This window comes from Mastigoproctus giganteus, chromosome 5, assembly GCF_048544385.1.
Source record: "Mastigoproctus giganteus isolate SK-2022 chromosome 5, ASM4854438v1, whole genome shotgun sequence".
Classification (NCBI taxonomy): Eukaryota; Metazoa; Arthropoda; class Arachnida; order Uropygi; family Thelyphonidae; genus Mastigoproctus; species Mastigoproctus giganteus.
The window spans coordinates 225,380,870-225,525,048 of NC_143579.1; the positions used below are offsets into that span (position 1 = coordinate 225,380,870).

General features: G+C 38.4%; 2 protein-coding genes and 1 long non-coding RNA gene across 3 annotated transcripts in view; 2 read left to right on the forward strand and 1 right to left on the reverse strand.

Annotated features, from left to right (window-relative positions):
* The first annotated feature begins 33,398 nt into the window (after positions 1 to 33,398).
* Positions 33,399 to 83,695, forward strand: LOC150086170 (zinc transporter ZIP3-like). The gene is made up of 2 exons (XM_090373757.1): positions 33,399 to 34,798; positions 83,394 to 83,695. The coding sequence occupies exons 1-2, from the start codon at positions 33,923 to 33,925 to the stop codon at positions 83,640 to 83,642; spliced, it is 1,125 nt and encodes a 374-aa protein (XP_090229883.1). The 5' UTR covers positions 33,399 to 33,922; the 3' UTR covers positions 83,643 to 83,695.
* Positions 83,696 to 96,883: 13,188 nt separating this feature from the next.
* LOC150086171 (CCR4-NOT transcription complex subunit 2-like) overlaps positions 96,884 to 144,179 on the forward strand; it is a 60,511-nt gene continuing 13,215 nt past the window's right edge. The window contains exons 1-2 of the mRNA XM_090373758.1: positions 96,884 to 98,323; positions 137,529 to 137,626. Of these exons, the coding sequence (XP_090229884.1) occupies positions 97,069 to 98,323; positions 137,529 to 137,626 (1,353 nt within the window). The 5' untranslated portion in view covers positions 96,884 to 97,068. The remainder of the gene's footprint in view (positions 98,324 to 137,528; positions 137,627 to 144,179) is intronic.
* LOC150086172 (uncharacterized) overlaps positions 133,482 to 144,179 on the reverse strand; it is a 45,646-nt gene continuing 34,948 nt past the window's right edge. The window contains exon 3 of the long non-coding RNA XR_016546958.1: positions 133,482 to 133,667. This is a non-coding gene — a long non-coding RNA (uncharacterized LOC150086172). The remainder of the gene's footprint in view (positions 133,668 to 144,179) is intronic.

Sequence of the window (144,179 nt, forward strand, 5' to 3'; positions counted from 1 at the left end):
CAAGTAGACAGATACGTATGGATGGACATGTGTTATGATGGACTATGTTACGTCTTCTGCAGGGCAGCTCCTATACGTTAGGTGAACTCCGCCATGGTTCTCTCTGATGGTAAACAAAACTCTGCACAGAGGCTACTACTGTGTGTGTGTGGATAGAGTGAACAGCGAGTAGCGTGCTGTTTGTGTTGTTCGACTGATCACTTAGTTACGGAGAGGCACAATCACCAGGAAGGGCCCTCCCGGCATTCGGGCAATGGAAGCTAACCAGCCACAGACGATAGAAGAGACGTCTGATGGGGCTGTTCCTCCAGCAGAACAAAGAGGGGAGGGACCAAGAAAATGAGTGAGGGGAAGACAGAGTTAGACCGAGAGGGGAGACAAAGAGAGACCACACAGGGAAGATGTTCCACAGGCGAGCAGGAGTATTTAAGGCTCAATCCAATTGAAAACATGTGGGATGTTTTGGAACGGGAAGTGAGTCGTATGGACACGCAGCTCTCATCTATTCTGACATTGTGGAAAGCCTTACAAGCAGCATCGCTGCAGATCCCTACTGACATCTTGAGACATCTAGTGGAGTCAATGCCCAAGGGAATAACGTCTGTTATCCTCGAGAATGGTAGCCCAACACGGTATTAGGTAAGTGTTCACAATTCAGTGATTACTGAGTATATATTCTTATATACATATTCTTTTTTCTTTTGATGACGCCTCCTATTGGAGGTTGGCGATCATCACGCTGTACTTCTCTCTGTCTTGGACGAGATGAAATACTAACCATGGTGATTATTCTTGGGAAGCATAGCGTAGTAGTTTCCCCTTGCTTTCTGCACCGCAGTACTTCAGCTGTATCCATTTGTTCGACTACGCTTGAAGTAATTCAAATATATTTAATGTAATATACACATTACATTAAATATATTTTGTTCATCTTTTTTTACATAAACAACACTTCTTTCATTACAAATAAATTCATTACACATCCATTAAAAATGTGCTATTTATTTGTAGGTAAGAATGAACAAATGAACTTGTGGTCATGTGCGTTACCCATATGAGACGTTTGATACTTCCAAAACGAACCGAGTTTGCATTTCTTAGTTAGTTCCTTTGGCTTCTTGTATATAATTGCTATTAATTACAGTACCAAAGAAATTAGCGCACTTTCTCTTATTTCAAAGACCATTTCTCCCTTTCAGTATTTACCATACCAGGGAAGCATAGTAATACATATAAATTTTCCATATTTCTTCATGATAACCACGCTGAACTACAGTATACCGATTGGCCAAAACATTATGACCAGCGAGGCGTTATGCAAATCGAAGCAACTGCAAGTGAACTACGGCGCGTGCGCAGATCAGGACACGGTACAAAAAACATCCGATACTGAGCTCCGTTAATCAGTGTTACTCTTGTTCTTCAGATGGGAAAGGCAGCGAACTTAAGCGAGTTCAACAAAGGCCAAATTGTAATGGCCAGACGACTGGGTCAAAGCATATCCAAAAAAAAAACCAAATTATGATATTAGGGTACCCTGTAAATGATTGCATATACCCATATATTTATTTTGTGTGTAAATTGCGTGTGTTCTCTGGTCGATTTGCCTGTTTGCTGGACGAAAAAAACCCAGTTTCTGGGGGGGGGAAACCCCCAAAAGTGCTATCTACGCCTGAGACCGACTAACTCAGCCACGGAGTTAGGTCAGAGCATATCCAATACCAAAAACTATTATCTTTAGGCCACCCGAATAATTAAATTCATCTGCCGTGCTGTGTGTCTTATGTTTGTTAATTGCGTGTGTTCTAGGGTCGATTTGTCTGTTTGCTGGATGAAAAAAACCCCAGTTTTGTGAGGGGGAAAAACCTTGCTATCTACGCCCGAGACCAACTAACTCAGCCACGGAGTGGTCAGAGCATATCCGAAACGGCACGGCTGGTGGGATGCTCACTGTCAGCCGTGGTTAGTACCTACCGAAAGTGGTCCGAGGAGGGAAAACCCACGAACCGCCGGCGAGGTGTTGGACGACCACAGCTCATCGATGCTCGAGGTAAGCGAAGGCTCTCCCGGATGGTACGTGGCAACAGAAGAGCGATTGTGGCGCAACTCGCCGGTAATTGGAATGATGGTGACGGGAGTAATGTGTCAGAACACACAGTACATCAAATCGTGCTGAAAATGGGGCTGCATAGCCGCAGGCCGCTTCGAGTGCCCATGCTAACCACGGTTCACCAGCGACAGTGCCTACAATGGGCACGCGAGCATCGAAACTGGACCTTGAGTGATTGGAAGAAGGTCGTCTGGTCCGATGAATCACGTTTCCTGTTGCACCATTTGGACGGCCGAGTACGTGTGCTTCGTTTACCTGGGGAAGTGATGGCGCGTGGATGTACCGTGGGGCGAAAATAAGCCGGTGGCGGCAGTGTCATGCTTTCTGGGCGATGTTCTGCTGGGATATCCTGGGTACAGTCATCCATGTGCCGGGCACTCTGACTTTTACCGCTTACCTAAATGACTTGAAAATACCTGAAGTACAGAATAAACAAAGGAATACCCACGACTATTGATGACATCACTGTTGACCTGCAGGCTGAAAAGAAAACGGAAATAACAAGAATAAGGAATGTGATGAGAGAGAAATGGCAAAACACCTGGACAACCACGGAAAAGGGAGTAACAACAAGACAATATATCCCGAATGTGCAAGAGCTAATCAAGAAGGAAAAATTATGGCTAGCGTCAAGCCTATATGTCTCCTTCCTAATGACAGGCCATGGCAGTATAAACACTAAATTACACCAACTGGGCCTAACAGAAACACCACAATTTCACTGCGGCGAGCCTGAAACTGCTGACCATATACTGAACTATTGTCATTGTTACTAGGATCTAAGGCAGGAGCTCTCCTCCTTAGTAGACTCCACACCACCAATTGAAAAGGCAAAGCTCACAAAAAGTGAGGATAATTTCAAGGCATTCAACACCTTTAGGAGAGGACAACCGGATTTGACAAATAACACCAACCCTGAAACTTATTGAAGACAACATACTTCCCCCCCCCCTCTCTCTCTCCACTGTGATGATGAGAGTTTTACTAAAACTCTCATCACTTCTTAGGGCGGTCCTACTCTTGGATTTTCCTCCTTTCTATCACTCTTCCTTACTTCCCCCTAAATTGAGTGCCCCTGAATCTCTCAGGGACACAGCCAGATGATAGTAAAACCAGGCACGCCTCCTCGTGGCAGGAGTGGGGGGTGAATACCTCGTGTCCCTTCCCCACTTGCTAAGTTGCCGGTTAGAAAGAAGAAAGAAGTCTTATAAACAAGAAGACATGAAGCGGCTAATGGGGGAAACTCCGGGCTCCGCTCAGGCAACCCAAACACACACACACCTAAATTACCTCAGAAGTGTTATCTGCAAAAGGTTTAAAGCATGATTTACGTAAGCTAAACAATGCATCAATATTAATATACTCTGACGTCTACCACCTGCCTAAACATCATTGCTGACCAGGTACACCCTTTCATGGCAACGGTCTTTCCCTCTGGCGGTGCCGTCTTTCAGCAGGATAACGCGCCATGCCACACCGCCCGGATTGTTCGAGACTGGTTCGCGGAACATGAGCATGGCTTCCAGGTATTGCCCTGGCCTCCAAATTGCGCAGACATCAATCCCATCGAGCATCTGTGGTTTGTGTTGGAACAGCAACTCCGATCTGCGGCGTCTCAACCACGGACCTTACAGGAGTTAAAGGATCCGCTGGTTAAGTGTTGGTACCAGATACCATAAGACACATTTAGCAATCTTGTAGCGTCCATGCCTCGTAGAGTAAGAGCTGTTTTGGCTGCACGTTCACGTGGAGGACCAACATCATATTAGGTAGTCGGTCGTAATGTTTCGGTTTCTGTGTATTGCTGTATAAAGGCTGTTCATTTAAAATATTTTGTTTTCGACTCAAAGAATTTCTTGAGTGATAAAGTGGGGAACCTATTGATGGAGATTCAGAGTCATGTTAGAATAGGATCTCTGAAGCAATCGCGCCCAGGCGTCGGTTTCCGAGGGGTGCAAAATGAATATTATTCAATGGGAGTTTTTCAGTAGCGAGGTGACACCAAAATAAATACAATATAACTGGGAACTTTTCATGTAGTAGATGAAGCATCATTTTCCTGTTTGCATCCAGGAACTCGAAAGTCTTGACCAGTGGCGTAGGAACGCCTTGGCATTGGGACAGGTGCCAAGGGCGCCGACAGGAGAAGGGCGCCAATGACAGACTACATCAATACAGTGTCAAGCTATTTCGACACCCGAGGCTAGCTGACGAAATGGCGCCACTCGATGATGTCGAATCAAGATGACAGCACAAGAAGGGTGAAAATTAATTTTCACACGGTAATTCAAGCATGCATGCATCCTTACATCTGAGTACATACTGCATAGCATCATAGATCTGTTTGCTGTCCAGAATGTAACTTTGAAGGGACCAATCACGCGATCGCTTCATCAGCGCATGCTCGAATGCAGAGTAGTTCGCAATTCACCCATTGTGTACAAACTGAATAACTTACAGTTTTTGTGATTGCTATATAAACAGGTAATCGTGAATATTGTGATTTATAATTTAAATAAAACAATAGAGGCCAAATTAATTTTAGACATGCCATCAAAGAAAAAAGTGGAAAGACTGCATAAAGAGGAAATTAGAAAAAAACATTCTGCTAGGTTACAAAACTGGCTTACAATAAGCCACACCAAACCTGAAAGTGACAAAGAAAACGAACATGATTCGAATGAAGATGAAACAAATGATGATGCCACTGAAATGGAAGTCCAAGAAAAGCTCAAACAGTTGAAGTTATTTTAAAAGAATTAGAAAGTGTGGACAATACCAACAACAGTTGGCAGAAGAAAACGATGGCAACAATAACATATAAGTCTAAATTTTAATGATCCGACCACATGGAACTTTAATACCCACAAAAAGAGATCTCTTATGGTGCAACACGGTCCCGAACGTATAGTCTTAGATACGTATCCTGTCACTAATGGCCGATGTTTCAATAATTCCTGGAAATACAAAAATTAAGGTATTGAAAAAAAAGAGAGGAAATGGTTATTTTATTGCAAAAACAAAGATGCAATATATTGTTTTCCGTGCCTCTTATTTGTATCCGGCACAAATAATGTTCCATTTCGAAGCTCAGATGGATTTAAGGATTGGAAACATCTAAATACAAACGTTCTTTTTCATGAGAATTCATTACAACACATAAACAATTTCATAAAATGGAAATTATTAGAAAAGGGTCTTCAAAAAGGATGGACTAATTAACGACACTGCACAAGCAGCACTAAGAAGCGAAATCTCGAAATAGCGTCATATATTGAAAATAGTATTGAAATGTATATTTTTCTGTGCTGAAAATAATTTGGCATTTGTGGACATGCTAGTAATATCGATACTGAAAAAAAAATCGGACGTATTTTTAAATTTGATAAAATTTGTCAGCCAATTTGACTGACAAATTGATTATTCAATTTGGTATGAAAAATGCTCTGGAATCACATTAAACACTAATTATTTATCTCCAGAAATTCAGAATTTCTGAAGTAAGAGTTTTATATCTATATAATATCGGTGTGGATACCGATATTATATAGATACACCATAGATAACTCTTAAGAAAAAACTACGATAGTAGTGTGGAGGTATCATTTCCTCTATATCTCATATTGTGCTCGATGATAGGCCAATAGCTTTGAAACTGTGGCGTTTCACTTCCACGAAACAACAGATGACCCCTTGTCAGGATAAAGGGAAACCACTCTCTTCCAAATCTCTAACAGGGTGATTATAATAGAAGGTTGACCAGAGCCTATTGTCCTAATGTTTAATACACCTTGGCTGCCCACTGGCTATGGATACATAGAAAGTAGTTGACCAGCTCGATTTCTCGGTATGTGGGACAGGTAGTCGGATAGGTTTTACGGGTCCCACTGAGTTGCAGATGGTAATCTCTTTATCTTTTAATTCGGGCATAACAACAGCACTATTGCTTGCTTGAAGGCAATGGGTGCGAACGATGTGTACCCAGTTGAGTCTCGTAATGCAGTCGTTATATGGAAAATTTTCGTTTCCATAAAAGGAAGAAATAAAAAAAATTCTAAAAAAATTCTAAAAAAATTCGGTAAAGAATAAAATTCTATTTAGCGAATTCTAAAAAAATTCGGTAATGAATAAAATTCTATTTAGCGAATTCTAAAAAAACTCGGCAAACAGAAAACATTTATCTCTAAATAGAAAAATTCGCTTTAAAGAAGTGTGTTAAACAGAGGTCCGACTGTACTTATTATTTTACCAATTATCGAAAAAAGGCGGGTAGCCACGAATTTGCCAAGGGCGCCGAAAACCTAGCTACGCCTCTGGTCTTGACTTTACCCTATATACAGTTGGCTACGTCAACCGCAGTTTTAAATTTTTTTGAAACGACACGAGCCATTAGCATGGGAAGGTTAACAGCCCCTGTCATGCTAAAAATGCCATCCTTCCTGAGCTCCAGAGGAACTTGGGAACTTTTCGTGGTATCCAATTATGACAAATTTGATAGCCACAATTAAAAAAAAGAAAAAAATTATTACTTCTCTCTGTTGATATCGTATAAGATTGCTTATTTGAAGTATATGTATGTATATTATTCGAAGTATATACAAATTTTTATTGTTATTTGGTTTTCAAGAGCATTAGCAACTAAGGCCATATTGCTCCGGGATATGCGGTGGTCATTCCCCGACCTTTCCGCATTCTCCGTATTTGGTGGTGACGGGCTCGAACCCCGGTCTAATCAAGAAGCGTGTGCTATGCACTGCTGCTCCTTCCCACCTGGCTACGGAGGCGCCATATACAAATAACGAAAGAAAGCAATTTTAGATATACTGCAGGAGTAATAGGCCAAAAGCGGTCCCGAAACTGTCCCAAACGGCGCCGCGAGATAATCATCTCATTTAATCATTCTAACAAAATATTTCCATGAAAATCACCATAAATAGAGATAAGCACGCGTATCTTCCAATTTAATTTCAAATGAAGACCCCCTAAATGTATTTCAACATTGCACTCACCTCTGTGTTTGCAATATAGTACAATGAAAATGACAGCAAGATCCTTACGCACTGACATCTTGATTTCAAAAATTCACTTTAGACACCTTACAAAAAAAAAAAAAAAAAAAAAAAAGAGAGAGAGAAAAATCCTGTCATATAAAGGCTATTCGAGAACCCACTCAACTGCCCATGTGTAATATTTTCATTAATTTCGTGTATTCTCTTGTCGATTTGCCTGTTTTTCTGGACGAAAAACCCAACTTTCCGGGTAGGGAAACATGATATCCACGCCTGAGACCTACTAACTCAGCCACGGTGTGAAAAAATCTAATGATAAAAATCTGCCTTTACTGCCTGGTGTGAAGGACGATGATTATAGTCATCAGAGCTCCACACCAAAGTGAATCTGGCACACAATCCTAAAATGTTGCTTTCCCCTTCCCTGGACTATATCTGTCTTCATCTGAGAGCTGATAGTTGAAGTCTCCCTCCGCACGGTTGGGACGGCGTACTCTGGAGGCTTTCCGGTTTTTGCCTCTTCTAAATTGCTAACTCATAGTGTCCCATATGAATGCTACAGATTTCCGCGGCAAAGTTGAAGAAACGTTCCTGGTGCCGCCTAACCTATGACTTACATACGTTCCCTAGACCAGTGTTTCTCAATCTTTTTACTCTCGTGGCACATTTTCCAAAGAAGAAAAAATTCGCGGCACACCTACGTAGTCATAGAAGAAGAAATTTCTAAATTTCGCGGCACACTTGGAAAATTTTGCGGCACACCCTTTGAGAAACACTGCCCTAGACTATAGTCTGGGTCGACCCAAGGTACCGATGATCGACGCTATTTTCAGAAGCATACTTCAGAAGGGTATTATTGAGTTGGACTATAGTAGTGGGGGCGAGGGGCTGAAGTCGGTGAAAGTTTCTTTAAATACGTTCTAAAAGATTATGCGAGCCGTATGTAGGCGGAGGCATTGTCCTGATGAGGTAAATAGCATTTGGGACAGTGTGGAAAGGGAACTTTCTACACGTTGTCCCAAACTAGAGTGATTTCAACGTAATGTCTTCTCTTCGACGTACCATCAATAACGACCAGAATGGCTATTGTAACTGATGATTCTCCTTACCACGATTCCATGATTTATAAATATAAATAATTATATTAAAAAATAAAAAATAATTATATTTGCTACTTATTGCTTAAAGTAGTAAAAATATACAAATGTACAATATTATTAAAGAAATGTAAATATAATAACATAACTTTTAGTTGGCGTATAACTATAATTTATCATATTTCAAATGTCATGATAAAACGCAAGTATTAAATTTTTTAAAATTTTACGCTTCTCTGCACGCAAACCAACTAATTATTACGGTTTATAATCCGTGTAGTTGTAATTAAATTACAACTATTCTTCTTCTTGTTAACGCAATTTTAAGTAGCATAAATATTCACATCTTTATAATTGTGAGATAAATGAATTTAAGATCTCCTCGCCCATCCACTCCTTATGCATAACGAAACATGAACTTATGAACGTTTCGCAAGTTGACCACTGTAACGTTTTGGTGTAGGAGCGTTTTGTACAGAAGAGAGCTTTGCGAAGTTTTATGTTCAGAATTCCACATATCTTTTCTAACAGCTAGTCAGAAAGCTAAGGTGGAATGCTAATATAAAACAGAACATTAGAAGAAATTTATTTATCTATTACTGCATTAAATGTTTCTTCTAATACACTAATAGATAAAGTTTACAATTTATACTTCTGGACGACCATATCAGGGCAGAAGCTAATGTCTTAAGTAATAACTCAGAAAGGGAACAACCATGCGCAGCGGAAAGGACACCAAGGAGATGGTACCAATTCATTCTAAAGATGTTCAGTGGAGTAAAGGTCGGGGCCTTGAGTAGGCTAATGAAAGAGCCCTTCCTATACTGCTGCCATAGTATCGGCAGAGCGAAACTGTCCGTAATACAATAAATGTCAATGTACTGCATGGCATCCACTGTTCTAGGAACGACCAATGGTCCAAACCAAAACGACGATAAACAACCCAGACGGAGACAACAACCCCCTGCAATCTTCACAATTGAATCAACAATCTCTATTGAAAAACGTTCTACGGGCATCCGCCTTACCCAGATGCGCCCATCAGATCGGAAAATACTGTGTATCATGATTCTTCATTTCATTACACAACATTCTAATATTGTAGGAACCAATTAACCAAAACGACGATAAACAACCCAGACGGAGACAGCACTCCCTACAATCTTCACAGTTGAGTAAACAACCTCTAGCGAAAAACGTTCTACGGATATCCACCATACTCAAATGCACCCATCAGATCGGAAAATACTGTGTATCATGATTCTTCATTTCATTACACAATATTCTAATATTGTAGGAACTAATTATGATGGATCGTGCATCACGCAGTGCACTGAATGCAGTAGTGTTTGGTTTGAGTGCTGCACCTCTTCCGTAAAAGTTGATGCTATGTACCTGACACATATCGTCCTCGAACTAATATCACCTCTGGCTCCCCTTCCTGGTTGACAGTATTCGATGACTGACGGATACACGTACCATTCTTCTAAACACCTACAGTCCCTTAGTCAATATTTGCCATCTACCGAAAGTTTCCCAGTTGTAACAGCAACAATTGGTAATCACGTGGGTAGCAACTGTGCTACCCTCGTGGGTAGCACAGTTAGTATAATCAACATCCTCCCCACACCGGGTAGGAAAAGACCTGAATTCGATTCTCATCAATGACGCGAGAAATTTTTATGGGTATTTTTCACAACGTGGCTGAGTTAGTCGGTCTCAGACAAGGTAGCGTGGTATTTTCTACCAGAAACTCCGGTTTTACGTCAAGCAAACTGCAAATCAACCACAGAACACAAACAATTTCCAGACATATTATATACGGTGCAATATGGCTTAAGTTTCTGATACGCCTAAAAATCTACAAGAATAACAACAATCACGTCAGCCACCGTTCATCTAGGGATGTTTCAGTATTTCTTCAGTGGTAGCAGTAGCATCCTACTATGACACCTGTTGGCAGTCACTCAGCTCGACACCGGAATACTGCATTATTTCGTTGATCTGGTTACTTCTAAGTATGGGCCCAGTTATATCTATTCCTGACAAGTGAATGGCGAGTACAATTAGTTGTTCTCAAATCCCAAGGGTGTCCGGATATTTTTGGTAATTAGTGTATAATATATGTGTATACATTATATTTAATGTATATGTGAAAATCATTTTTTTCAGGCCTATATTTATCAGTTGGACAGACAACTTGAGTAGTCGAGACCCGCTAATTTTTTTTAAGTGCAGGATCATTACGTAACATGTCTTGAGTGGCCTTCACAGTTTTTTGAGGGTGTACGTTAGTGTATAGTGATTTTATATCGAAGGAATATAATTTATCATCGGGTTCTAATTTTATATTTTTGATTGACGAAAGTAGGTGTTCCGTGTTTTTTATGCGATATTTGGAACAATTCATTAGGGGTTTTAGTATGTCAACCATAAATTTTGCTAGGTTTGCTAAATTTGCTGTTGATGTATTTTTGAAGCTTACTATGTGCCTCAATGGTTTGTTTGGTTTATGCAACTTGGTGACTCCGAATATGTAGGGGGAACGTGTAGTATGGGCTAAGAGAGGTCTGTGTGCAAATTGCTGGCAATTTTTTCTTCGGAGCGTAATCTTTTTAGTTCTTTTTCGATTTTTGATCTGATGGTGAGGATAGGACTTTTGTCTAGTCTCTGGTATGTGTTTGTATCTTGTAGGTTTGTCAATTTGTTGTCATAATCGGATTTGTTTATTAATACTATAGAGTCGCCTTTATCAGCCTTTTGAATGATGATGTTTTTATTTGTGGCTAATTTTTGATGCAATTCCTCTTTTGAAAAGTTAGGAGTAAGATTTGGTATTTTGTTTATCACATTATTTATTTATTTGATTAGTTTTTTTCTATTGCTGTGGCTGTATAAGTCTGTTTGGACTTTTATTACATATTCGTTGTGTGGGGTCTTTTTTTTTTGGGATCACGCTGTAATTGAGGCCTTTGTAGAGAAGATTGTGGTCGTCTTTTGTTAAGTTATAGTTGGATAGGTTGGTTACGAATTCACTGTTCGCGTAATCTATTACGTGATTACGTAATCTATCACAGATTGCGGTCTCTGTGATTTTAAAAGGGAGTTCCATTTTTTCTCATGTCTTGTGGTAAGTATTCAGTATGAAATTTGATTCTATCCTGTACGTGTAGGAAGAGTGAGACTACTCAAGTTGTCTGTCCAACTGTCTAATAAAGTTTCGAGACTTTAGGATCTCCACATATTTTTTTATTCTATGCCTATATTTATCATCCATAAATCAGAACAGCTCCAGCTAGTTACCGATTTTTTTTCTTATTTTTTTTTTCTCCCAATGTACCGATTTTTTTTTCTCCCAATGTGTAAGGACAGTAATAGGACTGTGGCAGTCAACGCCACCTTATTGCCAATTATTTCTTCATTTTTGTTTTACAAATTTGGAGCAGTGGGCAAATCTTTCTTATTTAAAGTTTTTTTTAATTATTTTTATTTTTTATTTTTAACAGCATAAGGACTCTCTTACTCAAATATTTTATATCTGTGGTCTGCATGTTTTGTTTTGTTTTTTTAGTTTATTTTCAGTTATATACTGTATATATGGTAAATGATTTTATGTATATAAAGACATTTGCTACGGTTGATGTAGTTTGTCACAGTACACAGTATCCAAAAATATTGCTTTTCTATATTAGTTTTGGTCCCGACAATTTCGAATAAATGACCTTCTAATATACTTAAAATTTACTAAGTGACAACGGCAGGTGTGGCTCCTGTTCAATACAAAGCAGCATGCACTTTCAAAAGACATCTCACAGCTCAGCTCACACCACAAAAATTTTTCATATTGTATTTTTCAAATGTTGGCCACTCCAATAGCATATTAATAGTGCTTAACAACATCAAAACATCCTGTTGACCATTCACCCATTACATCAACCTGGTCACGAATGAAATGTACTCATCTATGTGTAAAATTACAACCGGTAATTTAAAAAAAAAGATTACGCCTAGTTTCGTTCATCTACATGTTAATCTGTAGATTTTAAGTATAGTGTATTAATCAAATCATATTTATTTAATTTTATGTTTTTAAACAGTTTTTTCTATTTTTTCGGTATCGATAGCAATGTGTAATACTGTACACTATACAATGCAAAATATTATTTAAAAAATAATGCCGGGATAAAAATTATATTCGACAAACCTAACCTATTATCCATATTAAAATAATTTTGCTATACTGCTCACTAAATTAAAAATAATAATAATAATAAATAAAAGTGTTTAACTGTGCCTGCACCGTGTTAACAGCTTTTTAAACTTTCCAAGATATGTTATTTTATTATGAAAATTCCTTGGAAATATAATATTTCATAAAGATATATAAATGCCGTGAATAAATGTAGATTATGTAACGCAGGAAGTATCATATTTTTCCATAATTAGAGAGGGCGCTGTCTGTACATCACACTTGTTTTCAAGAACTTCTAGATGACTCATAGTTGCAAATTGTTAATGACGTCAAGAGGTAAATCGTTTTACCTCTATCGTGCATTCGTCTGACGCAAAATAAAGATGTAGCTGGATGCCTTTAAGTGCAATTCTCCAACGGACAGTGTGTTCCGCGTTGAGTCAGTGTACTTTGGACAAAATGAATTTAAAACACGTCCACTTGAAAAAGGATATCACATAATGGAGGGTGAGGGGGAGTGTAACTAGTCAGTGCTACTGAGTACTGTATTACTAAATTCTCAAAGTATAATTCTTCACCTACTTTATATACATTTTTCGTTTTGTTTTATAACTGAAAACAGCTTCATTTAATTTACTAGACGCGTAGGAAATAAAAAAATTTCCACTTTTTAAAAATGTGCAGTTTTAAAACGTTTTCATCTGAATATGTTCATCTAGCTTGTACGAATATAAAATTCTTTAGAAAAAAAACTTGAAATTTCAATGAAATTCATATGCCTAAAAGAAGGTAAATTAATACTTTACGGAACTGATAAGACTTGCTTTTATTATTATCACACTTAAAAATTTAAAATAATACTTAAGAGAGGGAGCAATGATAAATCTATTGCTGGCAGTATATAAAATAAAATAAATTTTCTGTTTATACTCCAGGACGACCACACGGTCAGAGGAGTTCACAGGATAGTAAGAATACAAGAAACAGGACTGTATTTAGCATTAATTTTAATAGTATTAAACGTAAATTTAATCAGATACTTTTGTTTTCATTCCTAAGATGTAGGTGGGTTAGCGTGAAGTGTGTACAAATTCTATTAAGCTATTCTTATGATGTACCGCTATAAACAGAACTTTTTTTAAATTGTAAGTGATGGTTTGTCTATAACAGGGGTGCATAAGTTGATAACAGAAAATAAGAGGACCAGACTAAGGGAGAATAAAACGAGGCAGTATCTAAGGGGGAAGGGAGGATGCGCACATGGGTTTGTACTTTGGTCCATATATTTGTGCCATGGATTAATCCACTGATTCAGCAATTCCTGGATTAATTGGAACTAGGTGGACAGCAAGAGATTAATTTACCTCTGCAGGCAACCCCATCAATTAAGATCTTCCCAATATATAACAAAGACAAAAATACCACAAAATTTGTTCATGGAAGATTTCTGATTTTAGTTAACTCTAAAAGGACCCTCCCGATACATTCCACTTTAGACCCACTTAAAAGTTGTTGCTTTTAATTGTAGCAGTGAGTATAATGCTAACTCTAATCTCTTTTACTTTTCACCTGATAATATCTACGCATTAAAAGAACCAGAATACCTTCTAAAGCAAGTTCCATCTCCCATTTTTTTCCCTTGGTGACTTTAATGGACATCGTCCACTGTGAGAATCTGCTCATACGGATCATAGAGGCAATATAAGCAGGCAGCAAGGAAGGCCCACGGTGTCCTCTTCTTGATTTATCGTGGAATATTTGCTTGTAGAGATTGGGAGGTCACAATTCCACTGAACAAGGTAATTTTAAGACGGCATTAGGAACACCATATCCAGTATTGACAGGGCCATCTTTTGGCGTTCATAAACCCTACGTACTATTCGTTTGGTGTTCGTAGGCCCTAGTTCCGAGGCATCACTACATTATATCACACATATTAAAATGCCCTTGTCTTAAATCTAATTTTTTTTTGAACAAATTCTAAAGCATTTATATAAATCTTAAGTTATTTCTACATCTTATTCCAGCACTTACTTACTCGCATTACGAACTTTAATGATTGTTAATGATTTTGCTAACAGAAAAAGCCGAAGAAAGAATTCATCTTAGAAATCTGTTTAAAAATCAGTTTGTTGAATTTTAATGTTGTAATAAAATTGCAAAAGCTTCGCTCACAAGAACTTTCAAGAAAGTTCTTGTAACGAAGTGATCTTTTGTGACGATGATATTGCAAAGATAGCTGTCACTGAATAAGTGGTAAGGAAATACTGTACCACGAAACTTTGACCCCATTACGTACAAATTTCCAATTCGGAAATAAACATAGATTTTGAGTGCTTTATTATCTTCAAACAATACAGTTTATCTACTCATCATTCGCAGGCACTAAGCACAATACCTAATGGAAAAGATGGACCTGAATATAGAGCCGCATCTAAAAAACGCATTGAGCTTCTTGAAAATGTCCAAAGACGGGAAACTAGCATAGTGATATCTGCAAAAGGCACCCGTATGAGGAAAGACTTCGAATATGTAGGCTTGTGCACATATTCAGTCTTTCTTAGAATAGGTGGTTAAAAATAAGAACAAGTTTTCTTTTAGACAGCCAGTTGTTATTAATTACTGGAAAAAATTACCTCCTTGGGTAGTGAGGCCCACTGCATGAAGAAATCCAAAGGTCAACTGGATAGTTACCTACGTGAAGAAGGAAACACAGCTAACTAGTTTATTTTCTTTTTATATATATATATATATGTATGTATATATTTATTTTTTTACTTTATTATTATTTTTGTCATTTTAGCAAAAGACATCGAGCTTCTTGAAAGTGCCCAAAGACGGAAAACTCAAAAAGCCATATAATGCCATATGCAGCAAAAGTTACTCTCAATCTCCTGGGATACGTACAACATGGTCAGGGTAAAACTTTTTATATTCCCTCGTAATTGTGCTAAAATTATTCTTAGTAGTAAGATGTCATATGGAACTTGATCGCGCAAATTAAAACTAATATGAAGGTAATAAGGAATGCTTGTGATTACAGCTGCATTTTGGATCGGCTCAAGGTTTGTTAGCATCCCTAAGTAATTTGGGACGCAATCAGGTTGCAATTTTAGACAGCCAGTTATTAATTACTGGAAAAAATTACCTCCGTGGGTAGTTGAGACTCACTGCATGAAGAAATCCAAAGGTCGGCTGGTCCTGGTTGCAATCAGGACCTGATTGCAACCAGGGAAACTTCTACATATTTGGCGACTCGATATAAAAGTATTTAGTACTTTAAAGTGTATTTGAAAACTGAATTGTAAACTAAATCAGATTACGAAAAGGATCAGATGCCATAGATTTTAAAATAAGCTAAGCATCTTATTTAAATCTATCCTTTGAATACTAAATTTGTATACACGTGCTTAAAGTGAATATTTAATGAATGATGAGAAACTGGAGAATTAACGGAAATGCTAACTCTAATCCTTTTTATCTACGCATTAAAAGAACCAAAATACCTTCTAAAGCAAGTTCCATCTCCCATTTTGTCTCCTTGGTAATAATAAAATGAGTAAAAACGCTATATAGCTCAAGAAAATCAGTTCTGATGGGTGCAGTCGTGCTTAGCTGTATCTGATAAGCTGGATTTACATTCTCGTTCTTATATAATATTAATTTATTTGTAATGTAAATTAATTTTAATTTTTAGTTGTCCTACTTAATATCTGCGTGTAATTTAATTTTTAATTAATTTGTATTTTAAATTTTGTCTGGAATTAAATCCCACTTTTGCCTAATGATGAGATCACGTAGTTGATCTAGAAACAGCCTATAACAAATTAGTTTAGCAAGTTTTTGTACCATGTGGGGTAATGTTCAGCTTAACAAACAACTGTACAAATATAAGCTAACTTTTATCATAAGAAAATAGCGAATTTTCTTATGATTTATATTTAAGTTTGTACGTTCCACATAACCAAAGGTCTCATTTAAAATTTGGAGTTCATGGAATTCGAATTTGTTAACTTTAAGAACATCATTAGACAGAATCAAATTTGCTTATGGTCTATGGCAAAGTGATATAAGTGCTACAAAATAATATACAGAACATGTGAATTTCTCAGCTTTTACAACAGATTATGGACAAATAACACACTAGTCTAAAACAAACCATAGATTTCCGCGTATGAACGAAACAGAGATAAAAATTGAACGCTTCTCTGCGTTATCTTTTTTAGTCCAACCATCCAGAGACGCTGTTGTCCCTCCCGTGACAGCGCTTGGGTTAAAGCTCTTTAGAAACAACTACAGGTAGTTGTTTTTAATCTGAAAACATCTCCCCGTTAGCTCAAGCGTTGTCACTGTCACTGGAAGGACAATGTCCCAAGATGATCGAGAGAAAACCATAACGCAGAGAAGCGTTATTTTAAGAAATTATTTCAATTTTTGCAATCACCTGCGTTGAAATAGTATCCCACTTCTTAATTATATTTTAAAACAGTGGTCGCTGACAGCAAATTGAGTGCCACCTGGGGACCAAGTGTCCTCATTGGCACTATCAACATAAAATTCCTGAAGAGGATACAACAAACATTTATTCAAATACCACTGAGGATTTACGCAGCTCCCGCCATTCATAAATGATTTTATGTAAATTCATTTAAAAAAAAAATTTATATCACCGTTATACAACAGACGCGTTTTAATAAAATTTAGACTTTTATAAAAAGTTGTTACATCACTACACGATATATGTCGGTTATACAGACTTAATTTTTAACATTCCCATAAAAAACTTATTATTTTAATCTAGTCTTAGTAAAATATAAGGAGGAAAACAGCCCACTTTAAAGTACAGTATTGTAAATAAATTAAATTCAGACATGTTTCTTGAACCTATAGGTTTTCGTCAGGGCTTAAGAATTTTAATATGAAGGCTGTTCAATAAAGAATGATTATAATTTTTTTTTCACAGCATACCTTTATTAGTCATCCATATTTTGATGGCCCTTTTCGAAGTGGTCCCCCATTTGATGAAATGCACTTACTCCAATGTTTCTGCCATTCTTCAAAAATATGGCGGAAGCCATTTTCTGAGGAGGCAGAAACGTTGCAGTAAGTGCATTTCATCAAATGGGGGACTAGCAAATAGTAAGCCATTTTTGACATGCGTTTGAGAACAGCCTCCGACGTTTTCCTCGTAGCTACTGCTTTAACTTTGGAAATTAAAAAAAAAAAAAATCGCAGGGTGCACAGTCAGGTCTGTAGAGGGGATGAAGAATACATTTGACATTAATGCTGGCTAAGTACTCGATGACGGTATGAATAATGTGAGGTCTCGCATTGTCGTGATGCAGCATCCACCCACCTGCGTGCAGTTGTAGTTGTTTGCGACGAATGTGATCCTGCAAACTTCTGTAGTGAGGTCCCATAACAGTAATATGACGTAGCACAACATGCTGGTAAATCATTCCTTGAATGTCAAAAAAGAGATGACCATAACCTTTCCTGCAGAAGCCACATCTTTTGCTTTATTTCGGTATTGGCGATGACATAAGAGTTCCAAAGAGAGCTTTGCTGCTTACTCTCTGGATCGAAATGATGAAGTCATGTCTCATCCGCCGTTATTAAATTGTGCAGAACATATTTACTAAATAAGTCGGCTAGAACATGGTTTTCTATGGGAATGGAAACTTCATACATTACAATAGGACATGGGTCCTTCAACGAAAAATTATTCCAACTGGGACTACATGATACAGATTTATGTGCATGTGGAGCTGTAGAAAACTGGAAGCAAGTACTTCATGACTGTCCGTATTATGCTGACTTATGATTGCAAATAGAAGGCTGTGTTTCTAATTTATATCCTGGGGGAGAAGAGAATCTTCTCTCCACTCGAGCAACTTTTCAGGAACGGAGTGTTTAAAAAAAGAAGACAGATGGTTGCCTGAAATTCTGAGAGTAACAATTAGTATTGAAGTCGAAGTTGTCAACGTTTTTTTTTTTTATGTACATGTTTTTGGTTTATTTTATACAGTATATGTTTATTTATTTTCTTTATTATTTTATGTGTTTTTCATATGTTTATTTTTTGTTTTTATATATGTTTTTTTTTTTTTATTACGGACCTTTTTTCTTTCTTTCTTTTTCCCCCTCCTCTGTAGTGAGCCCCCCAGAGGAAACTGACCCACCTTTTGGCAACATCGGGTGGGTCAAAGTCTCGAATTGAGACCGTACGAGCTCTATTGGGACTGGCCCACCTCCCCTGGTGGGGATGAGTACCTAGAATCATCTCTCCAGGTGATTGATGCTTCTGGGTAGAAAATGACCAGAAAAACACAACATCAGAACACACACATAATACACACAAACCTACATTACTCACATATCTGGCCCTTTTGCAGTGGTACTGTTCTTCACAGAGATACGAGGCGGAGTTCAACTGAAGTTCTAGGAGTCGCCCTTTACAAAAGTAATGTCCACATGTGCAGAACCTCACCATCTTCAGTAATCATCTGTTACTGCTGCTGACAAACCTCTATGCAAACGTGCCTGTTGCTCAGGTGTGAGTAGTGTTGGAACCCAACGTGCACAAACACGTGGCATATGCAAATTCTCATGGAGAATACCGTGCGTGCTTCCTGCTGATATTCTCAACATCTCTGCGAGTTGCCTTACGGTCATACGACGATCTTTTCTCGCGATTACAAAAGCAGTGTTTATAGTTTCTGTGGTGACAGCAGTGGTTGGAGCTCCAGGACCACCGATTTTTGTGATTGAATCACGTCCATCTTTAAACATTCTAAACCACCTGCGAGCTGTTCTATGCTGAAGCGTAGATTCACCATAAGCCTCTTTTAACAATTCATACCTTTCAGCTGATGTTTTCTTGAGACGGAAACAAAATCTGAGAGCAGCAGACTGTTTCTCCGCTTGAAATAGCAAGCAGTACGGTTGTTTATTGATCATTCTTTATTGAACTTTATTTTGGAGTTACTCTGTTATGTATACATTGCTAATTAAACAAGTAAATAAATGCTCTAATAATTACATATTAGTAGATCAAATCACTGCTGACACCTACAGGCGAACGTACGTATTCTTACAGAGTGGGTCTTATTTCACTCATGTACCTTATTAAACTAATAACAAAAAACCGGATTTCGTTTTTTATTGATGATATGAACTTAAGAGCTGCTGTTTCTCGGTGAGCAGTGATCAAAGAAGATCCTTTCTGAGAGGGGGGTTCGCTTCATTAGAAACTAAATTTAGAAACCAAAAAAGAAATATCCCAAATGCATGTTCGCGCACCCTTTCCCTCTAGAACATTTCCTCCACTGGTTGGCACTACTTCACACTTGTAAATGAAAATATGACATTATGTAATATTAAATAAACAATCTTTATTACTAGTTAGTGTTCATAATATCAGCAGCAGGGCCAGTAGCTTAATGTGAAAAATGCGATTATTAATTTCATTGTATTGTCGGCTTACTGTTTATTAACATTGTTCAGAATACCACGTTTATTAATTTTCAAATTTGAAACTTTATTTTGCTAATTACGAGTTAAAAACGGAGAAATTAGAAATGTTTACTATTGTCTTCATTTTTTTTTTTTTTTTTTTTTTTTTCCCTTTAAAGGTTATATGTACCACTCGACGCCATGAGCGCATTTCACAGATGAGAAACTCACAAAAACGGAAATCTATTGTGGGTGTAAAAAAGCAAAAATAAGGTTTTACTATATATATTGTCTCGGGCAAGAATTTCCATTGTAATTACTCTATTTCCATATATAGAACAATAAGGTCAAAGACTGGAACAAAAGCAACGTTGCATAGCATGTTTTTCTCAACCCCCACCCCCGCCTCCTTCCTTTTTAATCTTTCTTAGTAACCATGAAAAATAGAGAAAATAACGTGTTCCCCGCATGGTTTCCATTCTCTCCAATTCAAAACGATTAGATGGAACACTTTAACATGCTTCAGGAAGCAATGTAGAATACAGATAAGAACCAGTGCAGGAAATATTCTATGAGCGATTAAAATAATGATGAATAGCTGATATTCCATTAGTTATTCTATTAACCAAGATTAATAATATAAACAAATTATTCGCCACTACTGATAATCTTAGATTGAGCTTTAAATAAAGAATCGATCTTTGCATAATATAACCACTAATTACAATAATCTATCTTTGGCTGAAAATTTATTCTTCAAAGTCAAAAAATATATTTTCGCCCGTTAATTTTGATGCATCTTGTACTGTTTGTGATCATCAAGTTGACTCCATTAGAAAAACCTGGTTATGGATTTGTGAATAACGTGACCTGATGCAACGATGTGTTGTACAGCTTTACATGGGATTCTGTTACTTTTGCAGAAAAGGTAGTACGCATGACAGTAAAATATGATAGAAAATAAAATAGTCTGAAAAGGGACAACACGTTTCTCAATACGCATGCGTTGACCCAAGTCGGCCCTTTTTTTTATATATTTTTTTATTATTATTATTAGCCATAGGGTGCAAGGAAGCCTGAGGCTTATGCTGCACCAGGCAAAAAAAATTCCCTATTACCCTGAGAGGGAGAGAGAGAAGGGGGGGGGGGGGGAGAAAGTAGAAAGGAATCACCAAGAAAGAGAAAGAGAAAAATGATGATATCCAGCTCAGGACCCTGGGTGTGCCAAGCCCATACTCACCAGATGTGAGCCCCTGGGGGTAATTTAAGTCTGTTACTTCATTGTGTATATCGTTGTTAAGTATTGAAGTCATTATTTTAATCTGAGGTGCTCGTTTACGTAACTGTGTTCATTGGGGTGGTTTTAATAATAATATTCCATAACTACTATAAAAGATCTACACTGTCCAATTAAAACATTACGACTCCCCTTGTGTTTTAGCAATCAGCCATTCCTCCCCGCATCATTATATCACATTTACCAGTTCACGGTGCGAATACCAGCAAATGTCATACAGCAAGTGCTTGGAATGAGGTCCATAAGAAGTACTTGATCGTCATGGGCAAGGGACGTTATCTGACGGGGTTCGAAAAGGGACGATTGTCGGATCCTGGCTGAAGGGTGGCAGTATTACGGAAACTGTAAATCTTATGGGCTGTCTCGGAGTGCTGTAGTTAAGGTGTCCCAAGCGTGAGTGGATATATATATATTTTTTTTTTTTTTTTTTTTTTTAAACCAGGCGGTCCCATTCAGCTTTTCCGTCATCTCCGTCACCTATTTACAATACTGTACAGGCGCCTCCGTAGCCAGGTGGGAAGGAGTAGCAGTGCGTAGCACACGCTACTTGATTAGACCGGGGTTCAAGCCCGTCACCACCAAATACGGAGGATGCGGAAAGGTCAGGGAATGACCACTGCATATCCCGGAGCAATATGGCCTTAGTTGCTAATGCTCCTAAAAACCAAATAACAAACAAACAAACAACAATACTGTACAGTTTTCAGACATATCTGCGTACCCAAGGACGAGTTGCACTCTACACTCACATAGCCGCGGGATACAATTCTGAATCATAGAATACTCACAGAACTTGTCCATCCAGCTGCGGTTCAGATGCAAATCAAAGATCGACAGTCCAATGCAACACAAGGAGCGCAGATGTGGGAAACCACAGGTGGCGTCTGACCCTAACACTATGCACCATAAGGAGATGCAACAACGCTGAGACATGTGTGTGTTTTACCTGTATCAAGGGTGGCTCCTAGGCCTTAGCCCATCTCCACCTTGCACGTCTGTGTTGGTGCAGAAACTCTGCAAAGCTTTTTATCGCTTGTGTACGTCCACCTTGCCACCAGGGGGCAGCCAACACCTAAGCAGCCGCTGCCTGCCCCCAGGCACAAGCAGCCTGTCTGGGTCTACTATTACCTTTGGTGCCTTGGGCACAAATCCCGCACCCACCGGAGATAGTGCAATACCGGTGGGTGCCAACAATCCCGTCTCCAGGTTGCCCAAACCTGGAAACCAGCAAAAAAAAAAAAAAAAAAAAAACCAAGCCTCAGCAGATACAAGCCAGTTTGGAAACTCCAATAAACTTAGCGAAGTAAATATTTACATTTGTACAAAAGATAATAGAATTTTAACTCTAAATCCTAGCAATACAATTCAATTTACATATCTTACAAATCATCCTATTTATATTTAATGGAATACAAACATATATATTAACTCCTCAGCTATCAGATTTATATTCGATTTTGTATTTGAGTTCTCAGTTGAAGTCTTTTCTTAAAGACCGATTCTGCAAAGGTCTGGAAAGTCTCAAAGTTTGTTTTGTTCTCAACTAGTATTTTCACATTGTCCTCAGCTAGACCTGGAACCTGATTAAGTAGCAATACTCGATGGTCTGTATATTGCGGACAAAACAGTAAGACATGGATCCAGTCTTCCATTTGACCACAGGTGCAAAAAGGGTCCGGCTCCAAACCTCTGTCGAATAGTTTGGCCCTCAGAGATCCATGGCCTGTTAATAAATACGTCGTAAACATGCTTGGTGCAAACCACGAAACAGAAGGTTGAGTAGAAGCAAACTCAACATTTTCAATATACTTCTTTGTGACTTCACCGTGCACAGACTCATTCCATCTACTTTGCCAAATACTAACCATTTCACTCCATAATCTTTTCCGTACTGTCTTTAAGTGACTAACTGGGTCGGTTGTAATTCCCATAATAGATACCTGCAGTCCTTTCTTATGTTTATAAATCATGCCACGGTATAAGATAAATAAATCTAAAGGCAGTTCTCCTCCAAGGATTTGGAGGGCATTGTTTGATACTGTACGAGGGGCATTGTTTAGTGCCAGAAGCATTGTTCTTTGAATTGATAGTAGCTTATTTTTAATTTTCACCTTAACGACGTTCTGATGCCAAATACCTGCTCCGTACGATACTATAGGCAGAAATATTGCTTTATAATATAGTTTCATGGTATTTTTATTCAAACCCCAGTCTCTTTTGGAGATTTTTATGACCGAAGCAGTAAACTTTCTCATTTTTTCCTTCAGTTTGGTGACATGAGGGAGAAAGATTAATTTATCATCGAGAATTATGCCAAGATATTTGTTTTGAGAAACATAAGGTATCGGTAAACCATTCAGTTGAATTCTTGGTGGTCTTCCATAATTAAAGTGGTTTTTAAATGTCATGAAATTTGTTTTACTCGGAGATATCTTGAGCTTGTTGATGTCAGCCCATGCCACCAAATCATCTAAGATGGGTTGAATTTTGTCCTCTAATACCTTACGTGACCTTCCTTCTATGGCAATAACGAGATCATCAGCGTAGGCCACCTTTAGAGAATCCTCGTGTGTTTTCGTGAGCCACTGATCTAGTACGGCATTCCAGAGGAGAGGCCCCAACACCGACCCCTGGGGGCATCCCTCGAAACCTGGGCCTTGTAAGACAGATGCTTTGCCTTGACCATGATGTACCTCTCATTAAAGTATGATCTCAGTACCCTGTACACATAATTATCACATTTAGCCAGTCTTAAAGACCTGAGGGCACTCTCCCACCAGAGGGAGTCGAAAGCGCCCTCAAAGTCCACAAAAATTGCCAAAACATATTTAGAAGATGAATTCTGGATAAAGTTCGTCAACGTAAGAATAGCATCGTCGGTGGACCTCCCTTTTTTGAAGCCAAACTGACAGTTTGAGCATAGTTGGTTTTCCTCAAATTTCTTTAGTATTCTGGGAGCCAGAAGATGTTCGAATAACTTTCCCAGATTTTCAAGTAAGGAAATTGGCCTGTAAGCACGGGGATCGGATGTGTTTTTCCCTGTCTTGTGAAGAATCTTGAGCAATGCCAATTTCCACTGATTTGGAAAGTATCCTTCCAGGAGGCATTTGTTCAAGAGATTTAGCAGTACTTGTGGGTATAAGTTGAAAAACTTGACGATAACAAGATTCTCCACAAGGTCAATTCCGGGGTATTTTTTGCTGTTTAGTCTAGCTATGGCAGAACCCAACTCCAACAGATTAAAACACTCAATATCAGTTGAACCCGTATACATACTGTTTTCAAGACGTATCTGGCCTTGCTCCAATGTATCCAACTCTGGAATATCTTTAGGGAACAGACTTGACACTATAGCATGTACCGTGGAGCTCCAGTCCTCAGATTCTGCTCCGTTTATTCTTACTGTATTGTACACTTCTCCACAGATTAATTTGTTTCTGGAGATTTAGTAAACTAATTCCCACGGTTCTGAATTTCCAACCTGTTTGACAAATCTTTGCCAACAATCTATTTTAGCATTAGCTATTTCTTTCTGGTATCTCCTTCGAAGATCTCTATAAGAATCCTTGTATGCTTGAACATCCTGTTGAGACAGATGTCTGTGTTTTTGATATTCCTTCCTTGCTTTCTGAACTTGCGATCTTAAATTTGCAAGATCTGAGTTCCACCAAGAGACAGGAGTTGTCTTGTTGTGTTTTTTCTTCGCTGCATAATCCGTGGCCAGATACAACTGGGTTTGAACAAAATCAACAATCTCCACAGCCATTAATATATTAAGGGATTCGATCATTTCTGTCGTAAAGACAGCAGAGAGGAAATCTTTAAATTTGTTCCATTTAATAGTCTTAATGGAAAATCTCCTAAGATCAGTAAGTTGAAGGTCATCGACTCGCTGCCCAGGAAGAAGACCATAAACTAAGGCACGGTGGTCACTGTTGATTAACTCTGGGACAACATCCCAATGAGAGATACAACAATCAATTTTGACAGAGGTAAGAGTAATATCAATGTTGCTTTCACCGTTGACGGTCGAAAAAGTGTAGGGTTTATTAGGCAAATTTGAACAGTAAGTCCATGAGCAAGAATAACATCTTCCAGGGCCGAACCACGAGGGTCAGTAAACCCGCTATGCCACATATTGGATTTTGCATTTACATCACCAGAAATTATCAAGTTTTTCGAGGCAAACTTTGTACATAATCTATCTATATTGTGCAGAGCCAATTGGAAGTCTTCTGAAGGCGGGCAATAGAGAGAAACGATGTAGAAATTTATAAATTTCGAGGAGACAAGCACACAGACTGCGTTCTGAGAACATTCACCAGAAATAGAGGTGACCACCAAATCGTTATTCAAAATGACGATAGCTGTCTTGGGCGAACTGTCAAGCGAATGCACAATTCTTGCAGAAGTTGAGAAGCCCATTAGCTTAAATGCTCTACCACCAATTTGTGCAGAGCAATAAGGTTCCTGAATACAAATAATATCCATTTTATTCTCAAACGCTGCCACCCTTATCTCGTCCATAGCTGCTCTAGCTCTTTGGCCGTTAATTTGCAGGATTTTAATGCCCTGGTAAGAATAATTTACACTCAAAAGAGGATTTGGATTAGCCGTATTATTCATATTGTGTTCTCTTTTCTGTCAATTCCGCCGCTCTTATGTATTCGGGACAGCAGCTATCACGAACAGAATGTTGAAAATCTCGATTTCTCCTCTTACAGTTGACACATTTTGCTGGCTCCTCTTTGTGCGTGCATTCCGAGAAGACGTGGCCTCCATTGGCACAATGGCCACACGAGACTGTTTTGTGCGAACAGTTCTGCGCTGAATGTCCATACCCCAGACAGCGAAAACATTTAGAAACAACTGTAAAATGACGAAACCTGTGTGAGGAGAACGCCAGAAAAATACGGTCATTTTGCATTATGTATTTGTATATTTTTGGAGCTAATCCAATGACCCAGTTAGTAACACGATTTCCTGCACCAGAACTGAACCTGAAAGTGATTCCTTGCCTCACCTCTTCAAAGCTAAAGCCAAAGTCTTTCAAGTTTTTAATGTAGAGATCCTCTACAATGTCCTCTTTGGAATAATCCTTGGGGATATTGTATATCATAACCGTGGGGCGTTGCAAACGGGGTTTATCCATAGCCAGACCAACACCGGTCAGCGTTGTGGAATTGCAAATGGTTTTTGCATCTGTAGAGTTCGTCGTTTCGACTAGAACACCATTGTTTCTTAACAATCTAATGTTTTTAATCTTGATATTTCTGTGCTCTTTCCTTATTGTGGCTGTGACCTTGTTTTTTATGTCCTGACCACTGGATATTGAACTGTCAGGTGAAGGCTTTAATATTATTATATTGTTAGGATCACTACTAACTACACTTTTGTTCCTGGGTTTATCATATTCTGTAGTTCTGGATTCAGATACACTTTTGTGTTCTTTAGTAATAACTCCTGAGGGGATAGTCCGATCAGCCGGACGTTGTGCCCAAGTTCCAGTGTGTTCTCTAACAACGTCCGCATAAGACGTAACTTTAGGATCTTCTTTAAAAAGGTTTTCAAAAAGGTTTGCTCTTATTTGCAATTCCTCTGCCTTGACTTTTAAACGCTCGTTCTCAATTATTAGTGCAGTAGTTACAGCCTCAAAATCTGACCATAAACCCTGGATACAATTAGAGGCAACCTTTGTTACCTTACTCGATTCGGCTGCTAAATATTCCCCTAGAGATCTTTTAATTTTTGTAATTGTATTATATACCCTTGTTGGGTCGAGAGGTTCAGAAAAATCAAATCCTTCCACAAAAGAAGTGTTTTGTGTCAAATCAGACTTGGGCAAAGCTTGTTCCTTTTCAAGATTTTTATCTACATCAGAGTATTCATGTACAATTTCTTGATTGCTCAGAGAACTTAAGTTTGAGGTATCCTGTGCATCAGGATTTTTGTATACCTTTACTTCACTGGTATCCGATGTAAGAGAGTTTTTATTTTCAGTATTGGAGATTGGAGATCTGATTTCAATGTTGGAGATTGGAGATCTGATTTCAATGTTGGAGATTGGAGATCTGATCACATTTTTTGATCACGGTCTTAGGGTACGCTTTGCCCACATTTTTATTAGTTCCCTCAGATTTTGAGTTTCCAATTTTGGCGAAGCTAGATTCTAGCAATTCCTTTTTTCTTTTTTACCAACAGTTTTTACATTTGCTGTCTTAGCTATCTGCTCCCCAGCATCTACGTCAGTCCGTTTTGGGCCCTCTTTTCCAGCTTGCTTTGAAAAGCGCTGAGAAGCTGATTTAACTGGGAATTCATTGTCTGAATCAGACATAATCATGGTACGTTTTTTCCTGGCTCTCTTAGACGGGAGTTCTGGTGCAGATTTAGCACTCGCATCTGAGTCTATAGTCTCAGACTCAGAGTTCTGAGAGCTAGGTATGTTTTCATCCATGGGATTGAAAATAAAGAGAGGGAAAAAAAAAAAAAAAAGAAAAAAAAAAACAGCACGCACAAGATATATGAATTAAAATCCTCTTCCCTGAAAGCGAAATAAGTTTATTTTGCTTGGTAGGTGGCAGGTAGCTTCTGCACAGCAGCTGGAAGAAAAGAAAACTAGCTGAGACAGAGGTACTTCATCCCTTAGAGTATTCTGATCATGAGAGAAGACAATCAATGTCCCAGCTGGATTGAGAAGATAGAAGCCTACTGCGCCACAAGGAAACACAGAGGTAAGAGTATCATGCACCACAAGGATGACGACTGAGTAGTACGGAAGTAACGCACCTGGATATGATTCCCATTGCGCCACAAGGAGACGCAGCGGCAGCGACCGTGGATCATGTAGGAGAACTCAGGTCATATGCACCACTATGAGACGTATAGCATGATGGCCATTATATTCTCAGACGCTTTAACTTATGTCATTTGTATAGAGTCTTGTATATAATCACAGAGAACAATGGCGGAGATAAACTAACGTTTAGGGGCCGCCTTGCGTAAGAGACACACACACACACACACACACACACACACACACACAAACTTATGTCAGTCGGGCAGAGAGAGATCCTATATATGTCACACAACTAGTCGATGTTGACAAGGGCATACAAGAGAAGACTTGGAAGTAGCAGTGAGTTCAAGCAGTGAGTAGCAGTTCAAAACTACTGACAGAATAGCAGTAGCCAGGCCAGTGGCAGGCGCACATGCGTCATCGACGGTCATGGTAAACGTAGGCTGTCCTTGTACGAGCCGAAAATGATGGAACGGCTGACCATGGATTTTAACCAGGAGATGACGAGCAATGTCTTCAGAACCACAATCCAAGAACCCTCCTCCGTATTATTATTATTATTATTATCATCAGTTTATTTCTCTTAGGAGAACACCCGGTTACAGCCATTGGGTGATGATACATATACAACTATGTTACGAAATGTAATACAATTATAAAATACATGAAAAACATGTTATCTGATTTATAAGTGCATCTTATCTGGAATATAAAATACTTCAGTTATTAATTATCCGCTAAGGCTTTTGCTACTTAACTAGTATAAACTGGTAAGAACTTAATACCGTAACATTTGAAGCATACCTTCTGCTTAAACACACAGAAGTGGGAGTTTCATCATATTTACATAAAGACAAATATTTACAGCCAAACAGCGTACAGCATATGAAACAACGTGACAACAGGTATGACTGCGATACAATATAATGCAATGCAATGCAAAATAAAAAAATTTGAAATTTACTATTTCCAGCATTCGGGTTCTTCTGTGGGGATTAGAATTAGATGTCTAGGAGAAACCTGACATCTATTTCTTGATGAGGTTGGGCTTCCTAAAGCCCAGTGGCTCGTGCATGGCAGAACAAGGTGCTGAAACTGTTTCCTTACATCTGTATTTGCAAGTAGGAGTTTTCGAGAACTTCCTTTCTGTAGGATTTGCAAGTGCAGAGCTTTTCAGGGTTGATATAGAGGTTGTTGAATAGCTGGATGGTGTTTGCTGGAAAGAATCTTCCGAGGCTATCCAACTGCGTAAATCCCGCTTTAAGTTGCGGTTCCTTACCTGCAACTCGTCTGGGCCCCTGAATAGGCACCCGGCCATCCATCACGAACAACGCATAAAGTTTATATCTGAACGGTGTCATTGGACCACTGAAGACTGGAAAAAAGTTGCTTCTTCCGATGAATCACGTTCCTGTTATACCGTGTGGACGGTAGACAAACTGCGGAGAGGACAGGAAAGCGACTTTCAGGTGTTACCTTGGCCGCCGAACTTGCAGGATATGAACTCCACAGAACATCTCTGGGATTACGTGGATCGGCAGATCCAATGTTTGTATCCACCACCACGGACTATCGCAGGTACATGGGACACAATTACAATATCATGATACAACATACCTCCTACAACGTTCAGAAGCATTATAGAGTCCATGCCTCACCGTGTGGCCGTGGTACTGGCCGAAAGAGAAGGAATACCCACTATTAGGTAAGCGGTCATAATGTTTTGACTGGATATTATATTTTTCCTAAGAAAGTGAACACGCACTGTACGTGTGAAATAAAAACCGAGGGGTTTTTATGGGCATTTTTAAAACATGGCTGAGTTGGTCGGTCTCAGGTGAGGGTTGCATGGTGTTTCTCCCGTAAATACGGCTTTTTCGTCCAGCAAACAACAAGCCAACCGAAAAATATACGCACTTACAGATATACTTACATAATATAATGACGCCTCATAGTCTTAGTTGCTTTGGAGCTTAACACTAAACTATCAAAATGCTACGTCCACAACAAATGTAATCAAATAATGATAGGGAACCTAATGGCATTGCTTCTTCAGGCAACTCCACGAAGCATTTAGTTTCGTGGTATAATTAGTGTTCATTTTTATACAATAATCCAAATAAAGTCAGTAGTATATGGCTATAATTATGGTGCCACTGAGCCATGGCGCTACAATAGTAAAGCCGAAAATAATAAAAGTAAATAAATTTTGTATTTATTTCTAGTTTATATTTATTTTGTTTAACTGATTTGTATTTATAAGCGATGTTACTACTCATTAAATGTTATATAATTTAGTCGTATTCGCATGTCAACAAATCGACGTGGCATTCTGAAGCTGGCTCTGATTGCTGATATATACTAAGTTTGGAACTTCTCTCAGACCCGAAGGATCACTGAATGTGTTAGAACGAGTTTGGTTCCAGTTTCTTGTCTCGTTATTTTGCTAGTGTTTCCATATGGTTCCAGAATGTCATTCCAAATGGTCCCAGAGAACCAGTAACAAAAAATTCCAAGGGAAACTCATCTTCCTAAAAAGGTGTATGCTCCATCTGCCAAGTGTGTAGAAGCGTTTCTTCCGCAGCGCTACAGGTTATAGCCGAGACTATGCTTTGGATCTCAGCTGACCTACAGAGGATTATGCTATCGACTCAAGAAAAGAATGCTCACAGAATTTCTAGGAATTAGACTAAAAATAAAAAATGAAGTGAAAAGAGAGAAGAAGGTCATATGGAATGAACCCATTAATGTTTGGCAAACCAGATGGGACGCCTCAATTACAGGCCAACTCTTCATTCCAGAAGTCACATTTCTTCAAGAGAAAGAATAGAAAAAATGGGATTGCATTCCTCAGGGCTCCATCACATTGCCTATCGCATAAGCAAAAGCTTATGCGATAGGCAAGAAGATGGGAGCCACACATTCCTATAGTTGCAGCCTATATGATAACTTAAGGACCATGAGGTCTGCAATACCAGACTTCGCGCCTGAAAAATGAAACTTTTTTTCTTGAAAACCAGTATGCCTATCAGTTCTAATGTTTTTAGCAGAAGACAATCATTAGCAACCACTGCTACCCTATAAAAAGCATTATTCAGACTAGCGGTTTGTACGACCCACTAAAGAAGATAATAATACAATCAAATTCAAAATAGTAACAATTAATTGCACATTTATTCAAAATCCAATTAAAACTTTTTAGTTTAATTAATTCAACAAAATTGATGAACTTCATCTAATGATACCAGCATTTCAAAGTCTGATAGTCATTTAGCAAGAGACTTAGATACTACATTTAATAACTACTTCACTGTTAAAAAAATTCTTAATGCGATGGGCTTGATGAAGTGATGACCAGTTTCCCAATGTCTGGTTTAAAGTCACTTAGCAGGAGTCTCAAATTGCCATGTTTAGTAAACTGGAGTCGATTTCTTTGCTTGGAGAGAAGTTAGATGATCACGCTAAAACCAGCATTAAACATTTATATACAGGTACTTACCAAACATGCACAAACTTTCATCTAATGTACGGTAACTAATGTGTAGGAAAATCAATATCTATTACCAATAATTGAGGAAGGTGGTCAATCGTAAATAAGCGATCAACCAGTTCGGAGGCCCATCTCCTCATCTCCCCTCTTTCCTCTTAGAGACTCCCTAAGTAATTCCACCGCCCCCAGAAGGCGATATCGTCCACTTTGGGATCCACTCATTTATATGAACAGATTTTGTGGATGGGGAGGGGTAACTATAATTGATCTTAAAAACTTTTCAGACACCAACAAAACATAATGCTGAAAATGTGATATCGATTGAATTTTTTCTTATTAAGTATGTCTGAACGTCTGATAACACACTTCCATGACAAGTTAGGCACTGTACACAGTGCCTTACATTTCAGGCACATTCTATTTTCTTCTTAAAATTAATTGATTTTTTTTTCTCTGATTAATTGTAGCTGAAAATGTGATATCGATTGAATTTTTTCTTATTAAGTATGTCTGAACGTCTGATAACACACTTCCATGACAAGTTAGGCACTGTACACAGTGCCTTACATTTCAGGCACATTCTATTTTCTTCTTAAAATTAATTGATTTTTTTTTCTCTGATTAATTGTAGTGAGAAGTAAATAATTATCTTCTCATCAATTAATTACTAAGATTATAACTTTACAGAACATAATTATATAATTTTGCAGGTAGTACTTGGAGTACTTTATAGAACACTTAATAAAACTCTATAGTTTCACATTAAGTTTATTATTATATTCAAACTGCTCTTATACCACGTGAAAATTAATAATATAGTTTATTAGGCTGTTCGCCTACATTACTTTACATCAGGTTTCTGGAGCATCAGCAGGAAGAGGCTGTCGGCAGCTTGGTCTGATGATGGGTATCGGTAAGATACCCTTACGTCACCCTAATGTATAGTAATGTAGGCGAACAGCCTAATAAACTATTAATTTTCATATGGTATAAGAGTGGTTTTAATATATAAATAAACTTAATGGAAAACAACCACGTAGCGTTCTTTCCCAAACTATATTAGATCTATAGTTTTACGTTCTCGAAACTTCGCCGTTCAGTTTAATATAATTGTATATTTATTTCTCGTCTCACGTATACTTTTTTTATTGAAATTTCTTATCTCTGTATATCTAACTATCTCTTCACAAGCGACACCACGTTCACGAGTCTTATATAACAGTACACGCGAAGCATGCCCGGACTGTGTATGGAAAAATCTATAATTTTTCCATACAAATTGTACCGAAAAAAGAAATAATTGCTGGATTTCTAAGTGTCCAATTGTAATGAAACTTTGGATGGCCCTACAAACCTTTCTATGTGAACTAAATATAAAATTTCATGAAAATTCGTCCACTGGGAGCAGTTTACACATGTGGGCGGACAAACAGACGGACATGGTGAAGACAACAGGTGCTTATGCATATCATTCTGTTTTAGCTAAATCATCATTGAATTAATGGACACCTTACTTTAAATGTTTTTAATAATTAAGAATTTATAACTAAAACCGTTAAATAAAATAACATGTTGCCTGCCGGTCCTCATATTTATGCATCCCTATTGAGTTGGTATGCTATGTATGGCGAACACAAAAAGAGAATGAAATCTCTTTATTTGTTTTTCGCTGATCGTATTTAGAAGTAAAATGCTACACAGAAACGAGTTTCTCTTTCCATGTTTCATTAAACAACTCGTCCCATGGGTTTGCTACTCCCGACCTACACTATGACCTGATCTGTCGACTGACAGGTACATGCTACAGGTTCTCCATACACATCGAACTACAGGTAAAACTCTCCAACCCAGTAACCAAACAGTTCACGGTGACACGGATGAGCTAGCGCACGTGGTACGACCGTCTCGGTTACGAGCAACAGCCTGTATTCGCTTTCTTTAGTCGACAAGAGCAATAAAAGTAGTTTTACAGGATAGCTCACCATCCAAGTCGAGAGGATAATTTAACCATCAAAGTCTTTAACCCATGACTTAGATGTAATAAGTCCTTATGAGAATTGTACAGATGAGTGAGAATGACTTTCCCGTACAAATCGCCGGCAGCAGACAACAGGAAAAGGGAAAGCACCGGTATGCAGGTAGTAAACGCTAAATCAGTGTGGCATGTTATTGGAGTTCACCTAGAAGACATGTGAGGTGTTTGTTCATATGGGTGCACAATATCGAGACGTGGTGTCAGTTTAAGACTACAAAATTCAGTACAAAGGTCAAGGAAGACTGCAGTCTACTAGATTTTCAAGATCTTATTACAGGCAAGAGTCTGTGGGTTGTGTTTGTTGACATCGATGACTTATTAAGTTTTGTGTGAGTTACTTTATCTTCTTTGACTAGTGTGACAGTGATAGCGTTGGGAAAGAACACACCTGCTAATGCGAGGAAACAGGTGGTATTGGTTAAATGCGGGTGATAGGAACAAATGAAGCTACCACAACATCGTGTAAACCATAATGGATTTGAAGTAGTTGACGTGTCCAATATGGAGATTCTAACAGTTCAGTTGTTGTCCTTGGTCGGGTTGTTTGTGAGTATGTTGATGATATTTTTGTTGCCTTACTGGTGGGTAGTGAGACGACCTGATACTTTCGACAACTCGCGATACATGCTTGCGCTCAGTCTAGCCAACTGCATATCAGGAGGAGTGTTTTTAGCTACCTTTTTTGTTGGCCTTATGCCCGAGGTCAGAGACCTGTTTGAAACTATCCTACGGTTGAAACACATCCACACATCCTTTCCTGTTACTGAATGCGTAATTTTCTTGGGTTTTCTTCTAGCACTATTCATCGAACAAGCGGCTCTGGAATACCAAGAAAAATCGGGTACCCATAGTCCCATTAAGTCTGACGAACCCGCCGAAGAAAAGTCAAATGAAACCTTGAAAAATGAGCTTGATGCTAGTGATGACAGCTCCTCTGATAACGAAGTAATTGTCCGTTCGCCAAACAACCAAACAGTGAAGGATTTAACAGCTGATAAACATTCAGAGGACACTGATAGCCACGGGCACAGTCATGGGGGACATAGTCACTCGGACATAGGCCATCTAATGCGTAAAGAGACAGGTGTTAGATTTTTACTGTTGGTTCTCTCGTTAGGTGTACATTCGCTGTTTGAGGGACTTGCCTTAGGGCTCCAGACAAATGTTTCAGTCCTCTTAAACTTATTAGTGGGTGTAGGCGTCCATGAGCTTCTCGTGGCATTTGCTATGGGAGTGAGCGTCTCTCGACTTCAGTTGCCAACTTCTGCAGTTATCCGGTTTGCTGCGATATTTTCCTTGATGATCCCGTTTGGTCAGGTGAGAGTTTTTTTTTTTTTCCTTCTTTTTTTCAGATATTTTTAATGGTTCAATGTAGAGTACATGAGAGTAATGATAACATTTTTAACTTGAATCTCGAGTCTACGAGCTCAAATGTTTGCTTTTTCTGTTTTCTTTAAAGTATGAAGTGATAAAAAAACATTTTTCCTTTAACATGGGATGCAAGAATTTATTGAAAGCAAGAGAATTTATTTCTGTCATCTAGTCAGATGCTGAATTTCAAGATATTTCCTGTTAAACGTGCTGTCAATCAATCTGGTTCGCTGAGGCCAACCTGATCACACTTAAATGGCGTAACACAGGCTGAGTAAAGTCCATCCAAAATCTAATAACTGGCTCACACATGTATATGACAGCCTCTAGCAGCACGGACTCGGTCGGACCTTCAATCACCCTCGTAGTTTCCCGCCATATAAACTGCTAAATCCAGTTATGAGCTCTTGCAATCCATTGGCAATTTTACATTTCTCAACCTTTTCCGGCTCAAGGACCCTTTAGCAACGTTTCTCAACATTTTTCGGTCCAAGGATGCTCTCCCTAACGTTTACGCAGATATTCAAGGACCCCATAATAGGGATCCTTGAATATCTCCATAAACGTTGCGATAGGATATTTATATCAGAAAGTAAAAAATCTAAAATTCAATTTTTGATTTTTTAAAATTGAATTTTAGATTTCAAAACAACCAAAAAAACAAAACAAAAAAAAAAAAACATACACATCTAAAGATTCAAGCATTGTAAAAATGCATATGTCTTAATTTATACATCTTTATTGCACAATTCAATAAATATAATATGTTAGAGGTAGATATATCCGAATATATATCCGCCACAATATTTTCTTTTCATGGCGATGGGCAGTAGATTCACATTAAGGTAAACCGACACCGCAGGCTTCGATGCTTATAGAGATTCTGAACCGTCTTCCAAGAGGTACAAGTTTGCATTAGCATAATAAACATATGTTAATATAAGCAAAAATAACAGGCATTTACTTTACTAATATTTGCTATTTATTGTTGGAAAAAAGTGAATCATAAGTGAACGCTTATGACCACCCACCTAATAGCGTGTTGTGCCACCTTTCGCCCTAATAACCGCTTGCACCGGCATGGAATTGACGCCACGAGACCGCAGAAAGTGTCCTCAGGTATCCTGGACCAACTGGACTGAGGGACGTCCTGGAGTTCGAGAACGGCGCAAAGCACTGCGTAGATTGGTGAATGCTGCGCTCCACCGCATCCCACAAATGTTCGATGGGACTGACTTCAGGGTAATTTGGCGGCCAGGAGAGCACACAAAATGCTGGGACATGATCCTCGAACTATTCCTGCACAATGCGGGCCTTATGATACCGGGCGTTGTCTTGTTCAAAGAGTAAACTGCCATCTGGACACTTTCATTACGTAAGTGTTGACAGTATACCACGATTGTTTAATTTATTAAATGAGATAGACTGAAACATATTGCATTTCACGCACTTTTAATTACATAGTACTATATTACAGAAAATATAGTGAATACACAATTTATTAATTACAAAAAGTGAAGTGGATATTACGTTTGGAAATACTGCATGTGTAGCAGTGAATGAAGACAATTACTTTTATATACAGGATTTCCGAGGGAAAAAAAAAAAAAAAAACATTTATTATTAGAAATTTCCATAACTTTTGAACAAATGCATATTACATTAACTGTTTTCACAATTAAAAATACCTCAAAAAGTTTTTATCCACATTAGTAAATTTGTGCTCCCTCTTGTAGCTTTGAGGATGTCAAATCTGCACTCGATCACCAGCCGTTCATTGCTCGGTATTTCACGTGAAATAGGAGATTGCTTCAATTATTCTTGACTTTAATGTTGGTATATTAGGAACTGTTGTCGCGATTACCATAAACAATAATAATAATAGTAACACCAGACATAACGACAACTGCCCTGTGTACTTGATAGCAGTACCCGACATGAGGCGGAAACCCCAATCAGGGAGAAATAATAATAATGATAATAATAATAATAACAATAAAACACAGAGCCAATCTACCAAGCCATCAGAAAGATACACAAACGGCACACACAGCTCAACCTTAACAAAGAGACCCCCGTTCACACAGATAGAAGAAACACAGACAAAGATGGGCGAAGAAGGCACTCCATGGCAGACACTACAATCACCTCCATCAAGACTGCATAGATAGGACGGCTTCGAATGCAGGGATCACAAGCAGGAAGCTCTTCTCTGAGATTGAAGGATTCATGCTCGCCATCCAAGACCGGGTAATCAACATCAGGAAATACATCGCCAAGAACCCCGAAGCAACAGATGACACGTCAATGATGCTACCCGGCGCCAGAAACAATCCAGCACATCACCGCGGGATGCCTGGTGATCACCCAGACGGAGTACACTGACAGACACGACAAGGTTGCTAAGATAATAAAAAGCTAGCACAAAAATACCAATTGATCAAAGAAAGTATACCGCATTACAAGTACGAACCTCAAGCCGTACTAGACCCTACACACAAATGATATTGGGACAGTGCCACAATAACAGACAAGACAATCCCGCACAACAGACCAGACATAATCCCCATCGACAAGAAGTTGCTACTTACCTAATCGACACAGCGGTGACCAACACTAGCAACCTCCAGAAAATCTACGAGGGAACGATCAGGAAGTATACAGACCCAAGACAGGAAGACAAAGAAATGTGGCATTTTGAATAAGTAATGATCATCCCGATCACCGTGCCAACCACCGACATAGTGCCAAAGAGCTTCCATAAGAATCTAGAAGCAACAGGCTTTCCAGAGAACACTTACGTTGAACTCTAGAAAGCCGTGATCTATGATCTGAAGGGCAGTGAGATATTTCCTCGACCAACAGTAATAATAATAATAACAGTAACCGGACACAACCAATCGCCCAATGCATTTGGTAGGAGACCCGCTACGGGGCAGAAAAACATTCCATAAAGAATAAAAAGTTTTTTTTTATTATAATAATACTTAAGCATACAGGCTGGACCATAAGATAGTGAACATTTAAATTATTATATTACGGTCACCCGTATTTGTGTCTGTAAATTGCGTGTGTTCTCTGGTCGATTTGCCTGTTTTGCTGGAAGAATAAGTTGGTGAACCAAAAAAAAAAAAAAAAAAACCCAAATTATGATATTATAATATTGCGTGTGTTCTCTGGTCGATTTGCCTGTTTGCTGTATGAAAAATCATAATTTCTTCGAGGGAAACCTTGCTATCTACGCCTGAGACCGACTAACTCAGCCACGCAGTGAAAAATAAGTTAGTGAACAGTCATAAATGTCTATACTAGACAGAGAATAGTCACACTGTCTGGTCACTTTATTAGGACCATGACCATGGGCTGTCGAACCGCCGTTAGTTCTAATTACTCCTCCGACACTATGTGGCATGGAGTTACCAAGGAGTTGAAAAGTGACAAGAGAAATATTGGACCTCCAGAAAGCCTATGAAGGAAAGATCAGGCAATACACAGACCCGAGACAGGAAGTCAAAGGAATGTGACATATTGAATAAGTAATGATCATTCAGATAACCCTATCAATCACCAGCACAGTGCCAAAGAGTCTCCAGAAGAACCATTCATGTAACGAAGCTGTTCTTAATTCTTGGACTGACGTGTACAGAGGATTATGCTAAAGAACGTGGCTTTCCAATTCATCTCCCATATAATTAGTGGGGTTCAGATCCTACATTATATTGGCCAGGACAGCTGCTTGAAGTCTTCCTTGTGTTCCTCAAACCGCTATTTCACATATTTAGCATGGTAAACAGATGCATTTCATCATGAAAATAGCCCTGTCCGTAAAGGTAAACATGAAGTGTTTCCGGATGTAGCTGATCCCTGATCCGAAATCAGGGGACCTAGGATATGTCATGAAAACGTTCCCCATTTCAATACACTTCCTCCAGCAATTTATACTGTCGGTACTTATCATTTCGGATGGCTCAACAAATCTTTCTATATGAACTAATATAAAATTTCATGAAAATCCGTCTACGTTTCATGAGAATTGTTCCCAGGAGTGGAACTTGTGTTTTGTCCGGTTTCCTCCATATGCGCACTTTTCCATCGGTGATGAAAAAAATCAACCATACTTCCTCCGAAGCCCGTAAGATCCCATCCCTTACTTAACGCTGATAAACATATCTGAGTGCTACTTGGGTCAGAAGACTTTACAACGCTTTCCTAACAATGTCAAACACCATGCGATCTGTCCGATTTATATATTTTTGCATCGATTGTTACATATAGTCCAAAACTCCATGGTCCTAATTAAAGTAACTGCAGTGTATCAACAATCGACAACGTACACCACATGTCAAATTAAGAACATTGCTAATGTACCAGAACTCTCTGACGTCACGTTTTGCAAAGACTTGCAAAACGTGATCATTTCGTATGCATACGAGTAAAAAAAAGAAAGGACAGCTTGTTTGGATAGTATATCAGCACGCGTCTCTTAGTTGTATATTATTCCTCCTGATGAGCGAATTTACAACAGTAAAAAAGACATTATAAAACAGGACGTGCGCACAAGGTTTGGCCGGTTTTGAGTGCCTTAATTAGTAATTTAAATTACTAATTAGTGCAGTCATACTAGTGTGATTTTCGAGAATGTCTAACTTAAAAACTAATCTAGCGACGCTACCCTAGTTAACGGTACCTATTCGCTTTAATTTTAACCGGGTAACATTTTATTTTCATTTTTATGGTCAAGTATTTCAATGCGGCACAATACTTGAGTTGCAAGGCTATAGAACTGCCGCGCGAAGTCACAGCCAATTCCTGCAGTGCCAGCCAAGAACTGTTATTGAACATTTCCCCCACAGGTTGCTATCTAGGTCATCGCCCCAGACAAAAATTTAACACTCATTCTGAAACGCGATGCTCAAGAATGCATCCTAATAACCAGTAAGCTGACTTGTCACAAATAGTTTTGCTCATTAGCCATCTATTCTCTTAATAACAAATGTTAGCATGTTTCTACAGAACTAAAATACAGGGTTGTTAAAATTAAAGTGTCCCTGTGTAGAGGGCGCTGGAGCGAGTTCTAAGGCTCGTACTGAAGAGAAATTTGGAGAACAGCTACAATAAAGAATGCGCTCGCCATTCATTGGAAAAAAATTAGTTACAAAATTTGTCACTCTATAGCGCTGTGTCACTGTATGGCGCGTAACTATCTTAGTTACGATTATGCAAATAACTTACGTTCTTTGCATAATTGTAAGTTATTGCCACAGCGCCACTACTCAGCTCTACAGTACTATATAAAAGCAAAGCAGTCTCTTCAAAATCATACAGTAGATGTTTGCCTGCACTACAGCAGCAATGCCAACAACGTTGCAGGAAAAGGGCTATTAGGGAAGCTGTACTATCAGAACAGCAACAATGCAGCTGCGGCTATCAGAGAATTCCGGAGTCAGAAGTGCATAAGGCGTGGACCTATTTATGACAGTTTGTGCTGTCCGCAAAATGATTGCAAAGTTTGAAGCGACAGGACATCTTTGTGTTCAACCAGGCAGAGGTCGAAAACGAGTGGACTTCTCTAGTGTTGAAGATGTGGCTATGGCTGTCGTGGATTTATCAAATCAATCTCCATGTGGTAGCGCAAGGGTGCCAGCTGTTTCTCGTGAAGTGGACATGCCGTATTCCACTGTAAGGCTAGTAATGCGTCAGGTGTTGGGTACTATCCTTACAAGGTGCACATGCTACAGCAGCTAAAGCATGGTGATGCAGATATTCGTTTCACATACGCACTTCAGTTTCTGGCGCGAATGACAGTGGATATCACTTGGCCATGGAACATCCTTTGGAGTGATGAAGCCCACTTCTGCTTAAATGGACAAGTGAATACGCACAACTGTCGCATTTGAGCAACAGAAAACCCTCGAGTTATCCAAGAGGTCCCGTTGCATTCTCCAAAAGTGACAGTGTAGTGTGGATTTACGGCCACATTCATGACTGGGCCATGTTTTTTTTTTGAACAGGTAACACCTATTGGATCCCGCACCTGTTCTGTCACTGGACAGCGATATCATGAAATGTTGGCAAATTTCGCAATACCAGAACTGCACAACGTTGGTGCCTTCAGGATGCCATATTCATGTACGTCACCCCACATCCACCGTTCTGTCCAAAGATTGCTAAGGCAACACTTTACAGACGAACGAGTCATCGCCGTTGTTTCCAGACATCTTGGCCACCCCGATCACCGGACCTCACCTCATGCGATTTCAGGTTGTGGGGTTTTTTTGAAGAACCAGGTGTATCAGGAAGGACGTGGAGATGGGGGGGAACCCCCTGGTGCTGTCAGACAACTAACACACTTTACTTTACACTGTACACGTAAATCAGTCTGTGCGAGTAGTACAGTGGTATTGTTACCGTCCTCCCCACACCGGGCGGAAAAGGTTCGGGTTCGGGTCCCGTCGATGACGCGAGGAACTTTAATGGGCTTTTCACTAATGTATCGGGAAGGATGTCAAACTCTGGCAGATCCGAAGGACAGCATTAGACGTCATGTGCTGACTATTTCAGTTGACTTGTTACGTTCTGCTGTAGAAAATCTGTTCTTCGAATGGAAACTATTGTTTACCAAAATGGAGAACACATTGAATAATTGTAGCGCTGTTCAAGTGATTTGTATTGAGCCACAGCGCCATATAGTGACAAATTTTGTAACTATTTTTTTTTTCCCAATAAATGGCGAGCGCATTATTTATTGTACCTGTTGTCCAAATTTCTCTTCAGTACGAGCCTTAGACCCCGCTCCAGAGCCCTCTACATAGCGATACTTTAATTTTAACAGCCCTGTACATCACATTTGCCAGCGGTGCGTAGCATACGCTTCTTGATTAGACCGGGGTTCGAGCCCGTCACCACCAAATACGGAGGATGCGGAAAGGTCAGGGAATGACCACCGCATATCCCGGAGCAATATGGCCTTAGTTGCTAATGCTCCTAAAAACCAAATAAACAACAACAACAAACAACATCACATTTGCAAAAATGGCACTGCCCTGTCTCTAGGAATAAAAAAGCTGCATGTGTCTAATCAGAGGGAAAACTACAGTCCGTGCTGGTATCACAGCAGAAAAGTAATCCATGCGCAAAAGAAACAGTAGTGCCAAACATACTGCCTAATGATTTGATACCTACTGATAATTCTGCGCAGGGGACGCAGGAACTTGCAAAGTGATTTCCCAGCCTTGTAAATTTGCTAACAAGACCACTCAGACTGTCACTGAAGTCCTCGTGGGTAGTACAGTTGATAGAATCGGCAAAGAAACAGAGTCACAACACAGTGGACTTAACAGTGTACTTGGCAAATTTTAGTAAGTAACGGAATTCCTTAAATCCAGGAGAGCCTTGCACCCTTGAGAAAACTAAACTGAAAGTAATTAAAAAAAAAAAAAAAACTTCTGGAGAAAACAAAACCCCACATTAACTTGAATTCTAAAAGAGTTTCCTGACCTTGGAAACGATTTATCTGAAATTGTAATGAGTCTCCAAGTGGTCTGTGATCGCGATTACACAGAAGGGAAAACAGTTACCTGAAACTTCCACTTCATGAAATGAGCAAACTCACTGTCCTGACAGGGGAATTCAGTTTACCATGCCCTATGTTTCGGGAGGCAAAGGATAACCTAGATACAGTTCTTAGCTCCCTTGGTCTGATACAAGAACTTACCCTCCTCGTAAGCAAAGAATACACACTTGATCTTCTCTACCATAATTCACCCAGCTCCCTAATGCAAAAACTGTACTCCCAATTTACAAAGGGTACTAGGAAAGTTTTGCAATATGACGCAACAATGAATCACAGGAAGCTGCTTGTTGCTGCATGTTGAGACATGTTCATACGTGCATAGTAGCCGCCGCGCCAAGTCGATGGGCTCAGTTATTCATTAGTAGTGAGAGTGTAAAGTGCTTGCGATGGCATCGTGGTCACGAAATGGACAGTTTTGCGGTACTGTATAATTTCGTGCGTGGTTTAACCATAGACCAGTGCTTAGAAGAAATGACTCTTGCACTAGATGATGATTGTCCACATCGTACAACCATATTCAGGTGGTATAGAGAATTCCAAAGGGGAAATTTCACTCTGGAGGATTCTGAGAGGCCGGGAAGGCCACGAACGTCAGTTACGGAGGAAAACGTTACTGCTGTGAGGAAAATGCTTGACGAAAACAGGCAAGTGACCTACCAATAGATAGAGGATACTTTGGGCCTAAATGCACCAGCAATTCGTTCGATTCTGCAAGATCATTTGCACGTGAAGAAACGTTGTTCTCTCTGGGTGCCGCATCAACTGACTGAAGAGCAGATGACACGACGTGTGACTTGGTGCCGGGAGATGTTAAAAAAGTTTGATAAGGGACAATCTCGGTATGTGAACAACATCGTGACAGGTGACGAGACTTGGCTGTACTATTACGATCTGCCGACCAAGGCTCAAAACAAAGTTTGGGTCTTTGATGATGACGACACACCCGTAATTGTCAGAAAATCTCGATCTGTAAAGAAGAAAATGATAGCTGTATTTTTCAAATCGAGTGGAATTATGGAACGTGTAGTTTTGGACACGCAGAAGACAGTCACAGCTAAGTGGTATACTGATGCCTAAAGTCATTGGATCTATGAAGAACCTGCGGCCAAAGTCAAGAATGAAGTAAATCAAAGTCAAGAATGAAGTGGTATACTGAACAATGCCTGCCTAAAGTCATTGGATCTATGAAGAACCTGCGGCCAAAGTCAAGAAAGTCAAGACACCTGGTACCTCCATCACGATAATGCTCCAGCTCACCGCGCCAAAGCCTGCACTGAATATTTGACCACGACAGGACTGAAACTTCTCGAGCACCCTCCCTACAGTTCAGACCTTGCTCCCTGCGACTTTGCACTGTTCCCGCATGTGAAAATGAAGCTAAAAGGGAGGAGGTTTTCCAGTGATGAGGACCTTCTACGGGCTTGGGACAACGAGTGTGCTTTACTCCCTAGTGAAACTTGGCAGAACTGGTTTAAAGATTGGTTTCGGAGGATGGAGAGGTGTATTGAATGTAGAGGAAATTACTTTGAAAAAATTAAATAAACAAAGCTGTATTGCAAAACTTTCCTAGTACCCTTTGTATATCTGACCATACTCTCCCGCAGGGGAAATTTGATGTTGGAGTTTGCAGAATCCCAAAATATCACACTCGAACGGTTTCTCCCTGAAGTTCAAAAAAAGGATGTGATTCTGAACCGATGAACGCTGACTGGCCATCAATGGCAGGGGGTCTATTCGACGAGGCCATCAGGCAATTTCAGTTGCACTAACCTCCAACACGCGCATCAGCGCTTCGAAAAATGTTCGGATTACAGCATGAATTAAACCATTGTTCGGTCATGATATGAAAGAGGTGTATATGTGTAAACAGGTGTACAGGAAATGGCAGAAACCTAGATCAGAATGTGACTACAAAGAATACAAGAGCCATGTTTTGTTTTGTTTTTTGTTTTTTTAACTCACATAACCTCCTTTTTAACTCTTGTCATTAAACATCCGTAGTCAACTTTATATTATCAAATAACATCGGTATGATTAATAACAAGAGTTAAAAAGGAAGTTAAGTATCTTGGTAGGGTCTAGCTCCCTACCAAGATAAATGGCCTTAAGGGTTAAAATCTGAGCCACTCGGCCACCCTGGCGAAAACCTTAAAATGAAGTATCTAATACATTATCGGACTGTGAAAGGCAGATTGTCGCTATCTAGAAAGAAATATCCCAAACATCGCAAAAACGTGAAACAAGATAAAAAATTGCTTGAGAAATGGGGGTCGCAAACCTTCGCACGTCATGGCATCTTGAATCCAGCAATCCAGAATTGTCCTCGGTGCAAATAACCCGGTAGTACCTGATAAGACTGATTAATAAGTTACTCCAAAAGGCAAATATCGGTCCAGATGGCTTACCTTTATTTAGGGTAAAAGTGCAGTGCATTGATAATTGACCCGCTCCTGGAAACATACCAGAAAATCCTTGAAACTGCAATGTTCCAAAGATCTGGAACAGGTATTATGCGAAGCCCAAGAATACTGACGCCATGGAGACATGCTTTCGCCCGATATCAATAGGGTGTACAACCTTAAAAGTATTTTAAAAACGAATCCGCAAATCAATAGCAGACCACCGTTTTTGACAACTTCAGTAATCCTTGACACATTTTATAAAACGGTACTCGACAAAATTAACAGAACATGTATAAAACGCAGTGTAACTCGTTTAGCTTGCGATGAAGCGGGACAAAATTTGTTATGGTGGTGTACCATAAAACAACGATGAAATGGGGAGACAGCAAGAAACTTCAGAGGGGTATATGGGACATTTATAGGGGTTGTATAAGAATTACCAAAAAAGGTCACATTACAGAAGTCGATACAAGGGATTCGAAATTATGATCCCATGATATCATTACGGCGTATGATCCTCTCAACGGCTAAACTTGCCTGACAGCGGTGAACTATGCGCGAAATAAGAGCGTCTATAAGATTCTGTGGCAACAAATTCCATTATTCCACCAGCGCAGACCTTAGCTCACCAAATGACCGAAGAGTTGGCTGTCGGTGTGCAATATGACGCCCAAGGGCATCCCAAGCATTTTCGATCGGATTTGAGTCTGTGATTGTGCTGCTGGCCATAACAGTTGTTGGATATCATCAGTTTCAAGATATTCCTCCACCATTTGGGCTCTATATGGAGTGGCGTTGTCGAGCATGACAGAAAAATCTGAGCCAACCGCTAAAAAGTCGCATATAGGGTTCGAGAATCTGTTCTCTGTACTTTTGCACAGTTATGGTATCCCTATCAAAAACGTGAAGAAGGGTACGGCCGTTGATCATTATTCCATCCCACACGAGAACGCCGCCTCCGCAGTAAGTGTTCCTTTCTCTGATGTTGGAGGGATGGTACCGCATTCCTTGTTGTCTCCAGATTAAATAACGTCTAGAATCTGTTTGTAGGCTAAAACGGAACTCAGAGAACAGAACTGTACCCTATTTGTCAGAGCTCCAAGTCATGGCACCAGTTTCGACGAGTTCTATGGTGGTTTGGGGTTAATGGGATTCAAGTATTCAAGTATAATTTGTATTTTTTGGCGGTCTCCAGGGTTCCCCCTATATTGCGCAGATGCGTCTCTAAGGCATGAGCCAAAGCCGGAAAGTATGACAGTGTGGGTGTGTATTGTATGCGGAGTAGTTATAGAAACTGAGACACAGGAAGGGTTAGCCAAAATCCTCAGAAACCCAAAAATTCTGTCGCTGGGACTAGTGGCTGAAACTCCAAGAAAAAAAGGCCCGGCAATAATAATTTTTGATGTCAACAAAGACCCAGGATGAACTTAAAGAGGAGTTATATTATAGAAACTTACAGGAGGACTTTCCGGATGCGGAAATGGATCAACTAATAACCCCGAAATATAAAACAAGATCTAGGAATGGAAATTCCACCAACTGGGTGGTCGAGCTTGCCCCATCAGTATGGCAAAAAATAAGTAAACAAAACAGAGTTTACATTCAATGGGGTAGCCACAGTTTTAAAGAGCATGTGGCTGTCCCCAAGTGTTTTAAGTGCTGCTGCTTCGGCCACACCACACACACATGCACCCAGACTGAGCCAACCTGCGAGCACTGTGCCGGAAAAGGGCACAAATACAACAAAAGCCCTAATAAATCCGCCGAACCCAGCCCGTCTGTGCGAACTGCAAGGCACAGAAAATGCAACATGACCACTCAATCATGGATAATAAATGCCCTGTCTACCTAAATACAAGAGCATACACCAGGCCCGAATCGATTATGGGTACGCCGCATAAATGCTATAACACCAAGGAGATTAAATTGTTACGAATTAACGCGCAGCGTGCACGAGCGGTAATAGACCAAATAAGGAAAAAAGCTGACAAGGAGAACATCGACGTTATTCTAATACAAGAGCCCTACACGCATAATAAGAAAGTCAGGGGGTACCCCCCTAACTTACAAGATCGCCCAAGTGGATGGAGATACCCCATGGGCTGCAGTAGCGGTCCGTAATCCTAATATTACGGTCATGAAAATCGTACACTTTTGCTCAGCCTGGGTTGCATGTGTGCACCTTATTACACCTCTAGGAGAATTATATGTCGTCTCGATGTATTGTAGGCCACAAGAAGACATCCTACCTGCAATCAAATATATGCAGACAGTTCTTGCTGATGCTATCAAGGCAGTGTTAGGTGGGTCGGAAAGCTGCTAGCTTGGAGGGATACAAGGACTAATAGATTAACACTAGCCACTGGTAGAGGTGAAAGTGATTCTTGCACTGCTTCTATAAGATGCAGGATATTTCAGGGACTGCTCCGTGTCATTGGGGTACAAGTAAGCACATGGGTTGTGTTAGAGTAGGTAAGAATACGAACAGGTGCAAGTATACATGCGTGACATCAATGCTAGGAGTTTGGTAAATAAATTTGATGAATTTGAGGTATTGCTCAAAGCATCAAAGGCGGATATTGTTGGGATATCAGAGACGTGGTGTCACATAGATATAAGGAATGCAGAACTGGAATTTGGGGAGTACAATGTGTACAGAAAGGATAGAAGGATAGACAGGATAGGAAAGGAGGAGGGGTTATGCTATTAGTTAAGAAACACATAAAATCCAAGGAAGTGAAGCCGGTCGACATCGCTGGACAGTGAAGTGTCGAGTCGGTTTGGTGTGACATAAGCATTGGGAGATCAAAATTGAGAGTAGGAGTGTGCTATAGGCCTAATGAAACTGATGAGTATAATAAGAAACTGTACAGGGAAATAGAGTGGGCCAGTAAATCAGAGAGTTTTATAATGGGGGGGGGGTTTAATTTCCCAGATATTGACTGGAATTTGTGGGTTGGTCACTCACACACTAGCAAGGCTTTTGTGGATTTATTGGATGATTGTTTTCTACATCAGCATGTTCGGGAGGCAACTAGAGGGAGTAATCCTCTTGATTTGATTATCAGCAGTGATTCTTCGTGCATTAAGAATCTGCTGATAAAGGAACCACTAGGTGGCAGTGATCACAGTGTGCTGAAGTGGGATTTACTCAAGGAGGTGATTACCATCAGGGGTTGAGGGAAGGGTTTTTGCTTTCGTAAAGGCGACTACGATGGTCTGAGACAGAATTTAAATTCTATACAGTGGGACCAACTGATGATGTTACCAACAGCAAACTCAAAATGGGAAGCATTCAAAGAACTTATCTTGGAAGCAACTAGGCTTTACATACCAACTAAGAAATATTGTTCAAGGTTCAGCCTTATTGGATGTCAGATGAACTAATGAGACATATGGCAGAGAAGAAAAATGCATGGGATACATATAAATTTACATGTGACACAGAAGCCTATGATAGATATAAGTTGATCTGTAACCAAGTTACAAAGGAGGTTAGGCAGGCGAAGGAAGTTTACGAGAAATCTTTGGCAAAGGATGCAAAGAAAAACAGCAAAGAGTTCTTTACTTATGTAAACTCTAGAAGGATGCGGATGAATCAGATTGGTCCACTTGCTTTCGATGGTTCAACTGTTGATGATCCTGCTCGGGTAGCTAACAAATTAAACGAATATTTTGCATCGATATTCACACATGAGGAGTTATTCTGCGAGGGGAATGCCAGAGGTGTATTCAACTCTGGCAGTAAGCTAGATAATCTTGTAATAACTGAGAGTAAAGTGGAGGAGAAATTGTTGAAGATAAACATAAAAAAGGTACCCAGGGTGATGGGGATCTATCCAGTTATATTAAAGGAGGCAGCAAAGGAAGTAAGCAAACCCTTAACCATAATTATGAGAGCTTTCTTGGACTCAGGGGAGGTACCCATAGACTGGAGATGTGCAAATGTGACCCCAATTCACAAAGGAGGATCAAAGGCTGACACAAGTAATTATAGACCTGTGAGTTTAACTTCTGTTCCAGGAAAATTAATGGAGGCACTGGTTAAAGAAACACTGCAGGATCATCTAGACAAGACTTCAGTTATAGCTCGGGCACAGCATGGTGTTGTTAAGGGAAAGTCTTGCCTGACCAATTTGATTGGATACTATGATGCAGTCACAAAAGAACTGGATGCAGGGAATAACTTTGATATTATATACTTGGTTCTTAGAAAGGCTTTTGATACTGTTGCACATGGAAGACTGCTGCACAAATTGGAGCAGTGTGGCATTGGAGGAAAATTGCTGCTATGGATAAAGGGAGTGGTTGAGGGGGTGAAAACAGAGAGTGATAATCAATGGACACTGCTCATCGTGGACTAATGTTATTATTGGAGTCCCTCAGGGTTCAGTGTTGGGTCAATTATTGTTTTCTGTATTTATAAATAATATTGATGATGGTATATCAAGCTTAATGTCCAAGTTTGCAGACGATACAAAGGTTGGCAGGGTTGTTAAGGACACTACTGACGCTATGCTGCTGCAACAGGATCTGGAAAGGTTGAGCAGATGGGCTGAGAGGTGGCAAATTAAGTTTAACATTGACAAATGTAAAGTACTATGTACGGGGAACAGCAACCCCAGAGCAACGTATCAACTCTGTGGTACTACACTGACAGTGGTAGAGAATGAAAAGGACCTGGGGGTAATTGTGCAGGCAGATGTGAAGTTCTCTGAGCAGTGCAGAGGGGTTGCAAGAGTAGCTCATGATGTCTTGTCAATGATATACAGGAATTTTCTAGCGGGTATAAGGAGGTGATTATTCCCTTGTATAAGGCAATGGTCAGGCCACGCCTTGAGTACTGTATACAGGTCTGGGGGCTTCATTTCAAGAAGGAAGTCGAGCTGCTGGAACGGGTACAGAGAAGGGCAACAAGATTAGTGAATGGAACAAGGGGTTGCTCTTGCGAAGAAAGTCTTAAGTTTTGCAAATTACAATGTCTGGGGACTAGGCACCAGCGAGGTGATCTGATAGAGGTGTATAAAGCCTTGAATGGTTTGAGCATGCTCAATGTCGATGGGATTCTTCCTCTTGCTCAGAATAATCACCTGAGGGGGCATAAATTCAAATTGAGGAAAGACAGATGTAGAATAGATATGTGGAAATTTGCCTTTAGCCAGCGGGTAGTTGGTTGGTGGAACAGACTTCCATCCCCTGTTGTGGAAGTTGATAGCCTAAATAAATTTAAGGCTCAGCTGGACAGTTATTTCGAACGAACGGAGGGGTGAAGTGGAAATCTTTTTTTTTTTTTTTTTTGGCTGATGTTCCATAAGCTTGCTTTCTTGCATCATATGCCTCTACTAATGCTAACTTCCCAAACACAAAAATTGTCATTGGCGCTGATGTTAATTGCTACTCCCAGCTGTGGCAAAGTGAGACTGAAGACCGACTTGCGGATGGCCAGCGACTGGAGGAATTCCTTGCATATTCCACTCTCACCGTAATAAATCAACCAAACAACCCAGCAACCTTTTCCAGTGCTCTTTGTGAGGCCAGAATCGATTTGACCCTTGCAACCAGATCACTGGCACGATATCTCTCGAACTGGAGGGTACATAACTCATGGACATCATCGGGCCATTACGTTCCAGCTGAAACATTCCAATGCTTGCTCACCAATAATCACCCAGTTAATGCATAGATATGCCCTCGCCAAGGTAGACTGGAACCTCTTCTAGCAGGTGCTGGCCGACTCCTCTCACAGGCTTCAAGTAAATGATTTCCAAGCACTAAATCCAGACCAACACCAACGTGCTGTCACAGACATGATCACATTAGCTTGCAACATCTCCATCAAAAGGAAGAACCCCAAAACGGGTTTAGTCCCTTGGTGGGGCCCTGAGCTAGAAGCCCTAAGACGCGAAGTAAATCACAGACGAAAAACCTTCCAGCGCGCTTGCATATCATGGCCAGAAATTGAAGTAGAAGCCCTCAGACAGCAGTACAGGGAAGTCCTGAATAGCTACACCGCATTAATTAGGAAGCGCACTCGAAAATCGTGGGAAGACCTTGTTTTTACTTTTGGTAACTCGGATTCTTGGGGGGTAGTCTTCAAGGTAACTACCAACAAGCTACCCAGAGGTGAAGTGATTCCATCCACAAAGATCTCTCTCTCTCTCTCTCTCTCTCTTGGAACTATAACCACGAGTTGGCACGCATCGATAAATAACATACTTGATGTAATATTCAAACAGCCAGCTGTTCCACCCACTCCACAGCAAATACAACTGTGTGAAGACAACAAAAGTTACACCACGCAACAGCAGGAGCCTCTATTCACAGCCGAAGAACTCAGTATCGCAGCATCAAAACTAAAAGACAGAAAATCACCGGGACTAGACTCGCTAGAACCGGAAATTGTGAAAAAGGTGGCAGAGTACAATCCAGAACTTCTCCTTAATCTATTTAACCATTGTCTCCAGCGTGGATGGTTCCCAACAGACTGGAAAACGGCAAACATCAGGCCAATTTTGAAAAATTCCAGCAATCCCCACGACCAACCAGATTCCTATAGATCCGTCGCTCTCCTGTCAATAATAAGCAAGTTGTTTGAGCATCTTCTGAGACAAAGAATAGAAACATATCACAACAATGCCAACTTACTGTCCCCAAATCAATATGGATTCAGAAAGGGTCGTTCCATTGTTGATGCACTGGAGAACATGATTTAAGGCGCAAAGAGCACGGAGCCGGGGCGTTTGACGCACTCTGGTGGCCAAGCGTCCTCGGCAGACTCCGTACAGAAAATCTCCCTAACAACCTGTACCAATGCATAAAAAATTATCTATCACAGTGTATCTATGATTATCTATTAACCGTCAGGACACCGTACAGCAAAGTTACGCGCCAAATCTACAGAGGATGTCCCCAGGGCTCTTTCCTGGGTCCCCTACTATAGAACATCGTACTTGATGAGTTCCTGAACATAGACCTGCAGAATGTCCAATCTCAAGCATATGCAGACGACTTAGTATTTACCCTTGCCGCTGATACTAGATCCCAACTGGAAGCCGCAGAAAATAGAGCACTCGGAACTTTATAGGACTGGGCCTGGTACAACCACCTGGAAATCTCACTAGTAAAGACAAACTCCATCCTGCTTAAAGGATCTTTGAACGTAGCGAAGCCACCGCAAATCAAATCCAAGGGAGAACGATCGGGTTAACAATTGAGATGAGATATCTTGGAGTGATCTTGGATAGGAACTTATCTTTCGCACCACACCTGAAATATCTACAATCCAAGATTCGAAAATATACCGCGCCAGTGGCAAGAATCGCACGTCGGGACTGGGGACTGAAGCGACTCGCGCTCACCCTCTTCTATAAGGCTATGTTCATCCCCATAATCACTTATGCATCTGGTATCTGGTTTTCAAGGGCCACCACAGCAGTCAACAAGAAGAAGCTTAAGTCGATTCAGCGCGTCATCCTGCTCACCATCACCCGGGCCTGCTGCGCGGTCAGCACACATACCTTGAAAGTGTTGGCCGGCGTGCTACCTTTAGATCTAGAAATAATCAGATGTGGTTTGCTTTATATGCTTTCCAAAGGTAAAGTCATCTCCTGTCTGGATTTTACCACCGACCCCGGAGTTGCAATATGGCTGCCGTTCAGTGTGCACGTGCTAATTAACGCTCCGTTAATTTCAGTATAAATTAGTGATTTTAACTTGTGCTACAGCTTCGATTTTCTGCACAACAAGGTTCTTAAGGGCGAAGAACAATATAGCGAGGTTTGTTTCTTGATATTATGGATACATTGGTGTGTGTAAACGCGATAATTATTCAACGTCAGCGATAATGTGTCTGCTCAATATGGCCGTAACGGAGGAAGACGGTATGGCCACCGTACAGTGAGGACGCTCGTATCATCGCTCGTACATTTTGGATTAAATATGTGTCTTAAGTTTAGTTTAGTGTCCAAATTGAGTTCTACCGTGAAGATAAAGAACAGTGGATACCATTGGTGAGAAACGTTTAGCATTCTACTGGGTATTTAGTTAGATCTCAGCGTTATTTATCTGTTTCCTTTGTTGCCAGACCACACTGGTCACCATGTGGCTGACAGAAGAGAAATAGAGAGCTAGCCAATATAACGTGGCTGGCACGCTGATATCTGGCCCCTGACTGGGTTGGAAACCTTCCCCTTGTGTGACAATATATTGCCTGCAACAATAATTGCGAACGATTTACGAGAAAATTATGCTCAAAAATGTATATTAACGTATGCATCTAATTTCCCCCTCCCCACCTTCTCCCACAAACTGACCATGGATAAGTGTAAACTCTCGACCAGTGTGATCTGTGCCAAAACAGACTTCAGAATCGTGATTGGCACCTCTGCAAACCCCCAAAGAAAGTAGTCCCGTCTTTATACCTGCCTTTTTTTTTTTTAAACTTTTGTTCTCCCCCCAACACACGTGACAGGAGGGAATCCCCCAAATTTTGCTGGTCCACTGAGAGCCATCTAATCTAGCTACGGACTTGTAGTAGGCGCCATTCAACTGCCGTTCACGAACCTCTTCACGTGAAACAACGAAACTGGATAATCCGAATCGGCCCGCTAATTCGGAACTCACTAGACGTGGAAGGAAAAGCTGACAAAACTAAAGAAATCATGCAGCAGAGTCAAAACGACGATCCCATCATCACTGAACAGCAAGAAGAAGTGGATGATCCCCGTTCCGGGGCCCCCCAGACAGGGAAAAGGAAAAATAGGAAGACAATGCCTAAGTTTGAGAGGGGGGATGCGCTCCCAGACCGAACCAAAGGAAACACAAGAAAACCCTACAAGTCAAAAGGAGGCCAGCGAAGATAAGCAACAAGAGCCACCCCTGGATCCCACCTTGCCAGAGGGCACAGTATACGAAAAATCACTGTTCCTTAAAACTGCCCTGGAAACCCTGTTCAAGGAACAAACCAACAGGGTAACCACTGGGGTTAGAGCACAAATAGTGAACCTATGGAACAAGTTGGACACACTCTTGATAGAGACATACCTCGAGATCGAGAGAGTAAACGCAAGGCTCCAGGCATACTTTGACTGTGGGGCAAACCAAATGCCACAGCGTGCACCCACCTACGCCCAAACGCTGAGGAACAACCTGGCACAACCACCAGTGCAACTACCAACAAAAGGGCCCCAGGCAAGGAGGAAGCCCTTACTCAAGACGCCGAACTTGGTGGTCCTTCGACCGACCGAAATGGACACCACCCAAACAAGCGAAGAGCTCAAGACCACGGTGATGAGGGAACTAAAGGAGGACCTCAAAACCGCCAAAATCAAGTTGATAAGAAAGACCTGCAATGTCGGGCTCATAATAGAGACCGACTCAATGGAAGATGTCCAAGCAATAATCACAAATCCAAAATTTGCCACCCTTGGACTCTCAGCTGAACCGCCAAGGAGGAAGGGACCTTCCATCACAATATACGATGTGGACAAAGAAATATCACCCAGCCAACTGACCACGGAAATAATCACAAGAAACCTCAGAGATATTCCTCCAGAACTGCAGAACCAAAACCTAGTGCAACCCAGGTACTCGACAAACTCAAGAACAAGGACGAAAAAGAACTGGGTCGTTGAGCTGGCCCCAGCAACATGGCAGGTGTTGAAAAACCACACAAGGTTATATATTGAATGGAGTTCCCACCGGTTCAGGGAGCACGTAGCCGTTCCAAAATGTTTCAGGTGTTGCAAATTTGGACACACCACACATACGTGCAACCAGACGGCACCCACCTGTGGCCACTGCTCTGGAAAAGGCCACGAATTCAAAAATTGCCCCAACAAAGATCAGGACCCAACATGCGCAAACTGCAAGTCCTTAAAACTGGAACATTCCCACTCCATCAGGGACCCCAAGTGCCCAACATACTTAAAAGCCAAGAGTTCATGCCAAAACAGAATCGACTATGGAGAGGCACAATAAAAGATATAACACCTCCAAGATTACTATCCTACAGCAAAACGCGCAAAGGGCCAGAGCAGTGCCAGAACAACTTCGAATTAAAGCAGACGAGATTGGTGCAGATATCTTAATACTACAGGAGCCGTATACCCATACAAAACGGGTGCGCGGCTACCCAATGACCTTTAAAATAGTCCAGACTGAGGAAGACACACCATGGGCTGCAGTTGCAGTGCGCAATCCCAATTACACCGTCACCAAGATCAGCCAGCTATGCACGACTTGGGCTGCATGTGCCCACATTCTGACTCCATTGGGCCCCCTCTACGTGGTGGCGCTCTACTGCAGACCAGGGTAAGACATTTCCTTTGCCACCAGGTACCTGCAGACGCTACTAGACACACTTCCGAACCAGAGGATTATTGTTGGAGCGGATGTAAACTGCCGTTCTCCGGCCTGGCATAGTCTGACCCCTAACAGACGAGGAGCTGGAAATGGGCAGCTCCTGGAAGACTACCTGACAAATTCACCGTTTGTGGTTCTAAACCAACCCCACCACCTTCCTACATTTTGTAACACTTGTGGGAGGCCACAATTGATGTCACTGTGGCCACTGGAAACATTGCCAGATACGTCACAGACTGGAAGGTCCAAGACTCTTGGACAACGTCTGACCACTGAGTGATAACCTATGAAATACGACGATCACTAGACAGGACATCAGTACCCAAGCAGATGCTAAACCGCTTCGCGGTTCGAAAAGCCAACTGGGATCTCTTTGGGGAGCTGCTTGCACCTGCTGTGGCCGAGCACCTCGCCAATATGAAACCGCAATCTGACCCGAATGACACCCAAGTGAGAGTCACCAAGATCTTAACTAGCATTAGCGAAGCTGCAATGAAACGAAAAAATCCAACACCGGGTGCGGTTCCTTGGTGGACCTCAGATATCCAAAACCTAAGGCGCGAGGTGATTAAAAAAAGAAAACAGTTTCAGAGAGCGAGGAGCTCATGGCCGGCCGCAGAAATTGCAGTTTTGAGGGAAAGCTATAAAGACGCAAGAAACAGGTACACAAACCTAATAACCAAAAGCAAGCGTAAGGCCTGGGAGATGTTTGTAGGCACAACCGGAAACACCAACCCTGGGGAGTGGTGTACAAGATAGCGACAAACAAGCTCCCTAGAGGGGAAGTCATCATGACAACAAGGACACCGCAGGGCACCCCGACTACCACATGGCACCAATCAATAAACAATATACTGGACACTATCTTCCCGGAACCAGCCATCCCGACCTTACCAGAACAACTGCAAATCTGTGCTGAGAACAATGAATATACTACAAACCGATGTGAACCACCATTTACCCTGGAGGAACTCCGATAGGCTTCAACCCTCATACGAAACAATAAATGTCCTGGCCCAGACTTACTGGAGCCGGAAATTATTAAAAAGGTAACGGAAATTGCACCGGAACTACTACTCAATCTGTATAACCGCTGCCTTGAATCTGGCACCTTCCCAACACAATGGAAGCAAGCGAATGTAAAACTAGTCTTGAAAAATCCGGCGAAGTCACCTGACTCGCCGAAATCGTATCGACCGATCGCACTGCTACCAGTTATAAGTAAACTATTTGAGAGACTACTATATACAAGAATTAACCAACACTACCAAACAGCTGGACTTGACATGGCAACCCAATTTGGCTTTAAACCACAATCATCTACTGTGGAAGCCCTAAGAAATCTACTAAGCTCCGCAACCTCATGTGGCAGCAAATACTTTCTTGTCATATCAATCGATTTTGCTGGAGCATTCGACACCATTTGGTGGCCGAGCGTCCTGGCGAGACTACGGCGGGCCCACGTGCCAGAAAACCTCTACAAGACTATCAAATCATATCTTTCACAGAGGATAATAAGCGTCATCGCACCTTATGGAAAACTAGATCGACCTGTTCACATGGGCTGCCCCCAGGGCTCTGTTTTTGGCCCGCTCCTATGGAACATGATTCTTGATGAGTTCCTGGCCATGGACTTGGGCGAAGTCCACTCCCAGGCCTTCGCGGATGACTTAATCTTGACGGTCGCTGCAGACAGCAGGGCCCAACTGGAGTACAAGGCGAACCAGGCCCTGAGGATACTTCAGGAGTGGACACAGACTCATCTACTGAAGATATCACCGACTAAAACTTCCTCGATTTTGCTCAAAGGAACACTAGACCTACGCAGACCACCACAAATCAAAGTGGAAAATAAGACTATCAAACTAGTGGACCAACTAAAACACCTCGGCCTTATACTTGACTCTAAACTATCATTCCAGCACCATCTGACATACATCAGAGCAAAGATTAAGAAATACTCTGCACTTGTGGCCGGAATCACAAGACGAGATTGGGGGCTCAACAAACGCACCCTGTCACTGTATTATAAGACAACCTTCCTACCAGCAATAACCTACGCCTCTCCAGCCTGGTTTCAAAAAGCCGTAACCGCCGGACACTGGACGCCACTCAACGGACAGTACTGCTAACAATCATCCATGCCTGCTGTACCACCAGCACTCCCGCCCTACAGGTATTAACGGGGGCCCTTCCTCTGGACTTAGAGGTTATTCGCTGCGGCATCACTCACAGCATTGCAAAAGGACAACCCTGCACCTTCCTTGGCTTTACAGTAAACACAGCTGCGAATCAGAAAGAAGAAAAAATCAGACTACAAAGGCACTTACAGCAGGTATGGCAGGATCGGTGGACTGCCACAACCAAAGGCGAAATTACAAAGAAATTTCTGCCCACCATAGACAGGGTGTACCCCAAGCCCCCACCCTGGTTTCAACCGGGTCTCTTCACAACCTATTTGCTGACAGGCCACGGAGCGTTCAACGCGAAATTAGCATCTTTCAGAATCCTAGAGGACCCACGTTGCTCCTGTGGGGAGCCAGAAACCTGGACACACATAATGTATGAATGTACCAACTACGAAGACCTACGCTGCAGACTTCTGACAGCAACCACATACTTCCCAAGACATCTCGAGTCGCACCTACTAGATTCATGCGAATAGTACAAGGCACTAGCCAAATTCGCACAGGAGTTGTTCACCCGGCGCGAAACACGAATTGCTGTTCACAGGGAACCACAATAATAAGGAGAAACTTGTGCAAGAGCTGCTTACCCCTCCAGCGCAAAACACAACTTCAATATAAGAAACTTCAATAAGGAGGGATCTCGCGGACTCTTAGCACAACGACCTATCTGATAGAGACGCGGAAATATGAATGACGAGTGTGAGGATACCCGCTCACACATCGCCTGCACAAAAATGGATATACAGTACTAGTACTAGACAGGTCGGGACTGTCCCAGGAATGACGAACTTTCACGGCTTGGACACTTCAACTACTGGGACTACACGCAGCTTTGCTGCCGACGCCACAAGGCGATCCTACACCTGTGCTGCTCACTTGCACAGGGCTTTTACTCCAATTCCTGGGCGGGGGAGAGAGGGGACAGCTCTGCTGTTTTTCTCTCCCCCTCGCCCACCCCTCTTTCCTCCTGGTGGGGCATGGGCATGACCCACTGACCTTCTCTGGGGCCGTCTTCCCTATTGACCCCATATTTCTGACTTTTCCCCCCAGCCTTCAGTCTCCTCCCCACTCTGACTAAATATCATAGCGTATGCCCCACACTACCAAAATTTTAATTGTTCAAATCAAGACACACATGCCCTTTTGGCCTATAATAATCTCTTAGCGTCTTACCCTGAAAATCGCCGCGTGTTGCATTACAATTTTTTTTTTTTTTTTTTTTTTTTACATAGGCCCTAGCCACTGAAATCTCAGGAAACCAGGTGGCAGGGCCTGCCAGAGTAAAGTTCCATACTACTGTGTACCTGGTCTGCCTCCACGGGGCCAAGTGTGGGCAACGTTGGGCCTCAGTAGGGGTCCAGCGGCTAAATGGCCAGATGAACAACGATACATAACAGTACACTTATACAAAATCCATACACTTTTAAATCACTGGCCTTCCCAGTGAACTGGTACACCTACAATGAAAGCAACGCGGAGATGGGGGAAACACCTGGTGCCGTTAGACATCAATACACTTTACACTTACCACCGACCCCTTAAATAACATCAAGGCCGAGAAGAAGCGCCTCACTGCATACTTGCAGCAGGTCTGGTAGTCTAGGTGGACACAGTCTACAAAAGGAGAAGTCACCAGAAAATTAATTCCTACAATAGCAACAGTATACCCAAAATCTCCCACGTGGTTCTCCCCTGGCCTATACGTCACTTTTTTTTTTTGTTAACTGGCCAGGGATCTATCAGAGGAAAGCTCACTGCACTCGGGATCACCGAAAACCCACAATGCCTCTGTGGTTCCCTCGAAAGTTGGGACCACCTGATGTACGAGTGCGAAATATATGAAGATTTGAGATGCCTCCTCCTGACTAGGATACATTACCTTCCTAAAAACCAAGAACAGCACATCCTCGAAAGAGAAGAAGACTATGTCGCCTTTACGCGCTACGCACAAGACCTATTTGCACAACGGAAGACCCTACCATGGATATAGTCACTATCTGGATCATCATCAAAACCAAAAGAAGACAACCACCTATATTTTGGGAATCAATGCAGAGGCCTACCAGAAAATGAGACTACACCACCACCAAATCTGAGAAGATCCAGTATAGGACAACCACAGCTGCATTCATATTTATATCCTTACTGACTTAGACACAGATCACCGGATGACATCACCACTGGACCCGAATGAGAAGAGCAAGAAGATTGTGCCAAATGGCGATCACGCTTGTGCTCTCTTGCAAGGCAACTTTTGTCCCACTTCCATCCCTTACTTTCGCCTGATGGATGTATTCCATTGTAATTCAATCTCCTCGTCCAGAGCACGTTGGGGAGAGAGAGAGAGAGAGAGAGAGAGAGAGAGAGAGAGAGAGAGAGAGAGAGAGAGAGAGAGAGAGAGGTATTAAAACGTTTCTTCTTGCATTAACTCTCATAGAATGACATAGAATTAAGACAAAAAGACTGGAATATACACAATTTATTGTGTACAGAATTAACCCAGAGTTAACCACACCTCAATATCCACAATTAAGTTTAATACAACTGTGTTATTCATCAAAGCACTAAGTCTGAGAATAAACACTAACATAACATCAGTACCTTTGCATTTCATCAACAATTAGTTACCTATATACCAAGATTTAAACCAAGCATATATAATTTCAGTCCTTACATCAATTACCACATCCAGTATTTATCCAAACAACATGACCTAGATTACAATTAAACACCAACAGCCAATTCTGTAAGTATTGACAAGCGTAACAACCCATTCAAGGATTTATACAATTAACAAGCACTCAGTTAGTCCAACCAAAAATCAAAAATCACCAATACCTTAAGGCCAATCTAATTATTGACCTAATCCCAATCGAATTTATCCACAAGCTTGACCATTACAGGGGTAATTACTAAAAATGCATTAGTCCAATGGCTTTCTATCAGAATGTTCCAGTAATCATTGTCAATTACCAAATATATACACTATTTACATCAAATTGATAGGTAGAGCAACAAACGTTGCAGCTCTAAAGACAATGGTCTCTTATCTCATTAGACTTTCCGTCACAAGCATATTATTTCCACCATTGGTGATGGTGGAAATAAAATGTTTGTGAAGAAATGAAGTGAATACAATGAAATAAGACAATCAGTTAGGTCTAATTCTATTCGCAACGTACACAGCATACATGTTTGTCCAACAATTGTTAGAACTGGCATTCAGGATCCATCCTACAATTCTCACTTATAAACAGTACCAAATAACTGCTGGGCTCAACTAGGAAGACGGAAATTTTTTTTTCTTTATACTATCATTGATATAAAACCAATCCAGCCAGCCATCAAGTATTATATACAGTATATATACACTGAGTGATCACTGAATTATGACCACCCCTATGAAAACTGAATGCGACCCGTCGACCACGTGAAGTACGAGAGAGCGCAGTCAGTCGACCTATGTAGCATAGATAAGATATCAGTGGTTCAGTAGGTAGTAAAATTCCGAGCGTGATGGGTAAAAGGAACGATTTATCGGACTTTGATAAAGGATAGATTGTGGGGGCTCGACGAGCTGGTGCCTCGATTTCCCAAACGGCTGAACTGGTGGGGTGTTCGAGAGCAGCCGTAGTTAAAGTGTACCAGGACTGGTGTCGAAATGGTCAAACAACGACCCGACGGCAAAACTGCAAAGGTCAACGAAAGGTTGATGTTAGAGGTGAGCGACGGGTCCGACGACTCCTACAGGCTAACAGGCGCAACACTGTTCAAGAGTTGACTACACAATACAACATGGGTCAGCCCGGAACAATATCTGGCATGACCATGCGCCGCACGCTCGCACGTATGGGCTATACCAGCAGACGACTCATATGGCATCCTCTACTAACCAAGGTTCATCGACGTAAAAGACTCGCCTGGTGCAAAGAGCATGCAAATTGGACGTTTGAATACTGGAAGAAGGTGTGCTGGCCGGATGAGTCACGTTATTCACTTCACATCGTGGATGGTCGTGTACAGATTTGGCGTCAACAACATGAGGCTCTTGATCCATCATGCATGGTATCAAAAGTGCAGGCCGGTGGAGGCGATTGTATGGTGTGGGGCATGTTTCACTGGCAGGAACTTGGACCCCTGGTGCATGTGGAACAACGTATCAGTGGTCTCCGCTATCGTGAACTGCTTGCTGACTGTACATTGTAACTGTTAACTTTGAGGTTATATCCATACTTGCTGCTGTTAAGCATGGTGGATAGCAGGTTCAGTGCTAGACAGAACCACATTGGGCTCAGAGCATCTCCCTGAAAGATTCCTCTTCTAATGGGAATTGGCCTGGTTGTGATGTTCTCGACATTAATGGTGGTACTCCATTTCGCCATTGTTTCTCCTAGGAAATTTGTCACTATCGGATTGACCTTGTAGATTAGATCTTCAGGGTCTCTATTAGCCAGCTATGAGGTACGGAGTCGAAGGCCTTGCGGTAATCGATGTAAGCCGTGTAGGCTTGCTCCATAACTGCGGCATCTATGGTTAATTGCTCCTTACATCCTTTGCTCCTCCGCTTGCATCCTTTCTGCTGTTCGGACATTATGTTCTGACTCTCTAAGTGGTTTGATATCTTCTTGGTTATGCAGCTGGTCAGGATCTTGTGCATCGTTGGGGGGAAGGTAATTGGCCTGTATTTCGCCGGATTTCTTGTATCTTCGTCTTTAGGCTTCAGATATGTGACTCCTTCAGTGAGAAACTTCGGGATTGTCTCCGGGTTCCTTATCATTCGAGTGAACTGCTCTGCTAGTGTGTGCAGGTGAGCTTCTTGTACCAGTAATTGTGGATGTTATCAATTCCTGGGGTTCGCCAGTTGTGGGTGTTCCTGATAGACTGTTTTCCTTCTTCTTCTCGAATCTCCCACTCTCTCTCATCTCTTGTATATTCCGTTCTACTTCTATTCTCTGCTGTTATGTCTTACTTCACTGCTCCAGATATTTCCCCAGAACTCCTCGATCGTCTTCTTCTCGGGTGGTCCGTTTCCTGCTTTCTCATCTTCACCCAGTTTCCTGTAGAAGGTTCTTTGGTCCTCATCGAAGATTCGGTTGTTTATTTTGCTCTGGGAGCTCTCTTTGTATCGGTGTAGTCTCTTGCTGAGTGCGAGGAGTTTCTGCTTCAGTGTGTCCAAGTATTTTCCTATTCTCTGATTTCTGGTCTCATGTTTGCTGTGGAGGCTGTCTCTCTTGAGGATGCTCTTCACCTTTACCATCAATTTCTTACTTCTATTACCTTGTTGGTACTGGTCAACTGACCTATCTTGACTCTTAATTCTTCTATCTTCTGCCCCAAGCTGGCGGTTCCCTCTGTTTGTGGTTCTTCTGCTGCTGGTCTCTCGTTTCTTTTCCATTAATTTCCATTAATCCTAGTAGCTGTTATGGCAGTACAGTATACGGCTGTGTGGATAACCGCCAGCGTTGCACCATTGTTATCAAGGTAATGTGTCATTATTTGCCGATTGAGGTGGTCTGTTACTCTCCACAGGATTTTATTTGGCCTCTGCTTAGGTATCACGTAGGTTCTTGTGGGGTCCATTCCTTCGAATTTTGTTAGGGTCTTCTTCCACTCGTCTTCTATTCTGGTTATCATGACTTCGTCTCTTTCCACTTCAGCTACTCTGGGTTGTATTTCTTCTTGCTGTTCCTCCTCTGGTTCCATGGTATGCTGTTCCTCCTCTGGTTCCATATTGACCATATCCTTTGTGCTTTGTAATTGACCGCCGACATCCTGCTTGATTTTTTCCAAGATGGCAAGAGCTATTGGGTTCTTCGTGACGATGGTCCTTCTTTGTTCTGCTAATCGCTGTTTGGTGACCTGAATATCCGGGTATCGTTCCAACCACTTGGTATGTAGTCACGACCTGTACATTGTCATATCGGTCTCTAGCCTGGTTATTTCATAGTATGCTCACATGATGTACGTATTCATTTCAATGCTCCACTTCATGCATTGGTGTTTTCTTCCTTCCTAGATGGTCACTAGCGCAGTTGTGCAGGAAGCACTTCCAGTTGGTGGGGCTCGATGGTCTTGCCTTCTCTTGTGGTAGCCTTACAGGAGACAGTGCCACTTGCTCCACTATCTTGCTCAGGAGACTGTCTCCGATTTTTCGAACCAACCCCTCTGCCTAAGGCCTGACCGCGAGTGACTTTTTCCTGCGCCACATTCGATGTAGTATGAATATTTCACTGCGACGTCATCCATGGAGGTGGACTTGTTTAGCTTCGGCTTATGTCCAGTGGTTTATTTTATTATTATTAGCCATTTATTTTTTTTAGTTCTCGCGAGTGACGCCAGACGGCGCGAAAGTTACTCCAATTGAGTAACTTTCGCGATGTTTTTTTAATCATCGGATTCGAACCCAGGTACATCAGTCTGGTAAATAAATAAATAAATTTTCTGTTTATACTCCGGGACGACCAAACGGTCAGAGGAGTTCACAAGATAGACAGAATACAAGAAACAGCACCGTATTCAGCAGTCACGGGCTTGAACTCCGGTCACGCAAGGTACGTGTACTTATGCACCCGCGCGCCTGATCACTACGCTACGGCGGTCTTTTTAGTCCAGTTTCTTAACCACAGGGCCATCGTAGCAGCTCACATTTTTTGGCACTACAAATAGTCATACCCCCCCCGCCCTTTCATTTTGCATGTATACAACATTTAATTGCAAAATTTTATTTATAACGTTCAATTGTATGCAAAATAATTTTACATCATATTTCGATACTTCGCAGGTAGCGCCACTTAGTGTTACTACACTTATATGGGCAATTCATTAATAACGCATTTATACAGCAACGCCACAATTAACATTTATCTTTCAGTTCTCATTAATCTTAACCTAACCAATCGACTGCATTGCTAGAACTAATCAACCTTAAATTCAGTTGTCGAAGACATTCTGTTCATTCTAGCTACCAAATATCTCAGCAGATTCTCGTGAATATGAATCATTCAATGGTACGCACTGAAGAATTGTTTGCATGGACTTGAAATTCAATACGAACAAATGATACTTGAAAATCGATCTGTTTTGCCTTTTGATCTTCAGATGCTCACCGACTGACAGTCACTTGAATTTTTGTACTCCACTATAATCAATTTTAATTTCTACGTCACTTCCTTTTCCAATCAGCTAGTATTAAAAAAAAAAAAACAGTGGATTTTTGCAGCTGAAAGAATTTTAAGACATTTCGATGTTTGCTATATTGTTATTATTTCCCTACATTGCATACTAGTAACAATACAGGATATTTTAAAATAATAATTTAAACAAAATAATTTTTAAAAAATAATAATTTAAACAAAATAATTTTAAAAAAATAATAATTTAATTAAAAGATTAATTCAAAACTAGTACTTCAGAGCCGAATGTTCTATGATACTAGGGAAAAAAATCACAATGAATGTTTAAGTATAGTTAATGTTGCTTTTTGTTTTTGCAGAAAAAATCGTCTCAAAGATTACAAAAGGTACATTAAAGGTGGGTGGCGATAAAAGCTCATTTACGTCATAGCATAACCTCTTACACGGAGCTACTCACTCAAAAAATCGATTCCCATTTTGCCCTGTTAAGCTACTTTTGTATACATGCAAAGATTAACAAATGGGTTCGAAGTGCGTCACTTCCGGTTACAGATATTCTCTTTGTTATTTTGTTGTTTCCTATCTCTAATTGGTTAAGGTTTTATTTTCCAAGTAATATTCTGTTTCTTTGACCCCCATAATTCCCTCTTCTCTTTTCGTATGCCCCTGTCTTGGTCCAATCAACTATTCCATCGTCGTCTTTCATATCATACCGTATCATCGCCCTTTCTCTCTTCGTGAGTCTTTTAAATCATTTTAAGTAGCCTTATCTCATATACCCGATGCTTACGTGAAAAGAATGTGTTGGTCCTTATCTGCCCTAAAAACCACAGACACGTAAACGTATTATTGACTGTGTGAAAAGAAGGAAGTAGCTTTTATCTTTCTAAATTTTATTCAAGATCTTTCTAATATTTCACGAAAAACCTTTATTTATTTATTATTTTTATTTTTTGAACAAAATGAGTAGCTAATATCATATTTAAAGTTGAAAACTTTAATAAATATAAAAAAGTTAATTGGAAATGGAATTAAAGAACCATGAAATGGTCTTCCTCTCCTCCAAAACAGATATTTTTTAGGTAGTTTTTCCAAACAAATAAGAAATATGGTCTATAATGATTATCCTAAGGAACACTGAATCTGAGCAAAAGTCTTTCCCCGTACCGCAGTAGTACATCGCAGAAAGCAGTCAAACCATATGATTAACACCAAGTAGCCAGACAAACTATTCTTCAATCAAGAACAGTTTATTACACCCCACTGACTTCAGGCATAGTACATAGTGTTTAGGGCACCGGCATAGTTCCCCACAACTCCGCGATCTCTTCTCTTGTGTTGAATACAGTACCAGGTAAAGGTCAGAGTGTGTGGGTGTTATGTGGTTTCTGTAGTGTTACGTTGTTCATCTGACCTCTTAGCCTAGGGGTCAGTGGAACAACACCAACCCCTAGCTACCGTACCAGGTCCGGGGAGCTGGGCCAAACAGTAAGTATTAGATGCTCTGGCAGGGTGAACCCCGGCGTCGCCTGAGCTTACTAGGAAAATCCCCCCCTCCAAAAAAAAAAAAAAAAGAAAAGAAAAAGAAAAAAATAAATTTTTGTTGGAAGAGAGCGAGTGAGAGGTAGTGTGAGTTAAGGAGTATAGGTGAAGGCGAATGATAGAAAGATTTCCATTGAGAATTTGGGCGTTGAAGGTATAGAAAGACACCCCAGTGGAAGCAACCCACCCTCCACAAGGAGACTGACTACTAGCTTAGTAGACCTAGTGGTATGGTAGTTGCGCTAGTTTCTGTCGGTGTGTATGTGTTTAGCGCCAAAGCAACTAAGGCTATGAGGCGTCAGTATAATGTATCTGTGCGGGTATTCTTCTTTCGGTTTCTCTCGGCATGTACATATATTAAAGGCATCCATGTGATCAAGTTTTGTCTTAGTCTTCTTAAGTTTCCCTCTGTTATCTGACCTTTGGCAATTAGGTGGCGTGGTTTTAATTTAAACCACTCGCTGTGTGGGATGGTGGGTTTTTTTGTTTTTTTTTTATTACATTCTTGTTCACAATACCGAATGCACTATTATATGCTAATTCCCACGAAGACAAAATTTCTTGTGCCCACATCAGTTTCGCGTAAAAAGAATTCTGAACATCGACAAACACTATCGCAAACAAAAACGGAACGATGTCTAGTGAAAGACTATTTCGGCAGTAAAAAATGTGAACAGAATGAACAGTACTGCTATGCGAAAAAAATGGCTAGTCACATGAGGTATGGCCATGGGCAAATATATGGGAGAGGGAAAGTACTCATGTCTCGACTTCTTTGAGGGGTATCTAAAAGGATTGGTGTGTGTGCATGACACCAATATACAGGTTTAGCTTTAATAAGAAAAAATGTATAACTCCTCACATTTACCAGCACACATTTTCAAATATCTTTCAGCAGAAAAAAGGTTCCAGTAGTTTACTTTATATAACTCTTATCCAATAGTTACTTTAATTAATTAGTAAATTCCTCTTCTAGCTAATAGTTATTTATTTATATCATTCCGTTAGATTTTACTGTCAAAGGTTAGTTTTAAAAAAAATGTGTATTTGATTACGTATATCTTGATTAATAAATACATGTTTGAAATTTTTTTTCAACTGTTATTTATCTTGGCGTTTATAATTATTCTGATTTACAATTGTCAGTTGGTTAATTGCGCAAAGGCGTAAATTACTTAATTTCGTATTTAAAAATTAACTCATTAAATCGTATATTTAAATTTAAATTACTTAATTTTAACGATTAATTAAATTACTCATATATCATATTTAAAAATTAACTCATTAAATTCATGTTAATATCATAAACTCTATTCCTCGTTGAGAGTTTTTGAATGATACATGATTTATCTTTATCTGTAAACAAAATTCGCGGCCAAATGTTCTTGAACAAATGCATTCAAGAACAATTTTTATGTTGTATTACAGATTTTTAATATATTTCGACGTTATATACAAGCAGTTTCATTCCTTATAATAACTCTCTAGCCAAGTTTACACTTCCATCGATTTCCTTTCAACTGCCTTTAAGTATTCAAAATGCCAAAAATTCCAAGGCAGAATTTTATAATGCAAGTTTGAGGGGTATATGTACTCTGCCTTTACTCAAAATGTCGCGTATTTTATTATTATTTATTTATTTATTGTTCTAATACTAGGTTTAGATTCGTTTTTAAGAAAATTATAATAAATCACTATATGAGTAAATCACCATTAAAAATCAAGTTATAAAGCCAGAACAGTCCTAACAAATGAAACTTTACCTGCCGAAAACCGAATTCTTCTTTCCTAGGACACCGTGACTGTTCATCGCCATTCCACTGATATTTTCTTTGTTTTCGGGCCATAATAATAAATTCTGCTTTCATCCCATGTAACAACAATACGAATGTTTTTCTTCTTCAACACATTAAAAAAACGAATTGCTCAGCAGTGCTCAAAGTTTAAGCAACCTTCTAGAAAAATACAGTACTCCATTTTTATAAATAAACTACTAGCGCCCACCTATGGACAAATTTTAATTTGCATACGAGATATTGTTCACCGATATTTATTAAAATTAAATATAAATAAATTTATTAAAATTAAAAAAAATAAATGAATGTTTTCAGTGACCACAACTTCTATAGCAATAAATAAATTGCTATTGCACTTTAAGTTATATTATAACAGCAGTGATCAAACAAGGTTTGCTGTTTAGTACTGTATTACAAAAACCGATATTGCTAAAAGAAAACCAGTGAAGCTTCAGTAGCTCCATGCATGTTAAATTTCCTTTATTATTAAAATATTTCATCTGACATAAAAATAAGCTGATAAATACATGACCCGCACGTTGGTGGCATTACCTACGAGTTTCTCAGTTAATTCGAATAATCCTCTTTGTTTAGCTCCACTGACACCACTAGGTCACAGAAGGTTACAATTAATTATTTCCACAATGAACACAATCGTTAACCGTATTTAGCAGTAACGCGAGCTTGAAGCATGGTCTACTCAGATATGTGTGCTATTACACTCTCGCGCTTGCAGATAGGAGACTATAAAAAGTAAGATAGCAAAAGTTTTGAGGAGAAATCGTTCCTTCTCCAAAAATGAAACGTCACATGAATAAAAATACAAGGTGTGGCTCTTAAATAACATGACTGCGCGCGCAACCCCCTCCCCCCATACTTCTCCTTCAACCCATGCACGGTACTAAGTACTATAGGTTTTGATACCTTTCGTGTTTGGGGTTTTCATAAAAAAAAAATAATAAAAAAAAAAATACCAAGCGCCACCTATGAAAAAAAGGCACAGCACCTTGAACCTTTCCCTAGTTGTTTGTCAAGTCACGTTTCAACATGCTCGTTCGCTTTCAGTGAGATAGGTTTCCATTATCATTTGTTCTTGCAATTTGCTAGAAAACGACAGATAAAAGAATCGAACAACAAATCAACTTCAATTTTTTAACAAAACTAAAGAAAACACCAACTGAAAGTTATGAGTTGTTACGTCAAGTTTATGGGGAAAATACTGTGTCAGGAACTCAAATTTTGAATGGCATAAAATATTTTTAGAAAGAAGAGAGAATGTGGAAGATGATGAAAGACCAGGCTGTCCAGTATCCATGAAAACTGATGAAAATGTGGTCGGGGTAATGACATTAAGTAGAAGTAATCGTAGTTTAAGCATTAGAATCGTTGCATCAGAACTCAATATGGACAAAGAAACAGTTACACAAATTTTAACTTTAAAATTTAGGCATGAGAAAAAAAAAAAAAGGTGTGCTAAGAATTTTGAATGAAGATCAAAAAATGAAAAGGCTCGAATTTTGTGAAGATGTTTAGAGAAAAATTGAATATAACTTTCTGAGTACTGTAATTACTTGCGATGGTAGTTGGCAGCATGACCCAGAAATTAAAAGACAGGCAATGAAATGGAAGACAAAGCAATCGCCCCCTATAAAAAAAAAAAAAAAAAGGCAAGAATGTCAAATCAAAAATTAAAGCCATGCTTCTTGTTTTCTTCGATATTAAAGGAATTATTATGGCTGAATACGTTCCACCAAATTAAGTGTCAATCAGACATACTACATTGCAGTTAAGACAAGGTTGCGTGAAAAAAATCGAAGGAATTGTAGAAAGACGGTTGGATGTTCCATCAAAACAATGCTCCAATGCAGAACTCTCTCTCTCTCTCTGTTTGCCAGTTTCTGGCCAAAAAAAAAAAGACAAATTCCTATGTGTGAAAATGCATCCTACACCCAGGCCTAGCCTCATGTGACTTTTATATCTTCCCTAAACTGAAAAGTGTACTTAGGGGAACTGAAGACATTTAGAGAGAAAAAAAACCAACTGAAGTGTTAAAATGGCTTACGGAAGTTGACTTCCAGAAATGTCTCTGTGCTTGAAAGAAATGTATGGAACAGTGTGTGTGCAAGCCCAAAGCTTGAAGAGAATAACTTGTAAGGTACGAAATACTTCATTATATTTATCAGCTCAAAATATTTCATTATATTTATCAACTCAAAATATTTCATTATATTTATAGTTTCGTTATTTACCACACCTCGTGATCTGATTGAGGTGTATAAGGCCTTGAACTGGCTGAGAAAGCTCAATGATGATGAGATTCCTCCTCTTGCTCAGATTACGAACCTGAGGGGGCATAGATTCAAATTGAGGAAAGACAGTTGCAGAATGGATGTGCGGAAATTTGCTTTTAGCCAGCGGTTAGTTGATTGCTGGAACAGACTTCCATTTCTTGTTGTGGAAGTTGATAGCTTGAATAAATTTAAGGCTGAGCTAGACAGGCATTTGGAGTGAATGAATGGGTGAAATGGGAGGGTTTCTTTTTTTTTTTTTTTTTTTTTGGCTGATGCTTCATAAGCTTGCTTTCTTGCATCGTATGCGTCAACCAATGCTAAATGCTAATATCAAATTTGGTGAGTTTTAAGGGCACCAACACCTTAGATCATATTACTCCATTATATACAGTCGAAGCTCTTTATAGCGACTGTTTTTAACGTCCCACATGTTATAACGTCCTATGTGGTTGATTCCGGCAAATTTCTCATTAACCTAATGCTATTTTATGAACAATCGATATAATGCCCTTCCGATATAACGACCATTTTCTCATTCCCTGGGAGGTCGTTATATAGAGCTTCGACTGTATTATGTATGTAGAAGTGCGTGCTCGTGGGGATGTTTTACTGTGTATACTGTGAAAAACAAATGGTGAAAAACCCTACTTCCTGGTCTGAGATGCGCTAACTATAGCCTCAATTGAAAAGGACTTCAGAAATTCCTCCAGTCATCGACAGAAATCGAACCCAGAACTCTCCAAATGAGTGGCAGGTGAGAAACAGCTATTCTCTCACAGAGGACAAAATGCTGCCTTACATTAAATGTGGTCTAATGAACAACTGTCTCCGATTATCTGATTTCTGCAGTCAGTGCAATATGGATAACAAAACAATCTCCCAGACTAAAAAAAAAAAAACAAGGCCTCTTGTTCTTGGTGCAGTCATTTGAAACAAGGCCACGTGTTACTGTCAGCTCATAATAGTAATCACAATATTATGAATGGGGGAGTAATGCAAGAAACCCATTTAGTGATAACAATAAAATTAAACGGCGTGCTGAAACCTGATTAAATATGAATTCCACTGAATTTCGTGAAAAAAGTATGAGTGCATTCGTTACACGGAGAAAAAAGCGCTAGAATGTAATGGGTGATTTCACAAAGTAGTTGACTGACGTACCTGTATTTTGCATCTCTCAATTGATGTGTGATTTTAAATGCCTTTTCAAAAAAGCAGCTGTTACCTCATATAGAGATGTATTTTTAGTCCATAGCAGAGAAATGAACCAGAACAACAGGTCACTTTATACATAAAATACATATCTATCATATATAATAATGAGCTTTGGATATTAGCATTAGCATTAGCATTAGCATTAGCAGAGGCATATGATGCAAGAAAGCAAGCTTATTCAGCATCAGCCAAAAAAAACAAAAAAAAAAAAAAAAAACCCACTCCTATTTCACCCCTCCGTTCGTTCGAAATACCTGTCCAGTTGAGCTTTAAATTTGTTTAGGCTATCAACTTCAACAACCAGTGATGGAAGTCGGTTCCACCAACCAACCACCCGCTGGCCAAAGGCAAATTTCCGCACATCTATCCGACATCCGTCCTTCCTCAATTTGAATTTATGCCCTCTGAGGTGATTATTCTGAGAAAGATGAAGAATCCCATTGGCATTGAGCATGCTCAAACCATTCAAAGCCTTATACACCTCTATCAGATCACCTCGCCGGTGCCTAGTCTCCAGACTCTGTAATTTGCAAAACTTAAGCCTTTCTTCGTAAGAGCAACCCTTTGTTCCATTTACTAATCTTGTTGCCCTTCTCTGTACCCGTTCCAGCAGCTCTACATCCTTCTTGAAATGAGGCCTCCAGACCTGTATACAGTACTCAAGATGTGGCCTTACCATTGCCTTATACAAGGGAATAATCACCTCCTTATCCCTGCTAGAAAAATTCCTGTATATCATTGACAAGACACCATGAGCTACTCTTGCAGCTCGTCTGCACTGCTCAGAGAACTTCATATCTGCCTGCACAATTACCCCCAGGTCCTTTTCATTCTCCACCACTGTCAGTGTAGTACCGCAGAGTTGATACGTTGCTCTGGGGTTACTGTTTCCCATATGCAGCACTTTACATTTGTCGATGTTAAACCTCATTTGCCACCTCTCAGCCCATCTGTTCAACCTGTCCAGATCCTGTTGCAGCAGCATAGCGTCAGTATTGTCCTTAACGACCCTGCCAACCTTTGTATCATCTGCAAACTTGGACATTAAACTTGATATCCCATCATCAATATCATTCATAAACACCGAAAACAACAACGGACCCAACACTGAACCTTGAGGAACTCCACTAATAACATTAGTCCACGTTGAGCAGTGTCCATTGATTACCACTCTCTGTCTTCTGCCACTCAACCATCCCCTTATCCATAGCAGCAATTTGCCTCCAATGCCACACTGCTCCAATTTGTGCAGCAGTCTTCCATGTGCAACAGTATCAAAAGCCTTTCTAAGATCCAAATATATAATATCAAAGTTATTCCCTGCATCCAGTTCTTTTGTGACTACATCATAGTATCCAATCAAATTGGTCAGGCAAGACCTCCCCTTAACAAAACCATGCTGCGTCTGAGCTATAACTGAATTCTTGTCTAGATGATCCTGCAGTGCTTCTTTAACCAGTGCCTCCATTAATTTACCTGGAACAGAAGTTAAACTAACAGGTCTATAATTACTTGTGTCAGCCTTTGAACCTCCTTTGTGAATTGGGGTCACATTTGCACATCTCCAGTCCATAGGTACCTCCCCTGAGTCCAAGGAAGCTCTCATAATTATGGCTAAGGGTTTGCTTACTTCCTTTGCTGCCTCCTTTAATATAACTGGATAGATCCCATCCACCCCAGGTGCCTTTTTTATGTTTATCCCCAACAATCTCTCCTCCACTTTCCTCTCAGTTATTACAAAATCATCCAGCTCACTGCCAATGTTTACTTTACCTTCATCATTCTCCTTCCTGAATAACTCCTCATGCGTGAATGTAGATGCAAAATACTCGTTTAGATTGTTAGCCACCTGAGCAGGATCCTCAACTGTTGAACCATCAATATCCAGTGGACCAATCTGATTCATCCCTTTCCTTTTCGAGTTCAAGTATGTAAAGAACTCTTTTCTGTTTTTCTTTGCATCCTTTGCCAAGGATTTTTCATAGTCTGCCTTTGCCTGCCTAATCTCCTTTGTGACTTGGTTACAGACCAACTTATATCTATCATAGGCTTCCATGTCACCCATTAATTTGTATGTATCCCATGCATTTTTCTTCTCTGCCACATGTCTCATTAATTCATCTGACAACCATTTAGGCCTAAACCTTGAACAATATTTCTTAGTTGGTATGTAAAGCCTGGTAGCCTCCAAGATTAGTTCCTTGAATGCTTCCCATTTTGAGTTTGCTGTTGGTAACATCATCAGTTGGTCCCACTGTATAGAATTTAAATACTGTCTCAGACCATCATAGTCGCCTTTACGAAAACAAAAACCCTTCCCTTTACCTCTGATGGTAGTTACCTCCTTGAGTAAATCCCACTTCAACACACTGTGATCACTGCCACCTAGTGGTTCATTTATCTGCAGGTTCTTAATGCATGAGGAATCACTACTGATAATCAGATCAAGAGTATTGCTCCCTCTCGTTGCCTCACGAACATGCTGATGTAGAAAACAATCATCCAATAAATCCACAAAAGCCTTGCTAGTGTGCGAGTGACCAACCCACAAATTCCAGTCAATATCTGGGAAATTAAAGTCCCCCATTATAAGACTCTCTGATTTACTGACCCACTCTATTTCCCTGTACAATATCTTATTATACTCATCAGAGTCATTAGGCCTATAGCACACTCCTACTCTCAATTTTGATTTCCCTATGCTTATGTCACACCAAACTGACTCGACGCTGCCCTGTCCATCGATGTCGACTGGCTTCACTTCCTTGGACTTTATGTGTTTCTTAATTAATAGCATAACCCCTCCTCCCCTCCTGTCCTGTCTATCCTTTCTATACACATTGTATTCCCCAAATTCCAGTTCCGCATTACTTATATCTGTGTGACACCACGTCTCTGATATCCCAACAATATCTGCCTTTGATGTTTTGAGCAATACCTCAAATTCATCAAATTTATTTACCAAACTCCTAGCATTGGTGTACACGCAGGTATACATGCACCTGTTTCTATTCTTAGCTACCCTAACACAACCCATGTGTTTACTTGTACCGCAATGACTACCAGCAGTCTCTGAAATATCCTGCATCCTGTTTTTCAGACTTCTGCTCATTTCAATAGAAGCAGTGCAAGAATCACTTCCACCTCTGCCACTGGCTACTGTTAATCTATTAGTCCTTGTATCCCCCCCAACTAGCAGTTTTCCGACCCACCTAACACTGCCTCGACAGCATCAGCAAAAATTCTTGCACCCTTTCTATTTAAGTGTATCCCATCCCTGTAGAAGCAATCTCTCCTGTTAACAAGTACAGTCCAGGCTGAAAAAAATTCTACCCCTTGAGCCTTGCACAATCCCTCCAGGGCCGAATTGATCGACAAGGCTCTCATCATATACTCCCTCCTATCGTGTCTGGGCAGAATTGCAGACACTTTCAAGTTCAACCCTAATTCACGGCTTTTTTTCAACAGTGACCTGTACTTGCTAAGTAATTCCGCCGGTCTCCTACTCTTAATATCATTAGTGCCAACGTGTACAACTATATCACCTTTTGTGCCCTTAAAAGATGATATCCGTTCTACAACGTCATCAACCTTTGCCCCTGGCAGACATACCCTGGTCCTATTCCACCTATCCTTTTTACAAAGGATGTTCCCCGTTTTCCTGACAATAGAGTCACCAACAACTACTAGTTCCTGTGGGACCAGCGCATTCTGCCTAGGGGGCTGCTTCTGTGTTGCCTGATGACCAAGTGCAAGCTCTGGCGTTGATGTGGGCAGCTGAGAGCTTGATGGGCCCCTCAATTTATTTCCTTCGAGGGCATCCACCCTGTCCTTCAAGCTCTCATAAAGGCCCATAACAACGCTGAGTTGTCGCCTGATTTCCTTGCACTCCTTACATCGTGCACACACAAAGACATCCCCCTTGGCAGTATCATGTCCCGTACCCGACTGCTCCGCAAACATCAAGCAAACAGTGCATTTTAATAGACTGTGATTCAGAGGGCAACTGCCCCCCTCAGTTCTCCCCTGAACCACAGCACTCCCATTAGCTTGAGCCTTTTGCTTTGCTGCTCTGGTCAGAGTCATGATTCCGATTTAATTCAATAAAATTCAAAACAAAAATTAAATCCTTAAGTTATATCCCAAAACAGTTATGTTATATATATATTTTTTTCGGTATCTAGTGTTTTCTACGAGTTCCCTTTATACAACTTCCGTATCACGTGTACCACTATAGTTATGTATTAATTATTTGTTAGATTAAGTCGTTACATATATATATATATATATATATATATATATATATATATAGAGTTAAAAGTACAATTTAATTGACAATAAAGTTTATCAAGATTAATAGATTTACTGATTAATTGGCAATATTATATTATGCACTATACGACACTAAGCTTATGCTATCGTGTAAAAATGGCGGGAATTCACGAACGGTATTTCTACGGACTCGTAAGTATTGATTAGCTTCCAAATCTCGCTATCTCAATTTAGAATAAACTAAGGCTCCTGACTAGGTCTATAATCTACTTATAGAAGATAATTTGATATAACAGTTGGTTAATAAATCGACTAAATTTGGTTAAAAAAAAAAAAAAAAAAAAAATTTGGTTTGTGACACGTCGATTTGATACCGTTACCGATACTAAGTAATATCTATAAAATCTCTGTCTAAGTTAAACTTTAAACTAAGTATCGTAACTAGGAATATAAAGCTACTCTAGAAAATAAGGTAATATGACAATTTAAACTAATAAAGCAGAAAATAAATCAGGAAAAACTTCTCTGTTTGAAGAGCTTTAAGGAGCAATGCCCGCACAGGCTAACCTCGCACCCTGCCGTAAGAGGGTACTACGTTGAGACAGAAACAATGAAATTTATGTAAATTTTAAATTTCATTTCCTCTACTTTCATTTAGACAAATAAGATACATCAATTGTAATTTTGGGAACTGTAGCCAGAGCCGAGTGATGTCTATAAAGAGTTACATCTATGAAGTGAATCTAGAAAACTCAGTTCTATAGCATAGCCAACAGCTTAAATTATGACAATAGCTTATCTGCAGTTATGGCGAACTAGGAAGAACGTTTATTATTCAAATACTTAGCCAATAATAATAATTAAATAAATATTACAATTTTATACAAATTTCAATCCATAATAACTCACCTTTAGCCAACAGTATCAATCTATAACTCACGAAGAGAATATGATCTTGTATTACAAGTTGACATAATTATTGTATTTTAAAATAGTTGGAGAAGGACGTTAAGTGGTGGTTTTCCATAGAATCCAGATTTCTATAATGACCACTCTTATACCACGTGAATATTAAGATAATTTATTTAACTATTAACTAAATCACTATACATTAAGGTAACGTTTCGTGAACCTTGCCGGAACCCATTTTATCTTAACATTCACGTGGTATAAGAGTGGTCATCGGAAAAATCTAGATTGTTTTATTTTAATTGATTTATTTTGATTTTTGGCCTCTTCCCATTTTCTAGGCCCCTGGCGGTTCGCCATACTTGACTATGGCTCTGCCTATAGCTTCATCACATTCAATAGCCGGGCGCATCCGTAGCCAGGTGGGCAGGAGCAGCAGTGCGTAACACACGCTTCTTGATTAGACCGGGGTTCGAGCCCGTGACCATCAAATACGGAGGATGCGGAAAGGTCAGGGAATGACCACCGCATATCCCCGGAGCAATATGGCCTCAGTTGCTAATGCTCCAAAAAAAAAAAAAAAAAAAAAAAATGAAACCATTCAATACCCATAACTAAGGTTCTGTTCCAAAAACCAACCAGAACACGTACAATTTAGAGACACGACATACTGACGCCTCATTTTATTAGCAACTTTGCTCTCTTTCTAAGCAGTCGCCTAATATCTCTCCACTTTCTATCATACAGATTACTATTATCATTAGCCATATGATGCAAGGAAGCCTGAGGCTTATGCTGCATCAGCCAAAAAAATTCTGAATTACCCTGAGAGAAGGGAGAGAGAGAGAGAACAAGAGTCAGAAGTAGAAGGGAATCACCAAGAAAGAGAAGAATGATAATATCCAGCTCAGGACCCCGGGTGTGCCAATCCCATACTCACCAGATGTGAGCCCCTGGGGGTAGATGTTCAAGTTTTGTTGTATGTCATTTCTACAGACACTTCGGTGGGTACTGTTCCTCTGAATTTACATCCCTAAGTCCACCTCTTTTTTTTTTTTTTTTTTTTGTTTGGACTATGTTGGATTGTTTTAATGGTGTTGTTTTCGTTTTTTCTTCAAAATAGTTAAGGTTGGGAGATTGCATGTATTATATGGCAAGTTTGTCAGAATTGCCGGATGAAAAACCAGATTTCTGAAATAAATATAATCATCTATATTTTGTAAAAATTGCAACCCACAAATAATTTAGAGAGATATTAACTAATTTCATCTTCCCCACCTCCCATCCACAACTCATCCAAGGTATTAAAGTACTTTAGGTTCAACCAACTTTCCTGCTTGGGATTACCACAAAACACAGTATTCATCACTCATGTGCTTGAAAGTGTCGACTGTTAACTTCAGACTGATCTTACTTGAGTGGCATTATGTGCTACTGACTAACAGTTCAATGTAGAGAACATGATGCCACGTGATATACAACTGCTACACGGACGTCACGGTGTACGTAAATGATCGGATAGTTAACTTTGTAGGCGTACCGTGCACAGACGTCGTTGAAAAATTGTAGAGGTGTAACTTTGCTGTAATGTTTTCACGAAAAGTGACGCGTTAGACTGGCAGGAAAATTAATGTCTCGAGAAATAAAATCCCGATTTCCTTCTTCTGTTACGGTTTTATAAAGAAATGGAATGTTTGTATGGCTCTGCACTTTCTCAAAGTTGTAGATAGAATGGTTTGTGGTACTTTACAGATTAAAGAATAGTCATCCATTTGGTCAGCATTATAACTAGAATTTTTGTGCAGTGGGACATTATATAACTCACATAACAGACCAAGAGGAATTCTGAAAATTTACAAAAATGTTTAAAATATATTAAAATCTTAAATAATAATAATATGAAAAATCAAATTTTGTAGACTTAACAAGTTCTTACATTTGCTTGACATTATGAAATTGGTGACAAACTAACTCTCCATTGCTGTTATAAATCAATTTGGACAGTTCCAAAAAATTTACTATTCATATATTATTTACAACAAATTTTACATATAGAAACAATATAGAAAATTCAGTTTGTTACAGTTCAGTTAATTCACAATTCGCCAAAAAAAAATTCACAAAATATCATCAGATGAGTCCAGCGCTACTGCATATTTCGCCGCGCCGATTGCATTAATTTTAAAGCAAGAACTAAGCAGCCCTTTCACCGCGTTAAACCGAAAGCGCGTAAATCGAGAAAGAGTATAAAGAACTCTCTCAGATACTGTATTTTTAACTTTCTCTTCTAGAACGTGATTAGTAAAAATCCAAATGAGAGGTTATCTCCAAGACAGCTTGCGCAATGATACAGCTAAGAGTAGAAGGATCGGCAGCAAATTTTACTAATTAGGACTCTTACGTATATGTGATTGCCCATGATAAAACATGGAATGTGCATTAATTATGTTAATTAATTTTCAAAAAAAATTAGACACTTAAATGCACGTAGCGAAGTTAATATCTACGCAGTGGTGAAAATAGCATATCTGCCATGTTCGCTACCATGGAGAGCCCGAAGGGTCAGGAAGCCCCAGTTTAAAGTAGGTTTGGCTTGGCCCGTTAGTAAATCTTGCTGAGCGGTTTCAACATTTTTGTCCACATTGACATGATGTTGATGTGCATCCATATGAATGTTAATAGTGTTACTTAAACCTTTTCAAAATGCTGACTACTTCATCGTTCAACACGTCTATATGGAAGGCTCGGGAAATCTCGGGACTCGTTATGCTACCTCTACATGAGCCATCGACCTGGTCAGACTGAGTTTAATTGATATACAAATATGCCAAATTTACAGTGGCCATTTTCTTTGTAGTAGTTTCTGTTTAACGTGATTTAAATATGGATTGATTGTTAAAAAGGTAAAAAGGGTGACATGAAGCTTATAGTCTACTTGAAAGTAATAAGCCACATCAGGCAGGATAAAATAAGACAAATCCTAAATGTTCTGATGAACATTTAAAGTTGGAGTTCACATGTTCAGGATATGAAAATAACCCGAAAATATAACGTTTGTTATGATATGAATTATTGTCAAAAGAGTCTAGGAAACTTGCCAAATTAGGATACATAAAAAAAGCTGAGTATCTTTTAAAAAATAATAAAGAAAAGAAAAATATTAATGCGTCTGGGATTACCTGAACTTAAGCTGCATCGATATGCTTGGGATTGCCATGTGTTCCTATTAAAAATGGGGTCTGAGAAACTGGATATCTGTCTGGGTCGTAAGGCTGATGCGGCATAACGGTTAGGGACTTAATAGTGTAAATTGGGTACAAAATTACGTTGTCTTGTTCTGAGGTGCAGCTCCCTAGGGGTTAAGTACCACTGATGTACAGGATCCACACTTACTGAAATTACGATGAAGCAACAACTATTAAAATTATTATTAACTATTAAACTAATGAAAATTATCATTAAAATAACAGCAATTATTAAAGTTGCGACGAAACAAGAACACATGCATAAGATGCAACGCCCAAGTGAAAGTGGAACTTGCAATCTGTAAGTCACGTGAACTCGACGTCATTTCGTGCGTTCTCCCTTCAAGATTCCAACGAAACCAGTATTGTTAGTCAACTTTCAAGCCCTATGCATTGAATGTTAAGTTATTTAAAACTATGTTTTCAAACTGGTTAATAAATATACCAGGTCAGAGATGAAACTATAAATTCTAGATTCCCCTGGAAGTTTCTCGAATTGATCCTACATTCTTTGCGCCCTTTACTATCTAAACTTTGGTGACCAGATTTCAGGGACGAAAACCGAGACAAAGCGAATTTCGAATTTGCTGATCCACCACTTATTAAGATCGTGTTCTACTGTTTTCGCACCTTCTATAACCAATACAAGCGGAAGTATTTTATAATTACGGATGACATAACGCATCGAATATTTTAAGTAGTGTACATTGTGATCGTACTGATATAAATACTTATTTAAAATTAAATGAAAGGAAACAGACAAAATTACAACGGCAAACTACAAATTCTATCCCCACTCCCTTCGAACGGGCCGCCCTGTGTTCATTAACTGAACCAATCGTCGTGTATTCTTCAATTTTTGCACACCTCGCGGTGGCAGACCTGGCAGTATGGTATTATTTTTGTTACCGCCTCTAGTTATTGGCCTTGACATGTTTCCTGAAGGCAGGCCAATAGATATTTCGATTTCAGAACAAGAGTATGGAAATCCATTATGATAATTACTGTGACATTTCCAACTCTAGCGAAATTGAATCTGAATAATACTGTTATCTAAAAACACAGTAGGTGGGCGGGGAAGAGAGCAAATCTCCCCAATTAGTGGCTATATTTAAGATCTACGCTTCTTGTTCAATGTTATTTTTTTTCAACTCGTTAATATACATCTTTGCTTGAATGTTACATATTCTAGTAATAGTCCGCGGACTCCTGGGGAACCGTAGATCAGTTCCAGAGGGTCCGCGAAATCCCTATATGTAAAAGTGTAAAGTGCGTTTAGGATCAAACGGCACGAGGGGTTTCCTCCATCTCCGCGTGGTATACATTGTTTTGTGATATAGAACACTGTAAAGGCCAGAGATTAAAAAGTACATGGGTATTGTTTACGTGTAATGTTGTAACTTTTTTGAAAGGGTCAGCAAAACTTGTTTTGATTTTTGAAGGGATGCGTAAATCTCAGTAGTTTTGTAACAACCCCAGGGGCTCACATCTGGTGAGTATGGGCTTGGCACACCCAGGGTCCTGAGCTGGATATCATCATTCTCCTCTTTCTTGGTGAATCTCTTCTACTTCTGACTCTCTCTCTCTCTCTCTCTCTCTCTCTCTCTCTCACACGGTAATTAAAAAAAAAAATTTTTTTTTTGGCTGGTGCAGCATAAGCCTCAGGCTTCATTGCACCATATAAATAATAATAATGCTCACTGGGCTAGCTGGGTGGGTAAAGTGCTTGCCTGGCAACCCAAAAGTCGCGAGTGCGAATCCCGCTTTGGGTTTGGATCAGAGTAGAAAATGCAAAAATCTTTGGGAGGTGCAATATGACCACAGAAGACGATGCGCCAACTACCAAAAAATATATATAAATAATAATAATAACCACTGGGTGAAGACAATGACTTAGCTTTTTTTTTTTTTTTTTTTTGTGAGGTCCGCCCATAAGCCAAGATTAGCTGACCAAGGGGAGAGGGAGCAGCTAATCGAAGATGAACCCCCAGTGTGTTCTTCTCTGTGTTTCCATGTAATACTAATAATATTTACGAAAGGTAAATATGATTAATTTATACATCTGAAACAGTATGGTGTAAAAATTAAAAAAAGAAAGTAAAACTCTCACCTCTGTTTTCTGAGAGTCGCATCTCTCTGCTGCTGAAACGATAGAAATTTCATATACAGTACATATATTTTTTGAAATCGATTCTTTTAATATTTAAAAGGAGTGCGCAGGACCGTGCAAAGGTACTTGGGGACCCGGATGCAAAAGGAGTTAGGGGCGCCTCGTTTATTTATATTGAGATTTTAATGGCTCTTTCGATTGCCCCCCCCCCTAGATCGAGGCCCTGGTGCGGCGTATCCAGTGCACCCCCTATTTGCAGGGCCCTAGGGGTACGTTAACACAATATGTTTAACAAAAGAGTCTTGTTAACCGCACTGAACACATGCAATCGCTTTTTCTCACTTCAATATAAAACCAGAAACGGGGGGATAACTTAATCTGGTAAATTTAATTCGATTAAGGAGACATCCAACGAATTTGAGGATGCTGGAAAAGCTACTTTAAGAATCAATTCAGCATTAATCAGAGAAAAGCAAAGTTTAAAGATATTTTGGTTACCGTTTTAATGTTATTTTGAAGTTCTTTAATTTGGCCACTAGATGGCAGCATACTTTTAACAGTTAAAATGCAACAAAATTTCTATTTTGTTATGTAACACATCGCAATACAAGTTACGTACTATCTATGTAAGAAAATTGGTAGAATTTTTATTCCATAATACATTTTAAATTTCTTTATTTACACTGATATCATGGGAGTTCTTGCAATATTTACTAAGCTGGCAGGGAAATTTTAAATGTGGTGTGTGTGTGTGTGTGTGTGTGATGGGGAGGGGGGGTGTTTATGTTATTAAAGCCAACATCTGTTAAAATTCTGAGTGCAATATATATGAAGTAATAAAAAAAATAATAACAATAATAAATAAATAAATATTAATAATATTATTTTAAATCCAGAAGAGGGCACCCCTATCATCTCATTAAATAATATACTAATACAGGGGGGGGAAGTCGGGTGCACAATTCATGTTCCTGTTTTCATTATTAACTGTTTTACTATGGTTGCAATAAAAACAGTTAAAATAAAATTGTAAACGTGGTGGCGGCATAGTATAAATGGAAATTTATAAATGTATGCAGAACAGTAACAGGGAAAGTGCACTTTCCTTAAACTTATTTAGTGGACTAAATAGGTTTAAGGAAAGTGTTAGGTAAAACTCTATTTCAGATAGCATTTTTTTTTTTTTTTTTTAATGTTTTGTTGTCAAGGCCGGATTTACCGAGGTGTACTTCAGAGCCTCAAAATTGCAGGGGAAATTAGACCAATAGTAATGTCTTGGTACAGAGGTCCCCGCGACCTTATTCTAAGATCTCTAACAATGTGTGCCAGGACCCAAGGCTACTAAAATCCAACACTGATTGTTTTTATTCCAAATCCTCTTCATTTCCTAGAATATCATTATAAATTCTGTTGAAAATGATAAGTAATATCGGTAAGATCATGAAATCTGTATTATTTTATATTACGACTAATTTTTTTTTTTTTTTTCATTTTCCCTTTAGGTTATAGGACTGGCTCTGGGTAGCAGTCAGTCCATGACTGGGCAAATTGCGAATGCTGTTCTCCAAGGCTTAGCTGCTGGAACTTTCATCCATGTCACATTTCTCGAAGTTATTCCATCCGAACTTCAAGAGAAGGGGCACAGATTGCTTAAAGTCCTTTTCATCAGCCTTGGTTTCCTCTTGTTGGTGGTGTGTACCCTTCTTTTGCAAAACAGTACACATCACCATCACACTAGTTCTGAGAAATGAAAGCATATAATATCGTGTAGGCAAAGCTTACAGAACTCTGCGTTCGATCATTGCAAATGCTGTCCAGGACTTCAACAATTGTACAAATTAATTCAGTATATTAAGAAGTTTATGTCTAGTCTTTATTTGTATACTTCGATCAATAAGAAAAGCCTTTCTCAAAATTTTTCAGTAAGCAGAAAAAAATATACATAATAAAATATGCTTTAATTTAACAGAGTAATTAATCATTTATTTTACTTGGAGTCATGTTGAAGCTTGAGGCATAATCTATATCGGATTATCATCATATTCTAAAGAAGAAAGAATGAAATTGGCATCAACTCTCATGTGTTTGTTGTTTAAATAAACATGTGGCTTTAAACTAAAGTGCTGCTAAACACATACACACACACACACACATTTTATACGAATTACGATGTACGAAGTTCACCACTAAAGTAATAGTTCCAATTATTTTCTGAGTAACATATTTTTATAATTGAAAGAAATAACAGTAATACTTAGCCCGATATTTGCAAAAGTACACTACCTGGCCACTGTAGTAGGACCATGGAAATTTTGAATATGAGCAACGATCGATATATTCAAAAATATGTAAAATCGAAGAGGTTGAATGGTGTGTGACGTGCGCAAGAAAAAGCCTTATTACCCGACTAATGCTCAAATCACATCACCGAAATAGGGAAGGAACGTGATGTTACGGACTTCTAAAGGGGGCTTGATTGTCAGTGCATGTTTATGGAGTATTGTAACAGGAAGGACTTATCAAGCTTCGCTCGACTTATCGAGCTGTGCTACACTTATCAAGTTTCAAATATTCGTATCAATAGTTTCTAACGAATGGAAAAATTCAAAGAAAACATCTGTGAACAAACTCATTTGCAAATGAAAGTATAAGGTGACGGATCAAGATTCTTGATGCCTGTAGTGACGACCAAGTGCAATGGTCGCTGAGGGGCGAAACAAATCACCTCTGCATTTAATGAGAGAACGGCACAAGGCGTCTGTGCGCACTCTAAGCGAAAACCCCTTTAGGAGCTTTCGCGAAAGACATTAATCTCGGACACCAATCAGAAAGACGGCTGCGTTGGTGCCAAGAATGAAGAAAGAACTGAGACAGAAAATTCTACAGATGTAAAATAAATAATTAATTTGCAACAAAGTTTTTTTTAATGTTTTTTAATAGGGTCGGAATTGACCTATTTTCTATTAGTTTCAAAAAATCCCATTTGATGGTCACTATTCAGAAAGCCTAAATTAAAGAACTTCAGTATGGGATTGCGATTTTTTTTCCCCTCTTGAAGAGAACTGGTACTATTGAAGAAAGTTGACAGCTTAAATGAATTCAAAGCAGAGCTAGACGAACATCTGGAGTGAATGGATGGGTGAAACCCATCTTACTGTCCCTGTCCTACACGTGTTCAGTATTGCAGTTTTCTGGAGTTCCATGTAAGTTATTATTATTATAATAAAAAAAATAGGCGAGATTAGCCCAGTGTTTCTGACGCCAGACCAACGATGTGATGGAGTCGAGTGCTAATCCCGCTGCAAAAAGAAAAAAAAATAAAAATTCGAGAGGGTAAAAAAGAAATACCAAAATTCGCTTCATTAGCATAAGCATTAGTGAGACATATGATGAAAGAAAGCAAGCTTAGAGAGCATCAGCCAAAAAAAAAAAAAAAAACCCTTCCCATTTCACCGGTCCGGTCAGTCCAAATGGTTGTCTAGTTCAGCCTTAAATTTATTTAAGCTATCAACTTCCACAACAACAGATGGAAGTCTGTTCCACCAAGCAACTATCCGCTGGCTAAACGCAAACCTGCCCATCTATTCTACAACTATCTTTCCTCAGTTTGAATCTATGCCCTCCTCAGGTTCTTAATCTAAGCAAGCGGAAGTATCCCATTAGCATTGAGCCTGATCAAACCATTCAAAGGCCCTGTACACCTTAATCACATCACCTCGCAGGTGCCTAGTCTCCAGATCCTGCAACGTGCAGAATTTAAGCCTCTCTTGGTAAGAGAAACCCTTTGTTCCTCTGAACAATCTTGTTGCCCTTCTTTGTACTTGTTATAGCAACTCTACATCCGTCCTAAAATGAGACCTCTAAACCTGTGCGCAGTACTCAAGGTGGCTTGACCATTGCCTTATACAAAGGTATAAAAACCTTGCCTCCGCTGGTAAAATTCCTACACAGGGTGTTTCAAAAATGATGATCAATAATTTAAATTGAAAAGTACAAACTAAAATAAGCAAAAAAGTCCCAGTGAACATCGGGCCGCAAATGAATCGTTTTCGAGATGATGCACATTTTCTGTTAAGATCCGCCACTGACTATGGGAGCACTAGTTTAGCAAAAACATGTGAATCCTTTGCTAAGGGTGGTTTTATTAAACATAAGATAATACATTTTTCATTTTTGGTTTCAACACCACAGGATTTTACAGATGTTACATGTTACAGGATGTTCTTTCTAACACCCTTTCCTCGACATCAGGTGTTATGCTTTTGGGCCTACCTGCTCCTACTCCATGTGCGAAGCGCACATTTTCTCTAAAGAGTTAATGTACCCTGATGAATGTGCGCCTGTTGGGCTGCCTTCGGTGGAGAAATGCTTCTTGGTACAAATGTGCAGCCTCGAGTACACTGCCGTTGGCTGTACCATACATGAAGTGCATGTCCACATACTCTTCGTTGCTGTAACCTCTTTCCATGTTGACTATCCTTTGAAAAGTACTAGTATGCCTGCCACGTCAGTTCCATGTAAGTTATTATTATTATAATAAAAAAAATAGGCGAGATTAGCCCAGTGTTTCTGACGCCAGACCAACGATGTGATGGAGTCGAGTGCTAATCCCGCTGCAAAAAGAAAAAAAAATAAAAATTCGAGAGGGTAAAAAAGAAATACCAAAATTCGCTTCATTAGCATAAGCATTAGTGAGACATATGATGAAAGAAAGCAAGCTTAGAGAGCATCAGCCAAAAAAAAAAAAAAAACCCTTCCCATTTCACCGGTCCGGTCAGTCCAAATGGTTGTCTAGTTCAGCCTTAAATTTATTTAAGCTATCAACTTCCACAACAACAGATGGAAGTCTGTTCCACCAAGCAACTATCCGCTGGCTAAACGCAAACCTGCCCATCTATTCTACAACTATCTTTCCTCAGTTTGAATCTATGCCCTCCTCAGGTTCTTAATCTAAGCAAGCGGAAGTATCCCATTAGCATTGAGCCTGATCAAACCATTCAAAGGCCCTGTACACCTTAATCACATCACCTCGCAGGTGCCTAGTCTCCAGATCCTGCAACGTGCAGAATTTAAGCCTCTCTTGGTAAGAGAAACCCTTTGTTCCTCTGAACAATCTTGTTGCCCTTCTTTGTACTTGTTATAGCAACTCTACATCCGTCCTAAAATGAGACCTCTAAACCTGTGCGCAGTACTCAAGGTGGCTTGACCATTGCCTTATACAAAGGTATAAAAACCTTGCCTCCGCTGGTAAAATTCCTACACAGGGTGTTTCAAAAATGATGATCAATAATTTAAATTGAAAAGTACAAACTAAAATAAGCAAAAAAGTCCCAGTGAACATCGGGCCGCAAATGAATCGTTTTCGAGATGATGCACATTTTCTGTTAAGATCCGCCACTGACTATGGGAGCACTAGTTTAGCAAAAACATGTGAATCCTTTGCTAAGGGTGGTTTTATTAAACATAAGATAATACATTTTTCATTTTTGGTTTCAACACCACAGGATTTTACAGATGTTACATGTTACAGGATGTTCTTTCTAACACCCTTTCCTCGACATCAGGTGTTATGCTTTTGGGCCTACCTGCTCCTACTCCATGTGCGAAGCGCACATTTTCTCTAAAGAGTTAATGTACCCTGATGAATGTGCGCCTGTTGGGCTGCCTTCGGTGGAGAAATGCTTCTTGGTACAAATGTGCAGCCTCGAGTACACTGCCGTTGGCTGTACCATACATGAAGTGCATGTCCACATACTCTTCGTTGCTGTAACCTCTTTCCATGTTGACTATCCTTTGAAAAGTACTAGTATGCCTGCCACGTCTGAGAGCATCGAGAGAGGGGAAAGGGAGAGAATGAGCATAACATAACCTAAACAAAGTAGTCAGTGGCTGCCTACCTGAGCTACAGAGCGGTACCCGACCCCAACAACCTCCAGAAAACCTATACAGACCTAAGACAGTAAGTCAAAACACTCTGGCATATGGTACAAGTAATTACCGTCCCAAGCACCATGTTAACCACTGACACCATGCGAAAGCATCTTCATAAAAACCTAGCAGAGAACACCTACGTGGAACTACAGAAAGCCGCGATCCTGAACATCTAGATGACAGTCAGAGTTCCTCGGCAAACGGTAATAATAATAGTAATCGAGACGTGGTGGAAAAATCCCATAAGGAAAAAAATTAATCATAATAATAATCGAAGTTGAGTACAATAGATAAACCAGTGGAGATGGGTGAAACTCCTGGTGCCATTAGACTCCAAACTCTTTAAAATAGATTAACCAAATATTTAATCTTGATTAGATCTGAATTCGCTAGTCTAAAAAGATTTTTCGAATTCTCTTACTGAGAGTTTCTGTGGTTTTTAAGGTGAGTTTGGAAGATTTTTTAAGGGTCCTTTTTAGATTCCAAGAAACTTAAAATTACCAAACTAAACTAATGTCTGGCTTCAGAAAGGAACTGGCAGAAGAGAGAATTTTGGCCCTAGTGAAAATCTGTGATGATATACCATCTGTGATCTTTAAGTGTCTAAACGTAAGTATGTCCAAAGTGTGAACTTTAAGTATGTCTTAACTACCTCGTTTCAAGAACTGAATAACAAATCCTTACCATCAGATTTTATGACGTTACAGAATTTTATTTAATATAAAGGGTTTGCCAATGACGTTCTTCATGTAACCGCTGTTGCTGTTGTAGTGTTTTTAGGCGCATCAGCCTTTTCGTTACTAGAAAAAGTGGGCCCCAATGCAAAGTTTAGTATGGGACCAGCTGAAAACATTTGTTTTGGTGAAAATTAAAAAAATTCTAAAAAATTACCTTGGAAGCAGCAGCTGTGCTAATACCATTTCACCTCTATTCATTGCAGTTTCACTTGTGCTCGGCAGCTATCTAACAACAAACATGCTTCGTGTGAAAAAAAAATATTGTTCGTAGGTATAGCGAATTTTATCACAAACATAACCTAAAAACTTACATTTTTGCTCAATTAAATTTTTTCTGTTTCGGCAGAAGGGCAGTGGGCCCCTTTCGGTCGTGTGCCCGAATGCACCGCATTGGCATAGTTTCGCCACTGGCCATCAGCAACTTAAGCCATGTTATGACGTACATAATATGTCTGCAAATTGCGTGTGTTCTGTGGTCAATTTGCTGTCTGCACGGATAGCACAGTGGTATCGTCACTGAGTTCCCCACAGCAGGTGGAAAAGGCCGAGATTGAATCCCATCGATGACGCGAGGAACTTTAATGGGCTTCTTTCACTCCGTGGCTGAGTTAGTTGATCTTAGGCATAGATAGCAAGGTTTCCCCCTCCCAGAAACTGTTTTTTTTTTGTTCAGCAAAACAGGAAAATCGGCCAGAGAACACACCCAATTTACAGACATAATACATATACGGGTATATGTAAGAAATTACGGGTGGCTATTTTTTGGTCGATTTGCTGTTTGCTGGAAATAAAACCCGTGTTTCTGGAGAAAATCCATGCTTCTCTCGTCGGGACCGAATAACTCAGTCACCTGTGAAAAAGACCCATAAAATTCGTCGCGCCATTGACGGGATTCGAACTCAGGTCTTTTCCACCAAGTGTGAGGCCTTTTGACCAAAGTCACAAGGAAAATAACCAGTCGCCTATGACATGTGAATATAATGTTCCATTAATTGAAAGCTATTATGTAATTATTTAATTATAAATTATTACAAACTAAAATACTATTACTTCTTCCTGAAAGCGAAAAAAATTCCAATTGTTAATTACATATATTTATCAAAATTCGTTATCTATAGCAGTGATCCTCAAACTTTCTAATTATACGGTCCACCTTTCAAATGAACAAATATAAGAGATTAACCAATACCTTTTATACATTCGTTTTTATCAAAATTAGTATTATATTAGTAGAGTCATATGATGCAAGAAAGCAAGCTTATAAAGCATCAGCTAAAAAAAAAAAAAAAAAAAAAAAATTTTTTTGCTGATGCTCCCATTTCACCATTGGCTCCAAAATTTTGTTCTTGAATAACTTTAAGCTATCAACTTCTACAACAACAGATAGAAGTCTGTTCCAGAAATCAACTACCCGATGGCTAAAGGAAAACTGCCGCACATATATTCTACAACTTCTTTTCCACAATTTGAGTTTATGCCCCCTCAGGATCGTAATCAGAGCAAGAGGGAGAATCTCATTAGCATTGAGCTTGTTCGAACTATTTAAGGCCTTATTCACCTCAATAAGATTACCTCGCAGATGCCCAGCTGCTAGACGATGCAATTTACAGAACATAAACCTTTCTTGGTAAGAACATCCCATTTGTTCCCCTCACCAATCTTGTTGCCCTTCTCTGTAGTTGCTGTAGCAACTATGCATCTTTCTTAAAATTAGACCTCCAGACCAGTATGCAGTACTCAAGGTGTAACCTGACCGGTGCCTTATACTAAGGGATAATCACCTCCTTATCTCTGCTAGAAAAATTTCTGTATATCATTGGCAAGACCTCATGTCCTGCTCTGGCAGCCTGTCTGCACTGGAAGGAAAACTTCATATCTGACTGCACAATTACCCCAAGTTCTCTTTCATTCTCTGCTACCCTGAGTGTAGTACAACATCAATAGTACATTTTTCTGGAGTAACTGCTACCCATATGCAGTACTTTGCATTTGTCAATGTTAAACTTCAGTTGCCACTTCTCAGCCCATCTGCCCAACTCTTCTAGTTCTTTTGTGACTACATCATAGTAACCAATCAAACTGCTCAAACAAGACTTCCACTTAACAAACCCATGTTGTATCTCAACTATTACTGCAGTCTTGTCTAGACGATCCTGCAATGTTTTTTAATCAGTGTCCATTATTTTTCCAGGAATAGAAATGTCCAGGTCTAGATGTCCATTATTTTTAGAGGAATAGAAATTAAACTAACAGGCTGTAATTATTCGTGTCACTCTTTGTCCCCCTTTGTGAATTCGGGATACATATGCACAAATCCAGTCTGTTGGGACTTCCCCCGTGTCCAAGGATGCTCTCGTAATTAAGGTTGAGGGTTTGCATTCTTCCTCTGCCCACTCCTTTAACATCAATGGAGAGATTCCATCCACCCAGGTTCCTTTCTTATGTTTAACTTTAATAATTTCTCCTCCACTTTGCTCTCAGTTATTACAAAATCATTTAGCTCCCTGTAAGAGTTTAACCAGTTGCTGTCCTCCACTTCCCTACAGAATTCCTCGTGTGTAAATGTAGATGCAAAATACTGAACAGTTTTTCAGCTATCTAAATAGGATCATCAACAGTCGAACCGTAGATATCAACTGGGCCAACCTGATAGATTGGCCCTTCCTTCTAGAGTTTATATAAATAAAGAAGTCTTTGTTGTTTTTCTTTGCATCCTTTGCCAAATATTTCTCGTAATCTGCCTTCCATATATGTGGTATAGTTTTTAGGATGAAGTGATCGTTTAGTCATTCTGTATATAAACAATTTTTCATCATGTCAACAACCGCGAATTTTCTGTGAATGTGTCCTCAATTCACAAAGGGCGATCAAAATGTTACATGACTAATTACAAACTTCTGTTCCAGAGAAAAATAATGGAGTCACTGGTTAAAGAAGTAATGCAGGATCATTTAGGCAGGAATGCATTTATGCTGGAGTCATATTGTTAGTAGGCAATCTTGTCTAACCTATCTGATTGTTTACTGTGATGCAGTAACAAAGGAACTGAATGCAAAAAATTAATTTTGACATTGTACATTTAGATTTCTGAAAAGATTTTGATACTGCTGTACAAATTTCAGGTTGTTGGAATAGCGCGCCATTCCATATCGATGATCTCCTTATCTTCTACCATATTTTTACTAACTGAGACCTATGGGGTTGAGCGTTTTTGTCCATGAGTTTGTTTGGTTTTTATATGTTTTTAGGCACATCAGCAACTTAGGCCATATTGCACCCTGTATAATGTCTATGAATTGTGTTTAACCTATGATCGGTTTGCTGTTTGCTAAATGAAAAACCATGTTACCCTCGTCATATACCAACTAACTCAGTCACGTTATGACTGAATTTAGCAAGTTTTTCGCCCCAGAAACTGGAGTTTTTTCGTCCAGCAAACAGGCAAATCGACCAGAGAACACATGCAATTCACAGACAAAATAAATATATGGGTAGATGTAATCATTTACAGGGAACCTTAATATCATAATTTTTTTTGTCTATGTTTGGAGAGCTTAATAATCTTCATCTTCACATTAGCCCCTGAACGTGTTTTGTCACTGCGGCCAGCTGTTCTGGTTCTTGAAGTAGGGGGAAGGGAAGAAATGGCTACAATGCACCTGAACCTCCAATGGAAAAAGATCTAAACTAAGAGTTACCTCAGTCTCGAAAAGGAGGACTCCACAGCCCAACAATTCTTGTATTTATTGTCCTTCATCTGTAGGACAGCCCCAGCACTGTAGTGATATTAATACAGAAGATTAATGAAATAAAAAATAAATAAATTTTCTGTTTACGCTCTAGGACAACCATTTTTCTCTATCTTGTGAACTCTTTTGACATTAGGTCAGAAGAGTTCACAAGATAGAGAAAATACATGAACAGTCAGCGGTGAAACTAGAAAAAAGTGAGCCCCAAAGCAAAGTTTAGCGTGGGTCCCCTGAAAATATTTGTTTTGGTAAAAATAAAATATTTACAATACAGCGGTAAACGTGGTACTCAGAAATATTACAGCTGCAATAGTAATACTATACTCAAAAATAATGACCCCCATAAATGGGCCTCTACCCCCAATAAATGGGCGCCTATTTGACTTTGGCCCCCGCAGTCACAAATACTTAAAAATTGCCCAGTTAGCAAAGCAGCAGCTATGCTAATATTTCAACTCTGTTCACTGCAGTGAATAGAGGTGAAATAGAGGTGCTGTGCAGCTAGCGAACAATAAATATCCTTCGTGTGAAAAAAAATATTGTTCGTAGACATAGTAAATTTTATCCTAAACATAACTAAAAAACTTACATTTTTTCTCAATTAAATTTTTTTCTGTTTCGGGCATTGGGTGTCCATTGCCCTCATGGCAATGGGCCCCCAATGCACCACATTGGCATCATTGGTATAATTACACCACTGTGAACAGTATACTATGTTTAGTAGTCACACTGACTTGAATCACGTTCCTCAAAGAGCATGCGCTTTTGTACCCTCGCACTTGACTACTTACCGGAATGACGAATAGATTGTGCATTGATCCCCTCTTTGTTTTGACCGGTAGATGATTGATGCGTGTTGAATTTGAGCGAGATGATTCGAAAAGCAGATTTCTTGGAAATGTCTTTCAAGAAGCAATAAGGTATAATTCGGATCACTAACTTAAATCATTGATTACCAGACATTGAGGGACGGAAATCACCAAGGAATAGAGGAACTACTGGTTTAGAAGAGTAAAGAGGTGGAATTATTTCTTAAGGTTAAAGAGAATTTCTGTGAAGGTAGGGCGAAATCAATAGAAAGAAAAACAACAAATGGCTGGCAAAGCTAGTAGAGGAAGGTGTCTAGATCACAGCGGGAGTCAACTAGATGGATCGTAACTGCCCTATGAACAAATGCAATGATTCTCTCTCTCTCTCTCTCTCTCTCTCTCTCTCTCTCTCTCTCTCTCTCTCTCTCTCTCTCTCTCTCTCTCTCGCTGCATCTGCGATTACGATGGCAAACATAAAATGAGGTAGTCAAAAGTTTATTATCTAAGGTTCAAAAATTAAGAAAGCAATCATGTTTCAGTGAATAATATAAAGGCATATGCTTTCTGTTCAAGGAAAATAATATTAGGGTAACACCAAGCTATATCATCTATTGCAGTGTTGATTGCATTAAATTTCTGAGAGAGAAAGATTCTTTGTTTGCTCTTCTTCCATGAGGGAATCCCCTTCTTTAACGCATTGCTATTTTTTCCGTTACGAATGTCAATATCAGCACCCAAGACCACTTCACATGCATAATGAGATAATTTTATATAATTATCCAAACAAGGTATTGTCACAAAATTCGCTATGCATGAAGGCAAACAGAGGTAACTTAATTTGAGAATGAATCCTTTTTGAATGCATTCACTACAATTTGTGTTTACACATTTTGAAAATTAGCACCAAGTAATTTCCCTACACATTAAATTTCTTAATTTCAAAAATTAACTGCAGGCATCAAAGACCCTCAAATACGAGAGAACTCGGAGGAGAGATGATTGTGGGAAAGGCACTTCAACTTCCACGTCCAGACATTATGAAGAGGCCCGCAATTGGAGGTCAGGATTCTACAGGGAAAGACAGGCTGTTCCAGTGAGGCATTTTTCTCAGGCCCCATGATGGCTTTCCACAATGCCTGCTGGCACCAAAGTCGCCCTACACCAGTATGAATACAGCAGACCAATTCTTAAAGTTTTGTAACCTTTTCTCTAGAGCATAAGAATTACCAAATATATTTTTAGGGGAAAGCTTGTTATTAGGAGGGTTTAACCATGATAATCCAGTAAAAAATATAAAGTGATGTAAGAAATAAGGTTCTCTAAAATCAAATGGGAAGAAAATACTTCCTCTCTGATTAATCAAAAGGGGAACTAGGAATGCACTAAGTTTTTTGTTTTTGCAGTACGAAAAATCCGCGTTTCCAAGAGACAGGGCCGCTACAAGTGGATAGGTGAGGTAGGCACCTATCGCGGGAGTCCAGGAGGGTGCCAAATTTTTTTTGAGATTGCTTTATAATTGGTTAACGTTTATCAGTGTTCAACATTCAGGGAGGCAAATTTTATTTTGCTTACTAGCGGCACACCTCGCAGCGCTACTACTGGGAAAAAACCTTGCTGTCCTGCCCTGAGACTGACCAGCTCAGCTATGGAGCGAAAAAGGCCCATAAAAGCTCCTGGCATAATCGAATGGATTTGAATACAGACCTTTCCCACGTGATGTAGGGAAGATTGCGATTACCACTTGCTACTCAATAGGAGTACTTTTAAGATATACTGTTTTACATGTATAGTCACATCCACCTTTCATTTATATTCATTCTAGTAGTAGTTGTATTAGGAGCATCAGCTACTAAGGCCATATTGCTCCGTGTATACTGTGTGTAAATTGTGTGTTCTGTGACGATTTTCTGTTTGCTGGACGAAAAACCCGAGTTTACGGGGAAAAAAACCATGCTACCCTCGCATGAGACCGACTAACTTTTCCACGTTGTGAAAAAAGGCCCATAAAAATCCCTCATGCCATCGACCGGACTCGAACTAAGGTCTTTTCTTTTCTATCCGGTCTGGGGAACAGCGATTATACAAACTGTGCTATTCACCGAGGTCTTTACAATGCATATATTCACTTTACAATGCATATATTTTTATTTGAATGTTTTGTTGATTTTTCTGAGGTTAAAAACAGAGTAAATAAATCTAAATACGTTACACCATAATGAATTGTCTCTAAAGGAAATATACACTGACGGATCACTCAATTATTATCACATACCTAGTACTTCGCAGGTCCCCCTTTTGCCCTCAGTACAGCAGCTATCCGACGTGGCATTGATTCAACAAGATGTCGGAAGCGTTCGGAAGTATGGCCAACCAAGCTGTTTGAAATGGGGTCAGCAATGCCGGTATGGAGATGATTGGTGTATCCAGACGCCTGATATGCCTTTCCATAGTGCTCTATGGAATTGATATTGAGGGAGTTCGGAGGCTAATCGATATGCTGGAAGTCAGAACTGTGTTCCTCAAACCATTCCTGCACAACCAGTGCCCGATGGCTAGACGCATTGTCATCTTGGAAGATACCATCGCCATTTGGGAAAAAGTGTAACGTAGCGGGGTGTAGCAGTCAGCAAGCAGTTGGCGATAGCGGAGACCACTGATACGTTGTTCCACATGCACCAGGGATCCAAGTTCCTGCCAGTGAAATATGCTCCATACCATACAACCGCCTCCACCGGCCTGCACGTTTGATACCATGCATGATGGATCAAGAGCCTCATGTTGTTAACACCAAATCCGTACACGACCATCCACGGCGTGGAGTAAATAACGTGACTCATCCGACCAGCACACCTTCTTCCAGTCTTCTAACGTCCAACTTGCATGCTCTTTGTACCAGGCGAATCTTTTATGCCGATGAACCTTGTTTAGGAGAGGATGCCGTAAGGGTCGTCTGCGGGCATATCCCATATGTGCGAGCGTGCGACGCATGATCATGCCTTATATTGTTCCAGGTTGGACCATGTTGTATTGGTTAGGCAACTCTTGAACAGTGTTGCGCCTGTTAGCCTGTAGGAGTCGTCGGACCCGTCGCTCACCTCTAACATCAACCTTTCGCTGACCTTTGCAGTTTTGCCGTCGGGTCATTGTTTGACCATTTCGACGCCAGTCCTGGTACACTTTAACTACGGCGGCTCTTGAACAACCCACAAGTTCAGCCGTTTGGGAAATCGATGCACCAGCTCGTCGAGCAATCACAATCTATCATTTATCAAAGTCTGATAAATCCTTTCTTTTACCCATCACGCTCGGAATTTTACTGCTTACTGAACCACTGACACCTTATCTATGCTACGTAGGTCCATTAACTCCGCACTCTTCTCGTACTCCACGTGGTCAACGGGTCGCATTCAGTTTTCATAGGAGTGGTCATAATTCAGTGATCACTCAGTGTACATCAGAGTAATTAAGAACAGGAAATCCCCCCCCCCACACCCATGAGACTAAAACTTAATTCTGGTTAAGTTTCCGTTCCATTTAGTTCTTTCATTTATTTCCGGAAATGGAACAAAAGTAGAATTTAATATTTTGTATAGCAAATCTATGAGATAATATGAGTAAAACAATTTACATATTATTCTTTATATCATAACAAATGATTTTTGATTATAACTCTAAGAAAATCTACTAATAGTGAAACGTAACGAGATTAGCATTTTTCCCTCGGTTCGAGAGTATGATACTAAAAACAACAATTGGATTTCGTAGCTGGAGTTGGGATCTTAGTGAGAAAAGTGTGTTTTGGATGTTGATTGTGGATGTTTTTATACTCACCAATGTGTTTTTGCAACTGCCAATGATAACAGTAAGATTCAGACATAATATCAACTATCATTATTTCTAACATCGTAAGGAAGGTCGTTTTAGAGAGCTAAGCATACTGAAATATTTGATATGACATCTCCTTCATCATTCGGTTATGGACAGCAAAGTGGAGGAGGATTAAGTATGGGTGCTCTTGGACTTCAACAAACACCGCGAAATTTAGGGAGCCAGCAATTTGGTGGAAGGCTAAATACAACGTCCAGTCACCTCGGCGGTCATGTTACTCCAACTAGTTCTGGTTTAAGTAATTTCCCTATTTGTCTCCCGAACAATTTATCGCAACAGCCTTCTCCGAACAGAGGTGGGAACAGTATGAGCGGAATGTCAAATTTTGGTATTTCGCACAACAGCCGTGGTTTTCCAGGACAAAGTATGCTTAGCAGTGGTCTTCAAAATTCATCGTTTTCAACGACACCAGCTCTTGATCTATCAGAATTTCCATCACTAACCAATAGGAACTCCGATAACTCCAATACGACAATGGCTCCAAACCCAATGGCAGGTAGGCCTCCTTATGTTGGCATGGTTAAACAACCAACAAATGAATCCAATGAGTTTCAAATTCATAGTGAAGATTTTCCTGCCTTACCCGGATCACAAAATCAAGAAAGTCAAGAAACCATAAATAAATCATCAGGTGTTGGGCCTTCAGAATCATCAAAAGAAGTCAGTCGTTTTCTTGGAGACAAGAATTCTCAAACACCAAAGCGGGGAATTCAGACATCCAAAGATGGACGAGTTACAAATATTCCACCAGGTATGGTTACTGATCAGTTTGGAATGGTAGGTTTACTTACCTTTATTCGTGCAGCTGAGACAGATCCCAATCTTGTCTCTCTTGCATTAGGTAGTGACCTTACTACATTAGGTCTGAATCTCAACACACCTGAAAATTTATATCCTAACTTTGGTGGGCCATGGGCTGAACAGCCATGTAGACCACAAGACATTGATTATCTTGTACCATCTGAGTATTTGGTTAACCAAACAATTAAGGAAAAACTTGCACCTATTAAATTAAATCGGTATGGAGAAGATCTCTTATTTTATCTATTTTATATGTTTAGTGGTGATATATTGCAGTTGGCAGCTGCGGCTGAACTTTATAATAGAGACTGGAGATTTCATAAAGATGAACGAGTGTGGATAACAAGGGTTCCTGGTATGGTACCTACAGAAAAAACAAGTACTTTTGAAAGGGGAATGTATTATTTTTTTGATGCAGCAAACTGGAGGAAAATTGCAAAAGAATTTCATTTGGACTATGAAAGACTTGAAGACAGACCCCATATGCCATCAACACTTCATTATCATCCAGCACAAGGTATGACCACGTGATGACTTGTAAGATATCTTTATATATTTGTTATTATGGTGCCATTTACCAATATTAGTCAAATAATGTGGTTCCTTGAGATTTTTGCAGAATTTATTTTGGGAAATTTTTAATGAGTAACTCATTTATGTAATGGAATAATTTAATTTCCTTTTTTTTAAATCAGTATTGAGAAATCATTTACATTTTGCCTGTTGTTAATATTTTAACTTTAGAAGCTTTTTTTTTTTTTTTGTTAATACTGAGGAATTTAAAAATGTACAATTATTTTACGTATATTTTAAAGAATGGTTGTATAGTTGGTTACTCTTTAATGCAGCAAATGCTGGTTGTGATATGGTTTTTATATATAAAAATAAAGCTTTAATAATATATAGCAGTCATGTATGTTACATGATGTGCAATAAATTGCTGGTACCAGTGACCAGTTCACATATTTCAAAGTGCTAAGCACAACTACATGGGTATTTTTGAAAATGCACATTGAAATCTCTAATTTTAGGGTATTGAACCCACATTTCCCGTTTTAAGAGTCCCTGTTGTAAATGGCCATCTTACGGATGGGATGGGTGCTCAGAATGCAACATTCTTGCATTATTAATGAAGAGAACAGCCTTGTGACCTTCAGATTTGCCTTGTAAAGGGATGCCATTCCTGTCCAGAGGGAGATCATTCTGTGCACATTTTAGGTACCCTTAACTTTTTCTTAATCTTTCTACTGGCATGCTTCATGGGATCTGTCAGGCATAGGGTTTTATGTACACAGTACACTATGATATTACAAATACCTGACATTTATTCTGTGAAAAATTTGTATCCCGTATAAAATATTACATTTTATTATATTGAAAACTGATGGAAGAATAAATTTATTATTTGTAATATCATGATGTTTTGTGTAAATTAAGAAATATGCTAGACTTGTAACTTTATCAATACTAAGTAAGTATTCTTCCCAAAAATTATATTCATGACTAGTTCCTTATGTCATGAAAAAAAGAAAGAAAGAAAAAGAAAACTGGGTACTTTCCATGGTAAACAATGTGCCTTAACCACAGGAGCTTTCTAATATAAAATAACTAGGAAGAATAGAACCTAAATTATTTGTTTGACACTGTTGTTGGAGCATGACTGTAATTTAGTTGATGTTGAAAATCAACATTGAAAACAGTCAGTATTCATTTCTCTGTTTTAGCAGCTGGTGTATATAGGGTATTTCATTTAAAAGGCACTGGGGTTCTTGCAACTTTGTCATTTGAATTTCTTTTGTCATATTTGTATGGTGATTTTCGAATTTGTTGTTAAAGTTGGACCAACTTTAGATTTTATGATTTCTCAATTTAAATTTTGCCTGCTTTTTATCTCAGTGGTCTAGTTGTTCCTCATCCCTAGTTTAGTTTAAAAGTCATCAGTGTGCCTCTGGAATGAATATAAACCAATTTTATTTGACTCATTGTGGTCACGTGATCATTTTATTCCAGCCTTTTTTTATTTTCTTCACTTAGGAGTGACTCTCGGAGCTTTCCAAGGTAATTTTGCTGCAGTTTCCCTATTAAAAATAACATGTTTCTATTGAATATGGTGAAAATGTGCTATGAAGTTGGCAATATATTGCAGGCATATATAAGTTTACATAACCACCAAAGAGCTAAGTATTTGTCAAACTCTTTAAATTTACAAAAGCTGGCTACTTTCACAAGACTATCCAATATAAGTCAATCCAAATTTCATTTATTCTTTCAAACGAGATTTTCTCACATCCACTCTGTAATTATATTTTCTTCATTTCAAGGCTAGAAATAGGGAGAGGATGTGGATGGATGCTTCCCTCCATATCCAGAGGTGTGACCACTTGTACTGAGATTACTGAGAGTTGGGTCTTAATTTTTCTATAACTATGTAAAAAAGCACCTGTTTAGTCCAGAAAAGCCATTTCCACCACTACAAAGAACTTTGTGTTCTCTTAAACATTTGCATGAGAAACATTAAAGATAACAGTTAGTATTTAATTTACTTGATCATTTTAAAGGATCAATACCTCACCTCAGTCCATCATTGCAACTTGTAGTAGGATAGGATTTATAGGACTGATAAATTTTGGGCATGTTTAGTGGCCATGAAAATTATATGTATTAGCCTTAATTGAAGTGAATGCATTGATTTTAAGGAAAATTTTATTTTTGTTTTTTTAATTATAATTTTAATTTTTTTTTATTATTATTATTTTTTTATTTGGTTTCTGCAAGCTTCTTTCTTTTATCCGGTATTCTGTCTGGAAAATTGCAGTTATAGTCTTGGTTATGCTTTGTTTCAATGACTTTTATGAAATAAAAGAACAGTTGTATATACAGTCAGTTCTGCTATAATGCAATATTTGCAATGCAAATTTGCTCCAACGCAACTGATATATTAGGGAACAATGCAATTATAATTTGGACTTCATTTTGTGTTCGCTATGTGTGATTTCGTCTACGAGTAACACTAAGTGAACTCAAAACTTGGCACCAAACTGAACGTAACAATACATACAAGTTTACAAAGCTTAAAAAATGTCAAATGTGTAAGAGGTATATTTCCCGTTTACTGTAAATGTATTGGCAAAGACACACTATTGTCATTCGCTGAATTAACAAAGATAACGCGTGATATTATAGGCTGACTCATGTTTTCAGGAGCTCACATTTTTCTTTTCGAACAGAAATTTCGTGAGGCATGATAGCGTGAATAGAGGAGCACATTTCTGGAGGTCACCATAAAACAATAAAAACAATTTACAGTTCCTGGTTTTTGGGCTTTTCACTTGAGTGCAGTCTAATTATAAATGGTCAGTAAACTTGGTCTTACTGCATTTGTGTTAATACTGATAGCCGGAATTCTGTGAGTTTTTACATTATTATGTGAAATGTGTTTCTCCTTCCATGAAATCTTCAATCATATAAAAAACATAAATAAATTTTCAGAACCTTCTCTTTATTCCTATTTTTTAAGCTTCTTAAACTTGTTACTCCGTATCTCACTTGTTCAGTTTGTGCATCCCGTGTTTGTCATTATTGATTGCTTATATTTTTTACTGTTTTAATTTTTACAATCAAAAAAAAAAAAAGAAAAGAAAATGTCAGTGAACAGAAAATATCAATCAAACAAACTTCATATCTTGTCAAGGTGAAGGTATTTATTGTAATATTTATTTATTAGAAATTTAAGATGTTTAAACCTGTGTTAGCAATTTTATTGGGTTTCTAACTTTTTTTAGTGTTTTTCTTACCAAACTGAACTTTTTTTTTTGAGTGCTCTGCCCCATCCCTATTTTCTCCATAAGTCCTGTTGTTTTTAATGCACAAAATACCATAATGTGGAGATTTTTAGGAACACATGTACTGCGTTATAGCAGAACTGATGAGATACTCACAATATGAGATATATAACCAAAATGATGCCAATTTAATTTAACTACTTTGGTAGATGGCTATGTTAAAATGATGCTTTTGCACTAACCTATATGTTAGCAGAACCGACTGTATTGGAATTTAATCTGACCAAAACTATGAGAAAAGGAGTTAGTAAAGAAGAGAGTTGAGTTTGGAGTTTGTATTGGTCATACAATGCAAGAAAGCCAGTCTCTTGCCACACCTACTGCTACTCACCTATTACTACTACTACCTGCCAAAAAAAAAAATCCATTACCTATGCTTTTTCTTCTTCCCATAGGTATCTGTCCTATACGACTTTGAATTTCTTTAAGCATTTTTGGTATCAAATACCTATGAAGACAAGTTATTCCAATGAATGGCAACTTAATGACTAAAGGAGTTCAGAGGAAAATGTTCTGTAATCCAATCTACAATTCTTTCCCTGACCTTAATTTGAATTTATGTCCTCATGTTCTAGTATCACAGGTTCATTCATTTTACTGCTCCCTTTTAGAGCTTTTTAAAACCTCAAACAAATCCCCTATGAATACCTAGTTATCAAGTGCTGCAGCCCACATGTATGTGAAGTATGCACTTAAGTATGCACTTTTGTCTCCTTAAGTATGCACTTTTGCTAATTTTATAAGGTGCGTTCCCTCCCTGTCTTCGGACCTTTTCAAGATGCTTTGTCTTTTTAGATGTGACTTCCATGTCTGGATTTAGTATTCTAAATGGTCTTGCAATTGCTGTGGAATCATAACTTCTCTATCTCTAAAAGTAGTTTGATAAGTCATTCACAGGACGGACACCACGGACCCATCTTGTTCTGAATGTGTAAAGAATATGACATGTCTCTCTGAACTAGTTGGTTGATTACTGGTTGCAGTTTAAAACTATCTTCAGTGTGATATAATAGTGTTTTAATTTCAGAAATTATTTGACCATACCATATTTTGTTTTCAACTTTTGTTAAAAACCTCAATAAATTTTGTCTTTCAGAAGACCCTCGGTGTCAGGCTATTGTCAGCTCAAGTTTCTTCATAACATTTACAGAATATCTTCTTTGTGCAGGCTATCTTAAAATTTGAAATGACCCTTTGGTCTATAGACCAAATCAAAGGTGTAGTGTTTGGTGGCAAGAACAGAACTTGGGCAAATGGATACTGAGGGGTTAAACTGTTAAAATGCTTGCAAGCTCGGGATCATGGGTAGATGCATTGTCCAGCAACGGGAGAGCCTTTAATGGAGGCGGGTTCCTGATTAAGTAGGTACTGACTGATCTTGTGACCGAAGATGAGCCCTGTTAGCCTGCTGTTGCTTGAAAGAAATCTGAGCTGGTCTGAATATAGACTTAAATGGGCTTCAATTTGAAGTCAACTGAAGCATTGGCCCCTAGCAACAAAGTTAGCATACCCTTCATAGGCTTATGACACGATACAGAAACTTCTTTGGTAATATAAGTCCTGTTAAGCAGCTTCTCCTCCAAAAGAGACTAATCTCATTACAGTTAAACGCCTGTTGTTTAGCCATAGCCCTCCTCAGATTTAACTTTGTTTCATCCTCCTTTTTCTGAACTTGCAGTTTATTACACCTAATCACATTATGAATTCCAGTCCATATCTTCAGTTGTCCAAACTAAGCCTTTCCAGTTAGCCAAAGTCTTCATACACTTCAATAGGTGATTCAGTGGCCTTACGTTTGAGAACATCATAAATATGTTTGGTTCTATCATACACAAAAATGGCACTAATAAATTGATCTTGAATTTTTCTTTCCACAGTTTCCTACCTTTGAGCACTTGTTTGGAAGCAACTGTTACTTTCAGGCCGTAGCCATATGTATGTTAAATATCTCCTCAGACGAGGGAATACAGACACCTCATCTCTATTAATGATGCTGTGTTAGGAAGAACAAATATGAGTTAAGCTCTTGAGCCAATACATATACAAACAATCCACAATAAACACACCTCACGAAGAAATTTGTTTTCCTGCCAAAAGTGCTCAATAACAGCAGATTTCTCACAATCAGCTGACTCTAATGCTTTTACATGCCCTGTGCAATCTTTAAAACTGCATGCTGACTTCTCTGCATAATATTCTTGACAATCCAGACATTTGATATGGTATATACAAGGTATTGCTATTAAATAACAAGACTGCATGCAGTCTTGTTATTTAATAGCCACTGCACACTAAGAGCTACTTGTGAAACAAAGGTGCAGCAGTTTGACCTCGAACCTTTCCCTAGTTGTCTGCCAAGTCAACTAGGTATGTTCCAGCATGTCCAAGGCACATTATAGCCATAGTAGCTTATGTGCCATTAAACCCCCATAGCAGCAACAACAACCAACATGTCCATTTGGTTTGCAGTGAGACAGGCAAAATGACAAACAAAAGAATTGAACAACAAATCAACTTCAAATTTTAAAAAAAACTGAAGAAAATACCAACTGAAAGTTGAGTTCTTATGTCAAGAGCTAGCATGCTTGAATGGCATAAAAGACTTGAAGGAAAAGAGAATGTGGAAGATGATGAATGATCAGTCCATCTGGTATCCATGTAAACTGTTGAAAATGCGATCAGGTAAGGGCATTGAATAGAAGTCATCATCGTTTAAGCATTAGAATGGTTGCATGAAAGAAACAGTTAGACAAATTTTAACTGAAATTTAGGCATGAGAAGAGTATGCACGTGCCAAGATGGTGCCAGAAATTTTGATTGTAGATCAAAGAATGAGAAGACTCCAGGTTTGTTAAAATGTTTTTAAAAAAAACAAGAAGATCCAGACTGAGTACAGGTTGGTTTAGTTAGTTATTTGGTTTTTTTTTAGGAGCATTAGCAACTAAGGCCATATTGCTCCGGGGATATGCGGTGGTCATTCCCTGACCTTTCCGCATCCTCCGTATTTGGTGGTCACTGGCTCGAACCCTGGTCTAATCAAGAAGTATGTGCTACGCACTGCTGCTCCTGCCCAGCCGGCTACGAAGGCGCCCTGAGTACAGGAACTTCCCGACTTACATAAGGGTTGCATTCTACAGAATGCTACATAAGTCAGAATTTCCCTGAAAAAACATTTAGAGAAATCTACACTCACAGATATGTGCACCAAATTTGACAGAAGTAAAAAAGAAATGTTCAACGAACATGTAAATAGAATTATTTGATTTTTTTTTATCTCATATGCAGGAAAAATTACAAAAATTTCAAAATTATAAAATTACAAAAAGAGAGGAGACAGGCATAACGTCAGCAAGTTTTACCTTTCAAGCATTGCTGCCGGAATTAACTCTCCAGCTGATAAGCATGCCGCTGTGGAAGTTGAGGGCTGTGGAGATTTAGAAGGGGTTTTTTCCAACACATCACAAAATTTCTCTGCAGCTGAAGAATCGGCATTGGCGACTTTGATGTCTTGGAAACCAGCACGATGTTTGAACGTATTAAACCACCCATTGCTTGCCACGAACTTGGCTTGGGGTTTGCTGTACTTACCTTTAATATCCTCATAAATACTTCTTGCTTTTGCTTGAATGGCCATTGGACTCAGGGGCACTTGCTTCTGAATCTATTTTCCATCCGTATTATTAATAGCTTTTCCATCTTCGATATAGCATCTGAACGCTGTTTTGTGATCACTGTTGGGGCATACTGGCCTCAGTGTGAAATACATTGATCCTTTAACATGTTCTTTTATACGCGCACTGTCCCTTAAAATAGTATTCACTGTTGAAACAGCAAGACCTAATTCTGTGCAATAGATGACAAACTTTGTCCTGCTTCGTATTTCTCAATTAATCATCTTCATTTCTAAATCAATTTTGTTTCGTTTTGTTTCCTAGCACTGCCAGCACTTGCACTTTCCATTGGTTGCTTTCCCTTCATTATTGTAATAAGTAAGTAGGAATGAAGAAGAGAAGATTCTGAAAATTTATTTGTTTTTTATATGAATGAAGATTTCAGTGAAGGGGGAACACATTTCACCTTAATAATGTAAAAACCCACAGAATTCCAGTTATCGGAATTATTTTAAAAAATTATATTAAAAGCAAGCCTTTAATGCAATGTTCGATTCCTTAGAAAATCCAGAGGTAAATCTTCATGACTTTTTGAAGTCTTACACACTTGTGGATGTGATCAACAACATTCATAGTACATGGACATAGAAAAATCTACAACGAATGCTAGTTGGAAGATACTGTGGCCAGAATATGTTCACTTGCAGCAGCCAGCAGTTAACATCCAAGAAGTAGTTGTGGAAGACATTGCTGAATTGGTAGCACTTGGGAGACAGCTTTGATGACCTTCAGCTTGATGATATCATGGAACTTGTAAACAGTCATGAAGAGGAGTTGTCTGTAGAACTGTTAAGAGTGTGAAGCCAAAAACAAAGAAGAGAAAGAAGGCGACATCGCACCTGTGAACTGCTTAACCATTTCCAACGTACAGAAGACACTAAAGATGTTCCCAGATAGCAGAGATTTTTTGCAGAATCTTGATGGAAACTATGTTTGTGGAAATTTTATGAGAAGGAATGGTAACAGCACACTGGCTCTGTATAATCTGATGTTGGCTGAACTGAAGAAGGAAGCCCAACAGCCAACGCTACTGGGGTTTTCAGTCAACTGAACAATGTTTCTGTTAGATTCATCATCATCTTGTGGGAATAACATTTACGAACTCATTCCAACCAATTGTGTGTGAAGCACCACTTCCAACTGTATTTGTTATTCCATTAAAACAATGTTTATCTGTTATCAACTTAAAAATAGAAGACTTTGGATCCCTGAACTCTCACAAAATTGGAAAGACTTCTGGCAATATAATTAATGTTAATATTAGAACTTATAAAAAAAAAAAAAACTTTTATAGAAGTTTGAAATAAATCTTAAAACCTAACCCCCTATTTTATATTGTTTCATAAGTTCCATTTGCATGAATTTCGAGTGTACTAGGTTTCTGGGGGACAACCCTTGTGTACATATAGGGTCTACTGTATTTATTCTTTGGAACACAGCACCATTAATAGAGATGAGGGAGGGATCTATATTCATCTTGTGTTTGAGGCTGTGATCCTTCTATGGGATGAATGGGTTTCACCTGTTAGGCCTTTAGGCCCTTTCCAGTCTCTATGCACATGTGGTGAATAACTTCCATGATCCTTCAGGAACAGGTACCTAACCATGATCCTGCTGTGATGTATAATGACTCTAAATTTCCACTGTGGCAGTCACCTTTGAAAGCTTCAGTGTTATTTTATTGCTTTTAACTCTGTAATTTTTTATTTTTATTTTATATTAATTTTATGAGTGCATTGTGCTTTATTTTTTATTAAATATTAATTTAGTTTTATCCTATATCCAGTGTTTATTTTATTAAATATTCTGTCATATACTGGGTTGGTGTATTTCATTGCAGTTATTACAAGAGGTTGCCCATTGTCGCATTGGAGCAATATTGCTAGGCCTCACTCACTAGTTTCTATTTTTTGAGCTTATCTGATGTCTCAATGTACCAGACTGAATTTATTGTGATACCTTTTTCAAAAATTCTATCTGATTTTTGGCAGTCAAGAACGTTATTGCATGTTCAAAGATTCCTCCATTTAAAGTGGTAAACTTATAAACAAACAACCACATACACACACTACTGCATTTACACTAACTACAAACTAGTAACTATATGGAGAACCTAGTTGGAAAAATTTGCTTTGTCATCTAGTGACAAAGCTAATTAAGAGGCATTACTTTTCAGTCTCCCCCTTACATACATGCTTTTAGATTCCAAATAACATACAGGTTTTCATAGGTTCACTCCAGTTATAAAATTTAAAACTTATTCCAAATAAATTAAATTGGAAGGAAATAGCAAAGATATAATGCTATTTTGTTGATTCTTCTCTTTTACATTCTCTCTAGAATAAAACCTAATAAAATATATCAGACCCTATAGGACTATCAACAGGTCAGCTGGAAGCCTCTCCACCAACACTTTCTATGTACCCATTTATATGGTGTGGTATGCTCTGGTTGTGCTCAAAAGAGTGAAACGTTGCACCTGAAATAAGTGCTTTTGTATAACAGAATTTGTAATCCTGTGCATCCTGTAATTTTTAATCCTGTGTAATCCAAGCACTAGAAGCATAAGTGACTATAGGGACAAATAAGCACTCGTATAACAATTTAATTATTCTCCTTTTATTCCCCAGTCAACCCTTATTACTCTTCTGATCTTAGAATACAAAGTTCTGATTTTATTCTCTAAATACTTGATATGTTCCATGAAAAATAGTTGCTCTTTTAAGCATAACTTCAAATATCTAATAGTTCTTACATACCACAGGGGGATCTCACCAGCCTGGACTCCCATTCATATTCAACCTTCCTTTTAAAAGCATGTGCACTGTTGTCTGAGAAGAAACACTCGATTTATGAATTCTGCTCAAGCTTAAAAGCCTTTCTAAAGCTTCAGATGTCAGTGCTTCTATCTGTGATCTAGAATTTCCCTATATATTGACATTACCTGATCGTCAGCATAAACAACAAATCTTACTCCATCTATTTCAAATTTTAGAAACTCGTCAAATACCATGTTCCAGGCAAAGGGGCCTATCCTGAGGACAACCATGAGTTACATATTGACTAATTTGAGTAAACATAGTTTTAATATGTATATATCTATGAGAAAAGTACTGCCTAAATACAGTACAAATTGTCAGTGCAACTAGTCTGTTTTATTCTTGTGAGGATGCTCTCCTACCAAAGCATATTGAAGGTGCCTTTAAAGTTCACAAAAACTCCAAGAATGTGCCACACCATGTATTCCTCAACTATTTGCATCACCCTGCATATGGCATCTTCTGTAGACTTTCCTTCCTTTAAGCTAAATCAGCTGTCAGAGGACATATTCTTACCTTGATATTTAATCATTAAGCAACTGATACATAGTCTTTCATAAATCTTGGCCAACACAGGCAGAAGAGCTGGGCTGGGATGATACAATCTGGGTTCACTCAGAGAATGATCAGGACTCTATACAATTAATTTTAAGGCTGCCCTCCACACCTGGAGGAAAACACCTTCAGCCAGACAAGTATTAAACACATTGAGATATATATCAGGTGTCATAGCAGAAGTTCTTTTTACGATCTTAACCTCAATCACGTCAAGGCTCGGCACTAACCTTGATGTTTTTGCGCCAAAAAAAAAAAAAAAAAATTCAAATCACGTCACGGCTCGGTGATTTGCATTCCTTTGACTGAGAAACAGCTACCACTAATTCATCCATACCAAATGGTTTCCTCAGTCTTACCACTACAGTAAATAGAGTTGTCAGGAACTCTGAATCTGGCTCTTAGATTCATCATCATCTTGTGGGAATAACTCATCCACAATAACATTTTCAAACTCATTCCAACCAATTGTGTGCGAAGCACCTCTTCCAACTGTACTTGTTATTCCATTAAAACAATGTTTATCTGTTATCAACTTAAAAATAGAAGACTTTGGATTCCTGAACTCCTACAAAATTCTTCCAGTAACTTGTTTATCCCTATTGATCTCATGAACATGAACTCTACACTTTTGCTAATATAGATCTTTATACACTCACAACATCTTGTCACCTACTCTTCTGTAAAGCTGAAACTTTCTCCTCACAACAGTCACCACTGAAAAACAGGTCTGTCTATTAACTTCCTGTTATTTTTACATACTGTAATTTTTCCACTTGTTCACTTACACACATACTAGTCCAATTTATAGCTTGAACTGTACTATTAAGCACAACATCAAATTTATTCCACCTAACAGTCTTTAAACAAAATCTGCCTGGGTCATTTACAGCTCTAACAGAATTTGTACAAGTAACATGAAAGATAATACTATTGTGGTCACTGGTTTTATAATCTTCATGGACTGTCTGATTCTTTGATGTGCTCCAAATTGACATAATACTTAAAGTTATGTGTATATAAGGTTGGCCATGTACAGTGGAATATGTTTGGCCATGTCCCGAAATATTCACCATTCCCAAACTAGTGACAGAAAGGAAATCTTTGAGAATTATGCCCCTGTCATCAGAAACCTTTCTGTGCCAGATAGGGGGATAACACATAAACAGTTCATTTGGTTCTGTGCATTGACAGTAGTGTACTGAGACAAAGTAGACAACACCATAATACCCTATAACCTCACAACAAGCCATATAAACATTACACAAAGAACATATTTTAGTAACAACTAAGTTACTGTTCTTTATTATTATCATGACCTTAGGATGATCACCTTCATATACAAATCTATATCTATTAGGATAACCTCTCATCTGCTTACCAATTAAATATGGCTCCTGGATCAATGCAACATCAATGCTGTCTTCCTCTATCAAAACATTTAACTGCAATGCAACACTCTTAGCTCTTTGGACATTAAGTTGAACCACCTTCAACTCCTTAGCCATAATGGATCTTCTTTTTATACAGTTCCATCAACTTTTGATACTTGGGACATTTCATCTCCACTGACTGCCAGATGACCACACTCTCTTTTAGCAATCTTACAATTAGAGCAGATGGAATTTTCCTTCTTATTTGGGCAATTCCTTTATGCGTGTCCTCTAGTAGCACACTGACCACATATAGTATCCCTCTTACAATACTTTGCAACATGCCCATAATTTAAATGCTAAACATTTATAGCATAGTGTCACAGTATAGATTTCTTTAAATTTATAAGCTGATGAGATCAAATGCAGTATCTCTATTCTTCATAAAATCTCACAGCAAAGGTTTGATCTACAATATCCAGTTTGACTTATTATCATTCTCATTTCCCTGCAGAAACCACCTCAATTGCTTCTTGGAAGCAATTGAGGTGGTTTACTCATTAATGACAATTTTTGGTTATATGTTCTTAGGAATGTATTCCATTCCTAAGAACATCAGTGCATCATACATCAATCCTAGTTCTTGAATTTTTGAACATTTCTTAATCTTCATAAGATCTCCCTCATTCTCCACCAAAACACTATGATCCTTTATAGTTTTTACATTCTTAACTTTAACTAAGTCAATATAGGATGAAGTGTCTTCATTATTTCACTTTTGACCTCTCTTCACTTGTTATATATATATATATATATAAACGATAGGAGGTTATGCTTTTAGTATGGAGAGAGAACAGCAGGTAGTGTAATCAACCAATGGGTTAGCTAAGGCAGTTGTAAAATAATACACTTCGAACCTGCAACACAGAAAGTCAAAAATATTATATTATAAGTACTTAGTGCTGTACTTCAGATGATTTTGACGGCTGGCATACTAGTACTTGTCAAAGGATAGTCAACACGGAAAGAGGTTACAGCAACGAAGAGTATGCGGACATGCACTTCATATATGGTAAAGCCAATGGCAGTGCACTCGAGGCTGCACGTTTGTACCAAGAAGCATTTCCCCACCGAAGGCAGCCCAACAGGTGCACATTCATCGGGGTACATCAACGCCTTAGAAAACATGGGTGCTTCGCACATGGAGTACATGCAGGTAGGCCCAGTAGCATAACACCTGATGCTGAGAATAGAACAAAATCCAGGAATTTCGATAAGGAGGGTTGCTGTGCAAGAGCTTGTACTGAGTCGTAGCGTTGAATGTCCAGAAAGGACTACTAGGAGGCCGTCTAATTCGACCACACTTTCTGCCAAACATGTGGTTAACGCCAGAACATGTGGTTTATGCATGATGGTGCACTGGCACATTTTGCTCGAGTTTGACTCGGCATCTAACTAGAAGGTATGGTCAATGGTGGATAGGTAGAGGTGGGCCTGTAATGTGGTCTCCCAGATCACCAGACTTAAATCCTATGGATTTTTGTATTTGGGGTCATGTAAAAAGCTTGGTGTACATTTCTGACATTAACACAGTTGAGGAATTGCAGCATTGGGTTGAAGGAGCCTTTCAGCAAATCAGAAATGACTTAGGAATGCCTGAGAGGATGCGCAACTCAATGCAGAGAAGACTACAAAGCTGTGTATGGATGCAAGGATCGCATTTTGAACACCTTTTGTAACATCCTGTAATATGTAACATCTGTAAAATCCTATGGTGTTGAAGAAACCAAAAAATTAAAAATGTGTCTTATTGTGTAATAAAACCACCCTTAGCAAAGGATTCACAGCTTTTTGCTAAATTAGTGCTCCCATAGTAAGTGGCAGATCTTAACAGAAAATGTGCATTATCTTGAAAATGGTTCATTTGCAGCCCGATGTTCACTGGGACTTTTTTGCTTATTTTAGTTTGTACTTTTCACCTTTAAATTATTGACCATCATTTTTGAAACACCCAGTATATACAGTAAGACCCCCATATCTGCAGGGGATATGTTCCAAGACCTATGTGGGTATAAGCGAACACTTGCTGACTCCATATATAACGTGATTTTCTTGTACATATGTATGTATAACAAAGTTTAATTGATGAATTAAACACATAGTAAGACATTACTAACATTAAATACAGTAATAATAAAGTACAGCAGACTCGATTTACTGGGATTGGATTAACTGGGACACTTCAAAACTCCAAATTAAAAAAAAAAAAAAAAAATCAACCAGAAATCATAAAATTCAAGTAAAAACTAGAATAGGTATAAACAGATATTTTGTAAGTCGTAAATGAGCGACAGGAATCGGCATTATAAGTCATCATTTGGAGATTGTTGTGGCTATTATCTTGCAACCCCTGCTGTCTTCGCACCTACCGCTTAAAACAAAAAAAAAAAAAAGAGACCAAATGTTTAGTTTTTTTTTTTAGTACATCACATTTTTTTTTTTTTTATAGTCTCTTTTTTTTTTTTTTTTTTTTTTTTAGAAATCACAAAAACGATGGGCTAACACAAGAGTTGTGCTTTTAAATTAAACAAAAAAACTTGAAATTATTCTATTCTAAAGTTTGAAAACGGTGCATCTGTTAAATCTCTAAAGAACCATTATAACATTGGTGACCAAACCATACATGACATTGTAAAAATTAAAGGGAAGCATCGTATTCAACACGCAAGTACTGTATTACACATTAAGTTTTTCATTTTTTTTCCATGGTAACTGAATCAGCTCATATGGGGCCACAACTGTATATATATATATATCACTTACAGCTTTAATCAACTTTACTTTATAAGGTTTTCTGTAAGGAACAATTTTATCTTTAGTCATTAAGGCATAGGTCCTCTTTGGGAACATCATATTCCTTCCTTTCCAGTTTATCTTTCAACAACTGATTTTCTGTAAACACTTCAACAGCTTTCATTTCTAACGTATCCCCAAGTTCTAATATAATATGCATTGCTACAGTTGGGACTTTACTATGAATATCAAAAAGATAATTCCACAAGTGAGATCTTACCTGCCTTACATATTCAAAATCTGCCTGTTCTGACATTTAAACTATTGTCCTTCCTCTTTTTCTTAGTTCCAACTTTGTCCGCTTTCTTCTTTGGTGTCCCATTATCCTTCTTAGAAATAGATGAATCGCTAATATTAGTGTCTCCTTTTGACTTTTTCTTTCTGAGACTGGGAATCCCAGGGAAGGGAAGAGAGCAAAGAAGACCTAACCTTTACTGGTATTATAGGAATATTCTGATGCGAGAATACTTCAATTTTAGTCAGTTCTTGCACTTGTGAAAGAATTTCTTTACCAAACTTCTCATGCTTATCATCAGTGACATTGTCTCCTCCAACTCTTTATCACTTAGCATTTCGAATTCTGAATCACTAGAAAATTTTACCATTGCTTAATTCAATAAATAAATTAGTATAAATAAAACAATAAACACTATTTACAGTAGAAGTCAGAAATCAAACTAGATTAATGACAAACTATTTACAATATATACAACCAAAATATGAGTGTAAAGAGCACAAGAATCCAATGCAGACCTCAGTTTGAACGGAAAGAATAATAAACCAGGGAAATTTTATCCTCTTGGTTATAAAACCACTCAACTCCAAGTTTCCTCTCTAATCCCCTTCCTACAAGTTATCCCACCTGTTTAGCCAGACAGATCCCCTTGTCTGCCCACCCCAGACTATGTGGAAGTAGGGCAGCTATTAAGGGCAACACAGATAACGATAATAAAAAGCAAATTTGAGTAAGCCAATGTCACTCAATAACCAGACAGTAAGTCACACAAGCAACTGCTTGCCAATTTCTGTGTACCACAGCCCCTGAGGCACTAAAGTTTGATCAAGAGAAATCTGGCCCTTTTTTTTTTTTTTTTTTTTTAATCTCTCTGAACATCTCCCATTTGGCATTTGCATTTTTTAACATCAGTTGATCCTTCTGAAAAGAATTTTAAAAATGTTGGTGACTATTATAAATACTAGACTTCATATAATATAGTAGGGCCCCACTTCTCGGCGTTCCGCTAATATGGCAGTTTTCAGTTATATCCATGTTCATTATGTTCGGCGCTTGTTCTGCTTTTCAGCATGATGTGCCCAGCAGCCGAGTCCAAGTAGGCATCAGGTGCCATTTTATTGTCGGTGATTCAGTCTGTTTACAGCATATGATAGTGTAAACATGTTATTAAGCTTTTATATGCATTCGCAAGTGAAAAAAAGCTATGTTTCACTTTTCAGCAATTTTTGCCTTTCGGCAGATGTCTTTCCAGAGGCAAGGCATTTGCCTTTTATGGCAGGTTAATGGTGGGCAAATGTCTTGCCTTTTATGGCCTCATATGGCGGGTTAGAAAGACATTTGCCAAAGGCAAATGTCTTTTTAACCTGCCATATGAGTGGAGCCTTACTCTAAGCACCAAATGCCGTTTTATTATTACCAGTTAATCACAATATATTTTTTGTTGTTGTTGGAGTGGGATTTATTGACACAAGGGCTGCTATGACCATATTGCACCTATATTTTTTGTATTCAATATTTAAAAGTAATAAATTAATGAAAAATTTTAGAATAAAGGTCATTTCCCAACGAATGTGGAATAACGTTTGTCATAGAAACAACAATATATATTTTTCACCAGTGCATGATTACCCAGTAGACACACTACGCACATACCTAGGGGAACCCACACACCCCCAAAGGGAACTACTTTTGTTGAAAGCAAAATTTTAAAAAAAAATAAAAATAAAAATAGCAGTTTAATTTAGAGCAATGTTATAAATGAAAGTAATCATGAATATTTTTTAAGAAATTGAAATACAGTAATTAATACAATAATCTCAGCATATAATTTTGATATTGATTTAACTGGTACAGTTCATGTGGGCTATACACTACTATGTTACATATTTGGCTTCCATTCGTGAAAAAATACCTACATGTATAAGCCTGCTGGCTTGTGCTTGTAAGTTTATTTACATGAACATCATAAGCTGTTGTGCTCCCACACCACTCTTTTGGGTGTTTTGGCTATGGCTGATGCCACTCAAAGACTTGGTGGCTATTACTCCAAAGGCGTCTTAACTTGCCATTATTTTTCGCTGTGGTCCATTGTAAACCTATGGCATATATTGTCAAAAATCATTTTAAAGACAGAACAATCTTTCTACAATTGACAGACATGACTGGGCTATGAGCCTTAAAAACCTCTACCTGAAATAGAAATTCTGTTCTTTTCCATTAACAAAGTCAACTGTATTTCTAAAAATATAAAATCCAGAATGCCTTTTTTAAAACATTAGCAGTTGATTTCTTATTTTCTCTCCTATGTCTCCAGGGGTGGTTGAAATCTAACTGAAATCTCTTTACTTCTTGAATTGCACTTCTCAAAGAAAGTTCCCATGTTTCAAGTTTAGTTATAATTAGGTAACCAAACAAAATGAGTCTCAGTGAATAGCAAATATTTTCTAGAAACCTTGTGCTTAAAATTCTCCATAATGAGACATTCTTGAACTGCTGGCCCAATCCGTTTATCTGTATAGTTGTTCATTGTACTCATTGGACCTTTAATATGCTCCTACTCAATTTTTCCCCCCTGTACTTGTGTCACACCACACTGATTCAGTATTATACTAGCAACCCATGTTCTCTGGTAATGTTTTCAGAATGTGCTTCTTAGCCAAAACATAATCCCCCCCCCCATCATGTCTGTCCTTACTGTACACATTTTACTTGGATATTCAAGTTCTGCATCTCCAGTATCAGAGTGACACCAAGTTTCTGATATTCCTATGTCAGCATTTGATGACTTAACCAGTACTTCAAATTCATAAAATTTATTTACTGTAGTCCTAGCATTAGTGTATAAGGGTGTGCCTGTTTGTGTTTTTAGTAACTGACATAATTCATATAATTGTTAGTCCGTCCCACCTGGACCTTCAGCAGGTCTTGTAATTCCCCCCTCCTCCCCTGCTTCAAGGGTATTGCATGTCTAAATGGAAGCAATACAAGAATCAATTCCACCTCTGTGGGATACAAAATTTTAAGGTTTTGTATCCCACAAAGTTTCTCTCATGAAAATTTTGACCCAAAATATTCTTTGTGATGGTGTAAGTCTGCATGGAACTAGCATTTGTTTCTGGTTTAAATAATGGAAACCACGAATCCTGGGTCTTTGTTATATCTTGGAATTATGGGTGCAGAAATAACCACCCTTGCTTGCATTTGGTGTGCATTGAGACTGCAGAGCACTCACCATGCACAGGTCCTACTTGTATTCAAATTTGTGCAAAAAATGGAAAGCAAAACTGCAATAGTTTCTACACTTTTATGTTTAGCTTTGTTCCCCATTTTTTGTTCTTTTTTGTTTATTGTATTTGATTGAATAGCATAATATTTATTTAAATAGCATGATAACAATTTAATTTATGTTTGTTAAAAGAAATTGCTTTTTTTTTTTTTTTTTAAAGTAATTTCCTTTAGCCTCTTTTATTACTCTTTTTTTTTTTTTTTTAACATCAGATGAATCTGAAATAAGGAATTATGAAACTTTATGGAAGACAACTAAAAATATTTTTTAATCTGTCAAATGGTTGATTTCTGATAATCTTCCTTTCATTCTTGGTATTTAAAATAGCAATATTACCCTGAAAATTTGTACAGTTGTCCAATGATTTAGATAGTTTGGAGCCTGGTACATAAATATTAAGAGCTAAAAAGACTTGTTCTTCTCTTTGATTGTTTTAATTCCTTCCCTCCTCCCCCACAACCTTGGGACCTTGTAGCAAGTAAATCCAGCCATGCCCCAAATACAACACTATAAAAACCTGGCTTAACAACACTATTTACAAGTTAAAAATGAGATCCAGCTAAAGAAAACACTGGCCATTTTTAACACTAGTGATGAATCACCACCTGCCTGCCAAAATATATAGTTATGGTTTAAAAAAAAAAAAAAAAAAAAGAGTGATTCTTTAATGTAGAGTTATATGATTTTGTATGATTGCTTATTTAGCAAAGAGCAGCCTCTAGCCTGTACATAGTTTTCGTTGAAAGAGCACAAAAATTCAGATTTGGACCGTTTTCACTTTTTGAACCCCTGATAAAGGTTTTGTGACATTAACTATACCAAAATTGTGAAATGTTGCTCACTACCAATGTCAGTAAGTCCACAGGTTTTCCCTTGTCACTCAGTTTGGTTGCTTTCAGTAATTGAAATTTTGCAGCTGGCTTATGGCAAAATGTTTCTGTAATGATTGTTGTACACTATTCCAGACTGTGACCTTCTTTGAACATCTTTGGTTTTTTTTTTTTTTTTTTTTTTTGGTAGTTATTGGCGCATCAGCTTCTGTGGCCATAATGTATCTCCCAAGGTTTTTTTGCAGTACTTTGATCCAAGCCCAAGGCGGGATTCGAACCCGCGACCTTTGGATTGCCAGGCAGGCACTTTACCCACCCGGCTAGCCCGGTCGGCTGAACATCTTTGTACCTATCAGCATGCTAATAGCAGTCTACATATCATCCAATTCTTACAATATCATTAAAATACACATTCCATTGTTACAGCAATGTGCTGTGGCTGTAATATGTCTGTGCTAGAGTATAAACAGAAATTATTATTTATAGTAATCCTGCATATATGATCCAGGCAGGTGCAGACAGATTGTGAATCTTCCATGGACATATAATGGTTTTTGCCACTTGTCACTCATTTGGAGAGATCTGCATTTGAGTCCAGTTGTTGGAAGAATTTCTTACCTCTTCAGTGAGCAGTGTAGTTAGCTAATCTCAGGCAAAGAGAGTATAGTTCCCCCTGTAAGCTACTGCAGGTTTTTCAGCTTGCACAACATGCAAATTGACCTGTGAACTCATGTCACACTGTCCCCGAGTTTTGTTGAAGCACTTGATTAAGGGACAATATTTGGTTATGGTATCTCAGCCAATAAATAAAACTGAGTGTCAGAACCATGATACTGTTGTTAGTGTTTAGAATGTTGAAAAGCTAGCAGCAACACGGAAGCATTTTTGAAGATAGTCTTTAAAAATTCTGTACATTAATATTGCAGCAAATCACATGATCTTGTTCTTCATTTCATCTTAAATAAGAAACTTGTGCTTTACGGCAGATGGTAGCCATGTGAAGAAAAATCTGACTTGGAAAGATAATGCTGTGATAATTACAGCTACCACATGAAGATGCATTTTCCTTGAGAATACAAAGTCCTAATACCACCATACTGTGACATTTCCTCCATACAGCATTGAAAATTGAACTCCAGAGTAGTAGGCAATAATGATGGTATGCCTCTCTTCCAGGAAATAAACTTGAATAACACCTTTCACATCCGAAATGACAGGTGACAACATTTATCCAACTCAAGTATGTTCCAAATGGCAAAAACTAGTATGCAGTGAAACCCTGTTGCAATGAATGCTGTTTTAATGAAAATATTTTCAGATCCCATACAGTTTCTCTTATTTGAAAGCACGAACCAGAGCTATAATGCTCAATACGTTCTACGTTGATATCAATATTTGTAAAAGAATAAGAGAAGTTTACCTCAATATGATATGTAGAACACTTCCGTATGATACTCTCCAGAAATTAAAACAAAACAATTAAAAAATCGAAAAATCTTACAGTAAGAAATAATTAACAATAATTAAAAATCAAATTAACACAATTGCAAAACAATTTGCCTTCCTGAAGCTGATAATGCTTTTCGACCGTATGCCGTGATCACAGGAATGAAAATTACCGAATAGGGGTGAGCATGGAACTTAAATAGGGATTATTTGTCTTCGTGCATGGGCGTAAAGGACCATGAGTCAGAGATTAGATATGGCTGGCGATAAGATTAGATATGGCTATTAACAGAACTCTCATGTAATTTAATTTTGAGAATTCTCATGTAATTTAATTTAGTTTCTGCAATTAATATCTCATATAATTACGTTTGACACTAAATATTTTGGCCTCGTTAGATAAAAAGTGTTTTTCATTAGCGGCATGAAAGGCTAATTCTAATGCTGCTGAATGAGAAGCACAAACTGAGGCCGCATGTTGGTTAACACGAAAATTCAGAGGAAACCACATAGAACCCTGATAAGACGAGTCGCAATCACCGCAAGAAATGTATACCTAGGTCATTTGTTTGTGTTGCGAATGAGAAAAGGACTGAGCGATTGTTCAGTATAGTATGTAATTTCCGTATTGGCCTGGCTACAATTTTAAATTCAGTATCTGTTAAGTTGTTTGTGCCAAACACATTAACAAATTGAATACATTATCAGGAGGGTCAAGACATGTTCATACGAGTTTTAACATATTGTCGCAAGCTTGCGACCAAATGCATATGAGTTGTGTGATGACACCCCCCCCCACCCACACACACACTTCAGCTAGTTCGCAAACACCCCCTCGCCCAACATTCAACAAACCGACATATCAACAGGTTACAAATCTTTCCTCGTATACGCTATCGCAGGATCAGATTTCACTTTTCTCCAAAGGATTAAATTACAATTTACCACCTCGAAAACTAAATAAAAAACAGTGCATAATTGATATTGAATTTGGACTTCGTAATGTTCCACAAAAAGATTTATTTATTCGACAAGTTAACCAAGTGGTGAATAACACAAAGGAAACGAGACTTCCTAAATTGAATACACATGACAATTCAGCTTTACATAAGGGCACAAAACTTAGCAGATACTTTAAAGATACCGAATTTAAAATTGTAGCCAGGCCAATACAGAAATTACACACTATACTGAACAATCGCTCAGTCCTTTCCTCGTTCGCAACACAAATAAATGATCTGGTATACAGCATTTCTTGCGGTGATTGTGACTCATCTTATCAGGGTTCTACGCAGTTTCCTCTGAATTTTTGTGTTAATCAACACGCGGCCTCAGTTCGTGCTTCTCGTTCAGCAGCATTAGAGTTAGCCTTTCATTCCGTTAATGAAAAACATACTTTTTTATTTAATGAGGCCAAAATACTTAATGACCAACATATTATACAAGACTATTACTGTAGAAACCGTCGAAATTAAATTACATGAGAATTCTGTTAATGTTCGGCAGCCATATCTAATCTCTAACTCGTTGGTCATTTACGTGCATGCGCGAAGACAAATACTGTAATCCCTATTTAAGTTCCATGCTCCCCCCCCCCCAATTCGGTAATTTTCATTCCTGTGATCACGACATCGGGTCGAAAAGCATTGTCAGCTTCAGGAAGGAAAATTATTTTGCAATTTTTTTTCCGTTAAATTAATTTTTTATTTAATTTTTAATTGCATTAAATTGATTTTAATTGTGTTCATTTTATTGTTAATTATTTCTTACTGTAATGTAAGATTTTTTGATTTTTTAATTGTTTTCGTTTTAATTTCTGGCGAGTATCATACAGAAGTGTTCTACATATCATATTGAGGTAAACTTCTCTTATTCTTTTACAAGTTTCCCTTATTATAAGTCTCATTTGAATGAAATAGTTCTGATTAAAAAAAAAAAAAAAAAAATGAGTATGGTGAATTATTTTTCAAAGTTATCATCTATGCATAAAATTGGTTTACAAAGGAAGACAAACTATGTGAAAATTATGAGTGGTTAGTGCCAGAGCCAATAAACAGTAGTATGATTTTGTCACTCATGTCTAAAACTTATTACTTAAAACATGTTGAGTGCTCTTCATATTGCAAATGCAGAAGCAATACAGCATTTGTTTGAATAAAAAAAAATGGAAGTTTTAAAGATGTGACAGAGGAAATTGGTATCACACACCCTCTACACGTTCTTAAATGATTATGCTGAAATCTGTTGACTCCTCCCCAGAAGCAATGATAAAAAATATTAAAAAGAAAGCCATTAGCATCAGCTTTATTCATTGAACTTTAGTGATATGGCACTAAAATCAAATTTTCATATTAATGTTAAAAAAAAAAAAAAAAAGTTCAACAATAAAAACAAAAAGTAACAATGTGTGGTATATTAAAACGTTGAATGGGTCAGTGCCTTTGCACCATGTCTTGTTCGTATTGAACTGTGAAGTCGATAATTGGCATCGTTTTAATTGTATCTCATATTGTGGATACCTTCATGAGTGGCTGAGGTATTGCACTGCTTTGAATAAGTAACGCTTCACCAGTGGAGAAAACTAACGTTACTTATTCTCGGCAGATACCACCACCCAGATGGCATTGTTTTGAAGCTTGTTGGCTTACTCATCGGTGGGTGGGCAGGTATCCTATTGTTGCAGAAGTGACAACCCAGTTATGAAGTACAAGTCCACAATATGAAAGATGCCTGATGGTGTGTAATAGTATAAACTAAAGCAATTGTTTTGCATGAAGCATGGGACTACTTTTAAGATTCACTATTGAATGGCTGGTGGTATATGCCGAGGATAAGTAACATTAGTCTTCTCCACTGGTGAAGCGTTACTTATTCAAAGCTCTGCAATACCTTGGTCACTCATTGTGAAGGTATCCACAATATGAGATACAATTAAAATGAAGCCAATTGTCAACTTGACAGTTCACTATGAACAAGACATGGTGCAAAGGCACTGACCTGTTTAATAGTGAATCTTAAACGTAGTCCCATGCTTCATGCAAAATAATTGCCTTAGATTAAAATCTTATATGATACTGTATTTCTTATAAATAAAATATTCTTTCAAAACAGTAATTTCTGCCCAAATTATTTACTTTTGTAGTATGTACTTTGCCATTTTATTTGTTTATTTATTATTGATTTTAAAGTCAATAATTAAATAAAATAAAATGATTATAAAGTGATAAAAAAGGAAGTTTTTAAAGATGTGACAAAAGAATTTGGTATCTCACACCCTCTACACCCTTGAATGATTATGCTAAAAACTGGTACCCCCCCCCCCCGACCACACACACACACACATATATATATATATATATACAGCCAGGCCTCGCATAATGCGAGTTCGATTAACGTGTTTTTCAGTTACCGCTATTGGAAAAAATTATACCACTTTTCACTTTACACGATGCAAATTTCCAGTTAACGCGATCTTTTTTTTTATGCGATAGTTGAAAAAGATTTGAATTGCGCGTTAAGCTTACCGCGCGTTGGACAGGCAATAAACAAATGTTTGCCTGCTGTCTGCCTGAGTGTGTTCCATCAACCATCGAAAGAAGACGTGTTACTTGTTTGTCTCCCACTAATAAAGTCAATGCAGACTTGCATTTAAAAATTCTAATTTTTAAATGAGCCAGTTGAAAATGTTACCGCGAAAGAGATAACGGTAAAAGAACTAGATGAACTCTTTCGTATCACAGAGCCCAGAGAAGATTGTTCTCAGCTATCGGAAATTGATTGATGAAAAGAGAAAGTCAACGCCGTTGAAATATTTCTGCAGCAGTCATTTCTTCATTGTGTATTTTATGTCAGAGGTTCCCAAACTTTCTCGGTTCACGGCATCCTTAGTGTCTCAGTAATTTTTTCATGGCGCACCCAGACCAAAAGAAATACCTAACAGTTCCATTTAGTAGTTAGGTCCAAACAACTTAATAAGAAATGTTGAAACTGCGAACTCCCTCGAGCTAGTAGTTCGCGCAGTGTCCGACAGATGTCGAGTATCGCTGTGTTTCCCTCGAAAATTTAAAATATTCCGCGGCACAGTTTGGGAACCGCCGTTTTATGCAATAAACATTTAATTCCATAATTATTTTTATTATCTTGTATACATTTAAAAAGTTATTTAAAAGGTATTTTTAAAATTCTTTATTGACATTCCAGAAGGTCAAGGACCAATTATAATTTTTCCTATTGATTATTATATTCGATTAACGTGTTTCCGTTTTGCTCAATGCGCTTATGGGACGAATTAATCGAGGCTAGCCTATATTCTTTTTTATGAAAACCCCAAACATGAGAGGTATTAGAACCTATAGTGCTTAGTACCATGCAGGGGTTGGAGTTGAGAAGATAGATATTTGTTGACATTAGACTTGAACTTCTGTAGACTGTAATTTTCAGGAAAGACATATGAAGGAAGGTTGTTCCAGAAAATGGCAGTTGAATGAATAAACGAGGAAGATGAAAAGTTGGTTCTGTGAGTTTGGAGTTGGACAATAAGTGGATGTTGGCTGGTGGTGGCATGTGTTCGGACTGTTTTGAAAGAGAGAGGAGGAATTATAGAAGCCAATTCAGAAGAATAGTGCCCGTGGAAATATCTGTAGAAAAGGCATGCAGCAGAAACAGTATTCCATGGTAGGGCAGATTTGCAATTTATACAGAGTGAACAGCTGTTTGGAATAAAAGTAACGCCGAGAGAGAAAGAGAAAACCAAGGTTTTTAGATGCAGAGGAAGTAATATTTGTAATGTGCTTGTGCCAAGAGAGATTAGAAGTCAGGGTAATCCCCAAGAGAGATATATCACCATGCCTAGAAATTGGAGTGTCACCAAAGATAAGCATAGGAGCAGAAGAATCCTTTTTGCGATATAAGACAGGACTGAGTTTTAGAAGGATTGAAATCAGCTAAGTTGCCTTTGCCCCCTGGAGATCGGCATTTAAGGAATTGGTAGCGGATATTCAAGAAGTTGAAGCTGATTGAGCAAGGCAAGGTTTCTTAAACTGATAAGTGGAATGCAATGTGCTATCATCAACAAAACTGTGGATTGAATTTCCAGTCAATGGAAGAAGATCATTGATATACAAGAGGAAAAGAGTGGAGGAAATAAACGAGCCTTCGGGGGATACCAGCATTAGTGGTGAAGTTAGAAGACAGAGAGCCATCTACCATCACCCTCAGTGAGCAGTCAGAGAGAAAACTGGATAACCAGTAACAAAAAATAGTTGCCAAACCATAAGATGGAAGCTTGTTTGGAAGACATTTAAGCCAAAAATGATCAAAAGTGTGTTTTATCAAACTTTTCCATTGAATTTGGCTGAGTAGAAGTAATTGCAATTGGACAATAATTGGATGGGAGGGATTTGTCACCCTTTTTAGGAACTGGCTGGATATGAGCAAATTTCCAAGCAGAAGGAAAAACACCTTTGGAATAAGAAAGTGAAAAAAGGCAGCAAAGAACAGGAGTAAGTTCAGGAGCACAGGTTTTGAGAACAAGTGAAGAAATACCATCAGAACCTGGAGCTCTCTTAGCATCAAGATGCGTCAAAATCTTTCTGATATCCCTTTGATGGAAGACCACGGGAGGTATTGAATGGAGCATGTTGGGAATGGTGGGAGGCGTTTTATTAAGATCATTAATACATGAGTTGGAAGAAAAATGGGATGCTAGCAGGTCAGCTTTATCCTTGACTGAAGTGACACCCAAACCATTTTGTTTTGACAGAGATGGGAGCAGATATGGGAAAAAGTTGCAGCCAATATTTTTGGCAAGAGATCAGAATCCTTGGCTACCATTAGGGCAAGAAGTGAGTTTTCTACTCTTAGCCTGTTCAAAATCTAGTTTGGACTGATTAATAACTGCTTTACAATTGTTGCGAGCTTTGGTGTAATCAGAAAATGAAACTGAAGAATTGGAAACAAGCCAATTACGATATGCAACATTCTTCACTTGAACAGCATTAGCACATTTATTGAAAAACCAAGGTTTAGATAAAGGACAAGATTTTAAAGTGTTGTGTAGAATAAAGGATTCCATTCATACAAGAATAATTTAACTGGCATGATCTGAGCAAATTCTGACATCAGAAGTTTTGAGACAGTAATCCAACCAAGAAAGGAAGAAAAGAAATCTCGCGGTTCATCCCATTTTGCATTCTTGTAATGCCAAACAACACAAGGTTGGGAATAGTCATGAGATAAAGGCTCCATTGGAGAAGAGACAATCACCAAGTTGTGATCTGAGGTGCCTAAAGGACCACTCATTTCGACACCATGTGCTTAGAAGGGTTGTTTGTGAGAAAAAGATCAAGCATGTTGGCTGCATGGTTAGGATTGTCCAGTATTCTTTCTTGTTGATAAATGAACAATCTGTGCAAGGTCATTAGTAATTGCAAAAGCCTCAGCATCTTGACCAGATGGGGCTGTGTGACTAGAAAACGGAAGCCATCTGGAGTTGTGAACATTAAAATCACCAAGGAAAATTACTGCACTGTTAGGAAAGTTGGACTGGAGAAAGTCAAGTTGCAAAGAGAGGGAGTCAGAGTTCCAAGTGATTAGTGGAGTTGGGAGAATAGTAGTGACAACAGATGAATTTGACAGAGTAAGGTAGAGAGATTTTAAGCCAGAGAATATCAAAAAAGGGAAGATTCCAAGTTACCAAGTCTCTGACAGGCAATATCGGAACGGACATATGCACAAGTACCACCTTTGAGGCGAAAGGAATTACAGCGAATAATTTTGGCAACCGAGATGAGCAATGGTTGAATCAACCGATAACAGAGATTCTGTCGGAAAAAGTACATGGGGTTTGGCAGACTGTAAGTGAGGGTGAGAAACACTACCTTGATTTTTCTCTGTATCTCACTGCAGTAGCATACCCTGATTACTGTCATTAGCCACTCCAGCAACTCTTGTATAATCTGCAAACTTAGATGTGAAGTCTGATATGCCTTCAATATTATTAATAAATATTGCAAACAATGGGCCCATTACTGAACCAGGAGATCCCGCTAATAAGATTAATAAAATAAATTTTTCTGTTTATACTCCGGCACAACAACCAAGTCAGTAGAGTTTACAATAAATCGTCAATACAAATATTTATCGTATTTAGTAGTCACGGGCTTGAACCCCGGTCCACTCAAGGAATGCGTGCTATGCACCCTCTCTCCTGACCACTGGGCTACGTCAGGCCATAATTAGTCCACAGAATGCCAGAGATAACCACTCTGTCTTCACCCACTCCATCTCTTTATCTGTAGCAGTTGCTTTCCCCACACTGCTGCAATTTGTACAGCAGTATTTTATGCATAACAATATCAAAAGCTTTTCCAAAATCTAAAAGTATGGTGTAAAAAAAAGTGTGTATATATATACAGGGTGTCACAGGTCTGTACTCATAGGTAAAATAAAATACATTTTAATCACCTTAATTATTGAGATGGTCAAAATGAGCTCCTTGTACATCCATGCATAGATTGTTTGGTGCAATACATTCTCTATGCCTGTGTTTTTCTAGAGGAAGATCTTCAACATAGGATTCTAAAACTTGTTTTGAGCACATGCAAGTAATTTTCACCTGTAACATTTGCCTCAAAAAAGGAAGGTCCCACCAACTTGCAATCATGGATTGTGTATAAAACTACAACCTTAGGATTAACCTAGGCTTTTGACCATCCAGTTGGGGTTGGTATCAATCCAAATTCAACAGTTATGCTGATTAACAGAACCATTCAAGTGAAAGCAGGCCTCATCACTGAACGTAACATCTGATAGCAAAGTGGGGTGGATGCACACATAAAGTGTGTAATACCTACCTACAGAATTCCACCCATCTGTCAGCGTCATCTTCATGTAATTCCTGAAGCAATTGCACTTTGTAAGGATGGAATTTGTTTTTTTCAAAATCCTTGCAGCAAACATTGGCTAATACCAACTTCCTGGCCAAGTTTCCTCAAAGATTTTTGGGGACTTCTGTTAATGGTTTCAAGAATAACAGCAGAAGTTTATTCTCCTGTGTATGTTCAAGGATGACCAGTACATGGCTTTTCAAAAACGCTACCAGTTGTCTTTAAACAGTCAAGTAGTTCTCCAACAAATCACTGCAACTGTGTTTTTATCAGGTGAAATATCTCACATACTTGACTCTGGCTCTTGCACATTACATATAAGAGCACCAGTTCAACCTTCTCTTGTGGTGTATATTCACTTATTTTTCAATATCTACAAAATAAAACTAATATTTATTAATGATATCAATAATAACATAATATATCCTATGAGTATGCACTTTTTTTTGACATCCTGTATATATAAGCTTGCTTTTTTTTTTTTTTTTTGCATCATTTGCCACTATTAATACTATTTTTGCATCCAACTGTTTTTATACTACATCATAGTATCCAGTCAGATTGGTCCGACAAGTTACACCTTAATAAATCCATACTGTGACTGCTGTATAACTGTGTTCCTATATGGATAATCTTGCATTACTTCTTTAATCAATGACTCCATTATTTTCCCAGGAACAGAAGTGAAACTTGTAGATCTGTAATTATTCACTTCATCCTTTGATTCCCCTTTGTATATTGTGAATCTAAGGATGCTCTCATAATTATGGCTAAAGATTTGCTGACCTCTTTTGCAGCTTCTTTCAGTATAATTGGATAGTTTCATCCCTGGTGCCTTATTGATGTTGAGCTTCAAGTTTTTCTTCCATACTCCTCTCTTATGCAAATTAACAGAACCATTCAAGTAAAAGCAGTGAACATGACATCTGATAGCACAAAATCATTTAGCTCTCTGTGATTTAAAATATCTATTATTTTTGAGCAACCCGAGCAATTCATCGCCCTTCATATGTAGTGGACTAATGTAATTTATCGCTTCTCACAATCTGCCTTAGCTTGCTTAACCCACTTGGTGACTTGATTGAAGCTAGTTTATACTTATTATAGGTTTCTGTACCTCCTGATAATTTATAAACATCATATGCATTTTTCTTCTCTGCCATTAGTGTCATCAGGTTATCTGACATCCATTTAGGTCTAAATGGGGGGGGGGGCTCACATCTGGTGAGTTTGGGCTTGGCACACCCAGGGTCCTGAGTTGGATATCATCATTCTTCTCTTTCTTGGTGATTCCCTTCTACTTTTGACTCTCTCTCTCTCTCTCTCTCTCAGAATAATTCGGGAAATTTTTTTGGCTGGTGCAGCATAAGCCTTGGGCTTCCTTGCACCATATAGCTAATAATAAACCTTGAACAGTATCTACAGGCGCCTCCGTAGCCAGGTGGGAAGGAGCAGCAGTGCGTAGCACATGCTTCTTGATTAGACCGGGGTTCGAGCCCGTCACCACCAAATACGGAGGATGTGGAAAGGTCAGAGAATGACCACCGCATATCCCGGAGCAATATGGCCTTAGTTGCTAATGCTCCTAAAAACCAAATAACTAACTAACTAACAGTATCTATTATTTGGCATAAAAAGTTTATTAGCTTCTGTAATTATTTCACTGAATGCATTCCATTCAGAATTCACTGTTGGTAACATCAGTTGGACCTACTGAATAGATTTTTACTGTCTGAGATCATTATAATTAACTTTATAAAAGCAAAAGCCCTTCACTTTGCCCTTGACAGTAGTTACATCTTTAAATTCCACATCATTACATTGTGATCACTATCACATAATAGGTCTTTTATCTGCAGTTTCTTAATGCACGAAGAGTTGCTGCTAATAATCAGATCGGCAGTGATTAATTGAGACATGCTGGTGTAGAAAAGTTATTAAATAAATCCACAAAAGCCTTGTTACTGTATAAGTTGATCAACCCAAAAGTTCCAGTCAATATCTGGACAGTCTAAATCCCCCATTATAAGACATTCCGATTTACTATCCCACTCTGTCTATATAGACAGAGTGGGCTTGTTCATCATACTCATCAGGTCTATAACATAATCTTAATATAATTTAGTTTTCCCTATCATTTATCATTATGTCACACCAAACCGAACATTTCACTCACTATCCATGTTGACTGGATGCACAACCTTAAATTTGTAAATTGTTCAAGTAAGAATTAATATGTAAATAAACAATCTTTTATATATAATCATTATTAATATCACATTTTGATATGAAATTGAATTATCTTCTGTTTTGGGATAGTATTCATATACACTGAGTGGCACCCCATTAGCTACACTAACCCTTTTCACGAAAGTAATATTCTAAGAGTAAAGTGGGAAATTACTGGACGATTAGTCTCACTTCAGTAGTAGGGAAAATCATGGAGACAATGATCAAGGGTTGAATTCAGGATCACTTAGAAATGGAATTCTGAAGGGTACTCAGCTTGGTTTTGTAAAGGGAAAATCATGTTTAACTAATCTGGTTAGCTATGTTGACAGGGTCACTCAAGAGCTGGACTTAGGAAATAATTTTGACATTGTTTATTTGTATTTCAGCAAAGCATTTGACTAAGTCCCACATGAGCAGTTACTTTATAAGCTGGAACAGGTTGGAATCACAGGGAAAATCCTTAGATGGATAGCTGGATCGCTTCAGGGCAGGAGGCAGAGAGTTGTAATAAATGGTTATTCCCAAGGAACAGTATTAGGACCACTGTTGATTTTCGTAATGACATCGATGGAGGGATAGAGGGTGTGATGTCTAAACTTGCAGATGATATAAAGATTGGTAGAGTAGTTAATGATCACTGCTAAGCAGAGCATGACCTAGATAGACTTCAGAGATGGTCAGAAAAATGGCAGCTGTGCTTTAATCCAGTAAAGCACCTGGGGAACAGTAACCCCAAAATAATTTATACCCTTGGCTGAGTTAAACTAAAGCGGGTAGTGGAGGAAAGGGACTTGGGTGTTACAATACAGTCAGACATGAAGTTCTCCGAGCATTGCAGACTGGTTGCAAGTAAGGCGCATGATGTCCTATCAATGATTTATCGAACAATTACTAGTAGAGATAAGGACATCATAATACTATTATATAAGGCTATTGTTAGACCACACTTGGAATACTGTGTATGGAGACTGCACCTAAAGAAAGACATAGCTTCTTGAAAGGGTCCAAAGATGGGTAACTCGCCTTGTGAGATCAGCAAAAGGGCATCCATATGAGGAAAGACTTCGAATATGTAGGTTGCAGAGCTTGGAAACTAGGCACCTTAGAGGAGACTTGATTGAGGTGTTTAAAGCTTTGAGAGGCATAAGCAAAATGAATGAGGACAAAATTTTCGCGGTTATAAATGATTCTAGAACAAGGGGCCATAATTTCAAGTTACGGGGGAAATGTTTAAACTGGATTGCAGGAAGTTTTATTTTAGCCAGCGAGTTATAAATTACTGGAATAAGTTACTTACATGGGTGTTAGAGGCTAAAAGTTTGGGGACATTCAAAGGTCAGCTGGATAATTACTTACGGGAGGAGGGAAACGCATAAGTTGTCTATTTCCTTTTCTCTTATTATTATTATTTATTTTTTTATTATATATATATTTTTTGCTGGTGCAGGGAAGCCTATGGCATAAACCATAGGCTTCCTTGCACCATGTGGCCATTGCTAATACTAATAACATTCGTTATTAGTATTAGCAATAAAACTGCAACCCTGCAGGGGTTTTCACATACGACTGTGTCTCAGATGTACTGAGATTGGTCCATTCAATCTTGATAAGATTCCAGCCAGTGACAAATCCTGGTTCCTGTTGTTCCATGCTAATGAGAAAACCAGAATATGACAAAAAATAGCATGAACCCATCTTGCCAGTTATGAAAAATGTAGGCTGGTGGTGCAGGGAGTGTTTCTGTAGTGGAGTCCGTGATACCAGTACTTAGGATGTTACAGGTTATTTAGAAATTATTTATGAGCAGGCACATCCCTTCATTGCTGCAGAGTATCCATCTGCAAATGGGTTCTTTCAATAAGATAATGTGCTGTCATAAGACCAGAATTGTACAGAACTGGTTCCAGGAACATTAGTCATTTCAGCCTACTGCAGTGGCCTCCCCAGTCATCAGATCTCAATCCAGTTGGGCAGCTGTGTAACGAGGAACGGGCTCTTTCGAATAGAAATCCATAACCATCCAATTTGAAATAACTTTGGGAAACAGTTGAGTCAACATTGATCAGCATGTTGGCATTCTTTTGACACCACATTGAATTGATGTGACAAATCCAGGCTGTTTCAAGGGGGACCTACATGCTATTAGGTGGGTGTATCTAATAAAATAGCCACTCAGTGTATGTATTGGTTCAATTGTCTTGATGCACCAGCTTATTGATTAGGTCAGGGTTTCTCAAACTTTTATTGCCTTCCATCCCTGTTTTTGGTACTATATATATAATTTTACAGTAATCTGATTTCTAATGTAGTCTTGGATTATTAATAAGTAAATTGGATTCATAATCCAGTTCAGTACATTAAATTTTTAGCCAAGCATAAATTTGTGTATATTCTTATTAAAAGATTTTAGTGTTTGTTTACTTAAATTTATAATAAAAATGATTTTATTCCTTTATTTTATGCTCTCATGCAGTGGTGGAGGGAGGAGTGAATGTCTCACAGTTTGGGAAACACTGAGGGTGATTAATTGCCATGCTTATTGTATATAGGCCTTGTAATTCATTTGTCTCCTTAGGAATGACTATGTAAAATAATCTGAGAAGGTTTATATTGGTCATTTCTTCTGAATTCAACCTCATTCTCATACCTTGATGGGGTATTTCAGTGTGAACATTTGTAGGGAGATCAAATGAGTCAAGAACAATTTAATGAAAATTTTTTTTAATAACCTTATTTACAAGATAATACAGTATAATCATCTGCATGCACAGCAGTTTAGTTAATGACAAGTTACACCAAACACAGTTTAATGGAATCTAGACATGATATCCAATTTTTTGTAAAGTTAAACACAAATCATAAAGCTTCAGATGTACTGCTCTACCATTCATATCCAGACACCTGCCTTTAGACAAAAAAAAAAAGTGCTTTTATTGTGTAATTTAATATCTTGTGCTGAAACCTTTTGCTTTCATGATGGCCTTCAATCTTTGCGGCATACTCTCACCCAGCTTTCTATAAATGTCAGGCGATATGTTCCTCTACTCCACCTTTAACACAGCCACCAGTTCGACCTTGTTCTTTGGGCAATCTTGACACACATTTTCCAATCCAACTTTTCCACACCCACGTCCTCAAACCACTCTGTTGCAACCTGAGCAGTATGGCATGGTGCATTGTCTTGCTGATACAAATCTGGGCCATTGCCATAATGTTGGAAGTGCATAATTATCCTTGTCCTGGTATTGCACAGCATTCATGGTTTTGTCAATAACAACATTGCCTCCACCAAACTTCATTGTTGGGCAGGAAGGAACTGTTCCCCTGGCATTTTCCACAACCAGGAACAGCCATCAGACTGGTAGAGTGTGAACCTTGACTTGTCCGTCCATAGCACTGCTTTCCACTGCTCTACAGTCCAGGATTTGTGCTCCTTACACCATGTTAATCGGCATCTAGCATTTGTTGAGGTGATCAATGGCTTGTGAACAGCTGCACAACCATTGTAACCCATATCATGGAGTGTCCTATGTATTGTACTAGTGCTGACATTAGTTCCAATACTCTCACAGAGAGTTTGTGTGACTTGAGACAGTGGCAAATTACAATTTGCCAGTCAGTTCTTTGCAGAATTCTCTTGTCCCATTCATATGACGTCACTAACCATTGACCTAGGGATCCCTGGAGTGACTGCAATGTCTTGTACAGAATGCTTGCATCCTACTATCATTCCACATTGGAAGCCTGTTGAACGCGTCATCTTGCATGCCCACTTTTGCAATTGTCTGTTCGAAGCCCAGTGTGCATATTTATAGCAGGTTCTGTGATGCAATAGGACCTGTTTCCCCATTCATGGAGGGGTGTCTGGATATTACTGGTAGGGCAGTATATAATATATAAAGCTAACTGAAGCCAATTACTGGAAAACCTTGTTAATTCCAATCTAGATAGTTTACAGTTAATTAATATCCTCTGCCCCTCCCAATAAGGTTTGGATTTTAATATTTATTTTCAGATTTAAATTTGAAGATAATATTCAAAAAGAATAGGTGATAATTATTGAAAAGTGCTTATGAAAGTATTTTTATACCAATGGGAGATATCTAGGCTTGATCTATCAGATATAACCACAAGCAGTAGCACATATCACTGCACAAAAAAATACATTTGTAGTTTGTAATGATATTTGTAAGGATTGTGTCAAGATTTTTAATGTTTAAGTAAAGCAAGGATAAAAAATGGTTACAAAAAGAATTAACTGTATTATTTGAATCTAAATTTTTGTGCAGTTGATAATAAAACTAATTCCTTATGTGAAAAAATGGGGATACCACAGCAGTGGTAGTCAATGCAAAAGATATCAACAGAAGAGTTTGTGGTTTTACAAAGCAAAGGCTATTAATATTCCAATTTCATTTAGGAAAAGGCAGAGGAATATTTTAGGTGTACAAACAGATAGCTTCCAAATGTGGAATGATATGGTGTCAATTTATTCTGTTATTTTAAACTTTATAAAGAAAAATTTGACTCCTTTCTTCTGTTGAAAATTTCTCAGTACAATTCAGCATTATTATACATCATATAAAATTAGAAATTTTGGTGCCAAAATGAAATACTGGAGCCCATTTAATTCATTGTACACAAAAGTTTGGAGCTTGAATTAACAAGGTTTCCCCCCTTTTCTTCCAAATATGCTCTATTACCAATTGCACTTCCTTAAAACTTAACATAAAATTGAATTTAGTATGCCTGGATGAATTGCATGTTCCTTATTGAGAGCCTGGTTTATGAGGATGACTATTGAAAATAAAAGGTTTTCAGACTTCTACTCCACTGCAATAAAAAGAAACCATGCAATGTTATTTACATATATCACATCAGAGTTATACTGATCAGCAAAAATAGACAATTCCTTTTTTAAGAAACTAAACAGCCGCTAAAGAAACAGGCTCACAGAAGTATTACATTCAAATTTCAAGACTAAAACTAGTTTCTTAGAAATACAACTTAAAATTATATAGTTATAGTTTAACCACTTAGAACAGAACTTGCATGATACAACAGTCATGCACCAGGAGATGCCACATTGGAATTTTAGGGGCTCTCCTTGTGCATGGTTGTTATACTGCACAAATCTTTTCCAAGTGGTCAAACTATAACTATATACATTAACTTCAGACAAGTTACTTTTAATTACAACTTAACATGAAATGAGAGGAATCAACTAATTTTCTACTCCATTAAAGCTATAATTGTTTTCCAAATTAAAGCACAAATTCTTTGTTGTTATTTTCTGTTTATTCACATCAGAAATGAACTCCTGATGCTCATAATATATATAATTTAAATGTATGGTTGCATTTGATAACTACCTGTATCTTATTCATTCATTCTTTTAAAACAATTCCTAATATGCCACTAAAAGTAATAATGCATGTTAAAACATATTTATAAATCTATATTTTTAAAATTTCTTGCAGAAGTAAAGTTATGCATGCATTGTGATTGAAATAACAACCTAAGGTAGAATTTGTGTAGTAAAACTTTATTACAAATATTCAAGTGTAATGGTCATCTGAGGAGAACGGGCCAAGCATTCTTGTTTCATAACCCACAAAACATGCTATCTATCAAATAATGAGCCATGAAGTATTATTAATTTTCATGTTAAGAAAACAAGAATCACATTTTCCAAGGAAATGTTAAAACAAACAGTTATTTATCGATTTCACAAGAGTTTGCTTATTCTAAAATGGAAGGAAAAGACTTTTTTTCACACTGGACAGTACCCCTGCACATTATGGCCCTGTCAAGTGACTGCCCATGTTACCAAATTTAACCCCCACACATGTTTTTCCCTGTAGCAGCTATTTACATTCTCAGAAGCTCTGTACCATAAAGAGCCTAAAAACAGTAAAACTGAAAAATTTGCTAAAACTGATGTTATTTGAAAGTTGCAAAAATGTGTGGGTTTTTTTTTTATGTAGTGAGACTAAAGGACGTCAGGCTGAAGTTTCCCTTAGCTTTCTCTATCGTATTAGGAAAGAATAGCACAGCACTGGTTGTAGATTTATATATTGGGGTAGGAAATGGCAATTACAGCTAGAGATAGGAAAATTTCTTGGGCCATAACTTAGGTTACTAAAAATTCTGGGACTAGTTAACCAGGAGAAGCCTCCCATTAGGTTAGTTTGGAACTGAACTGAAGTCTAAACCTGATGTTAAATCTCACTTTGTGATGTAACCTCTTAGTAGGGAGCCAGCTGTGTGGTTGCCAATGTGGAACTAAGCCATCAAAATTGGATAAATTATAAGCTGAAATCTTATATCACCATGGAAGAACAAATCAATCAAGACTCATAATAGCTTGGTCAACAAGGTCATCCTGCTGTTGACAGCAGGATGACCTTGGGAAAGTTTTGGAAAAGATGTGGATAGAAGTATCAGGCAAATAAAAAAATGTTTTGCCATTTTGTTAAAAATTCCAGAACAGGGAGGAATAATAAGAGCAAGTATAAAATCAAAGAGGATATTTTAGAAGGATACTTTGATTGATTTTTAAACAAAGGAGTGTGGAAATGATTGAAGTGGAGGAAATTTTGAATACTATCTCTATTATTAAGGTAGAAAAGGCTGCGAAAATAAATAAAGTATTGAAAGGCCATAAGTGAAGGTGAAATTGGTGTGTGTGTGTGGGGGGGGCTGGAATGTTGTAGTGCCTCAACTTCCAGCACCTTTGGGATGAACTGGAATACAAAATTAAGGCAATGCCAAAAGAGCCCTCTGCATTAGCAAAGCTCATGAATGCTTTAAAGAAGGGGGCACAATACCACTATTTTTCTGCTAGAAAGCCTGTCACATTACATTTAAGCAGTCATAATGGCCAAGAGTAAACCAATGTAATATCAATTTCTTTGAATAAATATGTTTTGTTAATAATCACAAGTGTCCTATGACTTTTGGTGGGATATTGCATATTATAAGAAACATGCCAATCCTTTATATAGAATAGGTTAAGTAATCTTTTACTTCAAAATCTTATTACAATTTTAACCATATCTAGTATTCTATTTTGGAACCTGTTTGGACATTGAAATTCCAGTTTATTCAAAACGAGCAAGTGGAAGGACATGGAATGACTTATTTGATAAACAAACACATTATCCTGCATTCTGGGATCATAGTTTAGATATTTTACTTAATTGCACACTAGACTATTCCATATTCTTTCAAAACACCATGGCTTCTTCTGTGAATAACAAAAATTAAAAATCAAATTTACATAAATAGGCATCTATAATTATCTTTCTGGACATACAGAGATGATGATAAAAAAAAAAAAAAAAATACAGAAGTTACATCGCTGAAACAACGATGTCAAAGGCAGTGCTCTGGTTTAGATGCAGAGAACTGCCTTGGTCAATTGGTTCTCTCTTTGCTGCAAAGCTGAGCCATCAGAGATGGGGGATATCACATCACTTATTCTCCTTTTTGGCTGTAAAGTCTTGTTCCATTTAGGTTTCCACATGGTACTGTTTCTTGCCTTGGAGGTTTGATGATCTGCCTAAATACTCTGCTGAGTAGTACTTTCCTGCGAGCCTTCAGTTTGGAAATGATAACCTTACTGATGTTCCTACTTGCTGTTTTTTCTATAATTCTTTTGGATGCAGAATGTCTTAAGAAAATTTTTTGCTGACATGTTATGTCCAACACTTAAGAGTTAAAGACATGGTCCTAAGTGGTGTTTAATGTGTGAAATCATGTTTTTTTTTTTTTTTATATATATATTGGATGTATTCTTTGATATCCTAGTTTGGGCCTACCAGAGAATGTTCTACACGTGTAACCAAAGTGAACACTATATGATGGTCACCCCACCATATAGTGTTCACTGTATGATGGGGATCCGAGGGTCGTATCTTTAATTATACCTGTCAACTGATGGGGGGGGGTACTTAATGTTAACCTTGATAATCCAGGAATAAAGGTTTGGTTTACTCCTCTTTAAATCAAAAATTTAATATTTTTGTCCAGGTAATTAATGTGGTTATGAAAACATCAACCTCATCTTTGCTGCAACTCCAAACTAAGAAAATATCACCCATATATCTTAACCATAATTTATGTGTAGGATAATCAATTCTTAACTGCTCTAAATCTCCCCTGTACGCTTCAGCTAATAAAGGAGGGGTCTCCATACTAAGGCCCCCTTTTTGAATGTAGTATCCTTCATTGAAGGAGAAATAGGCTTCTCCTACTCCCAGCTTCATTTACGTCACAGATTTCTAAGAAGTGGAAATCAATGATTACGAGCCCCATTGTTAATTCTTTATCCACAGGAGAAGCCATAGTATTCTGAAACGTGTGTAAGTCTAATATATGATTATTAATTAAAGTATTTAAATTGTGACACTGAAATACAGCATATGTTTATCAAATTGTAATTCAAAGGAACATGTTAGAACAATTTCTAACAATGAGTTACCATCATAACTTGCATTTATTATTCTAATTTGATAAGATCTAACAGTAACATTCATATCTGTGCATGATGTATCAAGATTTTAATGTATTCCTGGTGTACACTGCATATGATGCAAAAACTGTATCAGCTGTGTGTATGTGTTTTTTCTATCTATATTCCTATTTGTATTTTTTTAATATCTCACTAATTAATATTGAAAATTATTACAGATAAATCTAGCAGCCATTCTTTGAATTTGTTCAATCTGTACCAATCATCTATTGCTCATGAGGGTCCCACAATTCATCAAAGGTCTTACCAATACTGTGTAGGCACTCAATTTAAATTTTTTGTTTCTTTTAAAATTCCCTAAATTAAAAATGCAATAGTTAAGTTTGTAGATAATGCTAATTAATATATTATTCTGCTATAACAAGCCTTTTCTTCCCCCTTTCTTTAAATGTGTGCATAAAATGCATGTAATTCTATTAAAGATGATGTATATGTTTTTCTTCTAGATTTTTATAATTAAGTTTTTATTTTTGTATATATATATTCATTTATGCATATATACCATTCATATGATTGATAGCTTATCAATATTCTCAAGTTGTAAAATGTTTACACTTTATAAGTTATATTCAACATTGTTTTTGTCAAAAAGAAAAACCTTCCTGGGGCACAAAAGTTTACACCAACATTTAATGGAATGAGGTCATTTATTATTAACCTTATTCAATTAAATAACCCCCAAAAGTAATCAGTCAACACAGAATCTTGGGCATTTAATATGGTGAAAAATTCTACAGGTTTACACACTGCAATAAAAGCTTGTTGCTGTGACCTACGTGTATAGATCTCGGTGGGCTAGATGGTTGCAGAGTCAAGAATGTAAATGATTTTTTGATCTTCACAGAAACTGAGGATAGCATTAAACATAGAACTTAATTTTAAAAAACAAAAAAAAAGTAGTGATACCTCAATTCTGTCCATACCATTTCTGTAGTTTTATGGACTGTACTTATTAAAAATTAATAATAATGTAAATGTAAGGAAATAGTTCTACATTAGTATAAAAGATGAAGGAAGATAACTGTCTTGTTTAGCTCTTGTAAATAATGTGGAAAGGTGACTAACAGCATATGGCATTAAATTTTAATATATCCGGGCTTCCTTAATAACACAAAATAGATGGCAAGTTATGAGAAAGAAGATAAACAGTTCTATAAAATATAACATATATTGTAAGTTGAAGGAATGAGAATGGTAAAGGAAAAAAAAAAAATTATCTGGAATAGAAACACAATATCAATCAAATAATATTCTCTTACATATTATATTGAATAATTTGTAATTACAGCAAAATGAGAATAAATAAATCTAACCTTTGACTTACTTCTCACTATTTACACATTTTTTTGTCATTTACAAAACTAACCTCATGTAGTTTCCTAAAATTTGCACTGTGCTTAAATTGTCCAAATCTGATACAAACTAACTTCCACAAAAATGTGATATATACAGGATATCTAGAAGATCATTGTGTTCCTGCCACATTTATTTCTAGTCAAATGACTATCATTTGAACAGCTGAAGTTCCAAACATTCTAAGTGCCAAATTTTGCTAAAATCAGTTTTTGCCTTAGAATAGTTCTATGCCAGTGTCACAGAACCCTCTATAAGTTCTAAGTGCCTCCCACCAATAATTAAATTATTATTGGTGAGGGGAGCTTAGAATGTACAGAGGGTATTGACACTGGCACTTAGACCATTTGCAACTTCAGCTCTCCATATATTCTCAACTTTAAAATATCCACCACTGGGAAACTTGACTGGACAAGTGATTTTAGGAACCTTGTTTTATGCTGATTTATCCATAGGTGAGTGAAAATTATTTGACAATAAAGCAATGAATGTTTCTGGTGGAAAATGTATAGCAATTCAGTGTTAAATGCACCAGACAAGCAAGCCTTAATTTCTGAAACAAGGTGAACTGGATGGTCCCTTGTTATGTCTAAGATTCCATGGTATAGGTCCCTTGTTTAGAAAGGCCTGGGTTTGAGTAACATCATGTAATGGAAATCACTGGATCCAAGGGGCCAGAAGAGGCTCTCAAATGCAATCGCTATGAGAGAGAGCCCCACCCATTTACTTTTCAGCCTGCACAATATGCAAATGAGCTTGTAAATACACAGGTACATACATGTTGCAGGGTGCATGCATTTCAACAATGTGCTCAATCAGGGAACCAAATGTGTCAATTAACCCATTCACAAAAAAGGAAACTATTTAGAAACAACAACAAAGCCTCTATATAAAGAGTACTGTATGTAATTTTCCCATTATTGGCATCACTCTATAACATGTGTCATCAGATTCATTTGGAAGCGAGAGATGGGACACAGATCAGTTTTCTGAGAATAGGCTAAAGAGCATAATTAGAATATTAAATAAATTTTATGCTTAGATCCTAGGATTGCCCATAAAGTCAGAGTAGTAGTTTACAAGAAAATTATATTGTGGTGTTACGTGGGTTTCAACTTGTGGCATGAGTAATTATGTGCAGATATCCCCCTCTCCAGGTTAGTCAAAAATTCAGTATCCACTTTCTTGCTACCAAGTGAGCCATTGAAGTATATGAGACTTAAAACTACCTAATAATATTGTAGTGAAAGTTATAAAACATGCTGCTTTAGGAAGAAAAAATGCACTTGCCTAGTGCAGCATTTCAAAATTCACGAGGCCATTCAGCAAAGATTTGCTGAAACATTTTGCTTGTAATGCAGTATGGTGACTAAGTTTTCTAAGACTGCTTAGTTACATATGCCTTGAGACCTGGCAGGCCATTATTACTAAAAGAATGATGAATTACTAAGGGGGGGAGAAAAAAAATTAATTTTAGCATGAGGCTGCTTTTGACAATTAGAAAAACTATACCGATGGAATACACTTGAAGCTTTTTAATTACCCCACATATCTTTGCTTTTATATATATATTAAAGAAAACTTTTACTTCATGCAGTTTATTGTGTTATAACCATACAATGAGAATTTACCCTTTAAGGAATAGACAGTGTTCAAAAACTATTAGATGCTTTGCAGGATGGGGAGGGTTAAGACAATAACATGCAACGTTTGATTTTCAAGGAGATATCCAGTAAATTCAAGTGACCAGATTTTAATGCACAGGATGGTAAGCATTTATGACCAGCGAGTCATTATGCAAATCGAAGCAACTGCAGGTGAAACTACGCCATGTGCGCGAGTTGGGACACAGTATAAAAAAATACCTGATACTGAGCTTCATTAATCAGTGTTACTCTTGTTCTTCAGATGGGAAAGGCAGCGGACTTAAGTGAGTTTGACAAAGGCCAAATTGTAATGGCCAGAGCATATCTGAAACGGCAGGGCTGGTGGGGTGCTCACGGTCAGCCGTGGTTAGTACCTACCGAAGTTGATCTGCTGAAAACTTTCTTAATGCACAGAATGGCAAGCATTTATGACCAGCGAGTCATTATGCAAATCGAAGCAACTGCAGGTGAAACTACGCCACATGCGCGAGTCGGGCACGTGGTGTAGTTTCACCCATTAAAAACAGCAAACCTGTATTTGGAATCATAATTAAATTCTATTTTTTATGCTATTTGTTACTTGACTATTTTTCGCCCCCTTGTTTTTTTGAGTGAAAGTTTAATTTGAAATAAAGGTTATCCTACTTTTTTTTTTTCTTTTATTGTTACCATCTGTTAACTTGTATATGTTTTAGGACCACTTGTTTATTTATTACGGCCTAAGAGGTCATAATATTCTATTTAATTCTCCCTCTCAATATAATTCACTAATAATGAAGCATTAATTTTGTTTTTTCCTGGTCAGTAATACCATCTCATTTGTAATACTTAAACATGCTGTGCCCAACTGCAACTTAATTCAACTGCATTTATTTGTTGTAGTGAAGTTGTAGTGAACTTGCTTTACAATAAGCCTAACTGGATCCTACATTTGCTCAGTAATTGCTGTGTAACTACAAAATTTTTCATGAAAGATACAGAGTTTCAATTTGGTTCTGTGTGTCTAACTAATTTTAAACCTTTTAGCATACATTTTATAAGTGTAAGGCATAAGTATCTATGACTCAAAACTTCATCTCATAAGATACTTAAGGCAATTATTATAAAACAATCAAAACTACTCTGTGCACTATGAAATACGTAACTGAGAGTAATGGCATAATTAAGATTAATCACAAAAGTATAGCATATTATAAATTTTCTATCTGAACTGGGGGGGGGGGTAGGCAGGCTTTGACCTTTAAATGCAGTACAGTATCTTTTCTATTAAAGCCTGTTTATTGGTAGGCATTAAGTTTAACTTATTTTAATTGTGTAATTTGAACTAGATAGAACAACTAGATACAAGGAAAAATCTTCCATTATAGCTCAGATTTTGTCTATGTGAAAAACTTAGCATGGTTGCGATTTCAAAACTTGTATAATTAAGTTTGTGGTTAAATTTTTATAATTTTCTTCTTATAGTAATTAGTTTTTCTAAATAATTCAGTAAAGTAAATTTCATGAAATTTTAATAAAAATTTCCCAACCCAAGATACTTAATCCAAAGTGGCTAAATTCACTTGACGTACAGGACCTGGAATTTTATTTTGCTGTATTTTCTAAAATATTAATTTAAAAAAAAAACACATTGAAATCTTATATTTATATATGTTGAAATCTTATATTCATTAAAACATTACTTTTTTTTTAATTAAAATCTGATGTCTAAAATATTATGAGAGAGAGGTAAACAATGACAAAGCTCACTTTGATTTAAATAGTGATCTAAACAAATTTTATCAGTTTTGGGCCACAAAATCCATAAGCTATGCACATTTGAAGATTGCACCATTACTGAAAAAAGTAGTGATTAATCTGCCAGAGTTACAATTTAAACATCATACAGCCACAAGGAACATGTTACACAAACCCCAGATTTCTTTGTGGATAAAATAAATCATTTGGCTGACTGATTAGTTAGTCGAGTTGTTACAGTAAAGTTAATTCAAAATAAGTGCATTGTTCAGCATATCAGCTATGGCCAGCATATAAGGAATTTAACTGAGTCAATGAATGTCCAAAAAATTCAATTTGTAACAATCTGCTCGAGAGAAATGACAAGTAACTTCATGTAAGTGAACTGCTACAAATGAAATGATAAAATAAATAAAGCTCATTGTCTCTGCCTAGGCAGTAATAGGCACAATGGAATGAAAATTATGGAATCTGGTTGTTTCTGAAACAGCTGAATAAATAGATGATTACGGCAACATTTCTTATGGCATTCTATTCATTCTGCAAGTGGACTAGAAACCTATAACTGTTTGTTTACGATAACAGAATGATAATTCTGTAATTCATTTAAGTCTGCATCTGTCCCTACCACTAACCACTATTCTATTCAGGCATGTTAAATTGGCACATAGCCTCAGACATTTTGTTGTATGTCCCCAAACGTTAACTTCAGAGGTTAACTATTAAATCTACACGAAAATAATGATAAATGGTGATATACCTAAATTTATAAATTATATGATCTTTCATAAATGTTGCTAGCTGTGAGAAAACATACTTTTGCACAAGGGGAAATATGTGAAAAATTTAATTTCTCACACAACCTATACCTCTTTTGATCACCCCACTATGCAAAATCTGCTTTGGAAAAGCATAGGATAAATGATTTTGTTTCCTTTCCACCAATTTAGTAGATTTTTGTATCTTGACAAAAAAAAGGACTAATATTTATAGTTTACAATGATGGATGCTTGAGGATTTTCTATTTGAACAAGGTGTGCCACAGTAGAATAAAATTTCTGTCAAACCAAGTTTGATCTGATCATTCTGAATTAGTCTCTTTGAAGATGTTCATAGGCTAATAGAGACATTAAAAGGACACACTTAATTGCTAAAAATATGTTTCACTATGTTAAAACAATTGGATTTGAACTACTGGTTATTATATAATTTAAGTGATATTTAAACTAATTTAGATACAGTGAGTCATAGTTCAGTTCCCCTTAAAAGCATCCACAAAGACAGAAAAAAAATTTTAATTTAAAACAGCTGAAAATGTATGAACCATTTGCATCTGTGCTGGTGTGCACCTTCAAGGAAAACACAATTTTTCATCTCTGGCATCTACAAGTCATATGCTTTTTTACACTCAAGCATTGCGATTTCATCCATTTGGTCAGTAAGCAGAGGTTCCCCACTCACACTGATTGTTCAACTACCCAATATTATCGCAGCTCATTATTCTCATTCATGCTACAATTAAGATATTTCTGCAGACAAATCAGCTGCTTGATTAAATACAATTATATTGGCTATCTGCCTTGTACTATCCTACAGTACCTTTTATGGCATTAATTCCATCCCAGGCAGTAATAAACAGTCGCTGTAAATGGATGATTCAATTCCACTGTCAAGCTTTGTATCAGTCGACAGTTTATACATGTAGCCTTCACAGACTGCTAGTGGAGTGGCCAGTTCCTTGCTGTAAAATGGATACCAATGCAGATACAATAAATTTTCCACTGCTGTATACTGATGTATCCCTTAAGGTTTGGCTTGTTTAGAAATAATGCAAAGCCATAAGACAGTGGCATAATGTCTGTAAATTTTTTTGCATTTGCTGGATGCAAAACTATGCAGTCCTTGCCTGAGACCAATTCAGTCATAGTGTGATAAAAGTTCAGGAAGGACAGCAATCATAACCACTGTGCTAGCTGCAGAGCCTGTTCACAAAACATAACACCTTACAGATCGTTTTGTTTTGTGAATGAAAGTTATGAATACCACAAACATAATTTACTAACACCAACAAGG

Bases quoted from the DNA above. Each gene is read 5' to 3' on its own strand.
- LOC150086170 (XM_090373757.1), top strand. From the start codon at position 33,923: ATGAAGCTACCACAACATCGTGTAAACCATAATGGATTTGAAGTAGTT. The intron at 34,799-83,393 runs GTGAGAGTTTTT...TTTTCCCTTTAG, and splicing joins TGATGATCCCGTTTGGTCAG to GTTATAGGACTGGCTCTGGG.